Source organism: Schistocerca americana, chromosome 1, assembly GCF_021461395.2.
Source record: "Schistocerca americana isolate TAMUIC-IGC-003095 chromosome 1, iqSchAmer2.1, whole genome shotgun sequence".
In the NCBI taxonomy this organism is placed as follows: domain Eukaryota; kingdom Metazoa; phylum Arthropoda; class Insecta; order Orthoptera; family Acrididae; genus Schistocerca; species Schistocerca americana.
The window spans coordinates 498,046,027-498,190,205 of NC_060119.1; the positions used below are offsets into that span (position 1 = coordinate 498,046,027).

At 43.7% G+C, this 144,179-nt stretch overlaps 1 non-coding gene across 1 annotated transcript; it reads left to right on the plus strand.

Annotated features, from left to right (window-relative positions):
• The first annotated feature begins 95,288 nt into the window (after positions 1-95,288).
• Trnaa-ugc lies at positions 95,289-95,362 on the plus strand. Its single transcript has one exon. It is a non-coding gene; the product is annotated as a tRNA-Ala (tRNA).
• The last annotated feature ends 48,817 nt before the right edge of the window (positions 95,363-144,179 follow it).

Consider the following 144,179-nt stretch of genomic DNA (forward strand, 5'->3'; position numbering starts at 1 on the left):
TGGTAGGTTTGTGGAGGTCTGTGGCATTCGCAGAGGTTGCAATTCGAACAGCGGGACGCTGATTTGCTTACGCAGTGATGGCTCTCAATAACGACCCAGATGGGTTCCATATGATTTACATCAGGCGAATATGCTCGTCGAGACATCAACTTGAGTTCACTACAATGCTACTCAAATCACTGCAGCACGTTTCTGGCTCCGAGACACGTCGAGTTATACTACTGAAAGACCACATCCCCGTCATGGGAGACATCAAGCATGAAGGGGATGTAGGTGGTTCGCAGCTGTCAGCGTGTCTGCGATTACTACCACAGGTCCCACGCAAGCGCAGAAGAATGTCTCCCGTAGTATAATAATGGTCCACCTGCCTGCGTCCCTGGAGCGCTGCACGTTTCGAGCCGCCGTTTACCTTGATGACGGCGTTTGTGGCTGAAGCTTGCCAGCACGGCGCCAGCGCGCCTTATCAGCCGCGACCGGAAGTTTTGCTAACCAATTTTTCTGCAACACGGGCCAAGTAATACTAGGGCCCCTGTTGCCCGGCAGCCTCGTCGAGCTGCCTACTGTTGTCTCAGCTATACTCCATATCTTCCAAGCCAAAATGTTAGCATCTGGAAATGCATCAAGGCCACCTTAATCTGCTTGATTGCCCCATACAACAGCAAGTGTCAACCAGGTACTACCTCCAGACACTGCTTGTACATCACAGGTGAAGGACAGATGGAGTCCGCGAAAAACATTTGGACCTCCAATCAATTGCTGCTTATTAAAATGCCCAGCCAGGTAAATATCAATCGCCTTCAAACTGCGATACACAGGAACGCTGCGCCGCCAGCGACGACGACATGCACGTCGCAGGGGCATTGCTGTGGCACGTTAACACTTGTGTTATTGTGCCACAGCAATGCCTCTGCGACGTCTATGGCGTCGTCGCTGGCGGCGCAGCGTACCTGTGTATCGCAGTTTGAAGGCGATTTATATTGACCTGGCTAGGCAGTTTAATAAGCAGCAATTGATTGGAGATCTATATGTTTTTCGCGGACTCCATCTGAACTTCACCTCTGATGTACAAGCAGTGTTTGGAGGTAATACCTGATTGACACTTTCTGTTGTAGGGGTCAATAAAGCAGATTATGGTGGCCTTGAAGCATTTCCAGATGCTATCATTTTGTCTTGGAAGACATGGTTTATAGCTGAATCAATAGGACTCTTGGCTAAACAGCCTTATGGTACTCTTGTTCCAACTATGCCATTTGTTTTGACTACGAGAAGGAAGAAGAAGTTAAATGCTGCTGATTACCTGATTTTATGGGCGAAAGTCGGCAATGGCAATTGTAACATATAGATCAATGGTGTCTATTGATGTTAACTTGTGTTAACGTGCCACAGCAATGCCTCTGCGTCGTCCATGGCGTCGTCGCTGGCGGCGCAGCGTACCTGTGTATCGCAGTTTGAAGGCGATTGATATTGACCTGGCTTGGCAGTTTAATAAGCGGCAATTGATTGGAGGTCTAAATGTATTTCGCGGACTACATCCGAACTTCACCTATGATGTAGAAGCAGTGTTTGGAGGTAGTACCTGGTTGACACTTGCTATTGTATGGGGCAATCAAGCAGGTTATGGTGGGCTCTGTACGTCGCAGAGGAATTACTGTGGCACGTTAACACAAGTGAACGTAGCAAGCCAACGCCCAGCGACAGCCAGAGCTTTGCGTCCACACTCCTCGTCGTTCGCAGAGCGAATGACGCTCCGTGCTGCGGCGCAGCTGCGCCCAGTAGCACTTATCGCAACCACAACTTCCGGTCGGCTTGCGCCACACGGTTGCCAGCGTGCCTTATCAGCCGCGACCGGAAGTTCTGCTAACCAATTTTTCTGCAACACGGGCCTAGTAATACTAGGGCCTGTGTTGCCCGGCAGCCACATGGCTGCTCACTTGTCTTAACATGCCACAGCAATGCCTCTGCTACGTGCATGGCTTCGTCGCTGGCGGCGCAGCGTACCTGCGTATTGCAGTTTGAAGGTGATTGATATTGACTTGGGTGGGCAGTTTAATAAGCACCAGTTGATTGGAGGTCCAAATGTTTTTCGCGGACTCCATCTGAAATGGGTTCAAATGGCTCTGAGCACTATGGGACTTAACACCTATGGTCATCAGTCCCCTAGAACTTAGAACTACTCAAACCTAACTAACCTAAGGACAGCACACAACACCCAGCCATCACTAGGCAGAGAAAATCCCTGACCCCGCCGGGAATCGAGCCCGGGAACCCGGGCGTGGGAAGCGAGAACGCTACCGCACGACCACGAGATGCGGGCGGACTCCATCTGAACTTCACCTGTGAAGTACAAGCGGTGTTTGGAGGTAGTACCTGGTTGACACTTGCTGTTGTATGGGGCAATCAAGCAGATTATGGTGGCCTTGAAGCATTTTTCAGATGATAACATTTTGGCTTGGAAGACATGGAGTTTAGCTGAGACAACAGGACCCTTTTCTAAACAGCCTTATGGTACTCTTGTTCCAAGTATGCCATTTGTTTTGACTACGAGAAGGAAGAAGAAGTTAAATGCTGATGAGTTCCTGTTTTTATGGGCGAAAGTCGGCAATGACAATTGTAAAATGAAGATCAATGGTGAACGTATGACTTATTATAGACAATAAAGTATGTTCTGTCCTTTCCTTATCTCTTTTCTTTATCTTCCTTCCTTTTTTTACTTTATTTCGTTATTAAACTGCCCAGCCAAGTCAATATCAATCGCCTTCAAACTGTGTACACAGGTACGCTGCGCTGCCAGCGACGACGCCATGCACGTCGCAGAGGCATTGCTGTGGCACGATAACACAAGTGAACGTAGCAAGCCAACGCCCAGCAAGACACCCAGAGCTATGTGTTTGCACTTCTCGACATGTGTTGCACTTCTGTTAACGTGCCACAGCAATGCCTCTGCAACGTGCATGTCATCGCCGCTGGCGGTGCAGCGTACCTGTGTATCGCAGGTTGAAGGCGATTGATATTGACTTGGCTGGGCAGTTTAATAAGCGGCAATTGATTGGAGGTTCAAATGTTTTTCGTGGACTCCATCTGAACTTCACCTGTGATGTACAAGCAGTGTTTGGAAGTATTACCTGGTTGACACTTGCTGTTGTATGGGCCAATCAAGCAGATTATTGTGGTCTTGAACCATTTCCATATGCTAACATATTGGCTTGGACGACATGGAGTATAGCTGAGACAACAGGACTCTTGGCTAAACAGCTTTAAGGTACTCTTGTTCCAAGTATGCCATTTGTTTTGAGTACGAGAAGGAAGATGAAGTTCAATGCTGATGAGTACTTGTTTTTATGGGCGAAAGTCGGCAATAGCAATTGTAAAATGAAGATCAGTGGTGAATGTATGATTTATTATAGACAATAAAGTGTGTTCTGTCCTTCCCTTATCTCTTTTCCTTTTCTCCCTTCCTTTTTTTATTACCGGAAGTTCTGCTAACCAATTTTTCTGCAACACGGTCCTAGTAATACTAGGGCCTGTGTTGCCTGGCAGCCTCGTCAAGCTGCGACTTGTGTTAACGTGCCGCAGCAATGCCTCTGCACGTCCATGGCGTCGTCGCTGGCGGCGCAGCGTACTTTAAGTCTGTTTAGCCAAGAGTCCTGTGGTCTCAGCTATACTCAATGTCGCCGGCCGAAGTGGCCGTGCGGTTAAAGGCGCTGCAGTCTGGAACCGCAAGACCGCTACGGTCGCAGGTTCGAATCCTGCCTCGGGCATGGATGTTTGTGATGTCCTTAGGTTAGTTAGGTTTGACTAGTTCTAAGTTCTAGGGGACTAATGACCTCAGCAGTTGAGTCCCATAGTGCTCAGAGCCATTTTATACTCAATGTCTTCCAAGCCACAATGTTAGAATCTGGAAATGCTTCAAGGCCACCATAATCTGCTTGATTGCCCCATACAACGGCAAGTGTCAACCACGTACTACCTCCAAGCACTGCTTGTACATAACAGGTGAAGTTCAGATGGAGTCCGCGAGAAACATTTGGACCTCCAATCAATTGCTGCTTATTAAACTGCCCATCCAAGTCAATATCAATCGCCTTCAAACCGCGATACACAGGTATGCTGCGCCACCAGCGACTACGCCATGCACGTCGCAGAGGCATTGCTGTGGCACGTTAACACAAGTGCGCGCCTTATCAGCCGCAACCGGAAGTTCTGCCAACCAATTTTTCTGCAACAAGGGCCTAGTAGTACTAGGGCCCGTGTAGCCCGGTAGCCTCGTCGAGCGGCTAAGTCCCGCTCAAGGTCACCCGCCTAGCGTGCAACCAAGAGCGGCACGGCCACCAAAACAAAAAGTGAATACATTTTTGTAATAAAAAAAGGAAGGGAGATAAGGGAGAGATATAAGGAAATGACAGAACACACTTTATTGTCTACAATAAATCATACAATCACCATTGATCTTTATTTTATTACTGCCACAGCAATTGTGATGCGACGTGCATGGCGTCGTCGCTGGCGGTGCAGTGTACCTGTGCATCGCAGTTTGAAGGCGATTGATATTGACTTGGCTGGGCAGTTTAATAAGCAGCAGTTGATTGGAAGTCCAAATGTTTTTCGCGGACTCCATATGAACGTCCCCTGTGATGTACAAGAAGTGTTTGGAGGTAGTACCTGGTTGACACTTGCTGATGTATGGCGCAGTCAAGGTGATTATGGTGGCCTTGAAGCATTTCCAGATGCTAACATTTTGGCTTGGACGACATGGAGTATAGCTGAGACAACAGGACTCTTGGCTAAACAGCTTTAAGGTACTCTTGTCCAAGTATGCCATTTGTTCTGACTACGAGAAGGAGGAAGAAGTTAAATGCTGATGAGTACCTGTTTTTATAGGCGAAAGTCGGCAATGGCAATTGTATAATAAAGATTAATGGTGACTGTACAAATTATTATAGACAGTCGGACAGAACACACTTTATTGTGTATAATAAATCATACTATCACCATTGATCGTTTTTTTCAATTGCCATTGCCGACTTTCGCCCATAAAAACAGGTTTTCTTCAGCATTTAACTTCTTCTTCCTTCTCGTGGTCAAAACAAATGGCATACTTGGAACAAGAGTACCATAAGGCTGTTTAGCCAAGAGTCTTGTTGTCTCAGCTTTACTCCATGTCATACAAGCCAAAATGTTAGCATCTGGAAATGCTTCAAGGCCACCATAATCCGCTTGACTGCCCCATACAACAGCAAGTGTCAACCAGGTACTACCTCCAAACACTGCTTGTACATCAGAGGTGAAGTTCAGATGGAGTCGGCGAAAAACATTTGGACCTCTAATCAATTGCTGCTTATTAAACTGCCCACCAAGTCAATATCAATCGCCTTCAAACTGCGATACACAGGGACGATGCGCCGCCAGCGACGACGCCATGCACGTCGCAGAGGCATTGCTGTGGCACGTTAACACTTGTGTTTGGAGGTAGTACCTGGTTAACACTTGCTGTTGTATGGGGCAATCAAGCAGATTATGGTGGCCTTGAAGCATTTCCAGATGCTAACATTTTGGCTTGGAAGACATGGAGTATAGCTGAGACAACAGTACCTGTGAGGACTACGAGAAGGAAGAAGAAGTTAAATGCTGATGAGTACTTGTTTTTATGGGCGAAAGAGGGCAATGGCAATTGTAAAATAAAGATCAATGGTGACTGTATGATTTATTATAGACAATAAAGTGTGTTCTGTCCTTTTCTTATCTCTTTTCCTAGGTACTCATCAGCAATTAACTTCTTCTTCCCTCTCGTAGTCAAAACAAATGGTGTACTTGGAACAAGAGTACCATAAGGCTGTTTAGCCAGGAGTCCTGTTGTCTCAGCTATACTCCATGTCTTCCAAGCCAAAATTTTGGTATCTGGAAATGCTTCAAGGCCATCATAATCTGCTTGCCCTAGAGGCAACCTCCGCTCGATGAGGCTGCCGTGCAACATGGGCCCTAGTATTACTAGGCCCGTGTTGCAGAAAAATTGGTTAGCAGAACTTCCGGTCACGGCTGATAAGGCGCGCTGGCGCCGTACTGGCGCGTGCCGACCGGAAGTTGTGGTTGCGATAAGCGCTACTGGGCGCCAATGGTCCCTTGCCCACTGCAGACGCAGTTGACGATGTCGTCCGGTTAACAAGTGAACATATTGGTTGGTCTGCTGCAGGGCTCCATGTTCAACAATGTACAATGAACGGTGTGCTCTGAAACTCTTGTGCGTGCACCAGCATTGTGCTCTTTCGGTAGAGGTACCATAGACCACCATCCATCCTACTTTACAGAACAGACAAGTCTCCGAACTCCACGTTCCATGCGGAATCGTCAACGTCTAACCATTTAGCTCCTAAGGGTAGTTTCACTATCCTTCTACCTCTTCCAGTAGATGCTCATGAAGTAGCAGATCAACATACGATCAACTTCGCCGTTTTCGAAATACTCGTTCACAGGCTCTGCTCAATAATAATCTCCTTTCGTCAAAGTCGCTTATTTCAATGGATTTGCCCATTTGCAGCCCATATATTGGCTAGGATATTCCATCGTCCGTGTCTGCTCCGCTTACATACTTTTTTTTTTTACCGCGTCACGTGCCCGCAGAGCCACCAGGCGCCATCCAACGTCAAGATGGGACGTTGTTATGACGTTTTGGCTTATCGGTTTAATGTATCATTTACTTTTTGAAGTACCCTCGTAAGAGTGATAGTGAACTCAAAATAGAACTAAGAAGGCTATATGAACCTCCATCATACACCAGGAGCGAAAAACGAAGCTGATGGTAGATGAAAGTAAATCGAATGTCTCATTATGGCTAGTTTCGTTGACGGCCAAAACCAGATGAAGTGAATGCATAAGACAGCAGGAGCCTGTTACAGTTGCTGACTTCACTGCTATCGGCTGAGTGACCGTTTCTTCTTCTTTTTTTCTTTTCTTTTTTTTATGGAACTTTCATCTGAACCCACATGGCACCAACTGAAAGCGTGGTCTGAATGAGGTGATAGGGATCTTTTAAATAACCTTTGTTAACAAAAATTGACTGCGCACAGCCAACTGGAGTGGTCTCCAACCGAGTACCACACCTGAAAAGCAACTAAGGATATTGCAAGATCTTTACTTTTCGGGAAGGTTAGGCGTGTCAAGTAAATGAATGTTTACGTAGTATTTCAAGCTCTACACTTCCACTACCGCCTTTCGCTGCGATTAAGAACAAAAGGCTCAACTGCTGTTTAGTCTGACACCAGCGCCTCATTATTCAAGAAAAGGGAACTGTCTTCGTGTCGACACGTAATAGAGGTAACATTGGATCTCTTGCATTTTTTCAGTGCTGCAGCATCAGACCTAGATAATTATGTGGAGGGGTTACCAGCGATCTGTAAACTGGAGAGTACGTCGCAAGTTGCAAAACGCGTATCTGTAATTGTAGTGAGAAGGCTGAGAAAATAAGCGATACTGCAATAACCGCCAGTACATTGTCACTATTCATTTTCCTATTAGGTTAGTGCTTACTCCTTGCGCCGGCATTTTACATATGTGATTACACAAAAATGTCTGTTAATCAGCGTCGAAAGAAAACAGAGAAAACAATATGAAAACGTACATGTGGCATGGAATTATTGGTTGGAATGTCGTCTATAGGGATATAACAAAACTGTGTTGTTTGGTATTATTACGCCCAACGAGGTATTCAATGACACGATTGCGATAGCCAGCAGAAACTACTATTGGCATATAGAGTGGTTCTCACATTTTGCTTCGTATATAGAGACGTTACATACGTTGTATCAATGACATGTGGTTTTTTCTTATACAAGCAGGCTTGAAAATATGCACATACAGCCTCAAGAGGATTTTGGGCTCATTTAGTCAACACAGCGAAACTGTTGAAGCTTGTGTGAGGAAAAAAATTATACGAATCTGTGTCCATCAATTCAGACAAAACGAAAAATTAACGCCATTACACCTTTCGCATTGACTTTCTGTTAGAAACAGCCACTTCTTTGATGGTCAAATAGCACTACTTGATGCACGAATTTCACTTACTATTCGCGATACTTCTTCCAAGGCATTTTCTGTTACCTTGCTTCTTCTTCTGTACCTAAACGTCGCTCTAGAATTCAAGTCTCTTACTTGCGTTATATTGCTGCTTCTTCATACAACAGGTAGGTTAAAATACAAAGTTCTGCGTGCTATGAAATCAATAGATTTTGCCATCGTCGTTTCTGCCCATGAAGTAAAGGTTAGTTGGATGTGCTGTGAAATAATGCAAGAAGCCTCTTTCTGGATCAGAAAGTTTACTATTAAACTCTTAAACCTCGTTTTAAAATGTGATGGCACACTGGATTTAGATTCTAGAGGACTGAATTCAAATACCTATCGCACCATCTATACAGGGTGTTACAAAAAGGTACAGTCAAACTTTCAGGAAACATTCCCCACACACAAATAAAGCAAACATGTTACGTGAACATGTGTCCGGAAACGCTTAATTTCCATGTTAGAGCTCATTTTAGTTTCGTCAGTATGTACTGTACTTCCTCGATTCACCGCCAGTTGGCCCAACTGAAGGAAGGTAATGTTGACTTCGGTGCTTGTGTTGACATGCGACTCATTGCTCTACAGTACTAGCATCAAGCACATCAGTACGTAGCATCAACAGGTCAGTGTTCATCACGAACGTGGTTTTGCAGTCAGTGCAATGTTTACAAATGTGGAGTTGGCAGATGCCCATTAGATGTATGGATTAGCACGGGGCAATAGCCGTGGCGCGGTACGTTTGGTTGGAGACAGATTTCCAGAACGAAGGTGTCCCGACAGGAAGACGTTCGAAGCAATTGATGGGCGTCTTAGGGAGCACGGAACATTCCAGCCTATGACTCGCGATTCGGGAAGACCTAGAACGACGAGGACACCTGCAATGGACGAGGCAATTCTTCGTGCAGTTGACGATAACCCTAATGTCAGCGTTAGAGAAGTTGCTGCTGTACAAGGTAACGTTGACCACGTCACTGTATGGAGAGTGCTACGGGAGAACCAGTTGTTTCCGTACCATATACAGCGTGTGCAGGCACTATCAGCAGCTGATTGGCCTCCACGGGTACACTTCTGCGAATGGTTCATCCAACATTGTGTCAATCCTCATTTCAGTACAAATGTTCTCTTTACGGATGAGGCTTCATTCCAACGTGATCAAATTGGAAATTGGAAACATGAGTGGGCTGACGAGAATCCGCACGCAATTGTGCAATCACGTCATCAACACAGATTTTCTGTGAACGTTTGGGCAGGCATTGTTGGTGATGTCTTGATTGGGCCCCATGTTCTTCCACGTATGCTCAATGGAGCACATTATCATGATTTCATACGGGATACTCTACCTGTGCTGCTGGAACATGTGCCTTTACAAGTACGACACAACATGTGGTTCATGCACGATGGAGCTCCTGCGCATTTCAGTCGAAGTGTTCGTTCGCTTCTCAACAACAGATTCGGTGATCGATGGATTGGTAGAGGCGGACCAATTCCATGGCCTCCACGCTCTCCTGACCTCAACCCTCTTGACTTTCATTTATGGGGGCATTTGAAAGCTCTTGTCTACGCAACCCTGGTACCAAATGTAGAGACTCTTCGTGCTCGTATTGTGGACGGCTGTGATACAATACGTCATTCTCCAGGGCTGCATCAGCGCATCAGGGATTCCATGCGACGGAGGGTGGCTGCATGTATCCTCGCTAACGAAGGAACATTTCCTGTAACAAAGTGTTTGAAGCCATGCTGGTACGTTCTGTTGTTGTGTGTTTCCATTCCATGATTAGTGTGATTTGAAGAGAAGTAATAAAATGAGCTCTAACATGGAAAGTAAGCTTTTCCGGACACATGTCCACATAACATATTTTCTTTCTTTGTGTGTGAAGAATGTTTCCTGAAAGTTTGGCCGTACCTTTTTGTAACACCCTGTACGTAAATCTTCCATTGTTTCCATAAATCGATGAAGATGAGTACTGGGATGATTCTTTTAAAAAGAACGCGGCCTGTTTTCACATCATTCGACGAAACTTTTTTCCCTCCGAGCTATTTTTGGGAGATCAAGAAAGAGAGAAAAGATACTTGACGCAGGGAAGCAGACTGTGAACTAGAAATATTTTGACTTACCGGTAAGAGGACATTTTTCATACGTTAGCTTTATTCCTTCCTGAATTACCGTTGTAAGATCAAAATGATGATATCCAGTGAATGCCAAACCACAGCTCACATTACTTTTCTTGTCGTTAAAACATTTTTCACTTGCGTTTACGTTTCGCATACATAAACGAGATAATGTGAAAGATCTTTAGATTACGCATCGATTTTTCAAAACAACATTTTTAATTGTCTTCTCTCGAGCGTTTATGGCGTCTTTTGTGTACTCAGCTGCCGTAAATGTGGAACTTAAATTGACGATAGGTATTTTCTTGTTTCACCTATAAGTACTGCTCTTGGCTTCACAAGCCCTCTATGTAGCAACCCGGATAAATTCATTTTCGTTACGATGCTCGAATCAGTTGTCATTAAAAAGCTTCGCATATACATTCTCTGGCGGCGGCGTCCCTATACAGGCAATTTTTTCTGACTTTTGACCAGCATTGTTATAGTGTGTAATTTTTCAAGGAAAGCTTTAGATGCAGCTCAAAAGCGTATACTCGCTGTCTTGTGAGCAGAAGAAATTCTCGGACCTCTATTAATTTAAGCGTCTTATCAAAGTCATTTAAAAGAAGTTATCTAGGTTCAGGACCTATAGCGTGCAAAATTAACACGTTAAATATTTCTAGAGGAAATGAAAAGAAGTCTTTTGTCAATACGAAGCAGCTGACGTCCTTGTACATTGTCCAAACATAGAAAGAAGAAGTTGTACCCTAAAGCGACCGTAGAGTGAATGTTACCAACCATTTCTTCAGACGAAACCTCAACGGGGTGTAGAAAGACTATGTTTGGATTCATTCAGCCTATAACCTTTTTCTATTGACTACATCCAAGAGAATGCGTTTGGGAGAGGAAACTGCCGTTGAATGAGAGTTTCATTCTGTAAATGATCTATAGTTGCGGGATGAAGTTGCCTTGCATCTGTCTCAAAGTTGGAACAGGCCGATGATTAAAATCTCACTTGCGAACAATCACGTCGCTCAAGAAAATTTCAATCTGTTTTTCTTGTTCTAGTTGTTTTAAGCTGGGAGACTGGCTTGGTATAGCTCCCTAAGCTAGTTTGTCTTGTGCAAGCCTCTTCATCTCTGCATACCTATTGCAACCTGCACTAAAAATACTTCCAAAGAAGGCTTTACAAAATTTAAATTTGTTTTTAATGTTAAAAAATTTCTCTTTTTCAGAAACACTTCTCTTTTTATTGCAGTTGTATTATATATCCTCTATACTTCATCCATCGTCAGTTATTTTGCAGCCCAAATAGCAATACGGATCTACTAGTTTTAGCATTTCATTTCCCAGTCTAATTACTTCAGTATTACCTGATAGAATTCTACTACATTCCACTAACGGTGTTTTACTTACTTGTATTGGAACCCATTTTCAAGACACTATCATTCAACTTAATTCTTACAAATCCTTTGCCGTCTCTGACAGAATTATCATGTCATCGGCAAACGTTGAAGATTTTATTTCTTCTCCCTGGACTTTAATTCCCTTCCCTAATTTCTCCCTGGCTTCCTTGACAACTGCTCAATGTACAGACTGTAAGGCATCTGCGATTAGCTAAGACAATGTCTCACGTCTTTGTCAACTGATGCTTGCCTATCATGTCCTTCAACTCTTGAAAATGCTGTCTGACTTCTGTAAAGGCTGAAATAACGTCCCCTCGTTGTACTTTATTTATAATACCTTCAGAATATCAAACAGAGTATTCCAGTCAACATTGTTCAAAGCTTTCTCTCAATCTACAAGTGCTACAACCGTAGATTAGCTTTTCTTAAACCTACCTGCAAAGATAAGTCGGTGAGACACTACTGCTTCTCGCCTGTTCCCATATTTCTCCAGAAACCAAACTGGTTTCCCCAAGTATCTGAGGGAATGTTGTCTACGAGGTGCGTTGTTTCGAATCTTAGTTTAACCACTAATGAGTCTAGTATATATACGAAGTGACATCGCCCCTTGTTAGGTTATCTTCTCTCTCCCTCTTCAGGATGATCAAAGCAGACATGAAAAGAATCTTTAATATGTGGATACACTTATGTTAAATGTTTTTGTAATGTTATTACGGGCTGATGATGAAGTACCACCTCGAAACATGTCCACAGACAATTTTGTAGTCAAAAAATTTTGTGACTGGTTGTGGTATTTGAAAACCTTCTTATATGTCTATAAACATAATTTGGTTTGTACGGAAAGGTCAGTACGCGAGTCCTGTCACACTACGCGAATTTTTTCCATGAAAACGTTTATTGTGTGTTTTTGTTTTTCTGACATATTCTACATCACGGGCGATCTCCTCACTGTGAACCTATTGGAACGAAATGTACATCTAATCTAATCTAATCCACGTCTTCGAAATTTAGCAGATTCAGTAAATCACCTTCGCAACAGTGGCGACCTGCTTTCGCGCTGAGTACACCTGCAGCAGCCGACGCCGGGCGTATGACGCTAACGCGTTTCCCCATTGAGCGTCGAGCAGTTCCCTGCCCAAAGCGTGCCGCTGCGCTCACCTGGAGGGCCAAGCAAGTGGCTCAAAGGCGCCGCGTTTGGTTCCGCGAGGCGACCGGCCCGCGCTTTGCATTACACTGCCCTCCGGCGGTCCGTTTACGGCTCGCTGAAAAGAGCAAACGAGTAAACGCCGCTCTGTCCAATATGCCCACACGGCGGGCGGCCCATTCTCCCAGTTTGACGGCTGCCAGCCTGGAATTTACGAGTGCCGACGGAACAGGGCGTACTCTCGCTCGACCGCTGCAGCCTTTGAGTGGGAAAATGAGGGGATCTGTGTCACACTCCGCGGGAAGAAAATGCGCTAATGAGAATTATGAAAACCGGGAGCGCTGTAGTTGGCAGCTGAATACAGCTTCCTTGTCAGGTAGGGAATGAAGCGAAGGAAAGGGTAACCTTTGTTGCAGCTGACAAGCTGATGTGACTGGCAGATCAACTGGGCCATCGGAGCGTTCAGAGTTACAATGAAGCCCTGTTGTGATTCTCGGGCTGAGCACCTTCAATACTAAATTTAGATCGTTGCATCTTAATGCTTACACTATGTGATCAAAAGTATCCGGACACCCCTAAAAACTTACGTTTTTCATATTAGATGCATTGTACTGCCACCTACTGCTAGGTACGCCATATCAGCGACCTCAGTAGTCAAGAGACATTGTGAGAGAGCGCTCCACGGAAATTGCGGACTTCGAACGTGGTCGGGTGATAGGGTGTCACTTCTGTCATATGTCTGTACGCGGGATTTCCACGCTCTTAAACATCCCTAGGTTCAAAGTAGTTCAAATGGCTCTGAGCACTATGGGACTTAACATCTAGACCATCAGTCCCCTAGAACTTAGAACTACTTAAACATAACTAACCTAAGGACATCACCCACATCCACGCCCGAGGCAGGATTCGAACCTTCGACCTTTGCGGTCCCGCGGTTCCAGGCTGAAGCGCCTAGAACCGCTCGGCCACAGCGGCCGGCCATCCCTAGGTCCATTGTTTCCGATGTGATAGTGAAGTGGAAACGTGAGGGGACACGTACAGCACAAAAGCGGACACGCCGACCTGTTGACTGACAGAGACCGCCGACAGTTGAAGAGGGTCGTAATGTGGAATAGGCAGACATCTACCCAGACCATCTCACAGGAATTCCAAACTGCATGACAGTTCGGCGGGAGGTGAGAAAACTTGGATTTCATGGTCGAGCTGCTGTTCATAAGCTGCACATCGCGCCAGTAAATGCCAAACGACGCCTCGCTTGGTGTAAGGAGTGTAAACATTGGACAATTGAACAATGGAAAAACGTTGTGTGGAGTGACGAATCACGGTACACAATGTGGCGATCCGATGCCAGGGTGCGGGTATAGCGAATGTCCGGTGAACGTCATCTTCCAGTGTATGTAGTGCCAACAGTAAAATTCGGAGGCAGTGGTGTTATGGTGTGGTGATGTTTTTCATAAAGGGGGTTTGCACCTCTTGTTGTTTTGCGTGGCACTATCACAGCACAGGCCTACACTGATGTTTTAAGCGCCTTCCTGCTTCCCACTGTTGAAGAGCAATTCGGGCATGGCGATTGCATCTTTCAGTACGATCGAGTACCTGTTCATAATGCACGGCCTGTGGCGCCGTGGTTAAACGACAGTAACATTCCTGTAATGTACTGGTCTGCACAGAGTCCTGACCTGAATCCTAGAGAACACCTTTGGGGATGTTTTTGAACGCCGACTTCTCGCCAGGCCTCACCGACCGACATCGATACCTCTCCTCAGTGCAGCACTCCGTGGAGAATAGGTCGCCATTCCCCAAGAAACCTTCCAACACCTGACTGAACGTATGCCTGCGAGAGTGGAAGCTGTCATCAAGGCTAAGGGTGGGCTAACACCATACTGAATCCCAGCATTGTCGATGGAGGGCGCCACGAACTTGTAAGTCATTTTCAGCCAAGTGTCCGGATTCTTTTGATCACATAGTGTAAGTTAAGGAAAGCAAATTAGAGAGGTTTGTCATGAGAATTCGTTTTCAATAATATTCGATGCCAGTTGTGTCTTTGCGTATCAGACTCACTCAAGAAAGATCCAGATCAGTAGAGAGATAATTGTTACTTAACAAAACATCATAAAAATGGTTCAAATGGCTCTGAGCACTATGGGACTCAACTGCTGAGGTCATTAGTCCCCTAGAACTTAGAACTAGTTAAACCTAACTAACCTAAGGACATCACAAACATCCATGCCCGAGGCAGGATTCGAACCTGCGACCGTAGCGGTCTTGCGGTTCCAGACTGCAGCGCCTTTAACCGCACGGCCACTTCGGCCGGCACAAAACATCATAGAATTACTGTAAATTATACGTATGTTTCAATAATTAATTTAGACGGGGCTTAAAGATCTGAATCCACAGTATTGGCGTGACTTGAATTATGATGGATGTTTCAGCTTGTTTCTTCCTGTCCACTAGCTTGTCGTTGTTCCCTTCTGTCATATTGTCTACAAGATTGCAGTAGGACGCAAGGGAACTAACACTATGTACGAATAGCGATAACTTGTCATCTCCCACCGTGCGAAACATCGCAGTCGCACGTGAATATACTCAGAAGTGCAGCTGTGGAAATTATAGGATCATTTGAGGAGATAGCTGTGACCTTCCAAAAGGGCAGTAAAGAAAGTTAAAAGAAAGTTAAAAGAAAGTGAACGGCGATTAATCATAAGATGGATTAACCGTAACCCTGCACGAAGTGTTTCTAAAACTACTATCCAGTTGATGAAATAATGTGTAATGCAAGTAAGCAAATCATCTGCGGGTCTCTTATTTGAGAAGAAAGGTACAACGGAAGAATGGCAAGGAAAAAGCCGTATGCAAAAAAACTGAAAGGATGCAAAATGTTTAGTCCGTAAGGGACAACGATAAGGCATGATGTTCCAGTTGCTGATGAACCAAATTACAAACTGAGGGTAAAAAATTTGCAACCTACTGTAAAATGCAGCGAGGTAAGTTTTTTGGTGTAGGGTGTGTATTTCATCATCTCATGTGCAAGAAATTACTTTTTACTGACAGCACGTTAAGTAAAGAGGGTTGCATCTACATCATGCAGCAAGATTTGTACAGGACTGAAGAAAAGTTTCAGGTAGTACATATTATAATTTTTTCATGATAGTTACCCGAAGCACACACCATAAAAACACAGTGGCTTCTTTATAAAAAAAAACAATGGCTTCTTTATAACCGTGCCAAAGATGTCGAGACAACACCTCATTCACGAGATCTTAACCCAAACAGGAAAACCAAGTCGCAGGAAGGGTGGGAACTTATTGGGGCTAACTACATCGCAAAATTTGGTGATACCATGGAAGAGCAGTTATAATTGAGAATGGATATCCCATAAAGTACTTTGTTCTGATATTACTCCTGTTCTCAAGAACGATTATGTTTTGACCGAATGTCACACACTATAGTGAAGAATATAATAATCCCAATTCCAAATAAAGTAGTTGCCGTAAGATGTGAAAATTTCCGAACTATCAGTTTAATAGGTCACCGTCGCAAAATACTTATACGAATTCTTTACAAAAGAATGGAAAAACTGGTAGAAGCCGTCTTCAGGGGAGATCAGTTTGGATTCCGTAGAAGTGAAGGAACACACGATTCAATACTGACCCTACAACTTATCTTAGAAGATAGGTCAAGGAAAGGCAATCCTAGACCTATAGTATTTGTAGACTTAGAGAAAGCTTTTGACAATGTTGACTGGAATACTCTCTTTCAAATTCTGAAGGTGGCAGGGGTAAAATACAGAGAGCGAAATACTATTTACAATTTGTACAGAAACCAGATGGCAGATGTTAGAGTCGAGGAGCACGAAAGGGGAGCAGTGGTTAAGAAGGGAGTGAGACAGGGTTGTAGCCTGTCCCCGATGTTATTCAATCTGTATATTGAGCAAGCAGTACAGGAAGCAAAAGAAAAATTTCGAGTAGGAATTAAAGGCCAGCGAGCGGAAATAAGAACGTTGAGGTTTGCTAATGACACTGTAATTCTGTCAGAGACAACAATGGACGTGGAAGAGAAGTTGAACGGAATGGAAAGTTTCTTGAAAGGATGATACAAGATGAACATCAACAAAAGCAAAATGAGGATAATGGAATGTAACAGAATTAAATCGGGTGATGCTGAGGGAATTAGATTAGGAAATAAGACTCTTAAAGTAGTAGATGAGATCTGCTATTTGGGAAGCAAAATAACTGATGATGGTAGGTGTAAGGAGGATATAAAATGCATATTAGCAATGCCAAGAAAAGCATTTCTGAAGAACCGGAATTTGTTAACATCGAGTATAGATTTAAGTGTCAGAACTCTTTTCTGAAAGTATTTGTGTGGAATGTAGCAATGTATGGAAATGAAAAATGGACGATAAACAGCGTAGACGAGAAGAGAAGAGGCTTGTGAGATGTGGTGCTACAAAAGAGTGCTCAAGATTTATTGGGTAGATCACGTGACTCATGAGTAGGCACTGAACAGAATTGGGAAGAGAAGAAGTTTGTGGCAAAACCTGACTAGAGGAAAGCATTGGTTGGTAGGACACGTTCTGAGGCATCAAGGGATCGCCAATTTAGTACTGGAAGGAAGCGTGATGGGTAAAAACCGTAGAGGAAGGCCAAGGGATGAATACAGTAAGCAGGTTCAGAAGGATGTAGGTTGCAGTAGTTACTCGAATATGAAGAGGCTTGCACAGGATAGTATAGCGTGGAGAGCTGCATCAAACCAGTCTTTGGACTAAAGACCAAAACAACAACAACAGTGTCAGCTGCGAAATTTTCTTTAAGAAAACGCTGCCATATTGTGTTACTTGAGAAATTATACAAGGAAATGCATTTTTAATTTACTGTCAAAGGTAAGATTGCTGGGTCAAATACATGTTGCATTTCTGGCAAAATGGAGGAGTGCAGGAAACAAGTTCACAGACGCAGTCAGATGCAGGTTTGTTCAATAACAAATTTAGAACCATCTTATCAATGATACTTTCAACTGTTATTGAAATTTCGTTTCTTAAATGTATGTGTGGTAATAAAACATAAATAGTAGACGTACTGAACTGACCAAATATTGATGGCAGACTGCACATGATGTCTAAATACTGACTCATCAGTTGCTAGAAGGAACATCAAAGACTTGACTTTCATTTCTTCGATTACAGGCAGGACAAGGACAAAGAGTTTCAGTTGCATAAACATCGTGTTCAAGCAGTCGTCAGGTACATCGAAATCACAATCATATGAAAATACAGGTAATTATAAGGTCCATGAAACACTTTAAAAAGTCGGTATAGGTAAATGACTGTAAACGGGAAAGAAAAAGCATTTTGCCTGCTATAATGTAAAATTTGTTTTACTCACTCATTTGTTTTCATTCATAAAAACTGTTTACAAAATAGCTAACATTATACTTAGCCTACCTAACCATTTCTATTAAAATATTGTCGTCGTTCCCCACCCCCTCCCCCACCATCGAAAGGAAAACATGTTTTTGTCGGGTTGATGGGAGCGGGGAAGAGACGCGTTAAAACTCATCACTCGGTGCCAAAGTGTCTAGCTACTCCACTGTATAGGTGCCGTTCCTGTTAGCTACTGAATTGTTCATAATTTGCACATTCAAGCACGCAGAACACTTCATACCATTTTGACGTTTGTCTGAAGCCTTCTGCATAGCTTGCAATTTTCACGGGAGATAGTGAAAATGTTCGTGAACACCTGAATAACAGAAGTCGTCATCGTTGGATCGGATGGGGAGTTCCGGCCCAAAGGTCCAGACCAGCGTGATCGGTCGATCTCGCTTGCACGGATTTTTCCCTTAGGCGTTACATCAAGTCGTTTGGTATGATACCCTGACAGACGACAGATACGAGCTACAAGGCTGGTAAGAAGTTCTTACGGTGGCGTGTTCCATTCCTCCACCAGTGTGGTTGATAACTGCTGGATGTCGTCGGTTCGTCTGGACGTGCCGCCTTGCGTCTCTCCAACCGCGCTGCCACGTGCTCTATGGGAACGGGCAGGCCGATCCATACTCCGAATATCCACTCCTTCCAGGATCACCTGCACCTGCGCTGTTCGATGCAGTCGCGCATTATCATACACGAATGTAAAGTCAGTGTCGAATGCACCGCTGAAAAGACGCACGTGTGGTGTGTGTGTGAAATCTTATGGGACTTAATTGCTAAGGTCATCAGTCCCTAAGCTTACACACTACTTAACCTAAATCATCCTGAGGACAAACACACGCACCCACGCCCGAGGGAGGACTCGAACCTCCGCCGGGACCAGCCGCACAGTTTATGACTGCAGCGCCCAAGACCGCTCGGCTAATCCCGCGCGGCACGCACGTGTGGAAGCAGTGCAGTGTCACAATAACGTTAACCGAAGAGTGTACCCTTTTCAAAGACTTGGATGTCAGTACGCCCACGCAACATTATGCCTCCCTGCACCATAACACCTGGACCACTTAAATCGTATTCGACAATGTTCCTGGCTGCACAAATATTCCCACCTCTCGCCATATAGGGAGGGGGGGGGGAGGGGAAGGGGTGGACAACGGAGGGTGGCGGGGGCACCCAGCTCTGTCAGACATGATAGTTTCGGTGGATCATATGTTATGAAGCGGAGAGGCATACTGTTGCATAGGCAACCATGTACTCAGCACGCAGCGTTATTGTGACACTGTACCCCTTCCATATGTATGTGCTTTCAAAGGTGCATTCGACCCATATGCGCGATTGCATCGAGCAGCACAGGCGGAGGAGCTCTTGGTACGGCAGGATATTCGGCGAATGCACTGGCCTGACCGTTCCCATCGAACAAGTGTGGCGGGACGTATTGCAGTACGCCTAGATGCACCAACGACCGTTCAGCAGTCAATCGCGCTGGTGGAGCAACGGTGCGCCCTACCACAAGAACGGCTTGCGAATCTCGTGGGCAGCATGGGAGCACGTTGTAGAATGCATTTCTGTCCGTGGTGATCACGCACCCTATTAACAACCAAGTCCCAACTTTTGTTATGTGCAGGGAATCATCGCGAATTGAGGTTGTTTCAGTGTAATAATTAGCTTCGAATGAGGCTGTCGTCTCTGTACGTCTCGTTCTGTATTTCTTTGAATTAACTTCTGTGCTGTACTTTCTATGTGTGATCCAAGTTTCGTGGAGCTATGCCACTCCGCAGTAACACATGACGCGGATGCTGCTTCCGTCCTTAAGTTTACACGCGAGTATAGTTAAAATCTTCTGCCAACAGTATACTTCTAACCCTAAAAGTTTCGGACGCCCGTTACACTTACGCTGGTGTGATCGTGGCGGTCAGAGAGAGCTCGTTCTCTGTTTTCCGCTGAGGCTCGAGGTAATAAACAGCGCCGGTGGCTGGGCAGCTACTGTAGGCGGCGAGCGCGTAACCTGGCGGCTCACGTGGGAACGCCGCTAGCCGGCGACCACCCCGCGGCCCAGATTTATGCTGCGGATGAAATATAGGGACAGGCGCGGGGTCCGGCCGGCGCTTCATTAAGGCAAGGCCGTCCCAAGGGCACCCGTCAGCCACCGGCCGGCGGCGCCCGCTCTCCACGGCCGCGGCCGCCGCCCCCGGCGTGGGCCACGCGGGTGACTCAACACCGGCCGCTATCCCATTTCCCGCTCATAATTAACCTTCTCTCGGTGGCCTTTCTCCGCTACTTTGTGCGTTACGGAGTGTCAGCTTATCTGTTTACAAGGTGAACGTAACAACTTCGGCGAATCGTGAGCTGAAATACTGTACGGATAGCCTGTGTTGTTTTTTTAGTGTTCCGCTCCTCACTCGGTAAAAATGCAATTGTAGGACCACTTCGTTTTCCGTCAATATTTCCGTCTATTAAGACCCCTTTTCCTCTGAAACGGATAGACGTTTAAGTTGAAATTTATTGCATATACTAAGATCTACGGTCTTTTGACCGTGTAAAAAATTTAAGCTTCGAAGTCAGTGTAGTAAAAAGATACGGGCCCTTTTGTGTCACATGTTTACAGACTCGCAGACTCCCTCGTCGTAACCTATGCATCTTTTTCAACAACTTTTGAAAACACCGATGACATGTAAATAGGTCTAATATTGACTACGCTATCCATTTATCATTTTTATAACCGGTTTTGCTACAGAGTACTTTGGTCATTCAGGAAACTGATCATTACCTACATAAAAATTAGAAATGTTGCTAAGTACGGGGTTACTGCATGCAGCTCAGTGCATTAGTATCCTGTTACACATCTCATCATACCCACGAGAGCTCTTAGTTTTCGCGGATTTAATTATTGACTCAGTCTCTTCCTGTACCATGGAGGTACAGGAAGCCACCGTACGGTGCGAAGCGGACTGGACCCTGTACCACAACTAGTCGTTTCCTTTCCTGTTCCACTCGCAAACTGAGCGAGGAAAAGACGACTGTCTATATGTTTCCGCATGAGCCCTAATTTCTCGTATCTTATCTGACCGATCGGCACCCCAGACCTGGCCTCGAACAACTGTCCTCCAGCGCAGGAGGCTAATAGCGACTGGAAGCAGGGACGGACGTGGCCCACCGGTTGAAAGGCGCTAATTCCACAAAATCGGACTCAGAGCCATCAGTACATCTGTAGTTAATGGAGACCACGTCTCGCGGTGGCAACCTATAGATCCATGTCGACTCGTAGACCAACGTGGACCTCGCATCAAAGCTTACAGCTGCCAGACCCGATCCAGCTATCCAAAAATGAAGGGCTCTTAGACGAGCTTGATGCGTGCTTATTTTGTTAAGGCGTCGATTCCCGTCAAGTAGCCCCAACAGGGCCTACGACTGAGGCGTGAAGCAATCAAGCCACCCCGCCACAGTGGCTCAGTCTTTCTGCTGTGTCGTTGTTCAATTAAGGCACCGCTCCCTCGGCTGGCCAGGCGATGTGGTAATCGCCCGAAGGCGTGGTGGCGGTATCTGTCACATCAGCGGGTCGTCCCTGAAGTAACACTGTTTGGTGGCCTCCAATCTGATATACATCCATGGCCTCTTGCATTAGACGTAACACCGTCGTTATTTTATTCTATCACGCCAAAAATGGTGGCAGCCTGCAAGACGATCATGTCATTTTGATTTTTGTATGTTGTCGATGTGCATGTCAGAGAGAGAGCAAGTTCTGTTGCTGTTAATCAATCTTTGATTTTGTCGTGGCGCGGTCTTCGCCTCTGCCCAGTCTGATACATTCTCAGTTGAAGTGTGGTAGGTGATCGACGTATTCAGTAGTCCTGAGTTGATTTGTAATGGTGTCTGTTAGATGAAGAAAAAATTATTGTAAAGGACAGCAAGGGTGAATATGATGTACATACTGGAAGGTGAAAAGAATGTAAATTTTGAATCATGTTATCATTTTTGAAGAGAAGAAGTTTGAGGTAAAACTGCAGCACTCCGCAACTGGGAGTGGTTATTCTCAGCCAGTTAACCCGCTCAGAGCTGAGAGAAATACCACAGCACGTCCCTGAGTCACGCATTAACATATCAACTGATTAAAGTTTTTGGTTTTTATACAAATTCTCTGTCAACATTGTTTCCTTTTTAAATCATTGTTCACTTTGTTATGCATACCAATGTTTTGTGTGAAGATCACGTGAAGTTTTACTTCGTCTGTTTGAATACATACTTCATTCCAAAATCGTTGTATCGGAATATAATTTCATAGGAAAGGCAAACCTACGTTTCTAGCATTTGTAGACTTAGAGAACGCTTTTGACAATGTTGACTGTAATACTCTCTTTCAAATTCTGAAGGTGGAAGGGGTACAATACAGGGAGCGAAAGGCTATTTACAATTTTTACAGAAACCAGATGGCAGTTATAAGACTCGAGGGGCATGATGAAAAGGAAGCAGTGGTTTGGAAGGGAGTGAGACAGGTTTGTAGCCTATCCCCGATGTTATCCAATCTGTGTATTGAGCAAGCAGTAAAGGAAACAAAAGAAAAATCCGATATAGGAATCAAAATCAATGTAGAAGAAATAAAAACTTTGAGGTTTGCCGATGACATTGTAATTCTGTCAGAGACAGCAAAGGACCTGGAAGAGCATTTGAACGGAATGGACAATGTCTTGAAAGGAGGATATAAGATGAACATCAACAAAAGCAAAACGAGGATAATGGAATGTAGTCAAATTAATTCGGGTGTTCCTGAGGGAATTAGATTAGGAAATCAGACACTTAAAGTAGTAGATGAGTTTTGCTATCTGGGGAGCAAAATAACTGATGATGGTCGAATTAGAAAGGCTGTCGAAATAGACGACAGAGGGACAGAGAAACAATTAAAATCGCTCAGAAGAGGAAAGGCCGCTGGACCTGATGGGATACCAGTTCGATTTTACCCAGAGTACGCGAAGGAACTTGCCCCCCTTCTTGCAGCGGTGTACCGTAGGTCTCTAGAAGAGCGTAGCGTCCCAAAGGATTGGAGAAGAGCACAGGTCATCCCCGATTTCAAGAAGGGACGTCGAACAGATGTGCAGAACTATAGACCTACATCTCTAACGTCGATCAGTTGTAGAATTTTGGAACACGTATTATGTTCGAGTATAATGACTTTTCTGGAGACTAGAAATCTACTCTGTAGGAATCAGCATGGGTTTCGAAAAAGACGATCGTGTGAAACGCAGCTCGCGCTATTCGTCCACGAAAGTCAAAGGGCTATAGACACAGGTTCCCAGGTAGGTGCCGTGTTTCTTGACTTCCGCAAGGCGTTCGATACAGTTCCCCACAGTCGTTTAATGAACAAAGTAAGAGCATATGGACTGTCAGACCATTGTGTGATTGGATTGAAGAGTTCCTAGATAACAGAACGCAGCATGTCATTCTCAATGGAGAGAAGTCTTTTGAAGTAAGAGTGATTTCAGGTGTGCCACAGGGGAGTGTCGTAGGACCGTTGCTATTCACAACATACATAAATGACCTTGTGGATGACATCGGAAGTTCATTGAGGCTTTTTTCGGATGATGCTGTGGTATATCGAGAGTTTGTAACAATGGAAAATTGTATTGAAATGCAGGAGGATCTGCAGCAAATTGACGCATGGTGCAGGGAATGGCAATTGAATCTCAATGTAGACAAGTGTAATGTGCTGTGAATACATAGAAAGAAAGATCCCTTATCATTTAGCCACAATATAGCAGGTCAGCAACTGGAAGCAGTTAATTCCATAAATTATCTGGGAGTACGCATTAGGAGTGATTTAAAATGGAATGATCATAAAAAGTTGATCGTCGGTAAAGCAGATGCCAGACTGAGATTCATTGGAAGAATCCTAAGGAAATCCAATCCGAAAACAAAGGAAGTAGGTTACAGTACGCTTGTTCACCCACTGCTTGAATACTGTTCAGCAGTGTGGGAGCTGTACCAGAAAGGGTTGATAGAAGAGATAGAGAAGATACAACGGAGAACAGCGCACTTCGTTACAGGATCATTTAGTAATCGCGAAAGCGTTACAAAGATGATAGATAAACTCCAGTGGAAGACTCTGCAGGGGAGACGCTCACTAGCTCAGTAAGGACTTTTGTTGAAGTTTCGAGAACATACCTTCACCGAGGAGTCAATTGGTTCATATGGCTCTGAGCACTATGGGACTTAACAGCTGTGGTCATCAGTCCCCTAGAACTTAGAACTACTTAAACCTAACTAACCTAAGGACATCACACACATCCATGCCCGAGGCAGGATTCGAACCTGCGACCGTAGCGGTCACGCGGTTCCAGACTGAAGCGCCTAGAACCGCACGGCCACACCGGCCGGCACCGAGGAGTCAAGCAGTATATTGCTCCCTCCTACGTATATTTCGCGAAAAGACCATGAGGATAAAATCAGAGAGATTAGAGCCCACACAGAAGCATACAGACAATCCTTCTTTCCACGAACAAAATGAGATTGGAATAGAAGGGAGAACCGATAGAGGTACTCAAGGTACCCTCCGCCACACACCGTCAGGTGGCTTGCGTAGTATGGATGTAGATGTAGATGTATAAAATTTAGACTGGCAATGGCAAGGAAAGCGTTTGTGAAGAAGAGAAATTTGTTAACACTGAGTATAGATTTAAGTGTCAGGAAGTCGTTTCTGAAAGAATTTGTGTGGAGTGTAGTCATGTATGGAAGTCAAACAGGGTTGACAAATAGTTTACACAGGAAGAGAACAGAAGCTTTCGAAATGTGGTGCTACAGAAGAATGCGGAAAATTAGGTGGGTAGATCACATAACTAATGACGAAGTACTGAATAGAATTGGGGAGAAGAGAAATTTGTGGCACAACTTGACTAGAAGAAGGGATCGGTTGGTAGGACATGTTCTGAGGCATCAAGGGATCACCAATTTAGTATTGGAGAGCAGCGTGGAGGGTAAAAATTGTAGAGGGAGACCAAGAGATGAATACACTAAGCAGATTCAGAAGGATATAGGCTGCAGTACGTACTGGGAGATGAAGAAGCTTGCACAGGAGAGAGTAGCATGGAGAGCTGCATCAAACCAGTCTCAGGACTGAAGGCCACAACAACACAGGAATAGTTACTCTCTCCATCCCAGTGTTTATAATTATGGATTATCACATTTCACAGTTTGAATATAGTTCAGAAATTTTATGTAGAAATAGAAATCTAGCTTAAGCGCTATCTGCTTGTCGTTTGTTGCAGTGTTTTCGAGTAATTTTCAACGATGTTGTGAAGACGCGAGGTAGGTGGAAATTTTGACTAGGGCCAGATAATTGTTGCACTTCCGTTGCGCATTTACTATAAGGACAAGCTGCATTCACATCAATTACAGTTCAGTTCAAATGGATTCTGGTTCTTCAAAGGTTAGCACAAGAGTTTAATTTGGATAACAGTTTGCGAGGACATAGTTTTGGTAATATGTAGATTTTTATAGAGTGGGAGGTAAATTTGGTATAAATTTAAGACAGAAACAAACATAAATGGGAGGTTACAAACCCTACGTTAGAATCACCAAAAAATGTATACCTACAGAGAACTGCTTGAATGAAAAAGTTTTTAAGATAAGCTTTTAGTTTGTCATCGCTACCGTTTGAGTTGTTGAAGAGGTACTAAATAAGTGAAGATATGATTCAGAAGTAAAATAAAGCTGCAAGGGGAACTCATTTTAATGTTAAAGTTTGCGGGAGACCTCTCCTGTAAATTTACTCGTTCCACATCATTAAAAGGATCGTTCAAATTATTTATGGAACGTGTAGATAACTAACTAATTCCACTTACGCCAACTGAGAATGACAGAAGAACTGTTAAATGAAATAAACATCCACCTTCGTGGTAATCATACACCGTATTGAAGGGTTAAAGTAGTATAGCTACAAAAGAAAGATCATAACTGTAGAAGAAGCGATTAATCAAGGTAATCGAAGTTAGAAAGATGTCAAGAAAAACCTAATAGAGACGAAGAAGAATTCTTCAGCAAAATAAATCTAAAAGTGGCATATACTGAGTTAAAATCGAGATAAAATTTAAGAAAATTTTAATTTAGAATACTATACCGTGTAGAAATGAATTGTGGATTTCTGGTTAAAAGTAAGGCAAGCTGCAGGAAACGAAGGAAGTATTGTAGCAAGGAGCAATTATAAGAAAACTGCAGAAATAATATTATGCTGAACAGATGAGGAAGCAAACTTTGCGGAAAATTTTATCAGGTTATCGGAGACATTGGTCTACCACATACTACAATCCTCATGTTATAAATCTGAAAAAATGATAATTTAGGATTCAACGTCCAGTCGAGGACTAGGTTGTGAGAGATGGAGCAGAAGCTAGGATTGAGAAGTGATGGGGCCTCATGATCATACACCTATTAAAGCAGACTTCTACAACCTAACAACACTTCGGGGAAGATGCGGAGCCTTGAGCTGTGAACAACAGAGAGAGACTAATTCATCTCGAAGGCCGTAGCTTGATTTTATCGAAATTAAAATTAAAATTTTATGAGTAGTTCTCATTGTGTCACAAAATCATTGACACTGAAATTCGAGCTCCTGCCATTTGGACAATCACAGGTAATGCCGAGTTTATTACGTTCTGAAATTTAACATGTTATTAAGTCGATGCATTTAATTAGTATTATCCTAAGAATCTAATCTTCTGTAATGGTTTCTCATTTCATGTGGAGTGAACTAGTGGCATAGCTGAATGAAGTCTTCTCCTGCTGTTCGTGAATTGGCTGCTGTTACGCCTGCCAAACTGATCAAGGTTCTTATAATGAACTCCTTTTCGTATCATGGGCACTACTCTTTGATTCTGGTGAATAATTCATTTTTATAAACGTTATTCAGGTGTTAATTAGCACTCTTGAACTTTAAATGATTTAGGGAATCACAGAACCCTAAATTTGAGTTGCCGTAGGGGGATTTAAACTGCCCCCTTCCGTTACTGATGTGGAGATCGAGGAAACAATAGAAAGAAATGATTGCAGAGCATGACACTGAAGGAATCAGTTAACCAACTGGAACACTGAATATCTAAGAGAAAAGAATGGGGCCTATAAGTAAGAATTTTCTTTTGATTGCGTATGAGGAATAATTCATTTATATAAAGAATATTCAGATGTTAATTTGCACTCTTGAACCTTAAATGATTTAGAGAAATCACAGAAAACTAAATCTGGATTGCCGTAGAGGGGTTTAAACTACCATCCTTCCGGTACTAATGTGGAAATTGAGGAAACAATAGAAAGGAATGACTGCAGAGCATGACACTGAAGGGATCAGTTAACAAATTGGAACACTGAACATGTAAGAGAAAAGATTAGGGCGTAAAGGTAAGAATTTTCTTTTGATTGCATATCAGAGCTTACTTCTTGTATTATTTTTTTATATAACTCTTCTTATACAGGTGGAAATCTCTCCGTTCAACAACAAGAACTTCTGCTACATTCATCGTTTGGTTTTGAAGCTCTAACGGCAGGTGTTTTATTTTTATAGATCAGATTTTGAGAATTCGAATCCACCTATTATGCAAAAAACAAACTTTTAATGCCCAACCACTTTTCAGCACCTTTTTGATATCATCAGTACTTTCATTCAGTCGTTCAAATAACAATTGTCCAAAATGCGAACCATGTTTTAAATAATAATTATTCAAATGGAAACTAGGCCTAAAAACACACGCAACAAAATTATGTTTATAGATGAAATGACCTGTTGCCTCTTCAACCAGACTCACAAAAGCATTATTTCTTTGAAGATGCAAGTTATACAATATTCTAAAGAGGTCCTCTACATTCTAGAAAATAAAGTGATAGAACAGACACGAAATGTTTTAGGCCTAATTTTTACTACAACAATTTTTACTGAAAACATTGAGTGCTCCTGGCAGATTACTGCGTGCATAACCGGGGCGCAAACCTGGAAGGTTTGGGAAGTGGAATTCCGCCTTATGCAAGACACCTTTTTGTTTCTCCCAGACATGTTTCAGCACATTTTGTGCTATCTTCATTGGGTTATTTTTTATTGTGTAACTGTAAAATTCTTGTTGCATATTAACATTTAGCGAAACTTTTGGTACATAATATTTACAGTTGTGAACGAATAATTGTTGTAAAATATTATACATCATTTGTTTACATTTGAGATATTTATTAACGACCTGATGGACTATGTGTTGTCAAAGTTCTGTTTATAGCTAATTGGCAAAAAGAGTGGATGTATGCACTAGTTTGACTGTTTGCATTTTACGAAAGTGAATAAAAGTATCCACTGACAATGGCACAAAGGTGCTTCAACGTGTTCGGACATTGAAAACAACAGTTGTTCGCATAATAGGCTGACCTGAATTCCTATAATGTATAACATCTACAACTGATGCTGGCTGTACTCCTGCCCATTTGTTGTGAAAATTACTGATGCAGACGCTACCTGTCAAGTCCAGCAACATTAAACTTGTTGATATTACTCTTCAGAGCAATCACTTTAAGTGAACAATAAGCACCAGCGGCTTCCGACGACTGGGTTATTCATTTCTGACACCAACTTTTGGCACCAACCCCTGCAGCAAGTTCCCCGCTGGATGACGTATTCTTGGTCAGAGAATAATAAATAAGTCGTGGCATTTGGTGCGCAGAAGTGCAGAGACAGCAGAAAGGCGGCCACGCCCCGCTGGTGGAAGGGCAGAAAGCCCGGCCTGGTCTTCTTTCAGAAGCGTGGAGCCCTTCCTGATGGTACATGCAAACGAGGCGGCGAGCGGGCAGCCTGCATTCAGGCGCCGCAGACCTCGTCCGCTGACAGATTTATCGTACCGCCTCCGTCGCCTCATCTCTGAATTTATGACGCCTATTTACTGCCACCCAGCCCTTGTGTAGAGATCCTCCCAGGACCTTTCTGAGTTTTCGTCGTAATCAGCAAAAAAATTTCTCGTCAGTGAAATTCTGTAAAATTCGAACTTCGTTTCCGTAGCATAATTCCAACGCTACGAGGGTCGTTCCAAAACTAGTTCCTCATATTTTATCTTCACGCAGGCAACAGTAAATACAGGGAGCCCAATGATACACACAAAAAGAGCAATATTTTAGCTACATGCCTTTTTTTCGTATAACATTCGTTAAGCACTTTTTCCATCGATGATCATCCGCCTGCATTTTCTTTCTTATTGATTCGTCTCTGTTTAGACATGACTTGCCATATAGTAACAAAGACATGTCAGATTTATCTTTATATGCAATACGTGCTGTAAGAGGTCCGTGACTAAGGAACTTGTTGTTAGCGCACTCGAGCAGATGTAATTTCGATGGATTGCTCACGCGCTGCCTGTGATGTGTAAACTATAATAGGATCTCAGACCAGAGAGCAGTGTCGGCTGCAGTAAGAGCTGTGTGGGCAGTAGTCGTGGTAGCTCGCAGTCGGGCGGTTGGGCCGGTCGTGCCTGAGCGATGTAGTATAAGGTAAAAACAGCTACGCGCATATGTAATTTGTTACAACTACATTTGTAATATTGTTATATCAAGTCCCATGTAAATGTTTTTAAAAAATCTTTTAATGATAATTTTTCTTATAAAAATTAAAGTCATTCATCTGAATTTAAAGAATTTACTAATTTCTCCAATCCATGGTCATCCCGATTATCGTAAAGAAAAATCAGTTGTTTCTTTCTATACATGACAAATCTAGCAGCCAGCATTGCACTGGGCTGTGCCAGAAAAATTTCTTATAGGAGCAGATATATATACGTTATCTGGCGACTTCATTGAGGTAAGAATTTTCAATTTATTCAGAATGATCTTTCAGGGCCATGACGCAGCACTGTTGACATCCAAATTTACCAGTTTAGATTCACAGTCAGTTAATTATTGAAAGGTTATATATGTGTCACATTTTTTATTGGGAGGTTAGTCACGTTATTATTGCGAGGTTACGGAATAATAAACTGTTGGGAGGTTACACTAAATGTGAATGTTATAAATATAATTATACAATTTTTTTCTTTTAGGAGGTTACAGTGCATTTATTGGTTAACAGCACATTAGTAATCAACCAATTAATTCAGTCGGTTATATGAACGTTCTTGTGTTCTGGAACATTAACAATACTTAACTAAATAAAGTTAACTTTGACCTATTAAATACTAAATTATTCTTTAAGAAGAATAAAAAGAAAGACGGATGACTCTTTAACGAGAATCAGGAAGACGTTACAAAAATTATAGAAAGATATCCCACCACCTAAGTCGACCAGGTCTTGAGAAAAATTCAGGACTTGTGGCCCAGAGAGCTGCTGCTTTTAGTCTACTAATGAATACGTAATGCTGACGAATTGATTCTATTAGTTTAAAGCTAATAATGACTGATATTGGCTAAGAGACGACCGAGGCCTAGCCTATCTACACTGTTTACATTGCAAATGGCATAAACGCGTTTTCGTATCTGTGGCCCCATCAGTTTGAGCATCTGAGTCATTCATTCACACCCTTCTGTTTCGTTTTCGGGTAGGGCCATCCCTCATATACTCGTTATGAAGTATGCTTGAGACTGCATTTGATAAATTATGTAAATATGTCCACTGTGCTGGGTCCCTGACTGTGTTATAAAGCTGTCTTGCGTTTGTACAGGACGTCTCATTTGTCATAGTAGCTTGTAGCGTAGTACAGTATGTTCAGGGGATCTTCTTTGCATTCTCTCCTTTGGCTAACATTTACACGCTCCAGATATGTTGGACAAGGGTGATGTTGAGACAATAACTGGCCCATGCTGCGCCTGGTGTCCACATGTCCCGTATCTTCCCTGCTTCTTGTGGCCAACACCTCGTTCATTTTTCTCACGTTCAGCCAACAATCTACAGCTGTGTATTGAACGATGATATCAACGGTGCAGATTCTCAGCACCATGTAGCGTGCTGAGAGACCCTTACTCTCTCACAAGAACTCCTCTTCGTCTACTCTTGACCGCAGTAATGCTGGTGGCTGCCGCGCTCGGAAAACACGTCAACCGGCTGAGGCTAGCCACCGTATTACGTCTTTGATGCCGTCATCCCTGTCTGGAAAATGTTGCTGCAAAGAGATAGAATCCTGATGTCGTTAAATCAAGATGGAACTGTGCGTGTGATAGGACAGCCCAGCTAAATTTAACAGTGGGTTCTATGGTAGGAAAACTTTTGTGGCACCTGACAATGTCTCGTTGCAAGCAGAAGTGTTTCTTCTTCTCTAGGCAGACTTCAGAAATTCAGGCTTTCAGCCTAGTCAGCTTTGCAGCGATCTTGACCAGCAGTTGCTCTAGGCTCCAAGACATTGAAAAGGATCACAGCACGTATCCGCGATATCTGTGCACGTCACTATGCTTGTGGATGCCTATGACTTATTGGAGAGTTGGAATGTCACTGTTCCATGGACTGTCTTCGATATTCCAGCTGACAATGGCGACGCCCGTCTCATCAGAAACTGACTGATTTCGGTGATCTTGTCGTATTTTGCGGACTGTAAGACACACTTTTTTGTTCGAAAACTTGCCTCCAAAATTCAGGTGCGTCTTGTGCTCGAAATTAATAGAAAAATATCCAGTATTTGCTTTAAAATTCCCACCAGTCTTAAAAATGACAATATATTCGATGTCGCGGGGAACCTATCTCTGTTTGGCAACATTGGATTCAACTGGCAGCAGCAGTACACGGTTGCGAGGAACATGAGTTGGGCGAATTCACAAGCTTGCCAACAGTCTCCCCCTTGCCTTGTCATCACAAACCCAGACCACTGTCTAGCTTATGATGCGTCATTGCCAGTGAACTCGAATTGCAAGTGATTTGTATTGTTGCTAGCAGCACAATATTTTTATTAAATGCTAATTTCGTAATGAAAAAAAGAAAAGGTGTTTATATGATGTGAGCTATAAATTCAAAGTTATAGCATATGCAGAACATGGAAACAAAGCAACTGAGCGGCATTTCGGCGCTCCACCAAAAGAAAAAGCTATTCGCGATTGGCGGGGTAGTAAAGAAGAACTGAAAAAAATCAGGAAGACTAAATGCGCAAATAGAGAACTGAATACAAAATGGCCAAAACTAGAAGACGACATATTGGAATGGACTCAAGGGTACCGTCAAAGTGGCATTGGAATTAATGCAAAAATGATTCAAATGCACGATCGTAAGCTAGCGCTACAGTGGAACTTAACAGACGTTAAGGGTGGGGTTGGTTGGTGCTACAGGTTTATGAGGCGTCAGGGACTTAGCATGAAAACTAAAATAACTCATGAAATGCCACAAGAGTGTGAAGAGAAATTATTATCTTTCCATCGTTTTATTATTCATCATTGTAAGAAAACCAGCGTGGAACTTGCGAGGTGCCGGGGCTAGCAGTGTATTTAACACTAAATTCTTCTAGAATCTACATATGTAAATGATGCTCTAAGCCCCCCCTATTCTAACTCCGACTTATGCTGTTGCACAAGGATTAAAAAAAATACGCGAACTGACTCCAATCAACCCTGCCAGTGGAGTAGAAGAGAGTTTGGCACCTGCAATAATTTAATTTGATAAATAAGTTAAATAAACGAAGGTTTCACTAACATAGTGAGGAATGATAGGGTTGCTCTACCGATTAACAGAATGAAAGTTCTGTCCAAAATAACAATATGATTTATTAAGACTAAACACAAAATAATAAACAAAAACACATGAAACATTTACAATACATCAAATTGGCTCAAATTGGATACTCAAACAAACGCTGTGAATGTGAAGTTGTCCCTAAACTAGATTGTGAGGATTATGATGAAGTGGTATGTGAAGCCAATTCCTTGCAACTCAAATCTTAAGAGAAAACACATAGCCAACCCAACATTAATTGCTGCTACCCAAGACAGAACAAAGTTAGAAAAAGACGAACAGGCGCGCTCTGCTGAGCTCTGATTATCACCTAGGAAAATCCCTGTCTGCCGGTGCTGCGGACATACCTTACCAAACTGTCTTCTTAACTGCAAGAACACGATTTGGCGTACCGGAGGCGATGGCTGGTTGCTTCGACGTCCTCGACCGAAAGGCGAGAGCCGACTACCTAGAGCACCCGTACAGGCCGAACACACAACATTCCCGCCCCCACGACAGTGGCCGTGGTTAAACATTCCAATCAGCAACTCGAAAACCGGCGGAAAATTCCACTCTATTGCCGGAGCACTACCATTCCACCAATGGAGATTCGTGGCGCCAATTTCTGCACTGATTCTGCTACGTCACGGAGCTATACCCTGAGCAAGCCAATCACAGTTACTACTTTGCAGAAAGCGCGGGAATTTTCCCGCCACAACTGCCTGGGTACACAAGTCATTCCCACGCCTCGCTGGCAGCCGGCCAGAGAGTGTTTTCGCTAAGTTTCTGCGAAGTAACGGAACCTCTAGCCCAGCCGCTACTTCAGACCCCTCCGGCCGTGTCTTTTGACAATGTCGGCGTCTGCAAAGCATTCACTCGACTTCCTCACACCCGTCGGATTAACCCTTTCCAGATCAGCAGAGCCCGCCTGTCACCGGACCACCCGGGTGACGAGAGACGCTGCATGGGAAGTCCGCGTGTGAAGGAATAGCGACTTTTCACTGCATGCAATTAGAGAGGAAAATCGTAAGATAGAAATATGAGAGGGGGCTCATGCCACCTCTCAAACTAAGCCAAATTGTGATTATGGACGAAATCCTCAGACATTTAACGTGCCATGTAACAAAACTGTTCCATGAACGTTCCTAAAACGGCAACTTTAAAAACAAGTGGACATGAAGAAGTGCACTACATTACTGGCCATTCATGTTGTGCTGACGGTACTAACGTTAATCCAAGTATCGTTTTCAAGAGCAAAACAATGCCGAAACCTTCTGAAATACCGCCAGATGTGGCTGCTCGCGTACATAACAAGGGTTAATGGACGAGGTTGGTATAAAATTATGGCTTAACACAGTGTGAGAGAGAAGTAAAGGTGCTTTATTGAAGAAGAGTTCTCTTCTTGTTGTAGATCACTTTAGCAGTCATTTGAAGAACTCTGTGAAAGACAAATTTAGAGAGGGAAATACAGAGCTCGCTGTTATTCCGGGAAGACTTACTTCTCAACTGCCACCTCTTGATGTCTCGATAAATAAACCATTTAAAGGGTAAAACTTTCTGGCAGATTAAAACTGTGTGCCGGACCGAGACTCGAACTCGGGACCTTTGCCTTTCGCGAGCAAGTACTCTACCACTTTTTATATATATATATATATATATATATATATATATATATATATATATATATATATAAAGCTATTTTAAGAGTGTTCAGTTATGAGTAGATGGAGACAAGGCGGGCAGGGGTCGGAACGCGAGGCCTGGCCGCGATGTCTCCCCGTCCAGTCCGTGAATAACTCCATCAAAGTAGGTTTTTTATTTATTTTTATTTCATTATTTTTATTATGTTTTTTTTACCAGGAACAGGGTAAATGAACAAAAGATCTTTATTGGTACAAACTTAAATACAACAGAATGCCATCCTTCCGGCGAAAATAACACAAGACATTATACTCGTACAAGGCGAGCAATTTTTTTATGAACAAGGTGTAGGAAAAAAATAATAATACTAATGTAAGCTAAGAGGTGTGAAGCAATATACAGTGAAGTGAGGGAAAAACCAGCGTTTTCTGGTATAGTGCATAAAGAAAGGAGGCGCGTGTCCATGTGCCTACTCAACTGTGGGTTATAATGTAGAAAGTGGCGCGGGGGGTCTCAGATGTCAGCAGGGGGGGGGGGGGGGGGGGGAGTGCTGCCGGCGTGTGGCACCATCCAACTGAGCGGGGGTGACGTAAAGATCGCATGTAGGTAATTGACGAAGAAGGCGCGGTAGCGCGGTCGGTGTTCGACTTCACTGTGGGCGGTTTGTAAGTACTGCCAGAAATCAAGGCGTGATTTGTCGCTATCATTATACATGTAGGTGATCGTCCATCCCTTGACCCATACAATCGCATGATTTTTGGTGGCGGGGAAAGAAGTATTCTCAGGATGGATAAAAGTCCATGGGTCAATCGAATCCGGCGGAACGCGGAGGTAACAGGTAACGAACTGTCGGGCAAGTTTCCAGACGTCACTGGTGGCAGCACAAGTCAGTTGATGGACATCGTCATCCAAGAGGTGGCAAATGGAACAAGTGGAGAGTCCTCTAGTCCGATGGCGTGAAGACGATGATTTGTGGCGAATTTTTCATTTGCGACTTGGTACCATGTTGCCCGGACGTTGGAGGGAAGAAAAGGCTGGTGGATGTGACGCCAAACCGTTGGCCAGCGCGTGGAAGGATGTCCCAGTTCGATATTGTTGCTGGATATGGAACGAAGGAGTGGGGTGTAAAAATCTTTAGGTCGAGGAGAACGCGTGGTCGGTAAGTGTGTGTGAGCATAACTGAAGTCGACGATGAAATCAGAAATATGCGTCAGATGGTGCTTGATGTGTCCGACTGGTACTGGTGTTATGGTCGCGGGCACAAGAATTTCCAGCAAGCTGCGCGTAAGGGAGGTGCCCCCGTGCCACTGCATGTCCATGGACATGTACAAGGACGCCGCGCGGAGTCGCACATTGACAAGGCCGAGGCCCCCGCTCGCGGGGGAAGGGTGAGCGTGCCGTAGCGGACCTTAAAGAGCGTACCGGCCGTAAGGAAGTATCCGAAGGCAGCCTTGAGGCTGCGTCCAATAGTTGATGGCAGCTGGAGGACCTGTGCAATGTGGACCATTCTGGACGCCACATGTTGATTCAGGTATTGGACACGTTGTAAAGAATGGAGTCGTCGGAGAAGATTTTGTCGCACCGTCGTGCGTGTAGTTTGGAGTGCACGCCGAAAATTGATGGCAGCGGAGCGGCGCACGGTGGAGGTGAAAATAATACCAAGGTATCGTAGTTTTTGTACACACGAGAGAGGTGCTACGTCGTCGTGTGAGAGGCGGCGTCCAATGGGCATCGCCGCGGATTTAGCCACATTCGTGTTACTGCCCGCTGCAGTGCCGTACGTTGATATCAAATCAAGTACCGTGTGTGTTTCACTCCGTGAGCGGATCAAGAGGAGGTGGTCGTCCGCATACGCACGACATCGAAAACTGTACCGTCGCAGAGTGAGGCCGCAAAGGTGGCTCGTCAGACTCCCGATGAGTGGCTCCAGGCTTATGGCATAGAGTAGGGTCGAAAGGGGGCAGCCTTGCCGTACGGAACGCCGGATGGCCACTGGTCCCGCCACACGGCCATTAACCTGAATCAGCGATTCGGCGGTGCCGTACAGGCGCCAGATCACGTCGATAAAGGCTGGTGGAAAACCGATGCGGTTCGTCACTGAGAACAGAAAAAGATGCCGCACTTTGTCGAATGCGCTGTCAAAATCAATGGCAACCACTGCGGCGCGGAGTCTGCACGCCGCTGCCAGTGCAATTAAATCGCGACATTCTCCTGTGGCCGTTTGTATATTAACTGAGCCGCCCGGAGTTGTCTGTTCCGGGGATAGAATGCTGGGCAGGACCTTGCGGCATCGCGTTGCCAGTAGGCGTGTAAAAATTTTACAGTCTGCGTTAAGCAGAGTCAGGGGACGGTAATGTGCTGTCGTCACACATGGTGTTGGTTTGTGGATGGGTATTGTTGTGTCTAGACAAGACAGCCTAGACACAATGAGAGGAAGCCGAAAGGCACGCGCTTAAACTCACGCAGGCTGGCGTGAGGTCTGAAACAGGATACGTAATGAATTTTATAAAGAAAAGTACGTAGCTTCTGGAATACTTAACTTTAATCCACATTTGTAGAACATCGCTCTTGATGATACATCAATAGAATCTCAATATCAATTGAATACGGCGCCTTGCTAGGTCGTAGCAAATGTAGCTGAAGGCTATGCTAACTATCGTCTCGGCAAATGAGAGCGTATTTGTCAGTGAACCGTTCGTTGCAAAGTCGGCTGTACAACTGCGGCGAGTGCTAGTACGTCTCTCTAGACCTGCCGTGTGGTGGCGTTCGGTGTCCGATCACTGACAGTGGCGACACGCGGGTCCGGCGTATACTAATGGACAGCGGCCGATTTAAAGGCTACCACCTAGCAAGTGTGGTGTCTGGCGGTGACACCACAGGTATAATAATACCCGTGACGAAGGACGGCGGTACGGCGTTCCCCATCGTCAGCAGTTCATGAAACATCGTTGTCCACCGTGACGCCATTAATGTGAAGAAAGCGCGATAAAATTATATCGGCAATCCGTTGACACCAGGTGACTTATTCAGAGCACCTTTTTTGATTGCATCGTGGATTTCGTCACGCGTAATGGGCTCCATCAGCTCGTCAGCTTCATCGCTGGTGAGGGTGCGAGTTACGTGTGGTAACACAGACTCCTCAGCGTGTTTGTTGGTAGTCTCCTCCTGGTACATTGTGCGGTAGTGGTCGCCTAAGGCACTGACGATTTCGGCCTGGCAAGTGACGTGCTGGCCGCGACAGGTGATGATCTCGGAGATGAGTTGTTGTCGTCGATGTTTCCTATCGGAGGCGATATGATGAATGGTCGGATATTCTTGTTCCTCCGAATCTTGACATCGGGTTCGCACCATAGTCCCCTGCAGTCTACGGCGTGTCAAAGTTACAATTTGCGCCTTAATCCTGCTGCATTCCCTCTGGGTGTCGGGGGTGGGCGGTTGGGCGTCCAGGTCGCGGAGAACGGCGTAGAAATAGTCGGTAGTGTGCCGGCGCCACATAGCAACTTCCTTTCCATACTGAATCAAAGTACGTCGAATGGCAGGTTTGGCACATTCCAGCCACCAGGTGAAGGTCGTGCAGTATTTAGGTAAGCGACGTTCACAGGTAGCCCATGACTAGGTAAGACGTTGAAGATATTCGGGATCATGAAGAAGGGAGGTGTTTAGCTTCCACGGTGCACGACTGCGCCAGACCACTTGCTTGGGGAAGAGAATGTTGCAGATGTAGGCACAGTGGTCCGAAAAGGCCAGGGGCCAAAGTTCTGCACCTTGAACTGCAGGTGTGAGTTCCCGAGAGACGTAAATTCTATCAAGGCGGCTCGCGGAGTGACTCGTTTGGTAAGTATGTCCAGGCGCGTCGCCGTGCTGAACTTTCCAAGTGTCGCGGAGCAACAGATCTCGGACGACAAGACGCAGTTCTTGACAGGTGTTGTAGTGGGGCACTTGACCTTTAGGGTGCAAGACACAATTAAAATCACCCCCAAGCAAGTAATGGTCGCAGCGTCCAAGAAACAAAGGAGCGATTTCTTCTGAATAGAAGAGTGCCCTGTCGCGTCTGCGGGTGGAGCCTGACGGAGCGAAAATGTTGACGATACGCGTCCCCATGACGGTGACGGCCATGCCTCTGGCGGATGGAAGGTATGTGATATCGGTCACTGGAATGCCTTCTCTGGCGTAGATGGCTACGCCGCGTCCCAGGCGGTCACCAGGAGAAGGATAAGTGTTATATCCCGCGACGTCTGGAAGTGTGTCCAAGTGTACTTCCTGTAGTAGTGCGATATCGACGTCCGACGCCCAAATCATCTCTCGCAGCAGTTGAAGTTTCACTAGTGAGCTAATGGTGTTAGTGTTGATCGTCGCTATTCGGTAGGTTTGGAGCCGTACCCCACCGTGGAGGGGAACTCCACCGGCGGAGGATGAAGAGTGGCGACGCAACAGCGAGTCGTGCCGTACGCCACCTGACGGCGTTATTAGCGTCGTAACGATGCTTCCGTCTGGGGTAACTCTGTCCCCAGCGTGTGGTCCGGGTCCTCATCGACGTCCTCACTCCACACAATTGAAGGCGCTGTCGTTGTTATGGTCGTACGTTCCACTTCGGTCGTAGGGGCGGAGGACGTCTCGGCGGCAGTCGCAGCGGTGGAGTCCATTGGTTCAGGAGCACCTGAGCGAGCCAGTACAGTAGGCATCGACACAGCCACAGTCGGCGTCATGTTGTCGTCATTCGTATCGTCGTGCAGGTTCTCCGAGGCGTCGTCGGGCCGGACGGTCTCTGGAGCCTCAGGGGGAGGTGATACGTCTCGGTCCGAGACCGTACGGCGCCTCCTCTCGCGCCTCTTAGGTGAACGTTCTTTGCGGGTTCGTCCCTCCGTGTCGGAAGACGGAAGGGAGTCGCGTCGCTCTGAGAGGAAGGCCGTCGCGGGAACGTCAAATGAATGGGTGTCCATATGTTCAGGCGGGTGGGTGTCGGGTCACTGTTGGTAGTGGCGCCGGAGTAGCGTCCGGCTTTGAGCGCGACGTGTCGGCCCCGGCGGTATCCGTAGCAGCTGGGAGAGTCACCGGTACGTGGTCCGATGGGCGTCGGCCGGTGGGAGGTGAAGAGAGCGCCGATGCGTAGGTGATCGGTAAAACCGTCGTCGGAGCCGCAGGTGCCATGGTAGCGGCAGGCAATTGGGTGATTCGTCGCTGAAGACACTCAGATCTGAGGTGGCCTTCTTTGCCGCACCCGGAACAGGTCTTGGGTTGGTCGTCGTATATGACAACCGCGCGGCTCCCGCTAATTTGCAGGTAAGATGGCGATGGAGGTCGATGGTGATCTGCCGTACACCGTTAAGAACGGGGTACGTTTGGAATTGCGCCCAGCGTTCGGCAGTGTGGCCATGTACAGTGCCATAGGGGCGGAAAGCCGCGATAACGTCTTCCGCCGGAAGCTCGAACGGGAGTTCAAAAACTCGTATGGTGCGCATTCCTAAGCCGGCACGGTCGACAGCGACCGGTCCGACATTGCCGTCGGCGTGGCAAAAGCGTAATCCATGATCGGTGTCACGAAGTATTCTTTCACATACCGCGTCATTGACGACTTTGACGTACACAGTACTGCTTAATACGGACAAATGGATGCCCAAGATGTCGGAAGCAGGGATCTTAGCAACGTCGCGTAGGAAGCGTTCCACTTCCAAGGCCTTTGGTCGTGCGTATTCGTTGCAGAAGCTGAATCGTAATGTTGATTTTCGAAAACGGTTGGCCATGGTTCTAGTGCACGTAAGCGACATGTACGTGACGGCCGTTGAAATGTAAACAACAGCGAGCGCGCTCGCTCCGCAGGCGGAAACAACAACACGTCCGCACTGCACGGCGGCGAAAGCCGGACTTACCACTTGCGATACCCAAGCACGACTCACGCCCCGTCCTCACAGCCTTACTTCTGCAGGTACCTTGTCTCCTACCTTCCAAACTTTACAGAAGCTCTCCTGCGAACCTTGCAGAACTAGCACTCCTGAAAGAAAGGATATTGCGGAGACATGGCTTAGCCACAGCCTGGGGGATGTTTCCAGAATGAGATTTTCACTCTGCAGCGGAGTGTGCGCTGATATGGTAGAGCACTTGCCCGCGAAAGGCAAAGGTCTCCAGTTCGAGTCTCGGTCCGGCACACAGTTTTAATCCGCCAGAAAGTTTCATATCAGCGCACACTCCGCTGCAGAGTGAAAATCTCATTCTGGAAACATTTAAAGTATGTATGAGAGAGGAATGGAGCAAATGGATGATGGACGACACCCAACACGAATTCACGCCGAAGGGAGCATTAAAACGATGCACACTCAAACAAGTGTGTCAGTGAATAAAACAGTCGTGGGCTAGAATGAGAGAACACATTACTGTTAAGTATTTCAAGTAGTGCGGCATAAGTAACGCTCTCGGTCTTATATATGAGGAGGAAAAAGATGACGATGAAGAGGAAGAAGAAATGTCAGGTGACTATTTTCAGGGATTTTGAAGGTTAGTTCGATTTTATAAACGAAGAAATATTTTTTAGTCTGGCTTTGCAATCTAATAATAAAAATTCTAAAAATGTTAATTTAAAAAATGCCTAAAAATTAAGGTGCATCTAATAGTCCGTAAAATAAGGTATTTAGCCAGTTATAGAGCCATGGAGGACAAAGTCTTTGTTTACTCATTCACCTTATTGTTAATCGTTGCGAGCACGTATTCGGCAGACATCTTCGGACTACATCTCTGTAAAACTTTTCCGCGTATGTGACCACGCTTTCATGTTGTCTGATCGCTAGCAATATTTGGCGAGGTACGGGTGACGAAACAATATTGAGACGTGAAAAAGTTTTCTCGGAGACGACAATGGCAGCATAAACCCCCTCTCGCACATTACTGATGTTTTTCGTCTGATGTTCAAGGTGTTCTTCATTTTATGATAGCCATATTCAGTGGTAAAAGTGATGTGTTTAGCCTAAAAGATGTCATGAGCCTTCCATTCATTTCAGGTACGTCACTTATTATACAGTGGTAGGAAACATTCACTCCTCGGTAGTCTGAAGAAGACGTTAAGGTTTATAGTTATCTATGCAGTCGTACTGAATCACACTAAAGCCATCTTGATGAATATCTGCCTTGAGCAGCATATTAGTTCTATTGCTTGTAATTGTTATTCACGATGTGTATCGTCGCAAACAGAGTGCTACATTTGTTACCACAATTTACACACTGCCCTTCTTAAAATCCAGTGTAATAGTTCCGTGGAACGGACTGCGCCTCAATAGCAAGTCACGAGACGAACGAGAGTTCCTCCTCCTGCACACACATCCTGCTCAGATGTTGTGTGGAGCTGAATTGGCTCAACAGTAATTGCCAAAATCGTCTCTGATTTTGTCGGTGATACATGAGAGCGGTATGTCTCCGTAACATCCTCTTTGTTTCGCCGCCCATGTCACGGACTAAGACAAAAGTGAGTGCATTAGGGCGTCGAGACAGTGGCAGGTGCTGATTCTGACCATTCTGCTTCCCAGCTGAAAAAAAGAGAAGGCAAAAATGGAAGCTGTTTCTTTTGTTGCCCTGCCCTGGCAGCCATCGTTTTTTGTGCGGGTTATTACATTTCGCCAGCCGCGCCAGGTAGACGGCAGGCCGGTCGAGAAGCTACTGTGGCGCCTCCCAGAATACTAATGGCGCCGCTCGAAGACCCACTCTTCAGACTCTGTAAACTCCGTTTCAGTCCCAGTTACTCCGCTTCTGCGTCCCACAGATGTCAAAGTTACCCCCAAATAGTGCTCCGCTATTTGCTCTTAAGCTACACCTCCAATGCCCTACGATTCATAATTACTTCCGCCATTGCCATGTACTCTGTAGGAGTGACACATACTCTCACATAGTGGTGCACAGGAATCACAGTTGCTACCACCGTCTAAAGTACACCAACAGTTAGGTCAACTGCAGTCTAAACACAATGAGACAACATCAGTGGATCTAATACTTAGCTTAGTTGGCTAATTCTCGAGTCACGCGTTCCGTTACTCACGTGTATAATTCACCGTGAAGAAGGGCACGTCACTGACGCTCAAACGTATGCACTTGGCTAGCGCCTTTATTGTTCCTCGACGTTCTGCTGAATATATAGTGTGAGCAGGAACTCCACTGACAAAATTTCCGCTGTTGATCACAAATATTTCCTGAGTTCTTTTGTATTAGGTGAATGTTGGCCGCGGTGCCTGTATGTACCGCAATAACAGTCATCACACTAACTTTCATCAAACTTTAGTACTTCACCAGCCTTCGTCAACAGACAAGATATCTGCTGAAGCGAAGATAGCCTATCAGTATCGTTGTTCCTGAAGCAAAAAACTCTTTGGCGGACGGAGGACACGTCTGTCTTTCTTAACCTGATCAAAGAATATGATGAAAATTTCCGGTTGTCCGCTTGTGTGAGACCCCACTTTCCCGGTGATAGTGAGACAGAGATAGATTTTCCCGGACACACTGCCCTGCGATCTATGGCTAACTAAATCTCCGCTATTCTTTATTGTTAAATATCTTTCGTGAAAGACTTTTGATAATTCGTGTTATTTGTCTTATCAATCAAAATTCTGGTCCTGTTATGGTCGCACAATTTCGATTAGTTGGTTTTCGCGAATCTTGAGGTTCATAACGATCAGTCGGTAACACGACACGTGTGCTGATCCACATGGACGGTCTTGCCTCAAATATTCTTTCTTTGTATTTTCTTATGCCCATTCTTAAAGTGTTTTAGGATGCCTTTTTATAATCAGATTTATTGTAAGATTCGCCAGGCTTGCATATTCGGTACGACGTGGGCGTGCAAATTGTTCAGATGGCTCTGAGCACTATGGGACTTAACTGCTGTGGTTAGGTTAGGTTAGTGTTGTTTTAACGTCCCGTCGACAACGAGGTCATTAGAGACGGAGCGTAAGCTCGGTTTAGGGAAGGATGGGGAAGGAAATCGGCCGTGCCCTTTCAAAGGAACCATCCCGGCATTTGCCTGAAACGATTTAGGGAAATCACGGAAAACCTAAATCAGGATGGCTGGAGACGGGATTGAACCGTCGTCCTCCCGAATGCGAGTCCAGTGTGCTAACCACTGCGCCACCACGCTCGGTAACTGCTGTGGTCATCAGTCCCCTAGAACTTAGAACTACTTAAACCAAACTGAAGTAAGGACATCACACACATCCATGCCCGAGGCAGGATTCGAACCTGCGACCGTAGCAGTCGCGCAGTTCCAGACTGTAGCGCCTAGAAGCGCTCGGCCACCCCGGACGGCATGTGGGCGTGCATTGTGTGCATTAATATTTGGGCGTGTGTATGCGAAGAATGTAATTGGATCCGTCACATTTTTTTCCTATTCTCGACTCAATTTAGACTTATTCTAAATTGTTACCGCTAAGCCTACACATCATCTGCGTAACATTCAGTAATCATCGACATATCTTTCCCAAAGGTCGCTATCTCACGTTTTCATGACAGTTTGAGGTACGTTCATCGTACACACCGGTACATAAATGATTTCTTTTTGCGCATGAGGTAGGTTTGTCACTGTACGAGACCATGCGACGGGGAACAGGTGCATAGAGATTCCGTTGCGCCAATTGTTACTGACTAAAGGTTTTGATTCAGTTCATATCTATGATCAAGGAGATGGATTGTTATCGTACGTTAGGTTCGGACTGCACCCACTACTAGAAGCAGCTTGTTTTATCAATAAGATGGCTTACTATCAAGCAAAACCATAAGCATAACCACGTTAAGTTTGAAAGGGACCTGTGGCCACCTGTAGTTCGTTAGATGGTAATTACATTTACTAATTTGATTTATTAACTCCTTATATCTTTGTATCTGTATTTCATTGAAAATATGTGTAAAACAGTGCAAATTTAAGCGGTATGTACTGTATGTCTTGTTTGGAAACAAATTTGTTCCACTTATTCACGGTATTTCTGTTGGTAAAAGGAATGCCCAATTTACTCTTCGCCTTCGAGCTAGTATTCAGTATTGCTCGTTTCTGCCTCCGGTTTCTTTTTCCGGTAGTGTCAGTTGTAAGCTGTAAGTGATACATAGTATGGGAAGGCTCACTGAAGAAGAGTTGGACGACGTGCAACAGTACTGCGTTTGTAACGTACTGTGCTGTACACCGACAGAACGGATTGAACATACTCTGATGAAAGTGTGTCTCTTTCTTTAGAAGGTTGTTTTACCGTGTTTCGTGCTGTGTCTTTCGGTGAATCACTAATAACAGGCTTTTTCACTGCCGCGAAGGTATTTGCACAGAGACAAAAGTAGTTTGGATGTAGAGTCAAGCCGGCCGAAGTGGCCGAGCGGTTCTAGGAGCTACAGTCTGGAACCGCGAGACCGCTGCGGTCGCAGGTTCGAATCCTGCCTCGGGCATGGATGTGTGTGATGTCCTTAGGTTAGTTAGGTTTAAGTAGTTCTAAGGTCTAGGGGACTAATGACCTCAGAAGTTAAGCCCCATAGTGCTCAGAGGCACTTGAACAATTTTGTAGAGACAAAAGTAGTTTGGAGATGTATGGAGAATGTCTTATGGCCTAATCCTCAATGAAGGGAAAACCCCAACCTACACGTCCTAGTGGAGGGGAGCAGGCAAGCTTCAGGCGGCCAATGTAGGTGGGGACCGAATGTCTCCTGGAATAAAGAGTCAATCTCTGTCAAGTGCCAACTGTCTCTTTGGAGGGCGGTGGAGAGGGTACAGTTAGGCTACCCAGTTGCCCTTGGGATCAGGAGCAGTCCCTGTAGGCGGATGAGCCGCCAAGGCCAACGGCATGGAGATGTGGAAGGCAACGAGAAACTAACACATTAAAGATCCATTGCATATCCGATGTGTAGCAACCACGACAGAATCTAATAATGTATGTATCGTTACTGAACATGGGTACTGGAGCCAAAGATCCAGCAGGAGAAGTGTAGAGACTTCTCGGGTCGTCATTCCACGAAGTCCTCGCACAGAAGTACCAGGAGGACCAGAAAAAGAAGGAAAATATAAACTTAACTTTGGCCCATGGAATATGCGAACATTGTTAAATCTTGGAATACTGGAGGAAGAGTGAAGACTATGACAGAGTGTCAGTTGACTGTTCTAGGACTATATGAGACAAGATGCGCCTGGAAATGGTGACTTAATGTCGGAATATTTCAGCATAATTCATAGTCGAAACCAACAGTCAGGGAAGAATGTAGTAGCTATTGTATTAACAAAGAAATGGTTACATAGTGTAATGAATAGCCGCCATGCAAGTGTGATAAAGTTAAAAGCTAGCCAAGTTGACATGGCAGTAATTTAAGTACATTAAACAACGAAAAACAGTAACGATGAAGAAACTGAAAAAATTGTGACTCCAACGACAAATTAGTGGAAATGGTAAACATCAAAGACAATGTTATTCTCATCGGAGATTTTAATGCGTCAGTAGGCTTACAAAAGAACCACAAATGTGCTGGTAAGTTCAGATTGGGAAGACCTTAAGAGGTGAGCAGTTATTAGAATTTTATGAACAACATGAGATGGTTATAACAAACACATATTATTACGGTCCGAAAGCAAGTGATTTCTAGTCATAGTTAACCAGGTGCCAATAAAAGTAGTGGCCACAAGTTTGTGATGGCAAAGTAAAATATCAGATTTAAGAAACACCAAATGAAATAGCCAAAGGAATGGACTCTATATAAATAGAAGGATGCAGAAGTTGAGCTAGAATTCAAGCTTGCACCAATGGAATCAGACAATGAAGAAAGCAGCTGGGATGTTATCAAGTCAAATATAACAAAAGCAGGTAAAAGCCTATTAGGGAAAAGGAAATTACAGCCTGGGAAGCTTTGAATGATCCCCGAAATATTGGAACTTATTGACGGAACAGACTACAAAAAAAAGCCCTGATCAGTACAAAGCAATGAAAAACAAGATAACAACGCTGTGCCGTTTAGAGAAGCAAAAGTGGCTGGGAAAAATTAGTAAATAAATAGAAGGTGATTTTAAATACTGAAGACAGAATGATTCTTGCAGCAAGATTAAAGTGGTGTCGCAGAGACAGAGAACAAGAGTAACATAGTGAGGCATGAAAAAGAGAAACTGCTATTTGACGCAGAAGGTGTAAGTGTCAAATAGAAAACATATATTTAAGTGCTGTGCAGTGGTGCTGAAATTGGACGTTTAGACGGGTATAGATGACATCCCTGCATAGCTCCCGCAGAACAGTAGTGACAACATCAACAGTAAATTATTTAGTGTGGTATCTAAATGCTATGAAGAGGGCATCATACCACCTGACTTCACAAAACGTAGTACCACTACATTACCGAACAGGCCAAATGCAAACGACTGCACAAATTATAGAACAGAAGTCCTTCTGTTTCACGTATCGATAATATTACTATGAATAGTAGAAGAGAGGATTAAAAACAAAATGGACTGGAACGTTGCCAATGATCAATTTGGCTCCAGATCAGAGAAAGGAGCGAGAGAAGCAAGACTAGCACTACCTCAGATTTTGGAAAGAAAATTAGAAGTAAACAGAAAAACATATAGAGCATATATTTACTTAGAAAAAGCATTTTACTTGCTTGACTGCAAATTATTATTTACAGCAATGTACAAAGTAGGACCTTGACTGGAAGGACAGGCGATCAAGTCTGACTACATACAGAAGTCACAGTACTGAACTAGGTATTAATGGTAGTAAGAAAGAAGCAAAATTCAGGAGGGTAGTAAGACAGAGGTGCCCACTTTCAACTTCGACCACGCCGATAACGAAAACGACAATGAAAAACTCGAATTTCCAAGTGAAAGGAGGAGTGCTTGTAATTACAATTATGTTTTATTAGTATTCATTACGAATCCCTCCCCTTAAAGGCTTCGAAATACAGTTGATGGTAGAGTGATGAAGTTCTAGACAACAATAGCTTTCTGTATTTTGTTGCCATCTACAGCCCGGGCTCGTGGCTGCAAGGCAAAAGGGAAGAGGAAGTGAGGTGCGGAGCATATTTCATTGAATAGCAATTTCGGCCTGTTACAAGCTGTGTGTGTTCGTGTCTTGGAAGAACGTGTTACTGAAGTGTAGATAGTGCGTGTGGTCATTGTAATTCCTGTGATTCAATGTGCCTCGCAAATGTGTAAACAGTACTGACAATTTTTGCTATATTTGCGAACAAGCTATAAATTATTGAAATCGCAAAGGAGGCTAATAATGCAGTGTATTAGGAAGGCGTACAGACTGTTCTTTGGCTGTGAAATTGGGGACCACGTCAAACCCTGGGCCCCTCATATACGTTGCATATCTTGTATCTCGAGTCGTCATTCGTGGTTGAACCGTAGAGATCTCACATGGGCTGTGCCATGTGCATGATCTGGCGGGAACCACCAAACCATGTGAATGATTGCTACTTTTGTACGACAGCTCCACTAACACATGGTATTTCGAAGACGAAAAGCCTTCCTTGAAATATCCTAACATACCGCAGTCCGTGTCCGCGAGGCACTAGTTGCATGGCCATGCAACTAGTGCCTCGCGGACACGGACTGCTTGTTCCTGTCCCACCTAGTTGTGATTGTGACGAGGGCGGTAGTGAAACTAGTGGTGCACCATCACCTTCAAATCCCCGTTCTTCGAAATGGTTCTGAGTTTATGTATACCGACAAATGTTCAGAGAACCACAAAATAACGGAGTGCCGTCTTAATGACCTAATGGGAGATGGACAGGTGATTAAGACTGAGTACATTCAGAAGTCACAGCACTGAATTAGATATTAATGGTAGTAAGAAAGAAGCAAAATTCAGAAGGGGAGTAAGACAGGGGTGCGCTCTTTCAGCTTACTTATTTAATGTGTTCATCCAGGAGGCAGTAACAACAATGAAAGAAAGGACGACTGGAATTATAATTAATGGTACCCATTTTCACTGCATCGGACTTGCCGATGACAGGGCAATAATGATAGACTCACAGAAAGAACTTAATAAATTGTTACCGTCTCAAATCAAGAGATAATAAAAATTAACACTAGAAATAAATTCCGAGAAGACAAAAGTGATTGTTATAGGCAGAAAAATGGTGGTGGTTAAGTAAAGGAAGACAATGGATGCCCGAAAGAAATTAAAAGAAGAAAAACACTGGTCAAGAGTGCCTTCCAAAATAAGAACCTTCTATTGAACAAGCACATCAGCTTCCACACTAAAAAGAAATTGTACAGACCTTTGTGTGGAGTATCCTGGCATACGGATGCGAAATCCAGAAATTAGCAAAGCAGCAGAAAACTCACTTTGTAACTGTATGAATGTGGTTCTGAAGTAAGAGATTCGCGTATGAGATGGTTCTACTGAAAATAGGAGGGAATAAAGAATTAGTGAAAGTGCTAGGCAAGCGCAAAGCAAAACTTGTTGGACGCTTAGTTAGACATTATATTCTTCTTTTGAAGCATTTTCGAAGGCAAGATCGTAGAGAAGAAAACAAGAGGACGACAGAGAACGTCCTATTTAAAATATCATGATCAGTGAGGTGGAGTGTTCTTCATATATGGTAATGCAGGGACCTGCAGCAGAGAGGAGCTGTGGCCGCAGAGACAAGGCTTATCCTTTTAAAAGAAGAAAAAAGTAATACTGGTGTCAAACAGAAGAAATGATAATTGCGTTATTATTATGCAACGAGTCTCCAGAAACCATGAAAGCCTCAGGGAAAATCTCTGAACAACCTTCCAAATCACATATTCATATTCTCGAGTCAAATTATTACGACTGTGGCATCTACAGCTCATAATTCGCGATATAAATCATGTTATGAACCACAGAGTAATCGATTTAAGTTGCTGTCGCACTTTACCAAAAGTGTATGTTTTCATCTTTCACCAAACTTCACTTGCATATGTGAGTAGACAACATTCCATTAGAACTACTGACAGCTTTGGGAGAGCCAGTCCTAACAAAACTCTACCGTCTGGTGAGCAAAATATATGAGACAGGCGAAATACCCTCAGACTTCAAGAAGAATATAATAATTCCAATCCCAAAGAAAGCAGGTGTTGACAGATGCGAAAATTACCGAACTATCAGTTTAATAAGTCACGGCTTCAAAATACTAACGCGAATCTTCACAGACGAATGGAAAAGCTAGTAGAAGCCAACCTCGGGGAAGATCAGTTTGGATTCCGTAGAAATACTGGAACACGTGAGGCAATACTGCCCCTACGACTTACCTTAGAAGTTAGATTAAGAAAAGGCAAATGTACGTTTCTAGCATTTGTAGACTTAGAGAAAGCTTTTGACAATGTTGACTGGAATACTCTCTTTCAAATTCTGAAGGTGGCAGGGGTAAAATACAGGGAGCGAAAGGCTATTTACAATTTGTCCAGAAACCAAATGGAAGTTATAAGAGTCGAGGGACACGAAAGGGAAGCAGTGGTTGGGAAGGGTGTGAGACAGGGTTGTAGCCTCTCCCCGATGTTATTCAATCTGTATATTGAGCAAGCAATAAAGGAAACAAAAGAAAAATTCGGAGTAGGTATTAAAATCCATGGAGAAGAAATTAAAACCTTGAGGTTTGCCGATGACATTGTAAATCTGTTAGAGACAGCAAAGGACTTGGAAGAGCAGTTGAACGGAATGGATAGTGTCTTGAAAGGAGGATATAAGATGAACATCAACAAAAGCAAAACGAGGATAATGGAATGTAATCGAATTAAGTCGGGTGATGTTGAGGGAATTAGATTAGGAAATGAGACACTGAAAGTAGTAAAGGTGTTTTGGTATTTGGGGAACAAAATAACTGATGATGGTCGAAGTAGAGAGGATATAAAATGTAGACTGGCAATGGCAAGGAAAGCGTTTCTGAAGAAGAGAAATTTGTTAACATCGAGTATAGAGTTAGGGGTCAGGAAGCAGTTTCTGAAAGTGTTTGTATGGAGTGTAGCCATGTATGGAAGTGAAACATGGACGATAAATAGTTTGGACATGAAGAGAATAGAAGCTTTTGAAATGTGGTGCTACAGAAGTATGCTGAAGATTAGATGGGTAGATCACATAACTAATGAGGAGGTATTGAATAGGATTGGGGAGAAGAGAAATTTGTGGCACAACTTGACTAGAAGAAGGGATCGGTTTGTAGGACATGTTCTGAGGCATCAATGGATCACCAATTTAGTATTGGAGGGCAGCGTGGAGGGTAAAAATCGTACAGGGAGACCAAGAGATGAATACACTAAGCATATTCAGAAGGATGTAGGTTGCAGTAGTTACTGGGAGCTGAAGAAGCTTGCACAGGATAGCTGCATCAAACCAGTGTCAGAACTGAAGACCACCATAACAACATGTGTTTCATGGCGGTACAGAGGCCCCATTTTAGCATTACATTGGCGACGATGCTCGGTGCACTCAGCTGTGTGTCGTGGTAGTGCCCGGTAAAGTTTTCGTATTCTTTGATCAATATACAAGTATGACATTTATCTTCAGCCCTGTTGGTAACTAGATGTCAGCACTGACGACTTTTGGCACGTTCTTGTAGTGTGAACTGATAGAAAGATCATTAACCCCAGTTGCTTGACAGCGTATTCGTTCACTTTTGAACGCAGTTCAGTAGCGATTGTACATGGCGTGAATACGAGAAGTCGTCGTTAGGTCTGTGGTGTGATGCGATGTCTACGCACAAGTCACGAAAACCCGGAAATTTCGGTCAGTGTTTAAGGGTGCCCGGTAGCGTCCCAAATGTGTTCCATCACGTTCAGATCAATCACATTTGGTGGCTAATACATCAGCGAGAGTCGACTGTCATGTACCTCGAACGATTGTATCACCGTTTTGGTTTTGTGAAGCGGACAGTATTCTACCGGAAAATGCCCTCGCCAACCGGAAAAGCATCATAGACATGGAGATATGCAAGTGGTCAACAAAGACGTAGTCCCCAGCTGTCCTGGTGCCTTCGACTAGTATCACAGGTCCTGCAGAAGTTCAGATGAATGTCTCTGGAATGTGTGTTCTTATAGGACAACTATCCAAGGATTTCCACCTAATAATATCCAAATAGCAGACTCTGTACACAATTTATTAAATTGCCAATACTAAACTCTTTTAAATAACAACAAATTCATATAACATACAGAACTCAACAAATGGTTAAAAGAATGAGCTTTAAAAACAATAACGGCGGCTTGCCACCATAAAATCAAAGAACCTTTTACAATAGTGCTTTTAGAGTCTACCCAAGAGACAAAATCCAATAATAAGTTAACTTGGCAATGCAACTGAAGATCATTTACAAACACCTTTAAGAATGATAATGACACTTGGCACCATAAAATCGGAAAACATTAAGAGCAGTAATAAACTAAAAAAAATAATAATAATGGCAACTTGGCACCATAAAAACAAAGAAGCGCAACACACAGCCAATAAATATAATAACAAAATAATAATTTGATACAACCAAAGGGCAAGGGCAACTCCCAACGCAATCACAGACGAGCGAGCTCTCAACACTTCGGAGCCTTCCCACTAGAAACGGTCCCCGAAAGAAACCGCTGAGAGCTCCCCGACATGCCTCCCACAACTGCCCTTCACTTACGCACCTTGGTTATGTTCTGTAACACACGACAGATAATATCAACACACGATAAAATTCAAAAATCAGATAACAATATAACATCCCGACAGCACATGATAACCACGGCGCTGTTAACTCGGGCGCTCTTGACAAGTGCCGGAAGCCAACACACACACAAATCTTAATAAACAATTCTCGCTTCTTAAAACTAAACAATAAAAGCCAAGCGCACATGAATAGTCAAACCACAGTCTTAGAAGCGCCTTAAAGACACCAAACGCGACTATTCCACGAAGTTAATGATAACACAGTGAGATAAAAACACAGAACATACTACTAAATGCTGTTACACAAACCAAATTGACGAAATCGTGTTGTTCAGGTCCAAGAAGACCACATATACCAAGCAGCAGTAATTCACTATGCATATACTGTCCAAAACCGCCTTTCTTAGGCAGACTTTACCTAACACATCAAATGCCAAATATACCATACATGAACGCAACTCCGGGCAGGTAACAGGAACCACCCAAGTGAATTCCTTCAAAAAGGAACAAACAGGCACCACCAAAGGTAACGCTGAGCTGACCGGCTGGGCAACGACCCACTCAGCGGGATAACCAAAAGTTACTCCAGTTGATCAAATAAATTAGTACTAACAAATATCGTAACGTGCCACACACACACAGCAAAAACTTCCAACAACGCCATCCCACATCAGAATGAAGTTCAGAAACCGCTGCTGGGGCTTCCAGCGGAAAATCTGACGAGCCAACTGAACCCACACCCTAACCTGGCAGACGACTCCAAAGTTCAGCAACTAGTTGTCTCCAGGCCAGAGTATCACAGGACCCCACCGGACCTCCACATCAGACAGGCAGGCAGAACAAGTACGCTGACTCCAATTAATCACCACCGCGTGGCCAGCACAGCAGCTAGTCGCCTGCGCCCCAGACCACTCTGCTCATACGAGGTGCATTCAAGTTCTAAGGCCTCCGATTTTTTTTCTCCGGACTGGAAAGAGATAGAAACATGCGCATTGTTTTAAAATGAGGCCGCGTTCATTGTCAATACGTCCCAGAGATGGCAGCACGGTACGGCAGATGGAATTTTACCGCCAGCGGCGAGAATGAGAACTGTTTTAAATACTTAAAATGGCAACGTTTTCCTTACTTGAACAGCGTGCAATCATTCGTTTTCTGAATTTGCGTGGTGTGAAACCAATTGAAATTCATCGACAGTTGAAGGAGACATGTGGTGATAGAGTTATGGATGTGTCGAAAGTGCGTTCGTGGGTGCGACAGTTTAATGAAGGCAGAACATCGTGTGACAACAAACCGAAACAACCTCGGGCTCGCACAAGCCGGTCTGACGACATGTTCGAGAAAGTGGAGAGAATTGTTTTGGGGGATCGCCGAATGACTGTTGAACAGATCGCCTCCAGAGTTGGCATTTCTGTGGGTTCTGTGCCCACAATACTGCATAACGACCTGAAAATGCGAAAAGTGTCATCCAGGTGGGTGCGACGAATACTGATGGCTGCCCATGTGGCATGTTGCCAAGCAATGTTGACACGCAACGACAGCATGAATGGGACTTTCTTTTCGTCGGTTGTGACAATGGATGAGACATGGATGCCATTTTTCAATCCAGAAACAAAGCGCCAGTCAGCTCAATGGAAGCACACAGATTCACCGCCACCAAAAAAATTTCGGGTAACCGCCAGTGCTGAAAAAATGATGGTGTCCATGTTCTGGGACAGCAAAGGCGTAATCCTTACCCATAGCGTTCCAAAGGGCACTACGGTAACAGATGCATCCTACGAAAATGATTTGAAGAACAAATTCCTTCCTACACTGCAACAAAAACGTCCGGGAAGGGCTGCGCGTGTGCTGTTTCACCAAGACAACGCACCCGCACATCGAGCTAACGTTACGCAACAATTTCTTCGTGATAACAACTTTGAAGTGATTCCTCAAGCTCCCTACTCACCTGACCTGGTTCCTAGTGACTTTTGGCTTTTTCCAACAATGAAAGACGCTCTCCGTGGCCGCACATTCACCAGCCGTGCTGCTATTGCCTCAGCGATTTTCCAGTGGTCAAAAAAGACTCCTAAAGAAGCCTTCGCCGGTGCCATGGAATCGTGGCGTCAGCGTTGTGAAAAATGTGTACGTCTGCAGGGCGATTACGTCGAGAAGTAACGCCAGTTTCATCGATTTCGGGTGAATAGTTAATTAGAAAAAAAAATCGGAGGCCTTAGAACTTGAATGCACCTCGTATTGCGAGGCACAACAACGTTAGCGCTAGTCACCAGCAGGTCAGGCAATGCCCGGAAACCGACTACCCTCTCACTTTCCACCGGCCATCGCAAACACACGCCAGCGACGTAATAGCACCACCGGAGAGCCGCCCGCACCAGAACAGCGAACTCTAATCGATTATAGCGCGCGCTCTAAACAAGATCACAGGATACCGGCGCGCGCCATATCAGTCTCCCTAACGTATTATTGCCCCCACAGGCCCCTTGGCACGCTGTGTGTTTCTAGCAGCAGTTCATCGGTATGACAGCGTGTTCCTACACGACCGTCGATGATGTAGCCTAGTACCAGGCGTGATTCGTCCGTCCAGGTGACACCTTCCCACTGATCCGCGGTCCAATCTCGAGGATCCTGAGCCCACTGAGGTCGCAGATGACGGCGTCGGTGGGTCACTGCGGGAATACCGAAGGGTCGTCGGCTGCGGAGCGCAATGTCCGATAATGTGAGCTGAGCTGTGTGCACCGATACGCTTGTGCCTGCACCGACACTTTACTCTGTCGTTAGATCTGCCACAGATCGACGCTTACTCTGCTTTGCAGAGCGGGCAAGCCCCCGATCTCCAAAGTCTGTGACGAGGTGTGGATGTCCAACAATTTGCCACCTACTGGCGGTTTTAGCGCGCTTGAACCTCTTTCCATAGATACTCGAGGCAGTAGCAGTCGAACAGCTGATCAAGTTCACCGTTTCCGAGACGCTCGCTTCCAGGCACCGGGCATTAACGATCTTCTGTTTGTCGCAGTCGCTTACGTCAGCGGACATAGCCAACACGGATTCAGAAAAAATCGTTCTTGAGAACCATAAGTAGCGCTTTATTCTCACGAAGTGATGAGTGCCATCGACACGAAGCGGTAAAGCGTTTCCACATTTTTAAATTTCCAGAAGGCTTTTGACACCGTTCCTCACCAGTGACTTCACCGAGCGAAGTGGCGCAGTGGTTAGCACACTGGACTCGCATTCGGGAGGACAACGGTTCAATCCCGCGTCCGGCCATCCTAATTTAGGTCTTCCGTGATTTCCCTAAAATCGCTCCAGGTAAATGCCGGGATGGTTCCTCTGAAAGGGAACGGCCGACTTCCTTCCCAGTCCTTCCCAAATCCGATGAGACCGATGACCTCGCTGTTTGGTCTCTTCTCCGAAACAACCCAACCCAACTCACAAGTGAATTCTAATCAAATCGCTTGCCTGTGGAGTATCGTCTCAGTTGTGTGACTGGATTTTGATTTCCCGTCAGAAACGTCACAGTTCGTAATAACTGACGGATCATCGAGTAAAACAGAAGTAATGTCTGAGGTTTGTTAAGGGGGAACGAAAGGGTGCGTTTAAAGGCACATTTGCATGCTGAGCTTTTATTAGCAGAAAACGTAATTATAAGTAATGAAATAAAGAAATAATTTGAGCCATAGATATAGTTCACGGCTGTATAAATATTGTATGCAGCCGCCGGAAACATTTGAAGATTTTTGATCGTCACATTATTAGCAGAATAAGATCGGACGTATTTTGGAACACCGCCATTAATACTAAGTTACTTTATTAATACATTCACGAGCTGTGACCAGCCGCGGTGGCCGAGCGGTTCTAGGCGCTTCAGTCCGGGACCGCGCGGCTACTACGGTCGCAGGTTCTAATCCTGCCTCGGGCATGGATGTGTGTGATGTCCTTAGGTTAGTTAGGTTTGAGTAGTTCTAAGTCTAGGGGACTGATGACCTCAGATGTAAAGTCCCATAGTGCTCAGAGCCAATTTTGAACGAGTTGCAACCAAACGGAGTCGCAATTGCATAATTCAAGTCTTAATGAAAGTGTCGTAATTTAAATGTGTTCTATTTCATAATATACTGTTATTAGTAACCTATCTATGTTTTATTTTGTATCTTTAGTCGTTGTAAGATTGTTGGGTGACTTGGCATGGCAAAAGATTCCGTACTTCTAAGCAAATCGTCGTCCAGCTCGATCCACCGACGTCTTCGGGTGCTGTCTTATTACGAAGTCCGATTGTAGTAAAACACAGAGAGAAGAAACACGGTTAAAAATACGTGAACGGACCTTTAATAAAAAAAAGCCATGCTCAAGCGCATAGAGTTTGTATGATATATTATATTCATTACTATAATTCATTGTATTGTATCGATCCAGGCACGAAAGAGCTAAAAATTAAAGACTCCGTCCTGGAATGTAGTAGACAAATGAGGTTTACTGCAATGAATATAGCATACATTGAAGTTTTTATTGGCTTTTTTTATTGAAAAATGTTAATATCTTCACTTCCTTGGGATTTTTCCCGAGGCAGCTCTGAAAGGAGGTAGATTGACGTTTGTCGCTTTAACTCCGGTTGCGGTTATCTGAATATGAAATTAACAGATCATCCTAATACTTGCAGATATAATTTTAGTTCATCGTACGGATTTACAGAAAATAAAATAAAATAAAATAAAAGTTGACGAAATTATAGATATTTGAAAAAAGGACGTTTTTGGACCCCCTTTTTTTTGGCTGAAAGAACACTAAATACCAACATAAAAAAATCGGCTACGACGAACTGTAGAGAATTCAATTTCCTTCAAGGGGGACCAAAAGTCATTAAAATTGTATGAAAATTATAGCGTGGGCGACGACAACCATGCCGAAAAACATGGTTCTGACAAAAACGCGTTTAAAGTTTGAGAAGTATTTGTCATATTAAAAAAAGGGACAAAGCTTTAAACTTATGGGATATCATAGATGCCTGGTCCATAATACTCTACTAGCTATTAAAATTGCTAAACCAAGAAGAAATGCAGATGATAAACGGGTATTCATTGCACAGATATATTATACTAGAACTAACATGTGATTACATTTTCACGCAATTTGGGTGTATAGATCCTGACAAATCAGTGCCCAGAACAACCACCTCTGACCGTAATGACGGCCTTGATGCACCTGGGCATTGAGTCAAACAGAGCTTGGATGGCGTATACAGGTACAGCTGTCCATGCAGATTCAACACGATACCACAGTTCATCAAGAGTAGTGACTGGCGTATTGTGACGAACCAGCTGCTCGGCCACCATTGACCAGACGTTTCCAGTTGATGAGAGATCTGGAGAATGTGCTGGCCAGGGCAGCACTCGAACATTTTCTGTATCCAGGAAGGCCCATACAGGACCTGCAACATGCGGTCGTGCATTATCCTGCTGAAATGTAGGGTTTCCCAGGGATCGAATGAAGGGTAGAACCACCGGTCATAACACATCTGAAATGTAACGTCCACTGTTCAAAGTGCCGCCAATGCGAACAAGAGGTGACCGAAACGTGTAATCAATGGCAAACCATACCATCACGCCGAGTGATACGCCAGTATGGCGATGACGAATACACGCTTCCAATGTGCGTTCACCGCGAGGTCGCCAAACACGGATGCGACCGTCATGGTGCTGTAAACAGAACCTGGATTCATACGAAAAAATGACGTTTTGCCATTTGTGCACCCAGGTTCGTCGCTGAGTACACCATCGCAGCCATGGTCTCCGAGCTGATAGTGCATGCTGCTGCAAACGTCGTCGAACTGTTCGTGCAGATGGTTGTTGTCTTGCAAACGCGCCCATCTCTTGACTCAGGGCCGCCCGAAGTGGCCGTGCGGTTAAAGGCGCTGCAGTCTGGAACCGCAAGACCGCTACGGTCGCAGGTTCGAATCCTGCCTCGGGCATGGATGTTTGTGATGTCCTTAGGTTAGTTCGGTTTAACTAGTTCTAAGTTCTAGGGGACTAATGACCTCAGCAGTTGAATCCCATAGTGCTCAGAACCATTTGAACCATTTTTTCTTGACTCAGGGATCGAGACGTGGCTGCACGATCCGCTACAGCCATGGGGACAAGATGCCTGTCATCTCGACTGCTAGTGATACGAGGCCGCCGGACGGAGTGGCCGTGCGGTTCTAGGCGCTACAGTCTGGAGCCGAGCGACCGCTACGCTCGCAGGTTCGAATCCTGCCTCGGGTATGGATGTGTGTGATGTCCTTAGTGTTAGTTAGGCTTAAGTAGTTCTAAGTTCTAGGCGACTGATGACCTCAGAAGTTAAGTCGCATAGTGCTCAGAGCCATTTGAACCATTTTGATACGAGGCCGTTGGGGTCCAGTACGGCATTCCCTATTAGCCTCCTGAACCCACCGATTCTATATTCTGCTAACAGTCATTGGATCTCGACCAACGCGATAGGCTTCAATCCGACCTTTATCAAAGTCGGAAACGTGATGGTACTCATTTCTCCTCCTTACACGAAGCATCACAACAACGTTTCACCAGGCAACGCCGGTCAACTGCTGTTTGTGTATGAGAAATCGGTTGGAAACTTTCCTCATGTCAGCACGTTGTATGTGTCGCCACCGGCGCCAACCTTGTATGAAGGCTCTGAAAAGCTAATCATTTGCATATCACAGCATCTTCTTCCTGTCTGTTAAATGTCGCGTTTTTCGCACGTCATCTTCGTAGTGTAGCAGTTTTAATGGCCAGTCGTGTAATTATCGCTCCGTCTAGTGGATGGCCGCTTTCTGTTACTTCGTCATGCTACGCCCTCGTTTTCGTCCTCAAAGCCCTTTTCGTCGCTGAGCGCATCACCGCTTGTGTCTCTATCTTTACAGAATTGGCGCATGTTATTGCGGATTTTGATTTGAAAGGCATCTGTCACGTGCATTAATGCATTACTGCCAAATTTGAAGCATTGTTGACAATTTCTCTTCGGCTGGATGTTATTTTTTGGAGCGTTTCTCCAAATGAGACTATTGAAACTTTCGTTCACATTTGAGTACAACCACCCAAAAAAAGCTCCGGTAAATCAAGTTCACAGAAATCGGTATAAACAGGGCTGATGGTAACGGTAACGACTTGTGGCAATTGCTACAAAGGGAACGTGAGCGCGGAACCGGTTCCCCAACGCCGAGGCGTGCCGTGCACGCTCGGCTTCAAGAGCTCACAGAATCGTTACTTTCTGGAGTTCGCGCATAGTATTTTGGGGAATAACTCTTCAATGTATACACATTCGTATTCCGTAGTAAAAAATTTCGAGTTTTTTCGGCTTTCACCCCGTCGTTCCCATTAAGGAAGTCTTAAGGCCGTCTGCTATCCCTGATCTACGTAAACGATTTAGGAGACAATCTGAACAGCGTTCTCAGCTTGTTTGCAGACGATGCAAAACGAATTGCAAAATTGTTTATAACAAATGTCTTAATGGTTCAAAAAGTGGCAAATGACTCTTATTAACGAAAAATGTGAAGTCCCGCTGTATTTCGGTTACACGATATATCACACAAATCTAACAGGTATAAATTCAACTAAATATTAGGGATTACAATTACGAGTTACTTAAATTGGAACGATGACATAGATAATGTTGTGCGGAAAGCAAATTAATAAAGTGATTTCTTGGTAGAACACTTAGAAAACGTGACAGGTCTACGACAGGGACTGCTTACACTATGCTTATCCGCCCTCATCTGGAGTATTTCTGCTTGGTGTGGGATCAGCTTCAGACAGGATTGACGGAGGTCATCGAAAAAGCTCAAGAAAGCAGCTCGTCTTGTGTTATGGAGAAGTATTGTAAAAATATTTTGTTGGCACCTATCTACATAGGCAGATATGATCATTGAGATAAAATAGGAGAAATCAGAGATCGCCAGTAAGATATCGTTTTTCCCGCACACTATTCTAGAGTGGAACAGTAGAGAAATAACCTGAAGGTGGTTCGATTAACCCTCCAGGAATTTAATTGTAGGTTGTAGAGTAATCATGTAGCTGTGAATCTGGATGTAGATTTCCCATTTGAGACCTGTTTTGTCGCTACTGTGATTATTGGCAATAGTTTTTGTAATCTATATCATTTTCACGATACGTGCAGATTCACGCTCCTTTACTGTTGCTGTATTCATACATTTATAAGACCCAGACAGCACGGTGAGATGTGTACATGCCGGAGGATATTGGAAACGTTAGACACTTGTTGAAGTGTAGTCGTGTGTACTACACCATTTGATAACGTCCCTAAGGCCGAATTGCAGTTGTGAAAATAAATGTGTTTTTTTTTTCATTGAGTCAACATTTTTCTGACTGGTTTGATGCGGCCCGCCACGAATTCCTCTCCTGTACTAACCTCTTAGCCTCAGAGTAGCACTTGCAACCTACGCCCTCAATTATTTGCTGGATGTATTCCAATCTCTGTCTTCCTCTACAGTTTTTGCCCTCTGCAGCTCTCGCTAGTACCATGGAAGTCATTCCCTCATGTCATAAGAGATGTCCTATCATCCTATCCCTTCTCCTTGTCAGTGTTTTCCACATACTCCTTACCTCTCCGATTATGCGCAAATCCTTCTCGTTCCTTTCCTTCTCAGTCCACCTAATTTTCAACATTCGTCTGCAGCACCACGACACAAATGCTTCAGTCCTCTTCTGTTCAGGTTCCCACAGTCCATGTTTCACTACCACAAATTCTGTGCTGCAAACGTGGATTCTCGAAATTTCTTGCTCGAATTGAGGCCTGTTTTTGATACCAGTAGACTTCTTATGGTCAGGAATGCCGTTTTTGCGAGTGCTAGTCTGCTTTTGATGTCCTCCTTACACCGTCCGTCATCGGTTATTTTGCACCACAGATAGCAGAATTCCGTAATTTCATTTACTTTGTGACCATCAATCCTGATATCAAGTTCCTCGCCGTTCTCATTTCTACTATTTCTCATTACTTTCGTCCTTCTTCGATTTATTCCCAGTGTATATTCTATACTCATTAGACTGTTCAATCCATTCAGCAGATGATGAAACTCTTCTTCACTTTCACTGAGGACAGCAATGTCATCAGCGAATCGTGTCATTGACACCTTTCACCTTAAATTTTAATTCCGCTCCTGAACCTCTCTTTTATTTGCATCTTTGCTTTTTCTATGTACAGATCGAACAGTAAGGGCAAAAGACTACATCCCTGTCTTACACCCGTTTTTATTCCGAATATTTCGTTCTTGGTCGTCCAGTCTTATTATTCTCTCTTGTCTCTTGTACATATTGTATACTACCGTCTCTCCCTATAGCATACTCCTATTTTTCTCAGAATTTCGAACATATTGCACAATTTTACATTGTCGAACGCTTTTTCCACGTTGGCAAATCCTATGAACGTGTACTGATTTATCTTTAATCTTTCTTACATTATCAACCGCAACGTCAGAATAGGCTCTCTGATGAATTTATCTTTCCTCAATTTCCTTTTCGATTCTTCTGTGTATTATTCTTGTCAGCAACGTGGATGCGTGAGCTGTTAAGCTGATTGTGCAATGATTCTCGCACTTGTCAAGTCTTTTAGTCTTGGGAATTGCCCGAGGCAGGATTCGAACCTGCGACCGTAGCGGTCGCGCGGTTCCAGACTGAAGCGCCAAGAACCGCTCGGCCAATCCGGCTGTCAGTTGTTTCAAGAACATTAACTATATCTTTTACACTAATTATATTCATAGAATACTTTAACTGCGGTTTACAACCGATAAAAAGTCAATATTTATGTGACGTACCGTCACATCTGTCAGACTTAGCCCCTGACAAGGGTGATCGAGGCAGTCATTGAAAGCTTGGGATTTCATCCGAATTTGACGCGGCAAGAAGACCGAGAACTTTTTATCCGATGTTCTCATTTGAAAAATATAAATAGTCGTTTTCCCTCGCTCCGTTCGCAAGTGGAACAGCAAAGGGGGTGATTAGGTGTGGTACAGGGAACCCCTCCGCCAGGCACCGTATGATGGCTTGCAGAGTAGTCGTTGGATTAGATGAAAGTGAATGACCCCACAGGAGAATACGGCGTAAGCGTAGGCCGTGTAGTGGCGAGGCGGTGCGCCTGCGGACAGTGCAGGGCGTCTAGCCCCGGCCTCGGGTGTCCGCCCCCACAGGCGGCGCCACCGCCACGTCGGACAGCCGCCGCGCTGCCCCTGCCGCCGACAACGCGCCGCGTCTAACGAGAGTTAATTGAGAGCCCGCCGGGTAATGACATAATTGCAGCCGGAAACGGGAACCGCGCCGGCTTTGATGTGAGCCGGGCGCCGCCACCCGACGCCTCGGCTACTCTTACAAAGGGCGGCGAGGGCGGCGGGGGCGGCGTCGTTATTGCCCTGCCTGCCACCGATAATGGCGCCTGTAACCGGAGACGGCGCCGGCAAATATGTCATTAGTTGACCCACATTACTTTCTCCGTTCGCACCGCGCCGAGCCCACCATCGATCCCGCGGCTTCTCTATATTTATGATATCGATATACAAAAGAGCACTGCCGGTTCGCTTCGTCAAAGCTGCAGTGTGCCGCTATCGGACTCTGCTTGAAATCGGATATCATTATAAACCATAATACACCCGCATAATATTGCTCTCGCGCACAGTAACAGAATAACATTTCTCTGGCATTTCTGATGCAGAGACATCAAATGAGCCAGCTAAAATAACCAGGCCACACTCCAAGCCTTCCGTGAAAAATTGGGTATTTTGTAGCGAATATCGCCTGAAAAATATTTCGACAGTTTCTTTTTTTGGCAAGGGTATCAGTTCTACTTTTGCTTCGAAGCACTTTTTGAGTCTTGGCTTCTACATCTACATCTACATTTATACTCCGCAAGCCACCCAACGGTGTGTGGCGGAGGGCACTTTACGTGCCACTGTCATTACCTCCCTTTCCTGTTCCAGTCGCATATGGTTCGCGGGAAGAACGACTGCCGGAAAGCCTCCGTGCGCGCTCTGATCTCTCTAATTTTACATTCCTGATCTCCTCGGGAGGTATAAGTAGGGGGAAGCAATATATTCGATACCTCATCCAGAAACGCACCCTCTCGAAACCTGGCGAGCAAGCTACACCGCGATGCAGAGCGCCTATCTTGCAGAGTCTGCCACTTGAGTTTGCTAAACATCTCCGTAACGCTATCACGCTTACCAAATAACCCTGTGACGAAACGCGCCACTCTTCTTTGGATCTTCTCTATCTCCTCTGTCAACCCGACCTGGTACGGATCCCACACTGGTGAGCAACACTCAAGTATAGGTCGAACGATTGTTTTGTAAGCCACCTCCTTTCTTGATGGACTACATTTTCTAAGGACTCTCCCAATGAATCTCGACCTGGCACCCACCTTACCAACATTGATTTTATATGATCATTCCACTTCATTTCGTTCCGCACGCAAACTCCCAGATATTTTACAGAAGTCACTGCTACCAGTGTTTGTTCCGCTATCATATAATCATACAATAAAGGATCCTTCTTTCTATGTATTCGCAATAGATTACATTTGTCTATGTTAAGGGTCAGGTGACGCTCCCTGCACCAAGTGCCTATCCGCTACAGATCTTCCTGTATTTCGCTGCAATTTTCTAATGCTGCAACTTCTCTGTATACTACAGCATCATCCGCGAAAAGACGCATGGAACTTCCGACACTATCTACTGGGTCATTTATATATATTGTGAAAATGAATGGTCCCATAACACTCCCCTGTGGCACGCCAGAGGCTACTTTAACGTCTATAGACGTCTCTCCATTGAAAACAACATGCTGTGTTCTGTTTGCTAAAAACTTTTCAATCCAGCCACAAAGCTGGTCTGATATTCTATAGGCCCTTACTTTGTTTATCAGGCGACAGTGCGGAACTGTATCGAACGCCTTCCGGAAGTCAAGGAAAATGGCATCTACCTGGGAGCTTGTATCTAATATTTTCTGGGTCTCATGAACAAATAAAGCGAGTTGGGTCTCGCACGATCGCTGTTTCCGGAATCCATGTTGATTCCTACAGAGTAGATTCTGGGTTTCCAGAAATGACATGATACGCGAGCAAAAAGCATGTTCTAAAATTCTACAACAGATCGATGTCAGAGATATAGGCCTATAGTTTTGTGCATCTGCTCGACGACCCTTCTTGAAAACTGGAACTACCTGTGCTCTTTTCCAATCATTTGGAACCTTCCGTTCCTCTAGAGACTTGCGGTACACGGCTGTTAGAAGGGGGGCAAGTTCTTTCGCGTACTCTGTGTAGAATCGAATTGGTATCCCGTCAGGTCCAGTGAACGTTCCTTTGTTGAGTGATTTCAGTTGCTTTTCTATTCCTTGGACACTTATTTCGATGTCAGCTATTTTTTCGTTCGTGCGAGGATTTAGAGAGGGAACTGCAGTGCGGTCTTCCTCTATGAAACAGCTTTGGAAAAAGGTGTTTAGTATTTCAGGTTTACGCGTTTCATCCTCTGTTTCAAGGCCATTATCATCCCAGAGTGTCTGGAAATCGCTGTTTCGATCCTCTTACTGATTTAACGTAAGACCAGAACTTCCTAGGATTTTCTGTCGAGTCGGTACATAGAATTTTACTTGCTGCTGTAATGTATGTTCCCACAGGCCAGAGGCAGATATCTAATACAAACGCAACAAATAAGTGGCCTCTACATCGAGCTGTTATGTACGTCCTCCTGTTCCGTGCCTGCAGAATAACAGTTAATATGTCGACAGTTAATACGTCACAGAACATCATAGTATTTTTCCTAATTCGCTTGCTGGAATATACCTTCCAGTACGGTCACATCCGGATCACTGCGCTTCCCGTTTGCGGTAAAGTGAGTAATCTGTAGCTATTGGACTTGAGGTCGACAGAATATTAACATTAATGTTACTTTTTTCTCCTGTGCTGCCAGTATACGTTCTTCTTTTGCTATCACTGTGATTTACACGTAACATCCGAATATAAAAGCTGAATCCATGGCATCAGTTCTGATAAAATGTAATCAAGTTCATTCAATGCTGTACTTAAAAATTGCGAATATGTAAGGTAAAAGATGTAATAGGAGGTAATTTTATTTAAACCAAACGATTGTCAGACAAGTGACCACAAAGACTTCCATCATAGTCTAAGTCCCCGTATTTAATACGGACAAGTTTTTGCAGAAGGATATCCAATGCCAGTTCGACAGAAACAGAAAAAATTGCATTTTAAAATTAATATTTTAAAAAAATCTTGCATAAGTCTGTTAGAATATTGACCACCTTCCAAGTAATCGTCTGTTCAAAGCAGCTCTATAAGACAAGTCTGTGAAAGGTAGGAGAAGAAGAACCTAAATTCCATTTCCTATACCTATTTCTAACGTTTCACAGTTCATTGAAGATTTACCACTCAATAACTAATAGCAGTTTCTCCGAGAGAGCAAGAATGGTACAAGCAACTTCACTTATTAGTATCTATCTCCGGACCTGGTCTTACCACTTCCTAACTATCTGCAATAGTTACGTAGCTTTCTTTTTTTTTTCGTGGTACAGAAAGAGAAAGTTTTCACTTAGTGTGCACTTATACCTCCTTTGCACAAGGGGATCATCATACTTGTTGCTGTCAGTAACACTGAAACCGATGACTCCGCCACACCGAGAAGAACAATTTAGCTCCAGCCACAGTCGCGACTACCAAGTTAGAATTACTGCAGTTTAGCTTCCTGCTGATATTATTTACGCATTCGTAATCTAAATGTACCATTGGATCTGGTATCTAACCTCTGTTGCCCTACAGCTGCCTTTGTGACTCGATGTGGAGGAATTTTTGAAACGGAAAATTTTGTTTCTCTTAAGATATGTGTGAATGGCTGTTGTATAATGAACCTCTCACTTAAAACCAAATAAATACCACAACAATTTTTTTCTAGTTTCAGCACGGATATTAATTTACGTTCGATGTAACTAAACACTTAAAGTAAAGGTTACAAAATTTACTTCATCGAGACACGTTTCATATCCTTGCTCTCGTGTTGCCAACGGCTGCATTCAAGTTGGGAGAGGAAGCAGGAGGCCGTCGTGATACAACATTATCGTACTTAAAGCGGTTTAGAGATCTACCAACATCCAGCAGTTGGAGCTGTTCTCTTGTTAAAGGACCATTCCGGTTTTCGTCCGAACAGATTACAGAAACTACAAGAAATCATTGATAGCATGGATGAGTGAAGATCTGAACCGTACCCCTGCAGTCTTCATGAAGTATCTATTTACTTACCTGTTTCTTAGTGCTAAGGGCAGAAATACTTCATTCCGGCAGACCAGAAAAGATCATTTAGACAGGTAGCGTCAGGGAGACGACAGTTCCTCTTTCCGTTGATGGCAGAACTATTCATTCCTTGTCTAACTGACCGACGGCCTCGAAAGTACCCCATGGAACAGCAGACATCGAATAAAGACGGACAGGAAACATTAGGTTGAGGTAGCAGTCACAGGTCCCTTTCAGAGCGGCGAGGGGATGCAGAGGAGAGGATAATCAATGAGAAGTGGTCAGAAATAGACCAGCAGCAATGAATATATGCAAGACGGAGAGGCACCGAAGATTCTGTGACATGTGGTGGCATGCAGATAGGCTGTGAATTCCGCAACCTTTTACAAACGTAAATGTATCAATTTCGAAATAAACGGAGAGATACAGCTTTTTACTGACCGAAATTAGAATGCTCGTGCTCCCACCATATTGGAATATTTGAGCCATTAGAACGAAAAACCAGTCCAAGTTGCAGATTTTCGCTTTTTGTTCTTTCGGTGACTAGTTACAGGCAGAGACCCGTTTTTAAATCATCCTACAGAGCAGAAAATCAAATTTAGACTCATAAGTAACGAAGTTTTTACGAAACTTTTAAGCAGATGCCAAAGATACAGACCATATTTTTTTCAAAACATACATAACATAGTCGAAAATCTCATTTCCGAAGATGTCAAAACTATGCAATGAAGATTTACAGTGCAACTGGCCGTTTACTTCTTCCGTTGAGGTAAGGAAACCACGGAAGGGGACACCCTATCAAGATATAGCAAACCTTTTTTACTTATTAAATTGTTCTCCAACGGCCGGCCTGAGTGGCCGAGCGGTTCTAGGCGCTACAATCTGGAACCGCGCGACCGCTGCGGTCGCAGGTTCGAATCCTGCCTCGGGCATGGATGTGTGTGATGTCCTTAGGTTAGGTAGGTTTAAGTAGTTCTAAGTTCTAGGGGACTGATGACCTCAGAAGTTAAGTCCCATAGTGCTTAGAGCCAGCAATGTTCTCCAACGATCAAGAGTACAACAGTTCATATAATAGCCGTACAAGTCAACAATAAAATTGATACTTTTAAAATCGTTACCAAAAACAGTCAAATATTTAAAATCACTGACCAGTAAAACATAGCAGCGCGTATTACAAAGTCATGTGCCATATTCGCACGTAAAAATCATAAAATGAGAAGCTGTACAAGACAACAATAAAATAATTTTTTAAATCCTTTACCAAAAGCAGTCAGCTGTTTAAAACTGCTGAACAGTAAAACACAGCAGCACCACCTACGGCGCGTATTACGAAGTTGTATGCCACGTAAAAATCATCAAATGTGAACTATAACATTAGTATTAAAAGAAACCAAAGCAACAGGAGATTAAAAATCTTCATCATGTCCGACCATTTACAAGCGTAAAAACTTTACCACATCAAACTTCACAAGTTACGTGAAGATGAAACAATTTTTTTATAATATGACCCCGTGTAAAGAAACTCTAACCACAAACTTGTCTTGTACTTGTCATGCTGATGAAGACATAGCTTAATCATACCCATGAGCATGTAGGGTGGAATTTACGGGGATTAGATAACTTGTGCAAACGGATGTGGTGCGAACACCCTCCAGCGACCTAGCAAGGCCTCGTTACTTGCATGACGTGACGCGTCGCCGCTGCCATCCGTGCCAAAGGTGGACATACCGGTTATTAGGTAGCTGGTCATAATGTTCTGGATGAACAGTGTATATTCTTTTTACTCTATACAATGTATCTCTGGGCATACAGAATGCCGACCATATCATTTTCACCGTCTCTATTATTCCCTCGTTGCTCCTGTTTCACTTTTTTTATTATTCCCCCAGGTATTTAAACATGGCCGACTTTTTCACCATGTCTTCCGATGTTTCCCATACCTAGTGATACCTACGCCTTTACTTTGTAGGCGACTCACAGTTCCACCCTTTTTGCAATCTCGTTTCGGTTGCAGATTTGTTCCTTTGCATCTTCTTCTGTCCCAGTTACTGTCGCCATATCGTCCGACAGGCCTAGATAGGCCTCTTGGGTCCTATTATTGCTTCTGTTACGCAGACGTAGGTTTGATATTGCCCTCCACTGTCTGATCTCTTCGTCTAGCGCTATGGTGAACAAAATTGGTGACAGTCCATCCATCACCTTGTTTGACACTGGCCTTGGTTTCGAATTTTTCCGAGTATGAGGTGCTACAGACGCGAAATTTAACCGACAGGAAGAAGATGCTGGGATATGCAAATGATTATCTTTTCAGAGCATTCACACAATGTTGGCACCGGTGGCGACACCTAAAACGTGCTGACATGAGGAAAGTATCCAACCGATTTCTCATACACAAACTGCAGTTGATTGGCGCTGCCTGCTGAAACGTTGTTGTGACGCCTCGTGTAGGAGGAGAAATGCGTACCATCACGTTTCCGACTTTGAGAGATCCAATGACTGTTAGTAGAATATGGAATAAGTGGGTTCAGGAGGGTAATACGGAACGCCGTGCTGGATCCCAACGGCTTCGTATCACTAGCAGTCGAGATGACGGGCATCTTATCCGCATGGCTGTAACGGATCGTGCAGCCACGTCTCGATCCATGAGTTAACAGATGGGGACGTTTGCAAGACAGCAACCATCTGCACGAACATTTCGACGACGTTTGCAGCAGCAGGGACTATCAGCCCGGAGACCATGGGTGCGGTTACCCTTGACGCTGCATCACAGACAAGAGCGCCTGCGATGGTGTACTCAACGACGAACCTGGGTGCACGAATGGGAAAACGTCATATTTTCGGATGAATCCAGGTTCGGTTTACAGCATCATCATGGTCGCATCCGTGTTTGGCGACATCACGATCAGCGCACATTGAAAGTGTATATTCTTCATCGCCATACTGGCGTATCAGCCGGCGTGATGGTATGGGGTGCCATTGGTTAACGTCTCGGTCACCTCTTGTTCGCATTGACGGCACTTGGAAGGGAGGACGCTACATTTCAGATACGTTACGACCCGTGGCTCTACCCCTCATTCGATACCTGCGAAACCTTACATTTCAGCAGGATAATGCACTACCGCATGTTGCAGGTCCTGTACAGGCCTTTCTGGATACAGAAAATGTTCGAGTGCTGACCTGGCCAGCACATTCTCCAGATCTCTCACCAATTGAAAACGTCTGGTCAATGGTGGCCGAACAACTGGCTCGTCACAATACGCCAATCACTACTCTTGATGAACTGTGGTATCGTGTTGAAGCTGCATGGGCAGCTGTACCTGTACACGCCATCCAAGCTTTGTTTGACTCAATACCCAGGCGTACCAAGGCCGTTATTACGGCCAGAGGTGGTTGTTCTGGGTACTGATTTCTCAGGATCTATGCACTCAAATTGCGTGAAAATGCAATCACATGTCAGTTCTAGTATAATATATTTGTCCAATGAATATCCGTTTATCATCAGCATTTCTTCTTGGTTTAGCAATTTTAATGGCCAGTAGTGTATTAATCTAGCCTTCGTTGCTTTCAGAATATCCGTTATAAGCTATCGCGTAGTGCTGTCTACTGACTACTTCTTTGTTCTTCAGCGTCCTTCGACGGAGTGATACGCCTCCGTGAAGTCAACGAAGGCGACTGAACTCTTGAAGACACTATCAATTCTGCTAAGATGCTCTTCCAGATCCTTTAGCATTTTCAGAGGCAAAGTACTACATTTCCGTAAAGATTAGAGTTGAGAAACACATTCCGCAGCACGTCACGCAAGAGTGGGCGCCCTTGCGCGTTGCGGTGGCGTTGCCTGAGAGGCGTTGCTGCCGAGCGCCGGACGGCAGCCGCTGGCGTCGCTGAATGCGGCTAATTGGCGGCGCATAGAGCACCGCGCGGAGGACGGCTGTATCGAGCCCAAATTAGGCATTAACCGGCCGCGTAATGGCGGCGTGACGAGGCAGCGGCCCTACAAAGGCCGCGGCTACCGGCAAAAGGGCCGCCCTCTGGCGCCGTCCCGCCGATAAAGTAGCGGCCAGGCAGGGCTGCCAGGGTCTCCGGCTGCCACTGAGCCGCCCTGCCGGCAGCAGTAGCGCTGCATCCTCTCAGAAACTCATCCATAACTCTCCAAGTAACTGGTATCCACTGTTGTCATAAGGAGCTAAGCAAAATAATAATACCGCAACAAATGCAGGCTTGAACATAAATGCAGATGCTAGCCAAGCCTGGACGTTGATCTGTTGTATCTGACCTCGAACGACACCGGTGTGATGTCCTCAGTACGTTACAACCGTAATTCTTCAGTTTTAATGATGTATGTACACTACTGGCCACTAAAACTGCTACATGAAGAAGAAATGCAGATGATAAACGGGTATTCATTGGACAAATATGTTATACTAGAACTGGCATGTGATTACATTTTCAAGCAATTTGGGTTCACAGAGCCTGAGAAATCACTACCCAGAACAACCACCTCTGGCCGTAATAACGGCCTTGATACGCCTGGGCATTGAATCAAAGAGAGCTTGGATGGCGTGTACAGGTACAGCTGCCCATGCAGCTTCAACACGATACCACACGTCATCAAGAGTAGTGATTGGCGTATTGTGACGAGCCAGTTGTTCGGCCACCATTGACCAGACGTTTTCAATTGGTGAGAGATCTGGAGAATGTGCTGGCCAGGTCAGCACTCGAACATTTTCTGTATCCAGAAAGGCCTGTACAGGACCTGCAACATGCGGTAGTGCATTATCCTGCTGAAATGTAAGGTTTCGCAGGTATCGAATGAGGGGTAGAGCCACGGGTCGTAACGTATCTGAAGTGTAGCGTCCTCCCTTCCAAGTGCCGTCAATGCGAACAAGAGGTGACCGAGACGTTAACCAATGGCACCCCATACCATCACGCCGGCTGATACGCCAGTATGGCGATGAAGAATATACACTTCCAATGTGCGCTGATCGTGATGTCGCCAAACACGGACGCGACCATGATGATGCTGTAAACCGAACCTGGATTCATCCGAAAAAATGACGTTTTGCCATTCGTGCACCCAGGTTCGTCGCTGAGTACACCATCGCAGCCATGGTCTCCGAGCTGATAGTGCATGCTGCTGCAAACGTCGTCGAACTGTTCGTGCAGATGGTTGTTGTCTTGCAAACGCGCCCATCTCTTGACTCAGGGATCGAGACGTGGCTGCACGATCCGTTACAGCCATGCGGATAAGATGCCTGTCACCTCGACTGCTAGTGATACGAGGCCGTTGGAATCCAGCACGGCGTCCCGTATTACCCTTCTGAACCCACCGATTCCATATTCTGCTAACAGTCATTGGATCTCGACCAACGTGAGCAGCAATGTCGCGATACGATAAACCGCAATCGCGATAGGCTACAATGCGACCTTTATCAAAGTCGGAAACGTGATGGTACGCATTTCTCCACCTTACACATGGCATGGTACGCATTTCTCCACCTTACACATGGCATGGTACGCATTTCTCCACCTTACACAGGGCATCACAACAACGTTTCATCAGGCAACGCCGGTCAACTGCTGTTTGTGTGTGAGAAATCGGTTGGAAACTTTCCTCATGTCAGCACGTTGTAGGTGTCGCCACCGGCGCCTACCTTGTGTTAATGCTCTGAAAAGCTAATCATTTGTATATCACAGCATCTTCTTGCTGTCGGTTAAATTTCGCGTCTGTAGCACGTCATCTTCGTGGTGTAGCATTTTTAATGTTCAGTAGTATATATTATTGTTACTTTATTTAGAACGTGAAAGTGGTCAAGCTTTGACTATTTAAAAACGGTAAAATGTAAAATAATGTAGAATAAGCTGTAGCCAATCAGTTGGACGGCTTCTGGAAAGGGAACTGACGTAGTCAGTTGAGGGAGGATATTCGACGCGCGGGAAACGCGGCCGGGGACGGGCACGGGGAGTTCTGGTCGAGACACTAAAGTGGACAGTTCGGGCTGACACGCGAAAGCGAACAGTCGGTCATTAGGCAGCTAGGAAGTAAAACGACTTAGAAAATTTCGCGTTGTGTGGTACCGCGGGACTTAGTCTCTGAGTGTTGAGCATCCGCGCGTCTGGTGTGAACTCTGGGTACTTAACGAGCTGGAGTATTGGACGTGTAATTCGCGATGAGATTGTGAATGATCGAACTGTGTCAAATGGATATGCGCTCGATTGTAATAGTAATTCTAAATACGACCACTTTCGCTATTAGTTTTCTTTCTGAATAAACATTATTCTAACCAAATCGCAACTGTGTGGCCTACATCATTTATGGGTCGTTAATTTAGTTCCCGATATTATTATTACTGTTGATATAGTTTACCAACGCAAGTACAAGGATAGCGTACCCATAGGTACAAGAAAGGAGGCATGAAGGGTGCCAAAACAGAAATAACAATCATCCATTTATTGCACCACTACACACGCACATCATGATATATGAGACATTATGACAAAGAGTGTGCATAATGAAGGCCGTACAATTTTACCAATGTAAGAAATTAAAATAATACTAGCATAAAATTAAGTAAAGTGCCTTGAAGGAAATGTTTATGAGAAGAACACGACGGGGCCGTTAGGGAGAAGGCAACACAATACTTAACGCAGTCGCACCAAAACAAACAACGGACACCAGGCCGCGTCAACAACGGACACGTAAGGCACGCAACTACTCTCTCCGTTGCGGTTCCGCGCGTTCCACCCGAGTAATAGCTACCTGAAACATTTTAATTCTTGGAACAGTACAACAGTGATCAGCAAATTTAAAAAACAATTACGTGACATAAAAATACAATAACTTTAAAAAAATCTCATCATATGAGTATAAGCTTAATGTCTTTCAGTAATTAACAGATAACCATAGGTAACGGGGCATGTGCCACTATTAAATCTTGCGTAATTACACTATTAAATTTCTCAGTACCCAAGCTGCAATTAACGCAACAGGAATTAAATCATTTAGGTGATAATGTTACTTTAAAATAATAACAAAATTATTTCATACAAAAGAGGACTAAGAATGGCCCGATCAGTACCCCTCAGTGAAGCAGTTCACGCAAATGGTACTCCACGGCTCCGAGCACCACAGCCCCATACAAAATGCAACACAACCACAGCGACCCGGCGTACTACCAGAACCACCAGGCAGTAAACCAAAATCGTACTAAGCCAAAACAAGGACCGACTTTTAAAATAACGAGACCTAGCCCGGGCCGGACAACAGACCAAATGACGGGAAATCCATAAGAAACCTCAGCCAACTTAATACCAAAACAACAATTTATGGACAATATGCAAAGCACAAGACCTCTCAGTCCAAAGGCTTCCGTTTAGTCGCGAAGATGGCTCCGACCCGCCTGCTGAGGTGCCAACCGTCGTACGAAGTGCCGAATCAAGCTTAACCTTCGTTAACGGAAAGCGGAAGCCCCACGAGACAAAATAAACTCCAATCTAACTGCGCAAGGCAAACTCTAAGGAGTGCCACTCGAAGACTATGCACTTGAAGATCAAACACAAAGTACCCAGACTAACGTGCCGCTGAACGACGCACTTCCATCACCAGCGTCTAGTAGAGTACGGAGAGCAGTGTATACCATATACATCCATAGGACGGTAAACGAGGATAGCAATCCCAGCGACGGAGAGACAGGAGGACGAAATGATATCCCGCCGCACGTACAAGGTATTTCAAACTCAGGCTTGACAAACTACAACATGCGAGATTTTGCTCCCCTTGCCAATCAAGTTAAATGGCACACCACGTCGCTGTCCACACTATTCGCCGTAAAATCACGGTCCGGTCTTCCCATCGGGCCCCACTCGGCGTCCAGACGCAAACAACCCCATCCGAGCCGAACTGTCTTCACGCCCTGGTAGCCCCCTCTTACCTCCACACACGCCTCCAGCTAAGCCCCGGCCAGCGATCACACACGGAAACAACCGCCTAACGCCAAAGCGCCATCTGAGTGAAAACTCAGCACTAAGATCGATACGGACTTGGAAATAAGCGAGCACCGTAACAACTGTTATACATGTTATGTTAACTTTGTATTTCGCAAACTTGCCATCAGCCAATTTGTGTCTTATTTAGGGCGTGTAATGCGACACATGCGGTTCAACCCCTAGACGAGTTTAAGCCAAGGCATTTCGACCAAGAGGAACCGCAAGTGAGTCCGAACATCTGTGGGATGTTAGCTCGCACACGAAAGCGGAACATTATCTTAATGTTTTCAATACGTACGAGTGGCGTTTGATAAGTAACGCAACACATATTTTTCTCCGCCACTTTCGGTTGATAAAGTGCGGAATTTATTGTGGGACATCATGGAATGTTCCCGCTTCAGCCCCTACAGTTTTATGAGTTTCCGATCAGTGGCAGCGCTATACGTAGCCTTAAAAATGAAGTCTATAACGAAGGTGCGTTCCATGCAGAGAGCTGTCACTGAGTATCTTTTAGCGGAAAACCAGAGCATCGCAGATATTCATTAGCTCTTGCAGAATGTCTATGGATATCTGGCAGTGAACAAACCACGCCAAGTAGTTGGGCAGGGCGTCTGTCGCCATCGCAACACGGTCGCGCAAACCTGTTCCATCTCCTACGTGTCGGCCGGCCGCACGCAGCTCTGACTCCTGCATAGTGTTCGTCGCCACAAAAATGCAAACGAACTTCTCTTTCTGCACGACAGCGGAAGGCCTCACGCATCTCAGCACACCTCAGAGAAGCTCACAAAACCCGGATCCCGCACCTTCCGTCAGCCATCTGTTTAGCCCAGTGTAGGATGCATTCCATACGAACTTATTGATGCAAAAAGACGTTGGCTCCGACGTCGACCAGTAGAGTGGTACCATGCGGGCACAGAGGCCTTCTCAGTAAGGTGACGTACGGCCGTACATAGAACGGAGATAATCTTGAAAAATAGGGTTTTGTAGCCAAAAGAGTGTATTGGAATTCCGAATGAAATTAACCGGAAAAAAATGTGTTGCGTTAGCTACTGAACGCCCTTCGTATGTAAACGATTTATTAGACAGGATCAGTAGCACTATAAGATTGTTCGCTCAGGATATTATTGTGAGCGGCTAAATATCGTCATTCACATATCGTAAGAGATTTCAGAAAGTCTTGATCACAGTTTCGGTTTGGTGTAATGAATGACAGGTCTCTTTAAAGGTTGTTAAATGTGAGATAGTGCCTATAACAAAGAGAGAGAACTTCGTAGTATCTGATTAAAACCACTTAGGGTGAACATCTGCACGTCACTTCGTATACATATTTAGGGGTGACACTAAGAAACGACCTGAAGTGAGACGATCACATAATGTAAAGATATATTTGTTTGGAAGGTTTCTAGGAAGATGCAGTGCACCTGCAAAGGAAATTGTACACAAGAGACTAGTGCGATCAATTACAGACCATTGTTCCAGCGTTTGGAGTTCGTATTAAGTGAGCATGAGAACAGATACTGAAAGAATTCAGAGACTGACTGATAGGGTATTTGGAGCACCTGTTATCATAGAAGACTGTGTGTCCATTACTCTGCCACCATCGTATACCTTGCATAGAGATCGTATTTATGTATCTGGATATGGCGGGTAGGAAACTACTTGAAACGCTGCTACAAGATGACGCTGCCACTCGGCTGAAATGATGAGAAAATTTCGTGAACGAAATTCGCCAAGAGAGCCTGCATACCCATACACACAGGAGGATTTGGGGGAGTACAGAGGCATATAGGCTGTCGTTTTCAAGAAATTCTCGTTACGAGAATGGAGTAGGAAGGCAAGTGGGTTACCCTGATGTGAAATGCTCTCAGATACGCACAGCACAGTAGCTTAAATGTACATAAGGGGCATTCAGCTGAAAACTAGACAGATGGAAAAATGTAAGTTAACTGTTCGTTATTTCAAAAGTAATCGCTGTAACTGTGAGATAAGACGGTCCATGCCCTCATACGGAAATGTTTGCAGTTGCCTACGGGACGATGATTGGTTGTACCAAGGCGCCCACCTCTTCGTCCGAAGCAAATTAACAGCCACGAATGTCTTTTTTTCAGGGCTTTAAAAATATGGAAATCGAATGAGGAGAGATCGGGACTATATGGAGGACGTGAAGGAGCTTTTCAGCGAAAAATTCTGCAGTCTATTCGAAACCACCTTGGCAACATGTGGGTGGGCATTATCCTGCAACAGAATGATACCACCCGTCAACATTCCTGGGTAACACCCAGACTTGACTTGATGACGAGCTCCAACTTTTGCACAGTGTCTACGTACCGCTGTGCGTTAAGTGTACCACCGTGTTACAGAAAGTCAATGAGCAGCGGACCCTTGCTGTCAAACAAACAGTCATCCAGACTATCCCGCCACTGGTGTGCCTTTTGATTTGACTACGCAGCAGAAATTTCGCGTGAAGCCCTTACACATCCTTCATAGACTCGCAATCTCTCCTTATGAAATTTCCACATTTTTGCAGCCCTGAAGAAAGACACTCGTGACCGCTTATTTCCTTCGGAAGAAGAAGTGCACGTGTAGGTACGATCATGTTTCCCTAGTTAAAAGCAAACATTTTCCCATAGAGGCATTGGGATAAATGCGTGATAGTTATGGTGGTTACTTTTGAAATTATAAACAGTTTATTTATTTTTTTCCATCGGTCACGTTTTCATTTGACTGTTCCTTGTAGGTATATAGATAGAAAGGTAGACTGATTAGAGATACTGAAAGGAGTCTATTTTACCATTTCTCTTCTCATCACTCACGAACTGAGGCGGTACACTTCCTTACACTCTAAGGTCTGTAGACCGTTGTCGCACTCGCGCCATACGTTCTTTAAAGCGAGAACCAGAAGGTTGCTAGTTTCTCTTGGCTCCCAAGCTCTAACCGGAAAGCGCCGCAAGCCAATAATTCGTTTCCTGAATCTTGCCTAATCCGCATCATCCACCATGCAGAGCCTCAGAATGCTTTAGAATCGCAAGTATCTCATACAAATCTAATTCACTTTATACGTTTCGGTGTTTCCAATAGGTCATATTGTCAGATAACGCTTATTCAACATCATTTTTCTAAATTTTGTTAAAAAACGAGGCATTGGATTGAAAACCGTCTATTAGAAACGTCTTTCGTATTATTTATCAGTACGCGAGTAATAAGTCACTAGCATGGCTCAAAGACTACCTGTTCACTGCTTGCGTCTGCTAGGGGCTCACATCAGTGTTGGAGAAGTGATGAAAATATGTGCGATTTAGTCTGAAGGCAAAACGCTGCCGACCAATCAGGCGGCGGCTCGGTTAGGATTTGAGTTCGTATGGCTTATGTGAATGCGCAAGAGCACTCTTCGTTTTTGTCTCTGTTTCGCGCTGAATGGCTGCACTTCCACATATCTCTGTATCTTCGCGTGTTCAGCGACTATAGCAGCTAATTTGTTGTATGTGTTAAATTCAAACATTAGCGTCTTGTGCCTTACGGAGATGGACATTTCTAAGCGGCATTATTCAGTATTTATGACGACACCGTTGCTTGCTAGCACGGCATCAGTGTGGTTCTACATTCCTTCCTTCTGAAGTTGTGTTCTCATTGGAGACTAGGCTGGATCTCTTTTTCACAGGACAAGGATCTATATCGATCTTCATTAAGTCAGCCGTGAATAAAGGTCGCACTCCACGTTACTTTCCCACCCATTTTATGATAATACGGAGATTTGAGAACATATGGGGTTCCTCTTCAGTTTTTCAGAATATGTGGAGTTCCATTTCTACACGGTCTAGTGGAAGATATTGTGATCTTTCATGCTGACTTCTTGCGTAATATCATGAATTAATTTGAAAGCTCTCTTTTATTATTTTTTCTCCCAGAAACACTTACAAATTTTACGACGCTTATGCCCAGTTGATACGAGTGTCTTTATCCTTTATAAGGGCTTATTTATCCTTTATCCACATTCGTAGATTAGCACAGTTCATTGAAAAAAAAAGTGTTTTCGCAGAATTAATATAACAAGAAATTACTTTCCGCTGACAGAGTATCTTCCTCCTCTGCATGCAACATTCAGCCATTTTACTGCAGAGAACTTGACAAGTTGGTATCTGACGAATGTATAGAACTTATCTTGATATCAAAATACGTAAATCTCAATGCTAGGCATCAAAGGTATGTGAAAATTTAATTTTGAATGGAAATATGCGGATCTGACATACACGATGTGAAATCCAGACTACCTAGGTACACTAAGCAATTCGTGTGCGAGAAAGCATTCCGTTTTCAAAGAAGTTTAGATATGCCATCTGACTGCAAAACAAAATGACTCAGATTAAAATGTTGCCCTTGGATATTGCTAATCTGTATCTTTAGTCTTTCAAACAATCACAGTATCAGAACTGTTATTGTAATTACACAACAAGTGAACACACAAATTAACGTATCCGACTTCATGGTAAGTCTGCTTTAAAATTCACGAGGTATGACTTAACAGAAATCTTTTACTGGGATTAAGACTCAGATCTGATTTGATATTATTTTCACCGGTACACTCTGAGAATCACTGTGGCTTACAGTGAACATGAGCTTTGATTGTAGTTAAATTTACTGGCCTACCTATGCGCACAGAACACTCTTCTGCTCTGCAGCTTGTTGCTATTAGGAATAATGTTGTAGCTGACAAAAACCAAACTTCATTTGCCGCACTTGCGATGTGAAATAGAAGGCGGAAACTTGCCGCTAATCATAAAATGCTTGTCAGTACACAGCTCGCCATGTGCAATGCGAGTGTACAAACAGACTCATGAAAGCAGAAAATGAAAATGGAGAACTAATCCTAACCACTGATAAATGAGAACAAAGACTCTAAGTTTAACTATACTTCATTAAGTCATGACAACAATATACCATTTCATAAGGTTTTTACAGATAGACAAGTTATAAAAATAATTTTTAATAACTCTCCTCTATACAATTGCCTTCCTTGACACTCATGTCAATTATAAGACAACACCATATGCTGCATTATAAAATTTCTGAAGCAGACTTCAACCGTGCGCTATGTTCTCATAATAACAAATTACACAGTTACAGATATAAAAAAACTGGATTACATTAAAAGTTGACCTTTCTCATTCTTTTATAAATATAATATCATTTGCTCAATATCTTTCCTCAAACAATTCAGGAACTTCATTCACATTTGTGGTCAAACTTCCATTAATATTCGCCGGCCCTGGGATGATGAGATTTCACCGAACTAGCAGCGTCCACTAACCAAGTGTGCTACATTGTATCCACCAGATTAAACTGACAGAATGCTTTTTAGCAATAAAAACCTTAAAAATTAGTGCCTCTAAGCGCAGACGGATATTTTAGAAGCGAACCAGTAAGTTTATGTTTGCTCGGCGTACGCCCTTTCAGACGGAGCAGATGAGTAGGTTGTAGGAGCACACACTGCGTACGCAGACTGCAGAGTGTTTACGCACTGCCTCCTCTGAGAGGCGTAACCGGTACAAAAGGACACCGAGAGATACCAGTGAACATTTTGTTTGTAACAAAAGCTGTTTCCCATGACGTGATCTATCACCCTTAGACGTTGGATGCAAGGCTTTGGTACAAGCTGTATAGTTAAGGCCGGTATAGTGCAACGATGTATAATAGCACTATATGAAGTGCCTTGAGTTAATGCCACGTAAATATGCACACTGTGAAAAAGGGCGGAAATGAGCCACAGTTACGCACATCTCAGCCTCTGGGCAAAGCGGAACAGCAACAACTGTCGTCAGACACTTCACCAAATGAGCCACGACGGGTCCGCTTTCTTGTTTACGCGGTGTCAGGAGGACCCAAACACACCCAGTCTTGCTTCCCTTTGGCGTACTGAGAAATGGCGAGTATTGGTTGAAATGGCTCTGAGCACTATGCGACTTAACTTCTGAGGTCACCAGTAGCATAGAACTTAGAACTAATTAAACATAACTAACCTAAGGACATCACACACATCCACGCCCGAGGCAGGATTCGAACCTGCGACCGTAGTGGTCGCTCGGTTCCAGACTGTAGCGCCTAGAACCGCACGGCAAAAATGGCGAGTATTGCAAAACAGCAAAGAAAGGGATATCAGTGTTCTCGGTGATTTAAACACGCCTGGGAACTGCAGTTCTTCTTGTGACATATCAAACAGATAGAGAATTTCACCAGAAAAACAATGCCGTTGCTATTTTAAACATAGCTTCATTCATTCTCGGGTTATAGCCAATTACTTGTGGCAGCGGTGGGACGATCGGCAGCGTGAGTATTACGTACTGAGAAGTCATAAAATGGAGTCTGAAACGGTGCAAAGTGATTATCCCATGCCTGATATGTTACATGTTTTTAACTGTTAGGTATCATTTACTCATGCTAACGTTTTAATCATTGTTTCCTTATTTACAGGTTACAAAATGTCCTTAACATATGAATAACGTATTGAAATCATCTTGATATCAAGAGAAAGAAGCACACAGTCGTCACCCAACCAGACAGCCAATCACTCACAGCGCAGTTGCCAAGCTTTTGGCCAAACTCCGAGCAACAGGTTCTGTCGCAGATAAACCTAAGGCTGTAAGACCAAATTCCGCCACCGATGAAGCAACAACAGTGAGCGTGTTGGCATCATTTAGAAAGAGTCCGCAACGGAGTACTCGTCGCCTGTCGCAAGAATGTGGGGTTAGCCGTACCTCCATACTGCGAATTTTATCGCAGCACAAGTAGCACCCGTACAAAATTCAGCTGCTCCAACACCTGAACGAGGATGACCCAGACCGTCGGGTACAGTTCGCAGAATGGGTGACACAGCAGCTGCAGATAAACCCACGTTTCCCCTATCAGGTGCTGTTCAGTGATGAAGCTAATTTCTTTATCAATGGTGAAATGAACAATCAGAATCACAGATACTGGTCCGACACAAATCCGCACTGGATTGATGCTTCCAAAACGGACGACTCACAAAAAGTGATAGTCTGGTGTGGTGTGTGGGGTACCAAAGTCGTTGGCCTTTCTTTTATTTATGGTACGTTAACAGCCAGCGGTTATCTGAGGTTATTGGATGAAGAAGTGTTTCCCTCGTTGTTAACTTAGGGCGGGACATTTCCGGAATTCTTCCAGCATGATGGAGCCCCACCACATTATGGGCACAATATGAGAGCATATCTGGATGTGCAGTTCCCTCAAAAGTGGAGTGGCCACCACGTTCACCAGATTTGACTCCTTTGGATTTTTATCTTTGGGGTCACGTCAAAGCACTGGTTTATTCTGTGAGAATATTGGATTTGCATCATCTAAAGCAGCGCATTGTTGATGCGTGTGGTCAAATTCAGCCAGATGAGTTGGTCAAAGTTTGTCAGAACTGGGTTCGGAGGATAGCATTAACAATCCAAAATAATGGGCAACATATCGAGCCGTTCCTATGACTGTTGGTGGTCTCTCGGGACTGTGTAACACCGGCGTAATGTCTCTTCAGCACATAACACACATGCTACCGAGCGTCCCACCGCTGCCACATGTAACTGGCTATAACCCGAGAGTGAATGAAGCTATGTTTAAAATTACAACGGCATTGTTTTTCTGGTGAAATTCTCTATCTGTTTGATATGTCACATGACCACATTCCCATTTGAAATTTTGGAGTTGAATCCAAGATGGCGGCTTTCAAGATGGCCGCCATATTGGTGGCATAGCCTATAAAGTTTCCCCCTTTCCGTTCCTCGTGTGTAGGGACTCTGCTTTCTTGTTTGCTACTCCATTTGAATTTTAGGAGGGTGTTTCCGGACTTTTGGACCACCCTGTAGTGAACTGAACACTGAAGAACGGCAAGCCAAATTAAGTGCTCTTAAAAATATGGATGAGACACATCAATAGGATTTTAATGTTAAGTCGTAATAATTGTTACCTCTTGAACTCTTCACTTCTTGTGATACATTCGTTTCTATTTTACCATACAAAGTACTGTTTTCAGTTTTCCAGAATGACGATCACAGTATATCTGCACTGCGGGCAAGGTACAAAGTTGCATTAAGAATAGCAAGATCCATTTTCTGAAGGAGAGTTTCTAAAGACTGTCTCATTGATGCTGCAGAGCTTTTGTGTCCCACGAACGTTAGCAGGTTTCAATAAATCGGCCTTTCCAAACAAACATTGACTCGACGTGTAAGTTTTATGGCCGGAGATGTGCACAGGCAGTTAACAAATAACGCTAAGAACTTTGCTGCTTTCTCTGATGCTTTGGATGAAGCAACAGATCTTACAGATACAGCTCAGGTAGTGATATACATACGAAGTGTCTGTAACGCTCTGCGCGTGACAGAGGACGTTTTGGCCTTAGTGCCTTTGAAAGGGACTGCGACAGGTGTAGCCTTACTGCAAGCTTTCGAGCAAGCGACTGATGATATCAGCATGGATTAGAATCGGTTAACCTCAGTGGACACGGATGGAGCATCGGCAGTGCGAGGCTATCAGGGAGATCTCACAGCACTGATGCGAAAAAAGCTAGGACGCACAGAGGAGATGTTCTATGGAAGTTCAGCATTCTACATCGAGAGGCGCTTTTTGCAAAATCAGTAACGTTCGAGAACATCAAGCAAGTTGTTATGACTACTGTAAACTATTTGAAGACACATGGGCTTACGCATCGCCAGTTTCAGCAGTTCTTTGAGGAATTAAGAGAGGAGTACAGCGACATACCTTACTACACCGAAGTACGCTGGCTCAGTCGATGTAAAATACTGAAAAGGTTTTTTTGTTTACGTTTAGACGTAGTACATTTCATACATTAGAAGGGAAAGAGTGAACTTTGCTGGATACCAGACCTTGCATTTCTCGTGGACATTGCGTCTCACATGGAAATGGGAATGAGCGTTTGGCGTCTTACGGGGCAGGTCCGGGCGCCTTGGTGCAGGTCTTATTACATTCGATGCCACATTGGGCGACCTGCGCGCCAGATGGGGATGAAATGACGATGAAGACAACACAACACCTAGTCCCAGAGCGGAGAAAATCCCCCACCCAGCCGGGAATCGAACCCGGGCCCCTTAGGACGGCAGTCCGTCACGCTGACCATTTAGCTATCGGGGCGGACATTGCGTTTCACATGAAAAGCCTGAACGTCAGTTTACAAGGTGAAAATAATTTAATTTCTAACTTTTGCGTGAAGCAGGTGCTTTTGAAAGGAAGCTTGTTCTTTTGGAGAACCAACTATTGTCTGAAAACATTGCACATTTCCCTATCCTTGATTTGTTCCACAAAAGTGCTATATTTCAAGAATACGTACGAAGAATTGCAGAAGTTAAGGAGAAAGTTCGAGCACGATTTATAGATTTACGAGTGTGTCTCCTAGCATTCGTTACTTTGCACGGCCGTTTTCAGCATCGGTTGAAGATGCTCCGAATCATGTACAGATGGGACTGATAGACCGGCAATGCAATACACGGCAGAAGGATAAGTTCTTTCCAGTACGAAATACAAAAGAATTCTACGAAAATTTTCCACAGCAAGAATTTTCACGCCTGCATCATGAAGCTGCGAGACTTGTTTCCAGCCGGCTGCCGTGACCGAGATGTTCTAGGCGCTTCAGTTCGGAACCGCGCTGCTGCTACGGTCGCAGGTTCGAATCCTGCCTCGGGCATGGTTGTGTGTGATGTCGTTTGGTTAGTTAGGTTTAATTAGTTCTAAGTCTAGGGGATTGATGACCTCAGATGTTACGTCCCTTATTCGTTAGAGACATTTGATTTGAAGTTGTTTCCATTTTCGGATCTACTTATGTGTGGGAAAGATTTTTCTCCATTATGAAAATGAATAAATCAAGGTTTCGATCGAGTGTTAGTGACGAAAATCTTCGCAACTGTTTGCGTTTGTCAATGAGTCGCACTTTTGTGCCCACAATAACTTAACCGCTTCTCATCACTAATGATAAACATTTTTCGGATTTCTTTCTTTTTCGAATTTAAAATAGTTATTTACTAACCATCCCTCATCCAGTGCCATGTTATATAAGTGAACATTGTTATATGAAAAATTTGGTATTAAACTGGTTGTTCTAAATGTACTTGCATGCTTAAAAATTACCGTTTAATTATTGAGAGAGGTGTTTAATATCAGTGCCATAAAGGATATTTAGGTACCTAATGTGGTAGTAAAGCTTATAAGACGCGCTAACTGTCATGCTAGAAGCATAGTCAACATGAGGAATCGCCCCTCACCACAGCGACTTCATTTTTTATTGAATATCTGCCTCGCAATAGCCGCTTTGCCGACTAGCTGATGACTGCTACCTAGAAATTACGGCACTAGGAACCCTGAGGAGATTGTAACGGAACCGTGCATTTCCTTTGTAGGGTAAGTTGGGAGGTATGTGTCGACCAAGATAGTACATAACCGTCTTCACACGACCAATTTGGCCTCTAGGAGCTGAAACGTCCCTTTAGAAAAATTACTGAATGACTGTGCTGATAAACCTCTTACGTTGTTTGATTTCCAAACAGCTGAGCAAAACTGAACGTACTCAGACATTACTCTCTTTACTTATTCTGATCAACACTAAACTGAAACACAATATTTTTAGCGCAATGCAATCTGACTTTCAATAATCCCTACAAATGAATGGCCCTGACTAACATTAACCTATACCTTTCACGAATCACTTACCTCACAAAAATCTTCGTTACTCGAACTACTGCAATACAGCGAGCGCGACTACTGCCAGCTAAATAAAAGATTCTAACTACTGAAGGCACTAACTACTGATAAGCATAGTTAGCAAATGAAAGATTTTAATAGAGAACAAACAATGTATTTACCTTAATAGTGTTCAAAAGTCATGAAATATATCAGTTCATGATATCCAGTATTACAAATTTACTGTTTCTGGCGGACACACGTCCAGATCGACCGCTCTTAAAATTCTGCCATCTCTCTCCCCACATCCACCACTGCTGGCGGCTCACCTTCAACTGCACAACGCTATGCGCTGTTCACATCCAACTGCCCACTACAATAGAGAATATTTCAACAATGCCAACCAGCTACGTGGCGTTACCAACAAAAAACCTAAACAGCCTACTTACAGAGCCCGTTGCGAACGCTATACTCCACGCTGCACGGCAGTCTGCGTAGGATACGGGCAAGGAAGCATGTGGAATGAAACTTGTATCAGTGGCTGCCAGTTCTCTTCACCAACGTGTGTAGGACTTTTTTCTGAGGTCTGGTGACCGACGCAGTGGAATGTACAGCAGGCCACGTCCTAATCCACGTCTAAGGCATGCCACCACTGATGTACTTATAAGCGAGGACATTTGCAAAAACGTTTGGAGAAAAAACCCGATGTCGATGTGGTATGGAGAAATACAAAATATGTTCTGAAAGTTTCCATATTATTTCGTCGAGAACCGCACATAACGCATAATACGAGGGGTAGTCATAAGCCTTTAATTATTACCTTGAAAAATATAGTTCCATATTGAAACATGTTCTTTGCTGGTACATGTCTGCAGTCCAGAGACGCTATAAAATCCCCGCACCGCAGTACCGTAGCATGCCGGTGGAGCATAATGGTACAGCCCATTCCGCTTAATGTTTGAGTGTGTACCACGATTGCAAACATGTATCTGCAAAAAATTATTACGTAAAAAATATTATTTTGTCTAGACGAAAATAAAAACATTGACGTATACCCCTCTTAGGATTTATATTCTTGAGCCGAGAACGGTCACGTCGTTCACGAACCTTTACATTGCTATATTTTTCCTTGGAGAGCCCAAGAAAGGGAACGGCTGGGACGGAGGCTATTCTTCGTCGAGAGCAACAACAGGAAGGCAACAAATCTCGCTCGCGTCAGCCCTGTTGTTTCAGACCCTATGCCGCCTCTGTGGGAGGCGGCGCTGGTCGGTTCAGAAGACGCCGCCTGCCGCCGGCCGCCGGCCCGACCCACCCCCGCGCCGCAGGGGGCCGCAGTCAAGTGTCCGCCGCCCGCCTCAAAGGCGCCGGCCCTGCCTCCAGATGGCCGCCAGGGCGTGGCCGCCCCCGCCCTGAATAATAAACAAACACTTCCGCTAACGACAAGTGCCGCGGCGCGCAGCTACCGGTCGCTATGGGCGGAGCGAACCACTTCCACCGTGTCTCCTGTTCGTCAGGCCTCGAGTGACTCTGTGGACAGCTTCCAGCTGCGAAAACTGGTTCCAGGGCGTGCCAGTACACCTGTCAGGTTGCAACACTTCTTATAAATTTCCATTCTTCCCCTAACGTTACTACGTGTCTTTCTGTAAAGAACGCTCCAATTCCTTAGGGTCAAAAGTATACAGATCCCGAACTGAATATTTTGAGATGAACCACGAATGGTCAGTAGTTGAACACGGCGGTTAGTCATAAAATTTGAATTATGACTTCGACGTAGTGAGCGGTGACCGCGAAAATTGGTCTGAAATTGGTCTTTCTCTACACACTCATCCTTCACTGCGTCACATTTTCCCAACAATGGATAACTCGGAAGAAGCTCTCGTCATAGAAGTTTGCATTTTAGCTATTCAGGACACATTACATCAGAAACTTACCTCGCCATCATTCCAGCGATGCCTGTCACGCAACAATTTCTTCTCTTGAGCGAAGAGGAAGAACACTGGTTGTAATCTTAAGAGAATTTGGCAGAAAGATGCAGACTGAGATGCAGATGCCGCGACCTTCGTCATGTTCTAAATGACGAGCAAGATTCTGAAATCCCATCCACTACTGATCTTCACCTTCCCTTCTGTGGTCTCGATTGTGATACCCTAGTGTACGAGGACTTGCGATTTCCGGTTCTTTGCAGCGAAATGGTCTGCCACTTCGTTCTTCCTCATTCAGATTTGTTTGACCGCACTGGAATCGTCGGCGACACCTAACTACAGTAAAATAAGTTTGTGCATTGCTGCCGAACCTCGTCCGAATACGTGTCCTTTCCGACCATGACCTTTCCCGACCCTTTTGTACATGCTGCATGTACAGTGGCACTTCCTACCACCAAGTTTTCAACTGTGGCGTTTTCGGCCAGAGCCACCCTCACTGTTGCGACTTCCCTTGAAGTAGCAATAGCGAGGCATATTGCCAATGCGGTTCTTTTCACTCACAGCAATTTACGGTGTGCTCTTAAGTTCCTACCCAACTACATCTTCGGAAATCGAGACATATTCGGAAATAACCAGCCAAATATATGTAAAAAGCATAAATACAGATGTCATTATTGTTCGTTTCACTCGCAGAACTTTTTCCTGTCCAACCACATCATTGGAAATCACGCAAATCCGGAAAAAACAGCCAAATATTTGTGACAAACAAGAAAACAACTGCCATTGCTACTCGTTTCACTCAAAGCACTTTAAGCTTTCGTCTTTTAATTAGACCAAAAATTAAAATCAAAAAATAATAAAACATGCCTATGTGTTACTTCGCCAACGGCCTTGCCGTAGTGGCAACACCGGTTCCCCTCAGATCAGCGAAGTTAAGTGCTGTCTGGCCGAGCGCTGTTGGCAAGCGGGATGCACTCAGCATGTGTGAGGCAAACTGAGGAGCTACTTGATTGAGAAGCAGCGGCTCCGGTCTCGGAAAGTGACATACGGCCGGGAGAACGGTGTGCTGACCACATACCCCTCCATATCCGCATCTAGCGACATCTGTGGGTGAGGATGACACGGCGGCCGGTCGGTACCGTTGGGCCTTCATGGCCTGTTCGGGAGGAGTTTTTAGTTTTTTTATGTATTGCTTCACTAATGAATTATGTGAATAGTCCAGACATAAGCCGGATTTATATATGAAGGGATGTTCCTTTAACAAAACGGTTGAAAAAGCAATGCCTAACACCAACCAGTTTTGCACCGTGCTGTTTCCAACCAGAATCTGCCACACTGCTGTGGCTGCCTGTGATGGAACAAAAAGCGACGGGTCGCAAAGCCCACAGTCGGAAAGGCCACGAAATCCATCTTCCAAAGCAGCAATGACTGTCGCAGCGTTGTCCTCCACGAAATGCGGAAAACGAATTATCGCAGAAGACTCGACTTCATGGGTCGGGTACATGGGCGCCCGCAGAAATTTCTGCAGTGGGGTGGTAGCTAGACTCTAGAACTTGTCGTTTTTTATATAAATGAGTTGGTCAGTTTGGAGACATTTCCTGCGATAAGAACTAAATTTTAAATGTGACCCAAAAATGTGTTATATCCTAGAAAAATTATGGTTACCCGCTCAATATATGCATTAAAACTTTGTGTGCTGTAGATCCCACACCCACAGCGGACGGTGGCGGGGGCTAGGAAGGGCGAGGGGCAAGTGCCTCCTTTGCCCACCTTGCGGACACCTGTGATTAGTTGCGCCATTTTATTGTGTCTCATCTGACGGATTGTTACGATACTGTAAAGCGACGATTTCAATGTGTACCTGGATTGCAGACATGTACCAGCAAACAAACAAAAGACTGATCACGTGATTTCGTACTTTCGATGGGATGATTAAAACTTCATGACTACCTTAGTAACTCACATACAGTATGTATAGCAAAATTCAGTGTCAAATGTAACAAGACTTAAGAAAATAAGCGAGTTCTTCCCAAACCTTAATCAGTGCCTTCGGAGTAACTGTCGCAACAACTTTTTCAATCCTATTTTTTCTAAGTCGGGTATCTCAGCTGGCAGCAGAGGCCCGTACTCATGATCCGTTATGGTCACAAAAAAGGTAAAAATCGTGAGGCATCAGATCGGGTGAACGTAGAGGCCATGCGCAACAAACTATGTCATTCGGTCACTTACTGCCAGTCCAGCGGCCGGGCACAACGTCATTTAACCAGTCACCTATCTATCGTGTTATGCCAGTAAAGCTGCTGACCATTTTCTGTCAAATAAAGTTCTGTCGTTGAGGTTCTTCCAGCTGAGAAAAGAGCCATAGTTCTAATGCAAAAATATAAGAAATCCAGACGCAGTTACTTCGCCAAAAAAGAGAGGCCAATGTACTTTCCGCCGAGGTATGGCACAAAAACATTCACCTTCAGAGAGTCTCGTTGCAACTGCACCTTCTCATCGCGCTTTGCTGCCCCCAAATGCGCACATCGTGTGTGTTGGTTCACATTTCCATGAAATGTCGATCTATCACCGAAGACGACACGATCCAGAAAACCATCAACGTTAGGCAGCATTTCGTTTGCAAAGCTGGCAGATAAACCGCTTTTGACATTGTAACAGTCACAAACGATATGGACGTAGGTGTAATCCTGTCCTTAAAAGTTTCCACACAGACATCACTAGAATTTCTAATTCACGACTAGCCTTCCGAAGTGATTTACTTGTGCAAGTCTTGTGTTTTTCCCGGCGTAAAGCATGCTCAAATAACTTCCGGGAATGTAGCCGGGTGACAACAGTGACGATGTCACCTGGCTGCATTCCCGGGATTTATTTCAACATAATTTTCTGGTGGCTACGAATGAAAAACTCTCTTAGGCGCTCAACACGTTCTTCAGTCACTCTTAATGGTCGCCTGCACCTCCCTTTGCAAAGATAACTGATGTTCTCAAGTCGATGATACGATCTACGGATGTTATTATCTATTGCAGGATTACCATGGAACTTAATACGGAACGCAAGTTGCACTGTAGCAGCAGATTCAGTCCTTAAAAACTGTAAATGGCAAAATGCCTTCCGTTCACTAGTCGCCGTGTTTGCTGTTAGGACCTTGTAACGAAAGACACAGGAAACAGTGCATGCGCATGCGTACAGGTATACATCTACATCTACATCCACATGGTTACCCGGCAATTCTTCTCCTACCATTCCACTCTCGAATGGCGCGTGGGGAAAAGGAACACCTAAATCTTTCCGTTCGAGCTCTGATTTCTCTTATTTTATTATGATGATCATTTTTCCCTACGTAGGTGGGTGTTAAAATTATTTACGCATTCAGAAGAGAAAGTAGGTGATTGAAATTTCGTAAATAGAACTCTCCGCAAAGAAAACCGCCTTTGTTTCAGTGACTGCCACCCCAACTCGCGTATCATACCAGTGACACTCTCACCCTTATTGTGCGATAACACGGAACGAGCTGCCCTTCTTTGCACTTTTTCGATGTCCTCCGTCAATCCTACCTGGTAAGGATGCCATGTTGTTGTGGTCTTCAGTCCTCAGACTGGTTTGATGCAGCTCGCCATGCTACTCTATCCTGTGCAAGCTTCTTCATCTCCCAGTACCTACTGCAACCTACATCCTTCTGAATATGTGTAGTATGTTGATCTCTTGGTCTCCCTCTACGATTTTTACCCTCCACTCTGCCCTCCAATGCTAAATTTGTGATCCCTTGATGCCTCAAAACATGTCCTACCAACCGATCCCTTCTTCTAGTCAAGTTGTGCCACAAACTTCTCTTCTCCCCAATCCCATTCAATACCTCCTCATTAGTTACGTGATCTACCCACCTTATCTTCAGCATTCTTCTGTAGCACCACATTTCGAAAGCTTCTATTCTCTTCTTGTCCAAACTGGTTATCGTCCATGTTTCACTTCCATACATGGCTACACTCCATACAAATACTTTCAGAAACGACATCCTGACACTTAAATCTATACTCGATGTTAACAAATTTCTCTTCTTCAGAAACGATTTCCTTGCCATTGCCAGTCTACATTTTATATCCTCTCTACTTCGACCATCATCAGTTATTTTACTCCCTAAATAGCAAAACTCCTTTACTACTTTAAGTGTCTCATTTCCTAATCTAATCCCCTCAGCATCACCCGATTTAATTTGATTACATTCCATTATCCTCGTTTTGCTTTTGTTGATGTTCATCTTATATCCTCCTTTCAAGACACTGTCCATTCCGTTCAACTGCTCTTCCAAGTCCTTTGCTGTCTCTGACAGAATTACAATGTCATCGGCGAACCTCAAAGTTTTTATTTCTTCTCCATGGATTTTAATACCTACTCCGAATTTTTCTTTTGTTTCTTTTACTGCTTGCTCAATATACAGATTGAATAACATCGGGGAGAGGCTACAACCCTGTCTCACTCCTTTCCCAACCACTGCTTCCCTTTCATGCCCCTCGACTCTTATAACTGCCATCTGGTTTCTGTACAAACTGTAAATAGCCTTTCGCTCCCTGTATTTTACCCCTGCCACCTTCAGAATTTGAAAGAGAGTATTCCAGTTAACGTTGTCAAAAGCTTTCTCTAAGTCTACAAATGCTAGAAACGTGGGTTTGCCTTTTCTTAATCTTTCTTCTAAGATAAGTCGTAAGGTTAGTATCGCCTCACGTGTTCCAACATTTCTACGGAATCCAAACTGATCTTCCCCGAGGTCCGCTTCTACCAGTTTTTCCATTCGTCTGTAAAGAATTCGCGTTAGTATTTTGCAGCTGTGACTTATTAAACTGATAGTTCGGTAATTTTCACATCTGTCAACACCTGCTTTCTTTGGGATTGGAATTATTATATTCTTCTTGAAGTCTGTGGGTATTTCGCCTGTTTCATACATCTTGCTCACCAGATAGTATATTTTTGTCATGACTGACTCTCCCAAGGCCATCAGTAGTTCTAATGGAATGTTGTCTACCCCCGGGGCCTTGTTTCGACTCAGGTCTTTCAGTGCTCTGTCAAACTCTTCACGCAGTATCTTATCTCCCATTTCGTCTTCATCTACATCCTCTTCCATTTCCATAATATTGTCCTCAACTACATCGCCCTTGTATAAACCCTCTATATACTCCTTCCACCTTTCTGCCTTCCCTTCTTTGCTTAGAACTGGGTTGCCATCTGAGCTCTTGATATTCATACAAGTGGTTCTCTTCTCTCCAAAGGTCTCTTTAATTTTCCTGTAGGCATTATCTATCTTACACCTAGTGAGACAAGCCTCTACATCCTTACATTTGTCCTCTAGCCATCCCTGCTTAGCCATTTTGCACTTCCTGTCGATCTCATTTTTGAGACGTTTGTATTCCTTTTTGCCTGCTTCATTTACTGCATTTTTATATTTTCTCCTCTCATCAATTAAATTCAATATTTCTTCTGTTACCCAAGGATTTCTATTAGCCCTCGTCTTTTTACCTACTTGATCCTCTGCTGCCTTCACTACTTCATCCCTCAGAGCTACCCATTCTTCTTCTACTGTATTTCTTTCCCCCATTCCTGTCAATTGCTCCCTTATGCTCTCCCTGAAACTCTGTACAACCTCTGGTTCTTTCAGTTTATCCAGGTCCCATCTCCTTAAATTCCCGCCTTTTTGCAGTTTCTTCAGTTTCAATCTGCAGTTCATAACCAATAGATTGTGGTCAGAATCCACATCTGCCCCAGGAGATGTCTTACAATTAAAAACCTGGTTCCTAAATCTCTGTCTTACCATTATGTAATCTATCTGATACCTTTTAGTATCTCCAGGATTCTTTCAGGTATACAACCTTCTTTCATGATTCTTGAACCAAGTGTTAGCTATGATTAAGTTATGCTCTGTGCAAAATTCTACAAGGCGGCTTCCTCTTTCCTTTCTTCCCCCGAATCCATATTCACCTACTATGTTTCCTTCTCTCCCTTTTCCTACTGACGAAATCCAGTCACCCATGACTATTAAATTTTCCTCTCCCTTCACTACCTGAATAATTTCTTTTATCTCGTCATACGTTTCATCAATTTCTTCATCATCTGCAGAGCTAGTTGGCATATAAACTTGTACTACTGTAGTAGGCATGGGCTTTGTGTCTATCTTGGCCACAATAATGCGTTCACTATGCTGTTTGTAGTAGCTAACCCGCACTCCTATATTTTTATTCATTATTAAACCTACTCCTGCATTACCCCTATTTCATTTTGTATTTATAACCCTGTAATCACCCGACCAAAAGTCTTGTTCCTCCTGCCACCGAACTTCACTAATTCCCACTATATCTAACTTTAACCTATCCATTTCCCTTTTTAAATTTTCTAACCTACCTGCCCGATTAAGGGATCTGACATTCCACGCTCCGATCCGTAGAATGCCAGTTTTCTTTCTCCTGATAACGACGTCCTCTTGAGTAGTCCCCGCCCTGAGATCCGAATGGGGGACTATTTTACCTCCGGAATATTTTACCCAAGAGGACGCCATACCGCGCAGATATATTCCAGCAGAGGACGGACAAGTGTAATGTTGGCTCTTTCTTTAGTGGGTTTGTCGCATCTTCTAAGTGTTTAGCGGTTCTAGGCGCTACAGTCTGGAGCCGCGCGACCGCTACGGTCGTAGGTTCGAATCCTGCCTCGGGCATGTATGTGTGTGATGCCCTTAGGTTAGTTAGGCTTAAGTAGTTCTAAGTTCTAGGAGACTGATGACCTCAGAAGTTAAGTCCCATAGTGCTCAGAGCCTTTTTTTTTTTTTTTTTTTCTAAGTCTTCTGCCAGCAAAGTGCAGTCTTTGTTTTGTCTTCCCCGCAATATTATCTATGTGGTCTTTCCAATTTAAGTTGCTCGTAATTGTAATTCCTAGGTATTTAGTCGAATTTGTTTAGTGCTAATTGCCACTTTTCGCACCATACAGAAATTCTCTCTGGGTCATTTTGTAATTGGAATTGATCGTCTGATGATTTTACTAGACGGTAAATTACAGCGTCATCTGCAAACAGTCTAAGGGGGCTGCTCAGATTATCACCTAGATCTTTTATATAAATCAGGAATCGCAGAGGGCCTATGACACTACCTTGCGCAACACCAGATATCACTTCTGATCTGCTCGATGATTTACCGTCTATCACTAAGAACGGTGACCTCTCTGAGAGGAAATCACGAATCCAGTCACACAACTGAGACGATACTCCATATGCACGCAATTTGCTTAATAGTCGCTTGTGAGGAACGCTATCAAAAGCCTTCTTGAAATCTGGAAATATGGAATCGATCTGAGATCCCTTGTCGACACCACTGTTTCAGTTTCGAGTTCATCTGGTTCATTAATAATCGAAAGTTGCATGTAATAAATGCTACAAAGCCTTAAAACCCCGATATTCATTTTGAAACACCCGGTACTTCTCGTAATATGTAGAGTTACAGGAAATGTATTCGCCGTTGCGAATATGAACCACCATCGGCTGAATACTGGAGTGACGACAGTGAAAATTTGTGCCGGACCGGGACTCGAACCACGATTTCGCGCTTTTCGCGATCGGTCGCCTTAACTGCTTCGGCTATCCGTGCACGACACTTGCCCAGGCCCAGACTTAAAAACATGTCGACGTCCGTATGCCACAACCTGCACTCGTACGTTACGTACATTCCCTTCCAGGAAGTACATACACTGAGGTGACAAAAGTCATGGGACAGCGATATGCACGTATACAGATGGCGGCAGTATCGCGCACACGAGGCATAAAAGGGCAGTGTATTGGCGGAGCCGTCATTTGTACTCAGGTGATTCATGTGAGAAGGTGTCCGACGTGATTATGGCCGCAAGACGGTAATTAACAGACTGTAAACTGTTAGGGAATTTAAAATCTCAAGATCCACAGTGACAGGAGTGTTTGTAGAATACCAGATTTCAGGCATTACCTGTAATCATGGACGACGCAGTGGCCGACAGCCTTCTCTTAACGACCGAGAGCAGCGGAGTTTCAGTGGAGTATAAAGCAGGTATCTGAACAGATACCTTTGCTGATCTTGCAGCTTTCTAAGAATGAAATTGCAATGAAATCCAGACCTTTAGCTGCTTACAGGCGTTGATAAATATCAACGGGGACAGTTTATATTTATTAACGCCTGTAATCAGCTAAAGGTCTGGATTTCATTGTAGTTTCATACTTCGAAAGGTAGGTATCTGTACAGACACCAGATTCGTGTAGATAAGGCTTACCGGCCAATGATCTTCTTCAGTTTGCATCCACTCACATTGCCTGAACTCTTAAGGGAATCGGTAGATTGACTGCCGCGAGTAATGAGCATGGTGAGCAGGGGCACTACAAATGTCGTGTGTGGACAGAAAGTTGGAAAGTGTGGGTCTCACGGGGAGCGTGCCAGAGATAAGTCCCTGCAGTCTCACTCTCGTCTTTGTCCTCGGTGGCTCAGCCGGCTAGAGCGTCTGCCATGCAAGCAGGAGGTCCCGGGTTCGAGTCCCGGTCGGGGCAAGCATATTTCAACTATCCCCGTTGTAATTTATCAACACCTGCAAGCAGCTAAAGGTCTGGATTTCATTGTAATATCAGTAGAGCTGCCAGTGCTAACAGACAACCAAAACTGCTTGAAATAACCGTGGAATCAGTGCATAATGCAGGACGTACGACGAATGAAGCCGTTACGGCAGTGCCGCAAAATTGAGCGTTGATGAGCTATAGCAGCAGCCGACCAACGCGCGGGCCTCTATCAACAGCAAGAGATCGCCTGCAGCGACTCTCCTGGACTGTTGACCGTAGTGGTTGGAGCATAGACGACTGGAATGCCGTGGATTCGTCAGATTAGTGGCGATTTCGGTTGGTAAGAGCTCATGCTAGGGTTCGAGTGCAGCGCAGACTCCACGAACCGTTGGACTCAGGTTGTCAATAAGGCGCTGTGCAAAATTTTGTGGCTCCACAATGCCATGGGCTGCGTTTACATGGAATGGACTGGGTCCTCTGGTCCATCTGAACCGATCATTGATTGGAAAGCGTTATGTTAGGCTATCTGGAAACTACACTACTGGCCATTAAAATTGCTACACCATGAAGATGACGTGCTACAGCCGCGAAATTTAACCGACAGAAAGAAGATACTGTTATATCCAAATGATTAGCTTTCCAGAGCATTCACACAAAGTTCACGCCGGTGGCGACACCTACAACGTGCTGACACGACGAAAGTTTCCAACGGATTTCTCATACACAAACAGCAGTTGACCGACGTTCCTTGGTGAAACGTTGTTGTGATGCCTCGTGTAAGGAGAAGAAATGCGTACCATCACGTTTCCGACTTTGATAAAGGTCGGATTGTAGCCTATCGCGATTGCGGTTTATCGTATCGCGACATTGCTGCTCGCGTTGGTCGAGATCCAATGACTGTTAGCAGAATATGGAATCGGTGGGTTCAGGAGGGTTATACGGAACGCCATGCTGGATCCCAACGGCCTCGCATCAGTAGCAGTCGAGATGACAGGCATCTTATCCGCATGGCTGTAACGGATCGTGCAGCCACGTCTCGATCCCGGAGTCAACAGATGGGAACCTTTGCAAGACAACAACCATCTGCACGAAGAGTTCGACAACGTTTGCCGCAGACCATGGCTGCGGTTACCCTTGACGCTGCATCACAGACAGGAGCGCCTGCGGTGGTGTCCTCAACGACGAACTTAGGTGCACGAATGGCAAAACGTCATGTTTTCGGATGAAACCAGGTTCTATTTACAGGATCATGATGGTCGCATCCGTGTTTGGCGACATCGCGGAGAACGCACATTGGAAGCGTGTATTCGTCATCGCCAAACTGGCCTATCACCCGGCGTGATGGTGTGGGGTGCCATTGGTTACACGTCTCGGTCACCTCTTGTTCGCATTGACGGCACTTTGAACGGTGGACGTTACATTTCAGATGTGTTACGACCCGTGGCTCTACCCTTCATTCGATCCCTCCGAAATCCTACATTTCAGCGGTATGATGCACGACCGCATGTTGCAGGTCCTGTACGGGTCTTTCTGGATACAGAAAATGTTCGACTGCTGCCCTGGCCAGCACATTTTCCAGATCTCCCACCAACTGAAAACGTCTGGTCAATGGTGGCCGAGCAACTGGCTCGTCACAATACGCCAGTGACTAGTCTTGATGAACTGTGGTATCGTGTTGAATCTGCATGGGCAGCTGTACCTGTTCACGCCATCCAAGCTCTGTTTGACTCAATGCCCAGGCGCATCAAGGCCGTTATTACGGCCAGAGTGGTTGTTCTGGGTACTGATTTCTCAGGATCTATGCACTCAAATTGCGTGAAAATGTAATCACATGTCAGTTCTAGTATAATATATCTGTCCAATGAATACCCGTTTATCATGTGTATTTCTTCTTGGTGTAGCAATTTGAATGGCCAGTAGCGTGTTTGGAGTCATTCATGGTGTTCGTGTTCCCAAAAATGTCACCGGGTCACAATTGATCACAACTGTTTCGAAGAACATTCTGAACAGTTCGATCGAATGGTCTTGCCGCCCACATTGCCGAAATGAATCCCACCAAATATTTATGGAACATAATCGATAGGCGAGCTCGTGACCAAAATCCTGCACCGGCAACACTTTCGCCGTTATGGACGACTATAGAGGCAGCATGGCTCAGTGTTTCTGCATGGCTCTTCACAACGACCTGTTCAGTCCGTGTCGCGTAGAGTTGCTGCACTACGGCGGGCAAAACGTGGTCTGTCACGATATTAGAAGGCGTTCCGTGACTTCTGTCACCTCACCGTACGTGCCCAACCGCTGTCGCCTGTCTTAGACCGAGCAGTCGACTGATGAGGCTACGAACTGTAACCTTTGACAAAAAGTGCGCGCTGTTAGCACAAAAGGTGCGCAGGTGGTGCGCGACGCGCCGCAGCGAGCGGTGATTCCCTTTGTAGCGGCGCCGCGCCGCCACCGCCACAGCCGCTCTACCTGCTCCGGCGGCTAATGGAAGGCCACGACGGGCGAGCCGTGTTCCAGACGGCGCCAGCGCTGCGCTCCTCACAAATGGAGCCGACGATTAGCTCTGCCTCCACCGGCAGACCTCTATCCTCCACCTCTCCCCCTCTCCCCACCACAAACACACACACGCAGACTAGCCGCTCCGCGTTCTCCGTCTGCATTTCTTAATCACCGTCCAGACATAACAGCAATGTTGCCGCAAAACGTCCGATAGACCATTCCGACTATTCAGTACTGGATTCAGTAGCGTGCGCTAACGCTGCTGAAAGTTTAACCGCCAGGAATGATGGGATTTAAAAAAAAAAAAAAAAAAAAACTACGCTACCGGCAATTAAAATTGCTATACCAAGAAGAAATGCAGATGATAAACGGGTATTCATTGGACATATATATTATTCTAGAACTGACATGTGATTGCATTTTCACGCAATTTCGGTGCATAGATCCTGAGAAATCAGAACCCAGAACAACCACCTCTGGCCGTAATAACGGCCTTGATACGCCTGGGCATTGAGTCAAACAGAGCTTGGAAGGCGTGTGCACGTACAGCTGCCCATGCAGCTTCAACACGATATCACAGTTCATCAAGAGTAGTGACTGGCGTATTGTGACGAGCCACTTGCTCGGCCACCATTGACCAGACTTTTCAATTGGTGAGAGATCTGAAGAATGTGCTGGCCAGGGCAGCAGTCGAACATTCTCTGTATCCAGAAAGGCCCGCACAGGACCTGCAACATGCGGTCGTGCATTATCCTGCTGAAATGTAGGGTTTCGCAGGGATCGAATGAGGGGTAGAGCCACGGGTCGTAGCACATCTGAAATGTAACATCCACTGTTCAAAGTGCCGTCAATGCGAACAAGAGGTGACCGAGACATGTAACCAATAGCACCGCATACCATCAAGCCGCATTATACGCCAGTATGGCGATGAGAAATACACGATTCCAATGTGCGTTAATCGCGATGTCGCCAAACACGGATGCGACCATCATGATGCTGTAAACAGAACCTGGACTCATCCGAAAAAATGACCTTTTGCCATTCGTGCACGTAGGTTCGTCGTTGAGTACACCATCGGAGGCGCTCCTGTATGTGATGCAGCGTCAAGGGTAGCCGCAGCCATGGTCTCCGAGCTGATAGTCCATGCTGCTGCAAACGTCGTCGAACTGTCCGTGCAGATGGTTCTTGCCTTGCAACCCCCCCCCCCCCCCATCTCCCCATCTGTTGACTCAGGGATCGAGACGTGGCTGCACGATCCGTTACAGCCATGGGGATAAGATGCCTTTCATCTCGACTGCTAATAATGCGAGGCCATTGGGATCCAGTACGGCGTTCCGATTACCCTCCCGAACCCACCGATTCCATATTCTGCTTTCAGTCATTGGATCTCGAGCAACGCGAGCAGCATTGTCGCAATACGATAACCCGCAATCGCGATAGGCTACAATCCGACCTTTATCAAAATCGGAAATGTGATGATACGCATTTCTCATCCCTGCACGAGGCATCACAACAACGTTTCACCAGGCAACTCCGGTCAACTGCTGTTTGTGTATGAGAAATCGGTTGGAAACTTTCGTCATGTCTGCACGTTGTAGGTGTCGCCATCGGCGCCAACCTTGTGTGAATTCTCTGAAAAGCTAATCATTTGCATATCACAGCATCTTCTTCCTGTCGGTTAAATTTCGCGTCTGCAGCACGTCATCTTCATGGTGTAGCAATTTTAATGCCCAGTAGTGTAGCTAATCAGAAGTATCGGCACAACCCTATGTAATGCGAAACTGAGGAATAGATGGTAAAAGAAACCGAGAAGCAGTCCCACCAATATAAAAGGAGTGGGCACTATTGTGTTGGCGGTAGTGAACCAGTAACAGGAGATTGGGTGGCTCAGGACAGGCTAGTCATTGGATGTCACGTGACTAACAAATCAAAAGGGACATTTCAATCCTTCTAAAGCTGCCTAAGTCGACTGTGGTGACCTGATTGTGTAGTGGAACCGTGAAGAAATAGCCAAACCAAGACCAGGGCCAGCTCATCCAATGAACGTGGACCGTCAAGCACTGCGGAGGGTGGGTGAAAGTTGACACTCGGCGCAGTGACTGATGGGAGCGACTGTAAATGCGAAATGCCTTTGCGATTGCTCCATCAGCCACCATGCCGAGTGTCAACTATAGTAAAAACTGCATTACGTCAGCGGAGGAATCAGTCACGACATCAGGCCAGCGTAATGACTGTGCATTAGCAGCGTAAAGAATGGGATACAGTGGTCGAGCAGCTCCTCATAACCCACACATTTGTGTAGTCAGTGCCTAGCCAAGCTCGACGTGGTGTAAAGAGCGATGCCATGGACAACGGATGACTGTAAACGAGTGATCTGGACTGATAGTTCACGTGAATCCCTGTGGCAATCCGATGGAAGGGTTTGGGCATGGCGAATGCTTGGAGAATGTTACCTGCCATCATGTGTAGCGCCGAAAGTAAAGTACGGAGGAGGTGTGTTATGGTACGGGGTTGTTTTTCGGGGTAAGAATGTGCTCCTCTTTTTACGCTTAACAAATTCAAAACACAGACGGATACGAACACATTTTATAACATTGTGGTCTGTGTGCAGTAGAGCAACATGAAAGAAGTCTTTCGTGACGGAACTGTTGTATGAAACATTCTCGGACTTCTTGTCGTTGGCCACAGTGGCCGAGCGGTTCTAGGCGCTTCAGTCCGGAAGCGCGCTGCTGATACGGTCGCAGGTTCGAATCCTGCCTCGGGCATGGATGTGTGTGGTGTCCTTAGGTTAGTTAGTTTTAAGTAGTTCTCAGTCTAGGGGACTGATGACCTCAGATGTTAAGTCCCATAGTGCTTAGATCCATTTGAACCATTTGAATTTGACTCCTTGTCGCTTCAGTTCAGAGAGAAACTATGAGTTTTCGACGATTACCACCATCGTCTTCGTCAGGAGCAATTGACTGTCAACACTGCTGCTGTGATGGCCTTATACAGGGTGTTACAAAAAGGTACGGCCAAACTTTCAGGAAACGTTCCTCACACACAAAGAAAGAAAATATGTTATGTGGACATGTGTCCGGAAACGCTTACTTTCCATGTTAGAGCTAATTTTATTACTTCTCTTCAAATCACATTAATCATGGAATGGAAACACACAGCAACAGAACGTACCAGCGTGACTTCAAACACTTTGTTACAGGAAATGTTCAAAATGTCCTCCGTTAGCGAGGATACATGCATCCAACCTCCGTTGCATGGAATCCCTGATGCGCCTTGGAGAATGGCGTATTGTATCACAGCCGTCCATAATACGAGCATGAAGAGTCTCTACATTTGGTACCGGGGTTGCGTAGACAAGAGCTTTCAAATGCCCCCATAAATGAAAGTCAAGAGGGTTGAGGTCAGGAGAGCGTGGAGGCCACGGAATTGGTCCGCCTCTTCCAATCCACCGGTCACCGAATCTGTTGTTGAGAAGCGTACGAACACTTCGACTGAAATGTGCAGGGGTTCCATCGTGCATGAACCACATGTTGTGTCGTACTTGTAAAGGCACATGTTCTAGCAGCACAGGTAGAGTATCCCGTATGAAATCATGATAACGTGCTCCATTGAGCGTAGATGGAAGAACTAAAATGAGCTCCAACATGGAAATTAAGCGTTTCCGGACACATGTCCACATGACATCTTTTCTTTATTTGTGTGTGAGGAATGTTTCCTGAAAGTTCGGCCGTACCTTTTTGTAACACCCTGTATAGCCCATCGAGGCTTCTGATTGGTTGGTAATTACACAATGCTGAGACAGCACTGCGTAATTGCGCTGTCTATGGGCTCTATACAGCTACGAGAGCAGCAGTTTTGACAGTCAGTTGGTCCTGAGGAAGACGATGAGTTGATCGTCGAAAGCTTGAAGTTCTTCCCTGAATTGATGCGGTCACAATTCCGAGAATGTTTTATACAGTAAACAGTCCGGAGACGATTACTGTTTGTGTCAGCATGACATTGCCACCTGCCACAACTCTCTATCAGTGAGGCAACTCTTTGTGCAGAATAACATTCCTGAAATGGATAGATGTGCACAGAGTCCCGACTTGAACCGAATGGAACACCATTGGGACGAGTTAAAACGTCGAATTCGCTCCAGAGCATAGTGTCCATCTTCTCTGGTTTCGGTTCTTCAGGAATGAAGGGCTGCATCCACGGACATTCTGACACTTCACTGAAAGTGTCCCCAGCACAGTCAAACCATCAGTAGGGTGAAGGGTGGACATATCCCATATTAATAATATTAGTACCAATTAAAAGTGTCCGGATACTCTTTATCAGATGCTGCATATGAGACACTGAGTTGTAATATTACAAGCTAGAAGATAAAAATCGACATAGGAAACCGTATCAGTTGACGAATCTTCCCTACACCACCGGAATGAACTTTTAGAATTCCGTGATCTTTTCTCCTATGTGTAAGAGCGATGGCGTATTACTGTGACTGATAATTACTGTATCTGTAATAAATCTTATTTGGGAACAATGCTCTGTGCTATTTATGTGACGAACTAAACACAGTACATTTCTTCCCGAGATGTTATGCAACCCATTCCACAATTCTGAAAGCGATTTTAGTTGGACGTTATTGCCGAAGTACTTACTGCCTTACAAACGTGACAACTACCTGTCATACTGAATCAGTATCTCTCTTTCACGCAACAGACGCGAGAATGAGGAACATGCTGTTGTATATATTTGCTCTTTCACCATTTAAAAACGACGTATCCTGTAATTGGGTCCTAATCGAGTAATTATCTACCTAGCTTCTTCTAAACTTTCAAGGAACTTACAAATACATGTAAAAAAACTCATACATATAAATCAGTTACGAGAAACAATGGACGATAGAAAGTACTTTTCATAGACTGCATCCAAATGCAGTCCTTGCAGCCTGTGCACCCAACAAACCCATATTCTACAAAATTCGCAGTGCAACGCTCCACGGCTGCTACAGCAAGAGCGGAAGATATGTATTTCGCGATATTTTTCTCTCATGATTCGATAGGTCGATAATTGTGGCAGATCGATAGTAGACGGATAGGTTGGTAAACATGGAGCGCTACACGTTATAACAACGACCCTCCCCCTCCTAAGCACCCTGTCTGATCACCTGCATCCATTCATATCTATTTTGCATTCCGACGGACTTGGGAAATTCCAGCAGGACAATGCAGCACCCCACACGTCCAGAATTGCTAGAGAATGGCTCCAGGAACACTCTTGTAAGTTAAATCACTTCTGCTGGCCACCAAACTCCTCAGACATGAACGTTATGGGGCATATCTGGAATGCCTTGCAACTTGCGCAGAAGAGATCTCTGCCCCTCGTTCTCTTATGGATTTATGGACAGCCCTGCAGTATTCAAGGTGTCAATTCCCTCCAGCACTACTTCAGACATTAGTCGAGTCCATGCCCCGTCATGTTGCGGCGCTTCTGCGTGCTCACGGGAGCCCTACACGATATTAGGCAGGTGTACCAGGTTCTTTGACTCTTCCGTGTGACATGCCACAACTGCAAGGAGTAGATAGATACCACCTTTAAGCAAACCAAGATTAAGCAAAGCAAAATCATCCTGGTCGTATTTTGCGTAAACATGACGTGAAATGTGTTTTACGACCTCCATCTAAGATCAGGACCCCGTTACGTTCCATTGAGTATGATCTTGGTTCACATAAGTTGGGTGTCTACCTATTCCTTGCAGTTGTGCCAGATTGTATTGGATAGGCTATCAGAACCGTGGAGGACAGGTGTACTGTGTATAAGATACACACACGCATGCAACGGACGTGAAACTCTGCTATTGCTAAAGATTGTCTGGGTACCCGTCAACCTGTGGAATATACTGCAACAACACAGAGATGCTGGCATGCACTTCCAGCAATGGGTATAGTGTTATTAACGTAGCAGTTGAAATTAAATTAGCAAGTAAACTTGTAAATAGAGCTGGAGGTTTTTGCTTAAATTCTGCATGGAATCCTGCTCTTTACCTTGTCTAAAAACAGAGGGACAGAGTTAATGCTACCTCACCCGTTACTTATTAATTTGTCACTATCGATAACTTCTGACGTCGGTCATCTTCCGTTCGTGTGGTGCTAGTGTTTACAGAGAGTGTTCGTGCTTGTGTGTTATCTTTCCGGAATTTCTATGAAAATCGAGGTACTAAATGCTCTTGCACAGCGCTGACTTGCTACACTTTTGCCTTGATGACTGGTTGCGCACATATGAAATATCGGCGGTTGTCGACGACGTCATGCAGCTGCATTCTCGTAGGTTGTTTGAAAAACCAATATATTGGTTGACTTTCCCAGGAAAATATGCTCCGATACTGCAACAGCAGAGCTCACCGCGACGCAGAACGCCTCTCTGCAACGCCTGCTATAGTTCACACACCACATAGGACCGCTTCCGCACATAGAGGCGGAGCAGTGGAGGTATGTGCGGCAGCAGAGAGCGGGCAAAGTCCACGTTGCCGAACCGCGTTGCTGCGGACATCGATACATCGTATTATACGTTGAAATCTGTGAGGGGAATAATAAATATTAAAACCAATTTCGATCGGTAGTCATGAGAGAACTATTAATTCATGTCTTGACGACGTTGCGTCCACTATTCTACAGATTTACTCTGCGTGACGTCGGGAGGCGAGAACAAATGATTGGTTCAAATGGCTCTGAGCACTATAGGACTAACTTCTGAAGTCAGCAGTCCCCTAGAACTTAGACTACTTAAAGCTAACTAACCTAAGGACATCACACACATCCATGCCCGAGGCAGGATTCCAACCTGCGACCGTAGCGGTCGCGCGGTTCCAGACTGTAGCGCCTAGAACCGTTCGGCCACCCCGGCCGGTGGAGGCGAGAACAGCTTCCACAGCTTTGTGAAGAGGTGAAGTACATTTTTTCTCAAAATGGCAATTGTCTAACAACAAGATCATTGAAACTGTTTGCAATAATTATCACTTATTGCGATTTGAACTGTATTATAAGTAAAAATTTAATACGCAACAAAATTAACTTCAGGCTCAAACCGTAATCATTATATTTGCTTGACAACTGCTTCTACTCAATAGACTTTTTTTAAAAATGTGTGTAAGATGTGTGTGTTGATGTGTTTGACTGAAGTTAAGAGTAATCACTGTGCGTAAAAAAGAATTAGTGGTAGAAAAGACTAATGAAAAGACTGTCGTAAAAAGGGTCAGTAAGTTGTAATATTTTTCGCTGTTAATGGGCATTATGAGAGTGAACTAACTCGTTCGATATTGCAGTCAGAGACTGCATTTGTAATCCATTGAACAAGCAAACAACTAACCATCATCTGCGAATAACTCCAGGGAATGACGATCGATAACATCGAAAACCACCGATAGCTCAATAAGCAACAGTTACTGTCATTTTAGGGCGTTATCCACTTCGTTCCTTGAAAATGACAGTGGTTTTCATGCGGAAATATCGGGTTTTGACAAATTTATCTGCCTGCATTCTCGCATATTATTAGAGCGTACAACATGTGTAGTGTAACGACGTAAGTTTTTTATAACCGATTTTCGTTTGATATATGACCATGTGCAGACTTCGTCACCTACGTCAGTTACAACCCACTTTAAAATGATTTATATTCCTTTTAAATTGTCATAGAATGGTTCTTGAACGAAACTGTAAAACATCAGTTGAGTCGTATGCAAAAAATTACATCACTTGGGCCAATTGGTTTTCGTAAACTTTTTCGATTTAAATTTCGTTTGTTTCTCCTCAGAAATTATATTGACACACGTTATCTTGATTTAATCGATATCAGAATCACACATTGAATAAACCTTTGAGATTCAAAGTTTCGATGAACGCTGTCAGAATTCAATAATCTTGTCAAATATATTATTAATCCGTTCACATAATTCTTAATAAATAAATCCTCAGAACACGTGTTTCAACTTTAGTAGTATCCACTATTTTATTAGCTTCCTACACATACAGATGTGAACTTGAACGTTGACAAACTAGGACTGACTTTTCAATAAGATTAAGCTCTCTATGACGTCATTGTTGTACAAAAAGAGTACAAAAAATTCATTTTTAATTTTTAGAAGCACGACGCAACAACTCGGTTCCAGGATCTTCTGTTGCTCTTGGCTGTCGACCCGCGACGTATAGTGGCCAGCAATTTCCTCTCTGGTCGCGGCAGCGAAGATGCTGTCTCCGTTCGTTGCGCCGCCCTCTCCGTACATGAAACATAAAAAAATACAAAACTTTTAGATAATTCACAGCTATTACAAATATTAAGAAAAATACATAAACAAAACTAAATTAAACTTATATTCACCTGCAAACTGGGCTGACACTGGTGGATGGGTGACGCTTCAATTTCGTCCCACTACACATGGTGGGAGAAGCTTAACTTCTCGTTGGGCAATATATTGAACATTATAGTTTGCATAATTCAAGGGATACAACGTCCTAATCAAAAAGGCTAGGACGGTCTCATTACTATGTATGGAACTGATACGTTCACAAACACATTTTTAAACCACGAGTCTTTAAAACTGAGAAACGTTATTACTTTGTTCCAAAGTCTGGGTCGTAATACCATCGTCACTTTTATTTGAGTCTGTTTCCGAAAAAACTGTTCGTAAATTTACGATGATGCGTTCAAGAATTATATCTATAATCACTTCCCTGTCAAATTACTCTTTCCGAAGCTTAAAAGCACGCCGCACAGACTGTGCCCACGCTGCAGCGGGATGTTGTCTAGTGCCTCATGCACAAGCGGTTTAGTGAATGTATCTTGATTTTTTTTCCTCCCACATAACCTTAACCCTTTGCCCAAATTAATTCCATGGGTCTACACTGACAGTGACACGTGGGTAAACGCAAAACTGTGTGACCCTATTCACGTGCAAGGAAGTCAAGTTTGTACGTTCTGTCACGGGACTTGTAAAAAAAATTACTAGCTGCAGGAGATCGGCACGAGTCTGGTTAATACTGTGCTTAATATTTTTATTTTCAAGCCAGGAAAAAGTATCAGCTTTTCTGGTGTTTATACTTGGTGTTTTCTCTGTAACAGTTGAATTACGAGGGCTGTCCAGAAAGTAAATTACGATTGATCGCGAAATGAAAACCACAGTGAAAATCAGAAATGTTTCATTTGTAACAGTTAGCTACACCTTTCAGCTGCTTCTCTACGTAGTCGCCGTTCTGACTCAGACATTCGTCGTAGCGTTGTACCAACTTTCCAATACCCTCATCATAGAAGGTAGCCGCCAGTGCTTTCCGCCAATTCTCTACGCTGGCCTAAAGCTCGTTGTCTGTGCCAAAATGTTGTCTTCATAGCCAGCGGTTTGTTTGAGCAGAGATGAAACTCAGTGGGAGACAATTACGGGCTCTATTGTGGCTAACCAAACATTTCCAATTGAAACGATGCAGGAACATCTTCATTGCCCCTGCAGAATGAGGCTGAGAATTGTCTTGAAGAAGAAACCGCACGACAGTTATGTAATGTTGGTTGCATAGCTTCAGGGGAAAATTCTCACCAGGCCATCGTACTTGGCGGGAGACACTATTTTCTATAACATCTTTACGCGCTCACTAAGAGCTCAGGAATGAAAAGAGCGACATAATTCTACCTAGAGTCATACTAGAGACACTGCCCAACACATCTTTGCAGAGCTTTATCGGATTTTCATAGTCGTTTCCATTTCGCGACCGATCGTAACTAACTTTCTGGACAGCCCTCGTATAACTGGCAATGGCCGACTTCGAAGCAAGATATGACAAGAATTGTGAATCACGTCACGAAACTGAAAGCGTTAATTTCCGAAAGGTAGTCACAGCTGTTGTCTTACACGTAAATACAAGTTTACTTTCAGAAACAAAACCAGAAGAAGAGTCAGCATGCAGAATAATTATTCGAGAACCTATTCCTGTGAAAACTTTAAAACTCCCAGTACCATCACTCTCTTTCCAGCAGACCTTCCTGGAGTGATACTAATGAGCCATGTTTCATCAGGATAATACACTGTTGAACTAACTCCTTCTCTTGTATCGTGAATCTCTATATGGGGCGTAGTTCGTGCAGCACCTATGTCACTTCTTTGAACTAAAAGCTCTCTTCTTAATATGTCTGGCACCCAACGACTTTTAAAATACTTTACATTGACGAAGTGCTTACCATTGGAACCAATTTTCTCCTGCGTAACTGTAACACGTTTTTGTGATGTCGGACATTCGTCATTCACATGGAGCACTTTAAAACATCGTTGTTAAAACCATCCATTTGTGTTACAGGTTCCTTGCGATTTTCATGCTTTCGACACGAAATCAACTTTTTCTACGGTTCCTACATCTCTGACACTTTAGTTTACTATTCTGTTTACAGTTCTCTTGCAGACACCACATTGTGTCTTCAGATGTCAACAATAGGAGAACTGCTTTCAAATTCAGGTTCGAAAAAGTTATAAATGCGGCAAATAATCCCCCACGCCCACTTGTGAAACACTTCACAATTATTGTCGTCACCTGGCTTTTTTTTTTATTCGCACTTAAACATTTATAGATAAACATTCACATCTATACCGCTACAAGAAAAAAAAGAAAACAAAGAAAAAACCTGATCATTGAATGAATAATTTGGTTGTCGCGAACTACGACAACAGTGCAGCATGTAGGAGCAAGATTCTCTCTGTCTAGCTGTAACTCGCTGCTAGCCGTTCGGAAAGAGAATGAATATTATTGGCTGCCAGTGGCTAGTGGAGGGGAATGCGCAGAACTGATGAAAATTGGGCCGCCTTCCAACATGACACGGAGTTTAGTGGAGTTGGCTGAGCATCTCTATGACGTTTCCGAGCTCACTGAATGACCCTGTCAAGAAATGTGCTACTACTCTTTGGATCTTCTCTATTTCCTCTAACATTCCTACCTGGTACGGATCTCAGCTTGAAGAACAATATTCAAATACTGGTCGAACGAGTGTTTTGCTTAGCTAAGTCCTCTGTTGACGGACCACATTTCCTGAGGATTATTTCAATGAATCTCAGTCTGGCCTCTGATCCACTCGCCATTAATTTTATGTGGTCGTTCCACCTCATATCGTTCGTATGCGTGCTGCTAGAGATTTTATAGAAGTAACTGCTTCCAGAGATTGTTCTGCAATCGTGTACTCATGCTGGCCGCTGTGGCCGAGCGGTTCTAGGCGCTTCAGTCTGGAACCGCGCTGCTGCTCCGGTCGCAGATTCGAATCCTGTCTCTTGCATGGATGTATGTGATGTCCTTAGGTTAGTTAGGTTTAAGTAGTTCTAAGTTCTAGGGGACTGATCGCCTCAGATGTTAAGTCCCATAGGGCTTAGAGCCATTTGAACCATTTTTTTCGTGTACTCATACAATGCTGGATCTCCCTGTCTGCGTATACGGAATACGTTACACGTGTTTACGTTGAGAGTCAATTACTGCTGCCTCCACCAGACGTCGATCCTATGCTCTTCCCGCATTTCGCTACTGTTTTCTACCGTTAGACTTCTCTGTATACAATAGGATCATCCGCGAAAAGCCTCATGGAACTTCCGTCATTATCTTCTTGGCTATTTATATATATATATATATATATATATATATATATATATATATATATATATATATATATATATATATATTGTGAAAAGCAATGGCGCTTAACAATATCGTGAGATACTCCTGAAGTTACGTTTATATCTGAAAATTTCTCATCTTTGAGAATAACATGCACTTAAGTTCTTCCCAATTAACAATTACTGAAACCTGTACACCGCTAATGGGCATAAGTGCAGGTATTTTTATGTTTGATACTTTAATATGAACAAAAATCAGTGTGTTGACCGTTTTTTCTCTTCATTGAACGGTCTGTCCACAAACACGTCACCAGCTTTATGACCTGATGTTTCCTCCACGGTCGTGCTGCACCACTAGGTGGACTATTCCAATCAGTATAGATTAACCGTTTCGCATACGAGAGTCCACATTTCAGTACCTCGCCTGCTGCCCAGGAGGAAATACCTTGCTCTCGTTACAAGTAGTTACAGGTACTAACCAACCTAACAACATACGACTTGTAAGGACTGTAATTATTATTCTGCAATCGACGTAAATACTGATTTAATGTTGTTCAGTACGCTTTCCTCTGTCATCATAAGAAATATCTATACTTTTACCTGTTACAGCCTGTATAAGCGAAGTAGACACTCTATACATGCAGCGTTCTTACGCTCCATCATTAATGACCATACCACAGAAGCCATGCAGCCAAAGACAGTAGTGTGTTATGAGCAAAAGCAACTGTCACACAAGGCAGCTAGTTTAAAACAAACGCATCCCTCATCAGAAGCACTGTACGAACTGGAGGGAGAAGGGCTTGGTTACTGGTTGGTTCTAGTTACAGAAAGGCGGTCACGCCAGAATAGAGCAATTAATTGTTTTAGTAAATAAATTTGGGATGGAACGAAGCGAAACTTGTTCGTGCGTGTCACACTTCCAGAATAGACAAACGGCCAGCTTTTGGAGAGACCTGAATGAAGATTTTTCCAGTTACGCATCGTTTACTGGTATGATTAATGATTTATACACACGGTGTGAGTAGCCAGATAATCGAATCGCCGTTTCGTCGGCAGCTCAAAGCGATTAGGGAGGAGTCCTTTGCCCAGCCCACCTGTGGGGAACACTGGCCCCATGATGGAACAGGAAGAGCAACAGATTGAACTGGAGAAGGCAGGCTGGGAATTAGAAGGCGATGCAGTTGGGGAGGGGGGGGGGGGGGCAAAAAAGTTGGCGAATTTCGCCCCTAGAGATGAGTCCTCACCATGAGGCGGGAGGGAAGGTCACAAGTTGTTGGTTTTCCTTTATCAGCGCCGCCCTCATCCGGTAATGGGAGTTGCCGGTGGCGGTAGCGCGGTCTCTTTTTGGATGTCGGGCTGCCGGGCTGCCAGGGCCCAACATTCGATTAGCATGAGAATGAGCGGCGGCGCACCCCCAGACGCTTTGACCGGCGCCGACGCCGACGGGGACACGGCGGAGGCTGCAGGGGTGTGTGGCTGGTCGCGGGCGCGTAATTGCCGAAAAAAGGTCACGAAGTGACCGGAGCGCGCAGCACGAGGCGGATCCTAAAAGTCACTCCGCTCTCTGCTTCAGGGACGGGGCGGCCATCTCAGCTACGCAATATACGGGCCGCTGTGGAGGTCGCAAACAGCCATAAAATTCTATTTGAAATTGAAACAGTAACTTGAAAAATCATTTATAACATTGCAATTACTGAAAACATTATTCCTATACATGGATCATTTAAATTATTTTACAGAGTTCAACTAAAATACATCCACTTGAAATTACCAATTCATTACGAAATTTAGTTACACATTCAATTAAAAGAACAGGTTGTGTAACTTAATGCGCAGCGCGTCAACTTGCGGGACAAGGAGGTGCGCCAGACCGGTATCGAATCCGTCTGGAGGATTAGAGGCAATTGGTCTGACATACTGGCCAGCCAGCAAGTGGTGTTTAGGCATTTTTCCACACTCTTCTAGCCAAATGCTGGACTGTTACCTACAAAATACGACACGAAGACAGTTAAAATACGACAACACACAGAACAGAGCTTACACGATACACGGACACATGGCACATGCGACTTTCCTGTCTTTTGGTTAACTTACGACTTTGTTGATAAGAAGAGCAGCAAAAATTTAAAATGAATTATATTTCCGAAATAACAACAAAATAAACGCTAGGAAAGAGAGATTCGTTAAAAAATTGTAATAATGGAAAAGAACGTATCAAACGTGCACGCTATCTGAACAAAAGTATGGCGACACCACGAAGTGATATGGGATTGACTACAAGATATCAAAATAGGTGGACTCACTATTATAAAAGGAGGCAAGGAGTATTGTATTATCAGCAGAGAAGCAGTAACAGCAGAAAGCGTCGATCAGGAGAGGGCAGTGACCTTAAGCTGTCCAAGTCGTCGCTGATGATGTGACTCTCAAGTGGAAACGCGAAGAAGCAGCCGCAGCAAAACCAGCAACAGGCAGACATCATATACTGACGGAGAGGGACCGTCGAGCATTCCAGAGGGTGGTTGTAAAAAAAAAAAAATCTCGTAAAATCAGGCGAAGGAATCAATCGTGAGTTCCAAAGAGCTTCCATCAGTCCAGATAGCACAATGAGCGTGTGTAGGGTGTTGGAATGGGGTACAATTTTCGAGAAGCTTCACTTAAAGCCACACATTTCTGTGGTCAGTACTAAGCGTCACTGAGGTGGAGCAAAGAATGACGCCGCTGGACAGCGGACAAGTGGAAACGAGTGATTTGGGGTGATGAATCACCGCTGTACTGTGTACCAATCCGATGGAACGGTTTGGGTTTGGGATATGCCTGGAGCACATTAGTTACCGTCACGTGTAGTGGCTGTAAGTAGGCTGTTTAGGTTTTTTTTATCGGTAACGCCACATAGCGCTCTGTATGAAAATCACTGGCTGTGCTGTGTGCAGTCTGTGGCTGGTTGGCATTGTTGTAATACTCGCCATTGCAGCGTTGGGCAGTTGGATGTTAACAGCGCGTAGCGTTGCGCAGTTGGAGGTGAGTCGCCAGCAGTGGTGGATGTGGGGAGAGAGATGGCAGAAATTTGAGAGCCGGTGATCTGGACGTGTGTCCATCAGAGACAATACATTTGTAAGAATGGATGTCATGAACTGCTGTATATATTATGACTTTTGAACACTATTAAGGTAAATACATTGTTTGTTCTCTATCAAAATCTTTCATTTGCTAACTATGCCTATCAGTAGTTAGTGCCTTCAGTAGTTTGAATCTTTTATTTAGCTGACAGTAGTGGCGCTCGCTGTATTGCAGTAGTTCGAGTAACGAAGATTTTTGTGAGGTAAGTGATTTGTGAAAGGTATAGGTTAATGTTAGTCAAGGCCATTCTTTTGTAGGGATTATTGAAAGTCATATTCCGTTGCGCTAAAAAATTGTGTGTCAGTTTAAGCACAGTCATGTATAATTGTTCAAAGGGGATGTTTCATATGCCGACCCTAGCCGAGGATACTTCACTGGAATCTTCTGATTTTTTCTTGTAGTTTGTGTAATTAGTGTAGCTTTTGTTTCTTGCTAGCGCGTAATTGTAGAGAGAATCTCCTTTGTAGTTGTAGTCTTTCATTGTTGTACAGTAAAACAGTTGTGGCATGCATGTAGATTTGCACCAAGTATTTCGCAGCTGGGCTTGCAATCAACTAGATATTATTTTCAGTGCTATGTTAATGTGTTTTCTTATTTTGCTCTTCAAATTGTGCTTTTCTGTGTTGTCGTGTGAAATATTGTGACAATAATGGCGTGTGAAAAACGTAATACTAGGCTCCAAAGTAAACTGAGAAATGACAGTGAAGACGAAAGCAGTGTGTTAGCGCCACTGTGTAATGAATTAACTGATGTTCAACATAGTAATTTGGTAATTGTGCATAGGGAAATGGAGCGGGCGGCAAACAATGGTGTAGACAGTGAAACAATTAGTGAACAGGGAAGCATTATCGATCGATCAGTCGGCAACAGCCCGCATCAGGAATTGGGAATGACAGGACACAATCTTGCAAATACTGCAGATTCAGGTTTTGGGTCCTCACCGTTTTCTCAAATAAGTCAAGACACATCTTCTGCTTGTCAAAATGTGAATGTTGCTGGTGCAACTTCACTGCCGAAAAGCACTGAGGAACATGTTTCAGACACCAGTGCATTGTTATTACAGTTAATGCAACAAATGGGACAAAGGCTACAAAAGTTAGACACAATGGACCAAAATCTTCAAAAGCTAGACACAATGGAACAAAATCTTCAAAAGTTAGATACAATGGAACAATACCAGAGACAAACACAGCAACAGTTAGACACAATGGAACAAAATATTCACACCACACTTGAACAAACACGTGAAGATTTAACTACTGAGTTACATAAAATCGAATCGAAATGTCAAAAATTCTGTAATGACGTAAAAACACAAATTTGTGAGCATTTCCAACCTATTTTTTCGCGGCATGAAAATACATTACAGAATCACAAAGCAGCCATAAAAGAACTGCAAACTATTGTTCATGAAAATTAGGAGACCTTGCAAGCTAACATTGACTCAGTTGCATCTACCGATTCGGTTACGCAACTTGCAAAAACTCAGGAAAACTTAAAGGACACAGTAGATACGATTTCAACACAAATGGACACTCTGAAACTTGGTTCAGAAAAACACACTGAGGAAATAAGTACACTGCCGGAGAAAGTAGCCGAACTTTCGGAACAGTTCACTAACTTCCATCTCAGCATATTGGTCTCAAGCCACACAAGACCGAGTAAAACATAACATCATTATGATCAAACATTTCGAACAGTCTGAATTTTCCAGTCTTGTGAAATATTTTGAAGACATGTTGCACAAGAATCAGTACCTGTCAAACCCATACAGCCCCTCAGAACTCATCTACATTTGCTTAATCAAATTACCTGAACATTTGCGACATATTATTTTGACAGGACATTGCAAAGACGACATTGAACTCTTACAAGAATTAGAAATTGACACTGACAATCGCGGAACGCGAAAACAGGTACATAACAATTACAGGTCACATCCGTCGCAATTCCTCGATGAAAGAAATAATAACTGGACACGATAAGGCTATTCTCACAACACAAATCGTGACCAAAACACACACCACCCATATGACAACCGTTGGTAGAGTAGTAATAATTACAGGGAAAGATCATCTCTCCGTGGCAGTTACTATCACAGAGACAATCAGAGAAACAGACAATATGGAAACCAAAATAATTATTATCAAGGGAGACAGAATAACTTTAGACGCAACGGCCCAGCGCCCAGTTACGATTCAGGGAGAAATTCTCCACCACGTGACCGACAAGAAAGAAACTATGGAATCTACCGACATGACGACAGACGATATGATCGTAGCGACAGACCTGAATTGCATCAGAACTGGCGGGATTCAAACAGGGCAGGGCCCTCTCGACAAGGTGAATTTGTAGAAGATAGGTCTCCAAATCCTAATAACGACGCGCGCCAACAAAGAGACAATAGGCAATGACTCATACCGCTGGAAGCCACAAAACGTACTTCTGAAACTGACGACGCAGCTGCCATAGCTAGTAATTACGTACAAATGGAAGACATTAGGGACATCTTACTCCAGGAACACGACGTAAAACGTAACATCATTGCATGTCCTGTGATTCACATTACAGTAAATGACGTAAAATTTACGGCAGTACTTGACTCTGGCAGTCCCATTTCAGTAATTAATGAAACAGCTTTTAGCAAATGAAACAAATCGAACGATTGCCCCACACTTACTTTACGTAAAATTAAATTACAAGGTGCAATTTTTGGAAAAAGTGTAGATGTACGCAAACAAACCAACTTATAATTCTTTTCTCAAAGTCACAGCTTCTCTATGAACTTTCTTATTGTTCCATTATTGTCGACGGAAATTATATTGGGAGTAGACTTTTTGAATGAATACAAAGAAATCTTAAACTTTCACGACGCTGAAATAAGTTTAGAGAAAGAAGGTAAGTCAATAGCTTTGAAATTTGGAGATTGGCTCTCAAACATTGACGAGGAAATTAATCGCCTTACCTTCTGTTAGACAACAGTTCGGAATTTTCGACGAAACTTGACACTAACAATCACTCTGCAAGTACTGACAGGGATGATATCGACGGCGTATTTGATACTGATGAGTTAATTCAGAATAAAATTCAAACAATTGAGAACTGTAATGACATTGATAGGCAGGACCTTTTTGAGATTTTACAAGCACATTCCACAGTTTCTACTCACAAAACAGGAACAATCAAGGGATTTCAATACCAATTTCGTGTTCGTGAGCATACTAAATTTTGTGTTAGACCATACGTAATTCCAGCACATTATAGGGACCGTGATAGAACAGAAATACAATCTATGCTCGACGAGGGCATTATTGAACCTGCAGTAAGCTCATACAACAATCCATTACATGTTGTTGAGAAGAAAAATGGATCGATCAGACTTGTCTTAGATTCGAGAGAAATCAATACTATCATCATTCCTGAAACTGACAGGCCGCAAACGATGGAAGAACTTCTTCAAAATTTAAATGGTGTAAAAGTGTTGTCTTCTATTGATCTCAGATCCAGCTTTTATCAGATCGAACTTCATCCAGAAGGTAGAAAATACACAGCTTTCCATTGTTTCGGTTTTGTTATCAATTTCGGAAACTTCCTTTTGGTTTGAACCATTCTTCGGCAGCATTCATTCGTGGGCTAAATTCCATATTACCTGATTTCTTAAAACGTCACATCACCTTATATGTGGACGATATTCTAGTAGCATGAGCCGCAGGGGGACAACATAATTGCATTCTCAACAGTTTGTTACGTATTTTTGCAGGATCTGGAATTACAGTTAACTTGGAAAAGTCTGAATTCGGTAGGTCAAAGGTGAGGTTTATGGGACATATTATTTCTTCTGAAGGCATTCAGCCGGATCCTGAAAAGTTAGAAGCAATCAGGGCCATTCCAGTTCCATCCACAAAAAAACAAGTCCGCAGTTTTCTAGGTCTCGTAAATTTTTACCGTCGTTTTCTGAATATGCAAATTCTAGTGACACCAAAACTTTATTCTCTCACTGGAAAAAATACTATTTGGAACTGGGACGAACAAACACAGTTGGAATTCAATTCTTTGAAAGAATCGCTACTTAACGCGCCAATACTAGCTCATCCAGATCTGTCACAAGACTTCTGCCTTAGCACGGATTCTTTTAAAGTCGGTCTTGGTGCCCATTTATTCCATGAAACCATAGAAAATTACACTACTGTTCAGAAAACCATTGCTTTTGCTAGCCGAGTGCTAACAAAATCTGAAAAAAATTGTTCCGTTACTGAATTAGAAGCTTTAGCTATCGTTTGGGCATTTAACAAATTCCGTTTCTTTCTTTCTCGTAAGCACGTAAAAGTATACACTGATCATCGTGCATTACAATTTCTTATGTCTTCAAAACTAAATCATGACAGGTTAAAACGTTGGGCATTGTTTCTGCAAGAATTCCACTTCACAATAGTCTACATTCCTGGCAAGGAGAACATTCTTGAGGACTCATTGCCACGCGCGCCGGCTGGGCTTGAGAAAAGTAACACAGAAGGCAACCTCGAGAAAAATTTCAGTATTCTTTACATTCAGAAAGTCGCTTTGAAAACTTCATCACCACATCTTTAAAGGACATTGCTCGTGAACAAGATAAAGATCTGATTTGGAAAGACATCAAAAGTAAATGGCATGAAAAGACACACACACAGATTCGGCATTATTATCTGGTTAGAAACAACATACTGTTCAAACGCTGCACTGTTGATGACAAGCTATGGGTACTTTGCATTCCTGACGATTTTGTTAATAAGCTCATTTGGTACATTCATTTCAGCTATGCACATTTTGGTCCACGAAAATGTTATCATATTCTTCGGACGACTTGTTATTTTAACAATATGGAAAAGAGAATTCGAAGAGACTTGTCTATTTGTAAACTTTGTCAAAAGGCTAAACCATCTACTGTCTCACATCGTGCACCGTTGTTTCCTATCATTCCTTTTAAATTAAAAGAACTTGCTGCTGTTGATCTCTTGGGACCCCTTGTCAGAACATCGAATGGATTTTCGTACGTTCTAGTCGCTGTTGAACTTACTTCAAAATTTGGTTCTTTTTACTCCGTTACGTAAAGCCACTGGACGCCCTGTATCCAACACCTTTGTTAAAAATTTCTTACGTGAAGTTGGACACGTTAGTAAAGTCATTTCAGATAACGGACCGCAATTCAGATCTGCTGTTTGGTCACGCATGCTTCGGAACCATAAAATCAAACCTGTTTTTATTTCATTGTACTCACCACATTGTAACCTGTCTGAACGGATTACGGAAGAAATCAATAAGCTTTGCAGACTTTATTGTCACAGAAAGCATCAGTATTGGGACAGATATTTACACTTATTTCAAAACGTGCTGAATGAAATGCCTCATGACTCCACTGCTCTGCCACCTATTCTTGTACTGAAGAATGAAGAACCACCGAACAGAATCAGAGAGCTTGTACCTTTTCCGAATACACGTAAACTTCGACACAAAGACATAATTGATTTGGCTATTAAAAATATAAATTCTGCTGCAGACAAAAGGAGAAAACTACACGGTAAAGCAAATGAAAAGAAACTTTATATTGATCAGAAAGTTCTCATTAAAGCTCATTCATTGTCGCATAAGAAGAAACACTTGCGTCACAAATTCTTTCTAGTTTACAATGGACCTTACAGAATCCGAAGTATACCACATGATAATTGCGTTGAAGTTGAAACTCTGCGTACTAGGAAGAGTAAAGGTTTACACCACATTTCACATGTAAAACCGTTTATTGAAAGATAATCTGCAATGTTCTAAGTTAAATATCAAGTCAAGAACCAAGAGAACTTATTTATACAGAAATTACGAATGCATTGTTATAGTGAACAGACGACACAGAGTTGTTATTTGTACATTCTTGCTTGTTAGTTGCACGATCACGTAACGACTATAAGGCTCACATAGAACATATACCGGCACTGCTAATGAGACTTTAATGCAACATTTTGGTTTACTTGAAAATACATTCTGGATTTAAAGTACTTTCTGTGAGACACCAGATGACACAGTGGTTAGTTTATGTGATAGTTACACGATTTTATCACGACGCTACTAATGAGTGACAATTTACAATGTTGCTTTTGCGGTGTTTTTGTTTTATATCTGCACAGTTTGTCTGAATTCTTCTGGAAAGTAAAACATGTTTTAGTAGTAACGTTATGGTATAGCTACAGTAAGACAGCCTTTTGTTTATAGCACAACAATACGTTACAGTGTGGTATGCATAGCATTTCGCTTTTGTTTATTACGAGGTAAGTACATTGACTTCCACAGAACTTTGCTTACGGACGACGATAGTTACGACACTTGGCACATTTTTTACCCTTAAGAAATGACAGAGATTATGTTACAACAAGACGCACAATTTAGCGCTACAGTACACGTATTTGAGTGATTAATTTTGTACTAAAAACATTTATTTTTAAAGATTTTTGAATTACAATGATACAAAGGTTTACCGTGATACATTTCATTCCATTGCTGTAATCTGTAACACCTGAGAGTATATTTACATTTATCCTCAGAGGGGGGGTACATGCTTACTTTGTGTACCATGTGTTTGGCAAGAACAAGGAGCCCTAGCTAATATGGTATTTGTTTATACAACTTTACACGTTGGTACCATATTTCTCTAACAAATAAATTACACAGCTATCTGATCTTTTAACTGAGAGAGACAAACATTTATTTTACTACATCAGTGACAGATGTTTGCACAATTACACAGTTGGATAACTTCACACTTATGAAATTGTATTTTGTATGTACTTTGTGGGCTGTTCATATTTTTTCAGAACCATTGTGATACTATGAGAGCTTTGAATGATGTGTTTGGTATGAGATCACGGTTTTTAAAGTACGTTTGAGGTAGATGACACTACTGAAATGAGCAGAGAATTTTTTTTAGGTTTTGAAATTATTGCAGAAAGCTAGGACGTTTTTGAGATTTGGCTGAGTTTGTATGATGTTATTATTGCGATGACAATGTGTATTATGCTGTTGAGGTATGTTTATGGTCAATAATATGAGGAATTTGATTATGCTACATATTTATTACGATGAAATATTGAAGAAGTGTCGACGAATATTTATATGTGTAACAAGATAAGAAATAATGAGTAGTGGTTAGGGACTCTGACTTGTGAAAAAGGGTGTTGGAAACCAAGAATCGTACTTTAAGAGTTATGAAATGTGTGTAAATGTGTGAATGTACCACAATGCCGACGAAAATGTTTTGGGCACTGTTATATTTACAGGATTTTGTTTCTACACATTTCTAACACAAATTCTCGACCTGTGAAATTTTTATATGAGACTGTCACTGTAGTGGAAACTAATGTCGTAAATATTTCGGTAAGGAAGATAGGTCACCTTGACGTAATGCGTTTTGGGCATCCAGCTGAGAGATAGTCTGACAAAAGAAAGCCATTAGGTGGAGAAAAAAAAGAGGCCATTATCCTCGCTATTGACATTTCTTTGTTGAAAGCATCACAAATACGACACGCTCAAACTTGAAAACATATGATTACACTGTGGAGCTCTTAATTTATGATATTTACTAAAATACCTAATGAAATGATGAGAAACATTTTACATCTACTGTCTTTCTAGTTGAGAGATTGCTCATTTTTGGTTTCCAGCTGTGTTGCAGCATTGGTTTTACAAAATAAAATTAAGTGCATTTGCTAATGTGAACACTTTCTGCCAACAGATCCATTAAATAATAATTTTATGATCCTTATTCTTCGAAAGAGGAGCACTTGGAATGGAAAGAACATTAAGAAGGGATTAATAACAGTAACTACATACATAATTTTCTTTTCAATTGCTTGGTAATTTTTTGGTAGAGTAAGTTATTGTGATGCATCAATCTAGTGTTAAGATGTGACATAGCTATTAAACACGGCCATTTTTTACTGTAATATTTTTTCTGATTGAGTTTTGTCATGTTTATATATAAGTTATTGCATTTGCTGCTGCTGTTTGCCAGGCGTAGTTCTACTGAATTTTACATTGTATTAAGCTAGTTTTACTACTGATTTATTTTTCTTGCTGCTGCTCATTGCCTCATATTAATTGTATTTGGTTTGCTAATTTCTATAATGCTGCTTGCTTTGCCAATTTGCATTTTTTGTCATTGCTGTTTGAGTTAATTGTTTTGTGCTGCTGCATTGCCTCATCCCTTAGTTTATGCATCTGAGCTCAGTAGATTTAAGTTAGCTTAAGAGGGGGTAGACTATATAACTAACTAACTCTGATGAATTGGAAGAAATGCATTGAGAAGCTATAAGAAAATGGTTTGGCCAAAAAAGTATTTTGAAAGTAGATATGAACAAAAAAGTAGGGTTTAGGGACAACAGGATTAGGTAGGATTTTTTTGGAAATAAATGATGAGGTAAGATAATGGAAAATAAACGATGAGGTAAGAAATATGTGAACATATAAATACAGAAAGCATGCTTGGACAGGATTTTTTTTTTTTTTTTTTTGTGGAAACAAATGTTCAAATAAGACGAAATATCTATGGAATGAAGTTTTGGGTTGGACTGCAGTACCAAATGTTACACTGAAAACAAACCCTGCCCTTTCCTCTTGTGTTATTCTGCTCTGTGTTTGTGTACTCTTGTGTATTTGTGTTTTTCCTGTCTTTATGTTTTTGACTGATGAGAGTTACGTTGCACAATTTTTCTAATACTATGTTATTTACTTTGTAAAGATGTTTAGACATTATTTATTCTGTTTTGTTTTAATGCTCATGTGTGGACTTAATGTTTCAAAAGTTATTCTGCTCTATTATGTATGTACTTATGTCATAATTCATGTAACACTGATGTACATGTTTATTTCTATTCTTTTGTAAAGCCTGTTTTACTACAAATGTTACCTGTATTGCTATGTTCTTTAATGATGTATTTTTTACCTTTGTTATTGTATTTGTATGTTATAAAATTGTAATTGACACCAGTTCATCAAATTAAGTAACTTGTAAGTTAATTTCATGGCACACGTTTCTGTTGGTCATGGTATATGGACAATATGTGAGAAGTAGGGACTGATAGTGTTTGGACGTGTGTTGATAATTCAGCAAGGGACTGGATAACAGCATTGCTGGTTCTAAGGACATTTCAAAAAAAAATTTTGTGAGTTTACAAGTGGTGGTTCATGGACTTGCTGTATTGTCCACCAGACTCTTCTATGGTGATTGTGCACCTGCACAGTTGCAACGGATGGCTTCTAGCCATCTCTACAAGGACTACAGTGGGTCTACACCTTTGATGACTCACCAGTACCATTACTTCTATATGGACTGCAGTGGTTCTGCACCTCTGGTGTCCCACCAATAACATAATCTCTACCAGGACTACAGTGTGTCTACTCTGTGATGACCTACCTACCAATATTCTTCAAAACTTCGACTGACTCTGCTGTGGGTTTGCTCTGTTGTGGCCCATTACCTGTCTGCATGTCGAGAGTCAGCATTGTCTTTCCGTTGGAAGGACAACACTACTTCTTCAAGACTGCATGGAAATCCACAAATTCTGTCTTTTACTGCTCAGACTTTGAGAAAAACACTGCTATTTTACTGTGATGAACGATCAGGACTGTCTTTATGGACTGTGAGAAAATTTTGGCTTGTGACCAACATTGTATCAATAAGTGTGTGCATTTGATATCTTTGTTATTATAACTATGAAAAATTTTTTCAAATCTGTATTGGCCACTGCCTAAAAAATTTGTAAATTTTTTTGTGGGGAGCATGGCGGCTATGTAAGTAGGCTGTTTAGGTTTTTTTATTGGTAACGCCACGTAGCGCTCTGTATGAAAATCACTGGCTGTGCTGTGTGCAGTCTATGGGTGGTTGGCATTGTTGTAATACTCGCCATTGTAGCGTTGGGCAGTTGGCTGTTAACAGCGCGTAGCGTTGCGCAGTTGGAGGTGAGCCGCCAGCAGTGGTGGATGTTGGGAGAGAGGTGGCAGAAATTTGAGAGCCGATGATCTGGACGTGTGTCCATCAGAGACAATACATTTGTAAGAATGGATGTCATGAACTGCTATATGTATTATGACTTTTGAACACTATTAAGGTAAATACATTGTTTGTTCTCTATCAAAATCTTTCATTTGCTAACTATGCCTATCAGTAGTTAGTGCCTTCAGTAGTTTGAATCTTTTATTTAGCTGACAGTAGTGGTGCTCTCTGTATTGTAGTAGTTCGAGTAACGAAGATTTTTGTGAGGTAAGTGATTTGTGAAAGGTATAGGTTAATGTTAGTCAAGGCCATTCTTTTGTAGGGATTATTGAAAGTCAGATTCCGTTGCGCTAAATATATTGTGTGTCAGTTTAAGCACAGTCATGTATAATTGTTCATAGGGGACGTTTCATGGCAACCGTGCAGTACACAGGTGGTGGCGTTATACAGTATGTGGGTGTTTTTCTTGGTTTGGGTATTGTTCTTTACTGCTCTTAGGAAAAGGTTAAATACGGAAGGACGTGTTTAAAGGATCGTGTATTGCGTAAAGTAAATGAACTGCTCGGAGACGATTACTGTGTCGGATGATAGTCCACCTTGTTATGAAGCTGCATCTATGAAGCAGCTGTTTGTGGACAACGACACTCTTGAAACGGACTGGCCAGCCCAGAGTCCCGACCTGAACCCACTTGTCCGCCTTAAAGGTGAATTAGGACGTCAACTTCCCTCCAGATCCCAGCGTCCAACGTCACTAATTCGTCTGGTTTTGACTTTTGCGGAAGAATGGGGCGCCATTCTACTAAAGACATCCAGGCAGCTCACTAAAGTTGTCCCTAGACTGTTGAAGTAGTCATACGGGCCCTTATTAATGTTCATTTAGGGGAGGTTTAGTTTCTTTGGCCCGAAAAAGGCATGTTCTTTGAGAATTTTATTCTCAAGATGTGTTATAGATATCAATGTCAGATTTGGTCAAAAGTTTATTGATATTTCCTCTACAAACTGGATTTTTTTCGACCGGAAATATCGAAGAGCAAAGGCGGAAGTGCCGTCGGAACGAAACAATATTTCGATGAAGACCTCCATGCGCAGTATGTCACAGGTCAGCCGCCTCGTCTGAAATCAAAATCGACTAGACGTTAGCGCAGTATATAAGATTCTTTAGGAGTTGTACCTCGCTTATGTTATTTGGACCATTAGAAATAAAATGGCGCCCACTTGAAAATAAATAGGGTTTTTGTCATCGATTTTTCGACTTCGTCGGCTAAGTAAAAATATTTATAGTTGATGGATCGGAATAAAAGTGGTACAACTCCTAGACAATTTAGTTAGCTTCGTCGGAAACAAAGAAACATGCCAATCGGTTCAGTAGATTTGAAATTACCATACCGTGCGATAAAAAAAAGTCATTTCGAGAAAAACGCGTTTGAAGTTGAAACGTCCCCTTAGAAAAATTTATGAATTACTGTGCTGATAAGCCTCTTACATTATTTGCTTTTCAAACAGCTGAGCAAAACTGAACGCACTCAAACATTCACTAAAGTGACACACAATACTTTTAGCGCAACGCAATCTGACTTTTAATAATCCCTACAAAAGAATGGCCCTGACTAACATTAACCTATACCTTTCACAAATCACTTACCTCACAAAGATCATCGTTACTCAAGCTACTGCAATACAGCGAGCGCCACTACTGCCAGCTAAATAAAAGATTCAAACTACTGAAGGCACTAACTACCGATAGGCATAGCTAGCAAATGAAAGATTTTGATAGAGAACAAACAATGTATTTACCTCAATAGTGTTCAAAAGTCATAATGTATATAGCAGTTCATGACATCCAGTCTTACAAATTTCAAAACTCCGCCATCTCTCTCCCCACATCCACCACTGCTGGCGGCTCACCTCCAACTGCGCAACGCTACGCACTGTTAACAGCCAACTGCCCAACACTACAATAGCCAACAACAATGCAAACCAGCAACAGACTGCACACAGCACAGCCAGTGATTTTCCTACAGAGCGCTATGTGGCGTTACCAATAAAAAAACCTATACAGTCTACTTACATAGCCCCCATGTTCCCCACAAAAAATTTTACAAATTATTTTGGGCAGTGGCCAATACAGATTTGAAAAAATTTTTCATAATTACGATAACAAAGAAACCAAATGCACACACTTATCAATACAATGTTGGTCAAAGGCTAAAATTTTCTCACAGTCCATAAAGACAGTCCTGATCATTCATCACAGAAAAATGGCAGTGTTTTTCTCAAAGTCTGAGCAGTAAAAGAAAATGCACACAGAAGTAGTGGATTTCCATGCAGTCTTGAAGAAGTAGTGTTGTCCTTCCAACGGAAGGCAGTGCTGACTCTCGACATGCAGACAGGTAATGGGCCACAACAGAGCAAACCCACAGCAGAGTCATTCGAAGTTTTGAAGAATATTGGTAGGTAGGTCATCACAGAGTAGACCCACTGTAGTCCTGGTAGAGATTACCGTATTGGTGGGCCACCAGAGGTGCAGACCCACTGTAGTCCTGGTAGAGATTGTGGTATTGGTGGGCCACCAGAGGTGCAGACCCACTGCAGTCCTTGTAGAAGTAATGGTACTGGTGAGTCAGCAAAGGTGTAGACCCACTGTAGTCCTTGTAGAAATAATGGTATTGGTGGGCCATCAAAGATGCAGACCCACTGTAGTCCTTGTAGAGATGGCCAGCAGCCATCTGTTGTGACTGTGCAAGTGCACAATCACCATTGAAGAGTCTTGCGGATGATATAGCAAGTCCATAACCACCACTTGCGCACTCACAAAGTTTTTGGAATTGTCCTTAGAAACAGCAATGCTGTTATTCAGTCGCTTGCTGAATTATTAACACACGTGCAAACACTAACAGTCCCTACTTCTCACATATTGTCCATATACTATGACCAATGGAAACGCGTGCAGTGAAATGTAACTTACAAGTTAATAATATGATGAACTGGAGACAATTACAATTTTATAACGTGATAATACAAGTACAAAGATACAGAAAACATCATTAAAACATAATAATACAGATAACCTTTGTAGTAATACAGGCTTTACAAAAGAATCGAAATGACATATACATCAGTGTTACAGGAATTATAAGTACCTACATAAAAGATCAAAATATCTTTTGAAACATCAACTTCACACATGAGCAACAAAACAGACCAGATAAATAATGTCTAAACATCTTTACAAAGTAAATAACATATTATTAATGCAAATTATATTTGAGGATAACAGTATTCCTCATCATAGTGAATGTAGCTGAGTATTAGAAAAATTCTACAACATAAATCATATCAGATAAACACGTAAAGACAGGATGAACACAAATACACAAGGGTACACAAACATATAGCGGAATAATACAAAAGGAAAGGACAGGGTTTGTTTTACTGCAGTATTTTGCAAACAAAACTTTCTTTACTTCTTGTAGATCTCCCTTCATTCATCATTATTCCCAAAAAGTCCTATCTATACCTGCTTTCTGTATTCTATTCATATTTCTTTCAAAATAATTATTTCTCAGTGTACAATACTCATTTTGGCCCAAATCTTTTTCATATAACTTCTCAATGCATTCTTTCCCTATTGTCCATAGTCAGTTTCTTATATAGTCTACCCCCTCTTAAGCGAACTTAAATCTACTGAGCTCAGATGCATAAACTAAGGGACGAGGCAATGCAGCAGCACAAAACAATTAATACAAACAGCAATGACAAAAAAATGGAAATTGGCGAAGCAAGCAGCATTATAGAAATTAGCAAAGCAAATGCAATATTACAACTAGTATAAGGCAATGTGCAGCAAACAATAAAAATAAATCAGTAGTAAAACTGGCTTAACAGAGTAATACAAAGTCAAATTCAGTAACATTATGCCTGGCAAAGAGCAGCAGCAAATGCAATAACTTATATCTAAACATGACAGCTCAAGCAGAAAAAATATTACAGTAAAGATGGCCATGTCTAATACATATGTCACATCTTAGTGTCTATGCAATTAAAGTGGTGCACCACAACAACATATTGTAAAAAAGAATATTACCATGTACTTGAAAAAAAAATTATGTATGCAGTTACTGTTACTAGTCCCATCTTATTGTTCTTTCCTTTCCAAGTGCTCCTTTTTTGAAGAATGTGGATCACAAAATTATTATTTAATAGATCTGTTGACAGAAAGTGTTCACATTAGCAAATGCACTTTATTTTATTTTTTATAAAACCAATGCTGCAACACAGCTGGAAACTAGATATCAAATGAAATAAGCAACTATGAAAAGCAAAGCATAAAAATATCATTCAATAGTCATGTGACATTTCATAAGTTAGTAGAAATTCTCTCAACTCTCGTAGAAAGACGCTGGTCATAATCAGGTGTGCAGATGTAAGTATCTTTCCAAGTAATGAGTGTGTCGTATTTGCGATGCTTTCTCTAAAGGAATGTCAATGGCGAGGATAATGGCCTCTTTTTTCGCCACCTAATGGCTTTCTTTTGTCAGACGACTACCTCTCAGCTGGGCACCCAAAACGCATTACGTCAAGGTCACTTACCTTTCTTACTTAAATATTTACGACAGCAGTTTCTGCTACAGTGGCAGTCTCATATAAAAAAATTCCACAGGTTGAGAATTTGCGTTACAAATGTGTAGAAACAAAATCCTATTGATATAACAGTGTCCAAAAAATTTTCATCGGCATTGTAATACATTCACGCATTTACATATATTTCATAACTCTTAAAGTACGATTCTTGGTTTCCAACAACCTTTTTCACAAACCATAGTCCCTAACCACTACTCATTATTCCTTACCTTATTACACATATAAATATTCGTCGGCAATCTTCAATATTGCATCATTATAGATATGTAGCATAATCAAATTCCTCATATAGCATCAGCTTATTGATCATAAACATACCTCAACAGCATAATACACATTGTCATCATAATAATATCATAACAACTCAGCCAAATCTCAAAAACGTCCTACCTTTCTGCAATAATTTCAAAACCTAAAGAAAATTCTCTGCTCATTTCAATAGTGTCATCTACCTCAAACGTACTTTAAACATCATGATCTCATACCAAATACATCATTCAAAGCTCTCATAGTATCACAATGGGTCCGAAAAAATATGAACAGTTCACACAGTACAGACAAAACACAGTTTCATACGCATGAAGTTATCCAACTGTGTAATTGTGTAAACATGTGTCACTGATGTAGTAAAAAAAAGTTTATCTCTCAGTTAAATGATCAGATAGCTGTGTAATTTATGTGTTAGAGAAATATGGTACCAATGTGTAAAGTTGTACAAGCAAATACCATATTAGCTAGGGCTCCTTGTGCTTGCTAAACACATGATACACAAAGTAAGCGTGTACCCCCCTGAGGATTAATGTAATTATACCCTCAGGTGTTACAGATTACAGCAATGGAATGAAATGTATCACAGAAAACCTTTGTATCATTGTACTTCAAATATCTTTAAAAATAAATGCTTTAAGTACAAAATTAATCACTCAAATACGTGTACTGTAGCGCTAAACTGTGCTTCTTGTTGGAAGATAATCTCTGTGGAAGTGTCGTAGTTATCGTCCTCCGAAAGCTAAGTTCTGCAGAACCCAATGTACTTACCTCGTGATAAACAAAAGTGAAATGCTTTGCGTATAGATATCTTAGTTATTACGCTTATTGCCGTGATGAAGAAAGTACTGTGCTGTAACGTATTGTTGTGCTACGGAAAAGGCAATCTCATTGTAGCTATACCACAAAAGTTACTACTAAAACATGTTTGGCACGGTCGCCATATGAAACGTCCCCTTAGAAAAATTTATGAATTACTGTGCTGATAAACCTCTTACATTATTTGCTTTTCAAACAGCTGAGCAAAACTGAACGCACTCAAACATTCACTAAAGTGACACACAATACTTTTAGCGCAACGCAATCTGACTTTCAATAATCCCTACAAAAGAATGGCCCTGACCAACATTAACCTATACCTTTCACAAATCACTTACCTCACAAAGATCTTCGTTACTCAAGCTACTGCAATACAGCGAGCGCCACTACTGCCAGCTAAATAAAAGATTCAAACTACTGAAGGCACTAATTACCGATAGGCATAGTTAGCAAATGAAAGATTTTGATAGAGAACAAACAATGTATTTACCTCAATAGTGTTCAAAAGTCATAATGTATATAGCAGTTCATGACATCCAGTCTTACAAATTTCAAAACTCCGCCATCTCTCTCCCCACATCCACCACTGCTGGCGGCTCACCTCCAACTGCGCAACGCTACGCGCTGTTAACAGCCAACTGCCCAACACTACAATAGCCATCAACAATGCAAACCAGCCACAGACTGCACACAGCACAGCCAGTGATTTTCATACAGAGTGCTATGTGGCGTTAGCAATAAAAAAACCTATACAGTCTACTTACAAAGTTTTGACTACATAAAAATGCAATATTATGCAACTTACGTTCAATCTGCTATTCCGGGTCCATAAACTAGTCCTTCCCCTTCCTCATAGAGGGCGTTCTGCTCGATCTGTGCCATCCTGCGCTGCTCCAGAGCCGCTCGCACGGCCGGTGACAAGCGGTGTTAGGCCGCTTGAACCCGGTGGTCGTCCGAATGCTTAGCGAACTGCGTCGAATAGAGTCCCAGGGTGACGTGCATCGTTGTCATGGTCTTCAGAATTGCTGAATACCCTTAGTTGAAGCTGTTCATTGCCAGGAAAGTAGCAATCTCCACAGTCTTCGTACCAGAATGCAAATGCTTGGGGGCTAACTTCCAAACACACGCGTTCAAACTGTCATTTGAATTTTGTGCGTTTCCTCCCAAGTACCTGTATAATAACTCGCCCACCGAAAGGGACTCATAGATCGGATGAATCACTTTTTGAACTTCTTTGGAGAGCGGCTGGTCGTGTTGATATTCGTTCAGATGTCCGGTAGCCTCTGCAACGCGCCACTTACAGCAACTAGTTTCCCCAGCCGGACAATTTTGGTGTTGTGGGTGGTCATCCATCGAACACTTGTGGAAATACGTTGCCCAAATTGCCTTCTTCATCTGTTCTACCGAATTGGAATGCCGTCGGATTGCCAAGCCGTAGTACGTCGTAAGCTCCTTGATCACTTTATCAGTTTTAGTCATGGGCAAGCCCATAGAATAATTTTTCGCTGCTACAAAGTCGAAATTCCCGAAAAAAACTGGTGTGTGGAAAAAGGCCGATTTCAGGCAGGTGTACGTTTTTGTTCAACCCCGAATAACAAACATTTCCGTTCCATATTCGGAAAAACCGTTTCAGAGGTGGATTCTAAACACTTTTATGGATCAAAAAATGCAATTTTAAAAAAATCGGTTTTTTGAACCAAAAGATAGTAAATCTCCCCTTAACAGGTGCCCAGATACTATGCAGTGTATGTATGGCATTGAGCTATAGTGTTACTTACTATAAGATAACAACCAGAACCACATCCGTTGACGGAACGTCATCATATCACCAGAAAGTATGTTTATAATAGAGTGTTCTGCTGTTCTTTGCGAAATAGCAATGGTAAACACCTGTGAGTGGTAATTACTGTATCTGTAAGAAATGTTATTTATTAACCATGCTCAATGCTAATGTATTTATGTGTCCAACTAGACACTCCACTTTTCTTCGAGAGATGTCACGCAACCTGTTCTACAACTTCGAGAAAGGGTTTTGTTAAACAAGATTACAGCATTATATCGTTGCTTACAAATGTAACAAATACTAATCAAATTGTATGAGAATCTCTCTGTTACACAATATACGCAAGTATTAGGAACATATTGTTATATATACACTGCCGGAAAAAGTTAGTACAGACCTGGAAATACGACATTGCTTTTGATCCGATGACCGCGTATGCCACCTGGGGGAGAGTAGATGTCCTGATAGTGATTTCAAAGTCTTCCACCAGCAGATAACGTAGTAACATGGCTACCAGAGCGATATTCGAGTTTGTCCTTTAATAAGGAATACTCACAGCCAGAAGGCTCAGATTCGTGCAGACGTGTGAAGCAAGCAGATAAAGATGCCGCAGAGAGGTACTCGTGCATCCTACAGTCAACTGCGTAAGTTTGAAGGCGGCCAGATTGTGGCGGTATAGTCCTTTAGGATAATTACCACACACGTTCGACGTACAGGGTCAGTGTGCAACGATGCTGGTTTCAGTGGTCACGTGAACGTTCTCACATCTGTGACGAGGTTCTGGACGTTGACGTAGCACAGACGCCCTCCAGGATTGTCATTCTGTAAGGAAAGCAGTGGCAGATTGTACAGGTACCACAGCACATAAAAGACGACTTGTGAGCCCAGACGTGTCGACACGATCTGTTGCGAACCGTTTATTAGCAGTGGGACTATGGGCACGCACGCACGGCACAGCATCGATGTGCACGGCTAGACTGGTGCCGTCAGAGGATCTCTTGGAAGGTGGAATGGCGCCCCGTGGTCTTCAGCGATGAAAACAGATCTTGCCTGCACACAAGTGACGGTCGTTTGCACGTACAACGTGGACTGGTCAGTGCTGTCTCGTAGAGTGCATTTTTCCAAGAAGCGCTGGCCCCACATCAGCCCTTATCGTCTGGGCTGTGGTAAGCTACAACTCTCGTTCATCTCTGGTGTTTCTGGAGAGTACTCCAACCAGCGCTCGGTAAATTCAGAATGTTGTTCTACATCTACATACATACTCCGCAATCCACCATACGGTGCGTGGCGGAGGGTACCTCGTACCACAACTAGAATCTTTTATACATGTTCCACTCCCAAACAGACCGAGGGAAAAATGACTGCCTATATGCCTCTGTACGAGCCCTAATCTCTCTTATCTTACCTTTGTGGTCTTTCCGCGAAATATAAGTTGGCTGCAGTAAAATTGTACTGCAGTCAGCCTCAAATGCTGGTTCTCTAAATTTCCTCAGTAGCGATTCACGAAAAGAACGCCTCCTTTCCTCCAGAGACTCCCACCCGAGTTCCTGAAGCATTTCCGTAACACTCGCGTGATGATCAAACCTACCAGTAACAAATCTAGCAGCCCGCCTCTGAATTGCTTCTATGTCCTCCCTCAATCAGACCTGATAGGGATCCCAAACGCCCGAGCAGTACTCAAGAATAGGTCGTATTAGTGTTTTATAAGCGTTCTCCTTTACAGATGAACCACATCTTCCCAGAATTCTACCAATGAACCGAAGACGACTATCCGCCTTCCCCACAACTGCCATTACATGCTTGTCCCACTTCATATCGATCTGCAATGTTACGCCCAAATATTTAATCCACGTGACTGTGTCAAGCGCTACACTACTAATGGAGTATTCAAACATTATGGGATTCTTTTTCCTATTCATCTGCATTAATTTACATTCATCTACATTTAGAGTTAGCTGCCATTCTTTACACCAATCACAAATCCTGTCCAAGTCATCTTGTATCCTCCTACAATCACTCAACCACGACACCTTCCCGTACACCACACCATCATCAGCAAACAGCCGCACATTGCTATCCACCCTATCCAAAAGATCATTTACGTAGATAGAAAACAACAGCGGACCTAGCACACTTCCCTGGGGCACTCCAGATGATACCCTCACCTCCGATGAACACTCACCATCGAGGACAACACGAAGGTGATGTGTTGTTCCAACAGGATGAAACTCGCCCACATACTGACCGTGAAACTCAAAGTGCAGCAACTTACAAATACATGGCCAGCACGATCTCCGGACTTTTATCAGATCGAGGACGTGTGATGTATGATGGGGCGAGAAGTACGACGCATCAACCAACAACTCTTCTTACAGAGCTACGGGAACAGGTCGAGCAAGCGTGGTATAACATATCAGAATACAGTATTCGCCATCTGTGCGATCGACTGCACGACAGCTTCAACGCCTGCATTGCCGCTGCTGGAGGATACGTCTCCTACTAATATAAGTGTTTCATCATGGCTCAATACCTGATACCTCAGAACCACTTGTGCTACTGATCGGTAAATGTAATGATGTCATGTACTCCATATGCAGCAAAAAGTGTTGAGTGAATTGGACGTTTCTAAAAAGGTGTACTAATTTTTTTCCGGCAATGTATTTGTTCATTCACAAGTAAACACAACGTACCCTAAATTTCTCATTACCTTCGTATCGTCATTTAACCTTCAAGGAAGTTGCGAAAATTGAAAATGTATATAAAAACCTTGTGTGTGGTAAAGTGATTACCCTACCATGCCGGCCAGAGTGGCCGAGCGGTTCTAGGCGCTTCAGTCTGGAACCACGCGACCGCTACGGTCGCAGGTTCGAATCCTGCCTCGGGCATGGATGTGTGTGATGTCCTTAGGTTACTTAGGTTTAAGTAGTTCTAAGTTCTAGCGGACTGATGACCTCAGATGTTAAGTCCCATAGTGCTCAGAGCCATTTTTTTGTGTTTCATAAAATTCACGATTTTTTATGAGAAAAAAATGCAATTCCAACGTGTCAGCGTTTGGCGGGCATTGTGGTCCGGCGGAAACACTGGAGTATTTTTCTTTCAAAACCAGGCAGTTAATGAATTAACGGTAAATGACGAATATTATCGTCACATAATAGCCGGTTTTTTGTGTCTCCGTTGGAAGATATTGCTGAAGAACACACGTGGTTTCAGCAGGCCTGTACCACTTCTCATATCACCCATGAAACATTGATGATCTTGCGCGCGTCCTTTCCTGATCGTGTCATTTCCCGTTTTTATAACAATAATTGGTCTCCATGATCTTGTGAGTTTAAGACAAAAGAGCTTTCTGTAGTATTGGATTTACACCACCACCCCAAGACCATACAAGCATTAAATTCGAAAATTGCTTTATCAACGAAATACCGTAACATTTATGCAAAACCATTGCTGAAAAATTTCATTGAAAGAGAACACATGAATCACCAAAGAAATGGCAGGAATTTACCTCATCTATTGCTCCAGGTGTCATCTTAAATGTCTGTATTATGATCTATAAATATTAAAATAATCCGCGCGTTAGCACTCCGCTTCCGGTATTCGGAGGGACGCGCTGACCCACCAACGAATCCGCCCTGCGGATTAATGGCGAGGGCTGACTCGCGGCCAGCCTCTGTATGACTATTAGGCGGGTTTCTCAAATCCGGCTAGGTGAAACCTGGGCAGGTGCCCACATCCCGCTGCAGTTTGGAGGAGTAAGGTGTGGCGAGAAGAAGGGCAACCGACCACCCGCTGTCACCAACCTTGACGAATCGACATTAGCATGCCGACCTCGAGGTGACACGGGACACAGGCCAGCGAAAAGAACATGAATAAGTATTACAATTCTTTGCTACAAAAAAAGATGTTAAGACTTGCACTGTTACTGTGGCACCTATTATATGGCTAGAAAAGGATAATTATTTGAACCAAATAACAAGCATTCAAGAAAAATCATATTAATTACATGTTTGTTCTCCATATATGTAGATAAGCTGTATTTCTGGAGTATATTTGCATTTTCTGAGGTGTAAGATCACTGTGAAAAATCTGTAACATCATTTTTGAAACAACTGCTGCCCACGAAATGTTCCGTTAATAGCGACACCTGCATCACGCTGAGGTAATACAGTCCCCCCGATCGGTAGGACAAAGTAGCTGTTACGTTGGGCGAGATTCGTGATCACGTTGTTAGTCTTACCGGTTACTTTTCTCCCTCTATCTCTTAAGCTCGGTCATACAATGTTGCATCTCGCCGAGAAGTCATAATTTACATCGCGGTCTGATAATTCTTACGTTCGTGACATTTGCGTACAATGACGTCAGTGTAGCGAAATGTAAGCGCAATTGAGAAAATAATGAAGACAACTGCAAATTTTCCGTTTCTAATGCAAACTTAATTGGAACGGGGTTATTTGAAAAACAGTTGCAACTTTTCGAGCGTTATTTATTCCTTTTATTTACGCCTGGAATTGAGCCCTTGCTGTCGGCGAGACACTGCTCGGCTGCAGAGCCTGCCGGCCTCCTCGGGTGTGTTCCGCCTTTGACGATGTTCTGCTACAGCTGTCTCTCCGGCTAGGCGCTCCAACGTTAATAATGAAACAGTGAACGCAAAAAGCAGAGTGCACGTAATAACTGCAAAGACGGGCTCCGTGCTTCTCGGCCGTTTCAGACGCAATTCTGCGGACCCTAATGACCACAGGTGGTTCCGGCAGGTAGGACTACGAGGCGGCGTTAATACGGGCCGCATGGACGCAAATGATACGCCACCGAGATGCAATGAAAGAGTAATACGGGAGTGGAGGCGGGCTCGTCCTTCAGCAATTCCGAGTCCCGCTCGGCGTATTCGCAAGTCGCAATTATCGAGATAACAACGGGGAGACCTGATATAGTGCTGTGCTTGCCAATATGAATCAGCATATGCATTGGATATGCGACTGTACCTCAACGCGGCTGAAGTTCACTTTGAGTCACCTATGCAGGTGGCCCAGAGGTAAAACAGACTTGGTAACCAAGAGCAACCGTGTTTAATTAATCAGTCGGGCTGGCGTCAGAAGATCTCTGATAGTTGCAGTGGGCTGGGCGCGTCTTCTTCGCGCACCTGCCTCAACCAGTCATGTAATGCGATTCTGGAAAAGTCTGTATGGCATAGCTCTGTACACGGCTATTGTATTCGCCTGCAGTCGTTTGCGATTCGCAGTTGAAAGCTGGCAACATTACTGTTGATTTGAAGCCTCCTTGTAGATTAAAACTGTAACTTCTCACATCGACTCGACTATAACCTACCACGTTACCCTAAACCCCTCTGACGGAATTGTTTCGGTGTTTTTTGTTTTTTTTAATTTATGTTTTTGGTCTTTGGTATTAACCATTTAGCCTGAGAAGTGAATTAACAGAGCTTAGACATTAAAATTACAGTAATTCCCGGTAAACTTCATGTTACATTTTGTGTACTCACACACACTTAACACAGTCCGTATATCTCAGCTACACTTCCTGGATCCTATGTGTCTGACACACAACTGGAATCCGCTTCTTGCAGAAATCAGGCAATACTGTCATAGTGCGTTGTGGACAGCTGTCGAAACAAGTCCGTTACATATGTGGGTTGGTGAATTCCTGTTCAAATGAAGACCTTAAAAATCTTGCGACGTTGTCATAACCTGAACGCCCTAGTATCACATGGTTGAGGTCGCAAGCTAAGTTGGGTGGACTTCACAGTAGGGAGACAGCTGAAGTTTCATCCTATAAAGATATGAAGAATAACAACCGTGATCCAGCCGGACACGCATTATTGTAGTGGTTTGACGTCTATGTGGCTTGATTTGGAAGAACCAGGTTTTTCGCGGAACACTATGCTGTATTGCGGCATAATGTCTTCCTTTGGGCCGGCCGAAGTGGCCGTGCGGTTAAAGGCGCTGCAGTCTGGAACCGCCAGACCGCTACGGTCGCAGGTTCGAATCCTGCCTCGGGCATGGATGTTTGTGATGTCCTTAGGTTAGTTAGGTTTAACTAGTTCTAAGTTCTAGGGGACTAATGACCTCAGCAGTTGAGTCCCATAGTGCTCAGAGCCATTTGAACCATTCTTCCTTTGGACTGTTGTGAGATCTCTCAAGTCTGTGACCATTCTTGATGGACTTCTTTATTTACGCCAGCAACAAAATCTGTATGTGGAGGGCAAATGCAGTAAGGTTGGTCATCAGCCACACTATGTTTCGCCAGGTGGTCCGCAATCGTTTCGGTGGTGATTGTGGCCCACGGTCTTCCAATTGGATTACAGATGAATATAAGTAACATGGGAAACGACCACTGTCAGCTACTTGCACTGTCACGAAAGTGAGGAAGTAGCATCGTACATCACACGAATTTCTGACAGATTAAAAAGGAGCAATTTATTCGCAACATCCTTTGCCCTGGAGTGCTAGTCACGCAAGGTTCAAAAAGGTTCAAATGGCTCTGAGCACTATGGGACTTAACATCTGAGGTCATCAGTCCCCTAGAACTTAGAGATACTTAAACCTGACTAACCTAAGGACATGACACACATCCATGCTCGAGGCAGGATTCGAACCTGCGACCGTAGCGGTAGCGCGATTCAGACTGAAGCGCCTAGAACCGCTCGGCCACAACGGCCGGCAACTGTCGCGCTAGGTCTGCAGGAGAATTTCTGTGAAGTTTGGAGAGGAGGAAAATGAAAGACTTTCTGGCTAAAGTAAAGCTGTGAGGGCGGTTCCTGCGTGGTAGCCGGATAGCTCAGGCGGTAGAGCATTTCCCTGTGAAAGACAAACGTTCCAGTTTCGAATTCCAGTCCGGGGCATAATTTTAATCTGGCAGGAGATTTCAAATCCGCGCACATTCCTCTGCAGAGTGAAAATTCATTCTGTAATTATTAGATCAATTAGCTTCTTTGCACCATCGGCAGTTTCCGATGTGCTAAAATGAACTTGTCCAGTACTGAAAGGTTTGAATCGAATTTTTAAAATAAAACACGATGATCATTATCGTTGCTGACGTATTCCTCGCGACTTGCAACTGTTTCCGCAACAAGATGATCAACTTTTTATGGAATCTAGTCATATTGCAAATATATACTCTAAGACAAGGGAAAAAAAAGACGCACCATGAAGAATTTATCCGGATGGAACGAAAATCGTCAGATGTAAAGTACATGCATGTACAGACAATCAAATGACTACAATTAAAAAAAAATTGGTGATTTATTCAAGAGAAAGTGCTTAAAAAAGTGTGCGAGTCAGTAACATGTTGGTCCATCTCTGGCCCTTACGCAAGCAGTTATTCGGCTTGGCACTGATTGATAGAATTGTTAGATCTCCACCTGAGGAATATCGTGCCAAATTCTGTCCGAATGACGCGTTAGATCGTCAAAATACCGGGATCGTTAGAGGGTCCTGCCAATAATGCTACAAACATTCTAAACTGGGGAGAGATTCAGCGACGGTGCTGGCCAGGATAGGGTCTGGCAAGTAATAGTACAAGCACAGGTAGCTTGCCATGAAGGGCAACAAAACGGGGCGTAGAATATCGTACTGTAAGGGTGCCGTGGATGACAACCAAAGGGTCACGCAATGAAAAGTAATGGCTCCTCCAGACCATCACTCTTGGTTATCGGGCGACAGTCAGGCTCGTATGCCACCGCTGTTCGGGGCGTCTCCAGCCACGTCTTTCGCTGGAACAGAAATGTCTTAAGTCACGAGTTCCGCTTCGAACTGAGCCCCGATGACCAACGAAGACATGCTGGAGACGGCCTGGGCAGTGGTGAGGTGCCAACCTGGCTGTCGCCTGCCATGTAGCTCGACAACCAGGAGTGATGTTCTGCGGTGCCACTTTTTTTTCACAGTAGGAATCCTTTGGTTGTCATCCGAGACACCCTTACAGCGCAGAGGCACGTCGACGATTTTCTACGCTCCGTTCCTTTGCCCTTCATGGCAAGCCATCCAGAGCTTGCATTTCAACAGGATAATGCTCGCCTGCACGCTGCGAGTGCTTTTACTGCTTGTCCTCGTGCTTGCCAAACCCTGCCTTGTTCATCAAAGTCGCCGGATCTCTCTTCAATTGAGAATATTTATAGCATTAGGGGTAGGGAACTCCAACTAACTCGGGATTTTGACTATCTAACCCTCCATTTGGACAGAATTTGGCACGACATCCCTCAGAAGAACATCCAAGAACTCCATGAATCAATGTTAAACAGAACGACGGCTTGTAAAAGAGCCAGAGGTGGACCACTGCGTTGTTGACTTCCTCAATTTGTGAAGTTCTTTCTCTTGAAAGAAGCATCCAATTTTCCTGAAATAACTGTAATCATCTGTTTGTCTGCACATGTACAGCACATCTACCGACTTCCGTCTCAGTGTGATAATTTATTCATGAAGCGAGTTTTGTTTTTCTGAGAGTGTAATTGTGCAACTCAGTAAAATTTTCAACAAACAATGAGAACAGCTTCCACTACAGCTTCAACCAATTGGTACAACGATGCCTCACGGCATTTCTGAAGATGAAAATGGCGTATAACAGACATTATAAAACTTTACTTGCTGTTGGCGTACCAGTTGTGACTTTTTGCTCTCTCGAAGCACAGAATATGCGACTTCTTTTGGTTCAGTAGGCATTTATTCAGATTACAGTAATGGTACGGCAAGCGCTGACGATAGAAATCAGCAAAGGACGAAGAGCCGCTCGGGACGACTTCTTGCTTGCATAATAACTGGGTGTCTGTACCTAATAGCGCATAAGGTCTATTCATTACGCCAACAGTCGATTCACGCCTGTATCCACCATACGTCGTAAATTACAACGTTTCCCAGCTTGAGACTGAGCTTTGAACATAAACGAGCGCACTTACTATAAATTCACAGTAACGACGTCCCGTGTGTGTTATTTGCAAGGTGGTTTCCCGCCTCCGACGGAATCCAGCGTGACGCTAGGAGCTGGCGTGTCCGCATAGTTCTTCGACACGCGTGATGGCCGTGCGTGTCAGATGACGGCCCCTCGCTTTGACCTAAAAGCACACACACACACACACACACACACAAACACACACACACACACAGACACGCACACACACACACACACACACACACACACACACACACACACAAGCACACATTCGCCTCACCGGTAGCATCACCAGGAGCTGAACCACAATTTCATTTGCTTACCGAACAAATAGCGAGACGAAACACAAACGACGAGGTGCAACGCCAAATAGGAGTGTCATACTCCAACATTACTACCCAACTCCCCCTCCAGGAACGGCAGCCTAACGCTGGCACGAATACACTTACTCCTAAGGAGACAAGCAGTCTCTGAATTTGAATAATGTGAGGGAATGGAAACAATAATTTAATACCGTGATGTATCCCTAACTGTTATACATTTAAATCAAATCGCTTCTACAGTTTTGTTGCTCGATTTTGGAAGGTGTAACTGTTACTAACGGCAAATACATCACGAAATAAACGACCTAAATATGCATAAAAACCGTCATTATACGGCCTTGTTGAGTGAAAGACTAAGTATCAGTAACTGATTCTATAACTTCATAGTTCCATCCGCTTTTGTATGAAGTTTTTTAAGGCGATCGACTAGATGTTCTTCTCTGGAAATGTTTTCAAGTCCTTCGTGGTTTCTCTAAATACCTGGAGGCAGATGCCGGGACAACTATCTGAGAAGATAACGGCCAATTTTTTTCCCGACCCTTCTCCAGTCACACCTCGTGCTCCGACCCTGTTGACCTCACTGACGACGGGACGCTAAACCTTAATCTTCCATTCTTTCTACTAGTAATGGACTATGATATGGCTAACTTTCCTGCTGGTGACCTCTCTTCAACGGTGGTTGGGTAAATCTTGTACGAGCCTTGTTCAGAAAGTAAGTATACTGTGACCTTAACGGGCTTTGGTGTTTTGTTTATTGGGAGTTGGCAACACTGAGTGGTAGATGGGGATTCCCTGATCTGGGCGAGCATCGCAGGAACACCTTAGCACGTACAAAATGGTTCAAATGGCTCTGAGCACTATGGGACTCAACTGCTGAGGTCATTAGTCCCCTAGAACTTAGAACTAGTTAAACCTAACTAACCTAAGGACATCACAAACATCCATGCCCGAGGCAGGATTCGAACCTGCGACCGTAGCGGTCTTGCGGTTCCGGACTGCAGCGCCTTTAACCGCACGGCCACTTCGGCCGGCTTAGCACGCACACTCATGTTGTAGCGTCCAGTTGCGCGAAAGATGTCGGTAAGAAATCCCAAGTACGAGTTAAGTGCTGTGATCCGCTTTCTACTCGCGGAAAGAGTAACACCTATCAAACTTTTGGCGTAAACCAAAAGCGTTTACGGAGAAAGTGTTACGAACAGAACGAGTGTGTTTAAGTGGTGTATGGAGTTCAGTGGAGGAAGGACAAACGTTCATGACGAACAGGAAAGTGGACTACCTTCCATTTTGACAGTTGCATTGGAATTAAAAATCGAGAAAAGTATTCGTGAATGCTGCTGATTGATAGTGGATGAAAGTTCTTCGAATTTAACGACTCTCAAGAACTCTCTTATACGAGACACTCACAGAAACGCTGCCGTTCAGGGAGATGGTTCCCTAAACAGCAAACAAATCAGGACAAGAAGAACTGGGTCAGTGGCGTCGGTGACTTTCTTAAGAGAATGGAATTCGAAGGTGAAGATTTTCCGAGCTCTGTTGTGACTGGAAATGAAACATGAATCGCTCATTAGATGCCTGAGACAAAAAAAGAGTCGTCACAGTGGCGTCACACCAACTCCCAATCTGGCAATTTCGGGCAAAAAAAAAAAAGTCATGGTCTCATTGTTTTGGGAACAAAAAGGCATCATGTTTGTCGAATTTCGGCCTTAAGGGGAGTCTATCGATGCACAACGATATTGTGAAATCCTAAAAACCTCAATAAGAGCACTCAAAACAAAAGCAGGGGGCAGCTCACGAGAGGACTGTGCTTGTTGCAGATAAATCCCGTCCTCACTCAGCCGTAGCCAACAAGGCGCTCTTGGACTCGTTTGGTTGCGATTTTTTTAATCAACCCCGTGTTCCCCTGACTTGGCGATTTGAGATCTTTTCACCTCCCTGAAAGCATACTTGAGTGTAATTAAATTTGCAACCGACGAGCAGCTGCAGAAATAGGTTCTGAAGTGGGAGAAGGAGCTGACGAGAGAATTCTTCGAGGAGGGCATAAACAAGCTCGTGCCACTCACTGAACAGATTGGTAAATATTTGGCAAAATAGTCAACAAGCGTATCAACAATATCGTGTAAATTTTTTCAAATAAACTTTGTATTAAAATGTATAGATATTATCGTATGTATCGCTAAAAAGAAAAATTTTGGTACCGGTCTGGATAGCCGTGGGTGTTTATTAAACGCCCGCTTTCGGTACGGGGAGACGTGGCAGCCCCCGTTCGAATCCGCTTGGTACATTAACGAAGAGGGCTGGTACGCAAGTCATCCTGGATGTACACTATGTGATCAAAAGTATCCGGACACCTGGTTCAAAATGACTTACAACTTCGTGGCGCCCTCCATCGGTAATCCTGGAATTCAGTATGGTGTTGGCCCACCCTTAGCCTCGATGACAGCTTCCACTCTCGCAGGCATACGTTTAATCAGGTGCTGGAAGGTTGCTGGGGGAATGGTAGCCCACTCTTCACGGATTGCTGCACTGAGGAGAGGTATCGATGTCGGTCGATGAGGCATGGCACGAAGTCGGCGTTCCAAACTATCCCAAAGGTGTTCTATAGGATGCAGGTCAGGACTCTGTGCAGGCTAGTTCATTACAGGAATGTTATTGTCGTGTAACCAGTCCGTCACAGGCCGTGCATTATGAACAGGTGCTCGATCGTGTTGAAAGACGCAATCGCAATCCCAGAATTGCTCTTTAACAGTGGGAAGCAAGAAGGTGCTTGAAATATCAGTGTGGGCCTGTACTGTGATAGTGCCACGCAAAACAGCAAAGGGTGCAAGCCACCTCCATGAAAAACACGACCACACCGTAACACCATCGCCTCCGAATTTTATTGTTGGCACTGGACACGCTGGCAGGTGACGTTCACCGGGCATTCGCCATACCCACACCCTGCCATCGGATCGCCACATTGTCTACCGTGATTCGTCACTCCACACAACGTTTTCTCACCGTTCAATCGTCCAATGTTTACACTCATTACACCAAGCGAGGCGTCGTTTGGCATTTACCGGCGACATGTGTGACCTATGTGCAGTCGCTCGACCACGTAATCCAAGTTTTCTCACCTCCCGCCTAACTGTCATAGTAATTGCGTTGGATCCTGATGCAGTTTGAAATTCCTGAGTGATGCTCTAGACAGATGTCTGTCTATTACACATTCATTACGACCCTCTTCAACTGTCGGCGGTCTCTGTCAGTCAACAGACGAGGTCGGCGTGTACGCTTTTGTGCTGCACGTGTCCCTTCATGTTTCCACTTCACTATCACATCGGAAACAGTGGACCCAGGGATGTTTAGGAGTGTGGAAATCTTGCGTACAGATGTATGACACAAGTGACACCCAGTCACCTGACCACGTTTGAAGTCCGTGAGTTCCACGGAGCTCCCCATTCTGCTCTCTCACGATGTCTAACGACTACTGAGATCGTTGGCAGTAGGTGGCAGCAAAATGCGCCTAATATGAAAAACGTTTGTTTTTGGGAGTGTCCGGATACTTTTGATCACATAGTGTAGGTTCTGGCCGATTTTCTACATCCTACAAGATGAATACTGGCCACGCACCCCCTCAGGATACACGTTACGCAAACATTTCGAAATCATTGTCCCTCATGCATGTAGCAACTCTAGGCGCGGAGAATTGCGGTACACAGATACCGTCCTGGAGTGTGAATGGGAGATTGCTGACGTTAGACTCGTAATCAGGAGTACACTTTTGGTAAGCGTGATTCTTGTAATAGATTTGTTCAAAGTCTCAGATGGACTGCGCCCTTGTTTGTGGACAGTTGTCCTAAGTGACGAGTGTCATACGTTTCGCAGTACTGGACGAAGGAGAGGATTGTAGGTTGATTTGGCATTTCTATTCAAGAAAATAGACCGTGAAGCTTGTGACTATCATTAACACTTTGTTTGCCATCGATAAACTATTTTGGGAAAAATTGTTTTAGTATTTTATATTATTCGTAGTATTTTATACCAAGTATTTCATACTATTCTTAGTATTTTATACTCTTCTTGATTGTAATGACTTTCTTACAAGAACATCCTAAATTATACTCTGTACGCAGAGTTTACGCTGTGACTGCCGTGTTTGTTGGACTCTCGAGAAAACTTTCAAAATTGTGTCCAGAAAATCTGAAGCATTATAGGAAGTACTTCTGGAGCCTGTATAGGACTATAGATAAAACAATGATCTAACATTAGACCAGAGAATCATACTGCAGTTACAGCCAATAGGCACAATCGTAAGCGATTATCTGGGGAAGAGGAAAAGGGTCCTTCGATCCTTCTACGCAAATTACTGCACCTTTCGCATGGTGAACTGAAGCTGTAGCATTCAAGGTTAGTAGTCAGAAAACTGATTTTCCATAACGTAAAGTTTCCGGCCCACGCACTGGTCTTTTAGATAGCGACAGCGCAAGATGTGGCCCTCCAGCTATTCGTAGCCCCACAACCATTTGACTGGGTCCGACACCAAAGACAGTACGATTCCAAGAGGTATCAAATACGTTTATGAGTGGACTGAGGATTTCTTGGTAGCGAGAAGGCAGCATGTATCTTGGATGGAGAGTCATCGGCGGATGTAGAAGCAGCTTTAGCTGTGCTCCTCCGGACATGTGTTGGGATCCTTGCTGTTCATATATACATCCGACGCGGCAAACGATATTAATAGGAGCCTCTGGATGTTTGCAGATGACCTTACCGTTAAAGACGTACTAAGTGAAAAAAAAAGTTGCAAAAATGCAGCCGGATCGGGACAAGATTTTGAAGTGCTACAAAGATCAGCAGTTTTCTTT